This window comes from Pelmatolapia mariae, linkage group LG10_11, assembly GCF_036321145.2.
Source record: "Pelmatolapia mariae isolate MD_Pm_ZW linkage group LG10_11, Pm_UMD_F_2, whole genome shotgun sequence".
Classification (NCBI taxonomy): domain Eukaryota; kingdom Metazoa; phylum Chordata; class Actinopteri; order Cichliformes; family Cichlidae; genus Pelmatolapia; species Pelmatolapia mariae.
Window position 1 is genome coordinate 69,352,573 of NC_086236.1, and position 123,913 is coordinate 69,476,485.

The 123,913-nt window shown below is 39.6% G+C and overlaps 6 protein-coding genes across 9 annotated transcripts; 2 read left to right on the forward strand and 4 right to left on the reverse strand.

The window, feature by feature from the left end:
* The first annotated feature begins 824 nt into the window (after window positions 1–824).
* ica1 (islet cell autoantigen 1) lies at window positions 825–14,049 on the forward strand. The gene is made up of 13 exons (XM_063488656.1): window positions 825–955; window positions 3,105–3,134; window positions 3,255–3,426; window positions 6,153–6,225; window positions 6,370–6,493; window positions 7,095–7,293; window positions 8,157–8,282; window positions 8,462–8,560; window positions 8,655–8,755; window positions 9,384–9,430; window positions 10,229–10,462; window positions 13,013–13,093; window positions 13,220–14,049. Exons 2-13 carry the CDS (start codon window positions 3,118–3,120, stop codon window positions 13,339–13,341), a joined length of 1,395 nt encoding a protein of 464 aa, XP_063344726.1. The 5' UTR covers window positions 825–955; window positions 3,105–3,117; the 3' UTR covers window positions 13,342–14,049.
* A 1,511-nt stretch (window positions 14,050–15,560) lies between these two features.
* LOC134638028 (glucocorticoid-induced transcript 1 protein) lies at window positions 15,561–43,816 on the reverse strand. 2 transcript variants are annotated; one of them, XM_063488655.1, is made up of 9 exons: window positions 43,691–43,816; window positions 43,129–43,511; window positions 33,568–33,716; window positions 26,694–26,783; window positions 23,791–23,913; window positions 22,868–23,002; window positions 19,815–20,004; window positions 18,564–18,684; window positions 15,561–18,275 (listed from the first exon to the last, which is right to left on the reverse strand). In XM_063488655.1, exons 2-9 carry the CDS (start codon window positions 43,436–43,438, stop codon window positions 17,927–17,929), a joined length of 1,467 nt encoding a protein of 488 aa, XP_063344725.1. In that variant the 5' UTR covers window positions 43,439–43,511; window positions 43,691–43,816; the 3' UTR covers window positions 15,561–17,926. The 2 variants fall into 2 exon arrangements, with proteins under 2 accessions (XP_063344725.1, XP_063344724.1); XM_063488654.1 differs by having other exon boundaries at window positions 15,562–18,275; window positions 23,791–23,916.
* Window positions 43,817–45,258: 1,442 nt separating this feature from the next.
* On the reverse strand, window positions 45,259–58,968 carry mios (missing oocyte, meiosis regulator, homolog (Drosophila)). Its single transcript, XM_063488657.1, has 12 exons — window positions 58,859–58,968; window positions 57,598–58,461; window positions 55,910–56,399; window positions 54,769–54,867; window positions 54,402–54,656; window positions 52,932–53,101; window positions 52,233–52,298; window positions 51,995–52,153; window positions 50,461–50,613; window positions 48,831–49,035; window positions 48,449–48,578; window positions 45,259–46,757 (listed from the first exon to the last, which is right to left on the reverse strand). Exons 2-12 carry the CDS (start codon window positions 58,414–58,416, stop codon window positions 46,667–46,669), a joined length of 2,637 nt encoding a protein of 878 aa, XP_063344727.1. The 5' UTR covers window positions 58,417–58,461; window positions 58,859–58,968; the 3' UTR covers window positions 45,259–46,666.
* col28a1b (collagen, type XXVIII, alpha 1b) lies at window positions 58,457–82,312 on the forward strand. Its single transcript, XM_063488653.1, is given in 36 exon segments — window positions 58,457–58,506; window positions 59,703–59,783; window positions 60,345–60,511; window positions 61,301–61,863; window positions 64,233–64,253; window positions 64,336–64,395; window positions 64,499–64,552; window positions 64,622–64,666; window positions 64,767–64,793; window positions 64,893–64,937; window positions 65,017–65,061; window positions 65,948–66,001; window positions 68,732–68,800; window positions 69,047–69,115; window positions 69,873–69,941; window positions 70,426–70,494; window positions 70,593–70,661; window positions 71,576–71,644; window positions 71,748–71,816; window positions 72,367–72,438; window positions 72,535–72,603; window positions 72,717–72,788; window positions 73,499–73,567; window positions 73,643–73,711; window positions 73,789–73,857; window positions 73,953–74,021; window positions 74,546–74,614; window positions 74,695–74,763; window positions 75,244–75,312; window positions 75,533–75,613; window positions 75,777–75,812; window positions 76,448–76,484; window positions 76,609–77,163; window positions 77,773–77,957; window positions 78,559–78,844; window positions 81,912–82,312. Coding segments are annotated over 34 exon segments (3,612 nt in total). The 5' UTR covers window positions 58,457–58,506; window positions 59,703–59,783; window position 60,345; the 3' UTR covers window positions 82,085–82,312.
* A 1,264-nt stretch (window positions 82,313–83,576) lies between these two features.
* si:dkey-256h2.1 (uncharacterized protein LOC337520 homolog) lies at window positions 83,577–94,811 on the reverse strand. 2 transcript variants are annotated; one of them, XM_063486560.1, is made up of 12 exons: window positions 94,224–94,811; window positions 91,701–91,840; window positions 91,342–91,517; window positions 89,232–89,392; window positions 88,960–89,100; window positions 87,473–87,594; window positions 86,754–86,922; window positions 86,138–86,283; window positions 85,699–85,823; window positions 85,232–85,358; window positions 84,780–84,913; window positions 83,577–83,784 (listed from the first exon to the last, which is right to left on the reverse strand). In XM_063486560.1, exons 1-12 carry the CDS (start codon window positions 94,649–94,651, stop codon window positions 83,659–83,661), a joined length of 1,995 nt encoding a protein of 664 aa, XP_063342630.1. In that variant the 5' UTR covers window positions 94,652–94,811; the 3' UTR covers window positions 83,577–83,658. The 2 variants fall into 2 exon arrangements, with proteins under 2 accessions (XP_063342630.1, XP_063342629.1); XM_063486559.1 differs by having other exon boundaries at window positions 86,754–86,937.
* Window positions 94,812–99,489: 4,678 nt separating this feature from the next.
* septin7b (septin 7b) lies at window positions 99,490–119,796 on the reverse strand. Of its 2 annotated transcripts, XM_063484922.2 has the most exons (14): window positions 119,788–119,796; window positions 118,256–118,358; window positions 116,493–116,599; window positions 115,410–115,510; window positions 114,503–114,637; window positions 110,546–110,663; window positions 109,885–109,977; window positions 109,686–109,782; window positions 109,428–109,479; window positions 108,381–108,509; window positions 107,387–107,407; window positions 104,402–104,537; window positions 102,455–102,597; window positions 99,490–100,858 (listed from the first exon to the last, which is right to left on the reverse strand). In XM_063484922.2, exons 2-14 carry the CDS (start codon window positions 118,263–118,265, stop codon window positions 100,819–100,821), a joined length of 1,182 nt encoding a protein of 393 aa, XP_063340992.2. In that variant the 5' UTR covers window positions 118,266–118,358; window positions 119,788–119,796; the 3' UTR covers window positions 99,490–100,818. The 2 variants fall into 2 exon arrangements, with proteins under 2 accessions (XP_063340992.2, XP_065327869.1); XM_065471797.1 differs by lacking the exon at window positions 107,387–107,407.
* Window positions 119,797–123,913: the final 4,117 nt, after the last annotated feature.

Sequence of the window (123,913 nt, forward strand, 5' to 3'; positions counted from 1 at the left end):
TCTGGGTGCTTTGGGTGTTAGGGTTAAGGCAGCCAATAATCACTGTTAGGAAGACAGTGGGTGACCACCATTGACCCTGTTCATTACCCTCGCCAGAGGTGTCATAGAGCACTCCTGTAATATCTCTGTTTATTTTCCAGTTTTGCTCTGTTCATTATTTGCACATCTTAATCTGTTTGGTTTTTTTAGGCCCGAGTTATGGGGTGAGGTGTTTGAGTGCAAAAGTGTCTGAGTACTAAGTGAATCCACCAGAGCTCTATGCAAGCATATGGAGAAACATGCAAACCCCACCTGCCTTAGAACTGTCCTGCTGTGAGGCAGCAGATCTAACCACAATTTCTATGTAGATATTTGTGGGATTTGTAAACTAGGAAGAATTTTATTCATGTGAAGTACAACCTGACTACACAATAAAATGTGCAACAGTGTGTTCCCATATGTGCAATTACAGTGTTTCCAGTCTTCCTGTGTCCAGATTGTTATTTGCCCTTCTTTTTGCAACATTTAAGTAATTTTCTGCTTTAATTTTTCTAAGAATAGAGTTATTCCTTTGTGCTAATACATTACTAAGCCTGCAAAAATTTGCCATTTTGTCCACTGCTCTAAATGTAGAACACATTAGAGGGGGTAATATGAAACGTCCACTGTGTGTGTGTCCTCCGTCAGCTGCTTTCCGTCATTGTTTTCTAGTCTACAGACATCTGCCCACTTTGCACACTAACGTGGGGCAGTGGCTGAATGCAGCGCGGGAGAGGGGAGGAGGAGGGGGCGAAGTGTGGATGACGTCAGCGGTGTTTCGTGCACGCGGACAATGAGCTGTGGCGAAGAAGCAGCTGTGTGTACATACAGTAGCTGTATACAGTACATCAGGGCCTGTCAGCCAGGCAGAGCTGCTGTGTGTGCGGCGATGGGGAGGAAATAAAGCGGCTCTTCTACATGTCACCGACGCGGAAAGGTATGTGTGGAACAAACTGTTTCATTTTGCTATGCTCTCGGTTTTATTGTGATATGTATCGGTTATATTTAAAGGATAAGGCGGGGGGAGCTGCTGGGTTTCCGCACAGTGCGCTTTCTTTCTGCCAGTGCGAATCTGCTGAATAAACTGCTCAGTTTACATCAGGACGTAAATGAGCATACGTTTACCTGTTTAGAGGTATAGATTATTTGCAGGGTCTTTCTATAAACACTGTTACTACCGGGGAAGGCAACGACAGCAACGCATCATCCATTTGTTTTAAACGAGTCGTGACGCGCGCGCGCTCTTTGCAGGATATGGTGATTATTTATTAATTTCTTCACGGTGATGATGCACAGCAGGTGAGGCGCTCACTGGAAACAGGTGGTGCTCCTCTGCCATGTTTAAAACGGACGCAGATAACTAAATCCCACTCCCGGCGATGATTAAACAAAGCTGGGCGAAATGGTAGAAATATAAATAAGCCAAGTCCTCGGGCACGTCTTATTATCCAGCATAGAAGTCATGATGATCCACTAACAAGGTCGAGTCTCTCCAGGGTCTGAATCCATTTTCTATGATTCCGTCAACTTTTACTGAAGCTTCAGAGAAATGCAATTTATAATTGTATCTTTCATATGGGTCTGTCATGTTCATATCATGTCATTTGTACAACGTCGGTTAATTTCAAAATAAATAACTTCAGTATAACAACTTCATCCATCCCCCTTTTTTTCCAAGTTAGGGTGTAGGGTTGGTGGTTGGAGCCTTTCACAGCTGATAGTGTAAATGTGGTGTTCACTCTGAATAGAGCACAGGTCTATGATAAATATTGTTTATTAAGTAGTCAACGACCTGCAGTCATTTTCCAAAGAAGCTGAAAATAATAGTTAGGATTGGGGAAATTATCAGAGATAAAACCTTAATAGCTGGATATGAGCTAAATTAATTAATTTTTGAAACACTGCATAAAAGTGAAAAATAACTTACTGCATGTAAAAGTTAAAGATTATGCTGAAAAGAGGTGAAAAGAGGTAGTTTTTGGAGGGTTTTCTTTTTTGACTGTCATTTTGTACAAATTCAGAGGTTCTCTCACACTGTTTTAAAAAATAGCCAAGTTAAATTTCGGTGAAATAAATGTCAGCACAGAACTGGCATGTTGTTTGGTTGGTTGTCTTTCAATGATAGATTTTTATTGTCACTTTGCATTCTTGTACAACGAACGTTAAAGAATAAAAAGAATAAAGAGGACATATGAGCTACTAAATTGCCTATTGCTAAGTAGTTTGAGATGGATAATGCAATTATGAATAAATAAATAATAAGTGAATAAATTATAAATTCAGAATTTCACTCTATTTTCTTTTATTGCCCACCTCACTGGCTCTATGTTCCAGTATCTGAAAACCCCTGAAGTGATCCACGGTCACTTTCTCATAATAGTTTGGTACATTTTTGTAAATCCTTTCCATTTCTGCACCAAATGGTGTTTTCTCTCTCCTCCTCTCTCTGTAAATGCCCAACAATAACAATTAACAACATTCCTGGGGCAATATAACATTTTCACTCCACAGTCATCATGGTAACAAATTAAAAAAAAAATAATGTTATCACTCATATTAACCATCAACTTTTTATTACACTCACTCAGAATAGGATTGAAAGGCGATGGAGAAAATCCCTCCCTCACTCTAACACCAATGCATTATTTCGAATATGATTTTATCTTTTTATCAAACTGTATTTATATATATATTTTTAAAATATTAGTTATTGTCAATACTGGTATAAGGCAACACTCTTACCTTATACTATCATTGCAGACATATAAAAGTTTGGCTTTATCGTCAAAGCTGTGAAGAAAATGCCGATTTTGTTAAGCGCAGATGTATTCTCTAATGCATTAGAAATACAAGGTAGGTAGGTAGGTAGGTAGGTAGGTAGGTAGGTAGGTAGGTAGGTAGGTAGATAGGTAGATAGGTAGATAGGTAGATAGGTAGGTAGATAGATAGATAGATAGATAGATAGATAGATAGATAGATAGATAGATAGATAGATAGAGACTAAGGCATTATATGGAGTCAATGGTAAAAAAGTTAGAACCAACGGCCACATCAATACTGATTCAAGTACTTTATTTACCCCTCAGGTAATCTAAGAAAATGGAGGGAGGAAACTTGTGAGTATATCTTTGTGCGCATAATTTCACATAAATCAATAAGTTCTCCAAAGATTTTATAAAGTTCTTTCCAAGAGAGGGAGCAGTCACAGCACTGCGCCATTCTTTGTGTCATTGCAGTGGTTACTCCCGAGACTATCTTGATCGCTTCATCCAAAGCCAAGACTCATCTGTGGTAAACAAGTTCCAGCAGAAATACTGGAAAACCAAGCAGACTCTCATCAAGGTCACCGGGAAGAAGGAGGACGAGCATGTGGTCGCCTCAGACGCAGATCTGGATGCCAAGCTGGAGGTGAGCAGCAGTATTAAACGGTTTGGCCTTATAGTTTAAGAGCATGCTCAGTGACAGCCATGTTTGGCTCCTGTACTCCTCTGTCACACCACAGGAACATCAAGAAAGCTGAAGGTACCCTCCCTCAGGCAGGCTGCACAGACTAAAATGGCTTTTTGATTTACACTATGCCAGAAATTGCTCGAGGCTTAAAAGTTTTATTAGGTTGCTCGCCCCCCCTCCCCCTCGTCTGGCATCCATTACTGGAGCGAGGAGAACTTAATTCATGAAATCAATACTTGATAAACATCCAGCATTAATCTAGGCCATGCCCCTGATAAGCATCTCAATTTTAGACTGTATATAAAAGATGGGCGGAGCTTCCAGGTCTATAAAGTGAAGTCAGTGGCGAAGCGCCTTAAACTTGCATATTTCTTTTTTTTTCTAATGGTCAAGTGACTCCTGTGGGTGCAAAAAGACTAATGACCCTCAAAAAACACATATATAATCCTTTAGTTAGATTAGTTTATGTTCCTATTTTATATTACCATGCCCAACTAAACACCAGCTGTTCTTTGGGTAAATTAATTTTTATAACTTATTCATTTGGATACCAGTAAGAGTTAAAGTTAGGGGGACTGACAGATGTACGGACACAGGCAGCTGTAGCCAACAGCTATCTGCTAGACCTCCACTAATTATTGAACCTCTTTTTTGTCTTTTGAATTAATTTTATTACAAATATGTAAGAAATAATGTGCCGGGTTGTGAGGTGCAGAATGTCCATAACGAGCTTCAGTTTTTGAATAGTTTATTTACACCACTGCTGAAAGGCTTGAGGTCAGAATTTCTTGTTGATGGTTTTTTTTTTTTTTTTTTTTAAATGCAAACCTATCAAACACATGAATCGGAAAAAATGAATATTTAGGGCAGTAAGGGTTTGAAATAAGATTTCTAATCTGAAAAAACAATTTTGTCTTTTAAATTCTGTTTTCAGCAAAGACTCACCCATTTACAGCCTTTCACATTTGGCTGGTTTTTGAGGTCATTTTAAGAAATTTCACTCCTATGCTTCCTCCAACTAGTTTGGTTTGATGGTACAACGGACATCAATGCTTGGCCACCTGATTATTGACAGGTTACTAGCCGACTGCTTCTTCTCCAGTTTTGCTTGATATGGAGTCACGATTATTGGCCTGTTGTTGGAAGAAACTGTGGAAAATGGTGCTGTTTCCCACCACAAACTGTCTCCGTAAGAGTTTTCCACCATGCTTAGCACCAAGCACTCCGCCAGCTCATTTTCTCCACATCTCAAAGATGTTTTTGTCTTTTTAATCTGTCTGCTCCTTTCAACTTGCTACAGTTCAACCCCAATCAAGATCTAAACATCTCAAATATCATTAAAGCAAATGGTATCACAATCCAGTTCCACAGTAAAGACTTAAAATACAAAAACAAACAAACAAACAAACAAAAAAAAAACAAACCTGCTTCTAATTTCTGCAGGATTTTTTGTGAAAAAAAGTAAAGAGTACCAGAGATTTTATCTATTAAAATCTCTGGTACACAATACTGTCTGAATCCACAGTATTTTTTTGATTTGATGGGTATTTGCATACAATACAGTTGAGCTGTAACCACAATGAGTCTAGGATTGAGACTGGGGAGTGCTGGCCACTCCATTATAGTCAGAACGTAGCTGTCTGAGTGCTCTCTCTAAATAGTCCTTGCACAGTTTGAATTTGTGGTTTAGGTCTCCTGATGTAAAAAGAAATTGGCTCCAATTGAACAATATCCACAGGCCACAGCACTGACTTTTCTTATTCCAGGGTCCTTTTATCCAGACCTCCAAGATTACCACCACCAGAAGGTGTCATAAAGCTCCAGTATCTTTCCATTTGTCCCACACCTTACAAATACTCTTTGTGGCCCAAATACCTCCAATCCAATCTTCTTCCATCCACTATCTGTGTTGTCCATGTAGGTTTCATCTCAGCGTTTTCCTTTTCTCAGCCAGACTTGGATATGACTTTCTCCTATGCAACTATGCCAACAAACACAGAAGTAAACCTTTCACTGTTGGAAGAAACTGAGTTTTGCAGGTATCATTTAGTAAAGCTGCCGGTTAAGATCCCGAGAAGCATCCGTTTCTCAGACAAGAGACTCTGATGGACTTGTCCACTTGCTCAGTTGTGCATTGGAGTGTCCACCTTTTCTTTCTATTGTTGTTGGAGTAATTTTGTGCTGTTCTATGAAGGGAAAAGTATGTACTGTTGTAAGAAAAAAAAACAACCCCTGAGTTATTTGGCAATTTCATTAATAGAATAATATTAATTCCTGAGAAGAATAAAGAGTTTGAAAAGACACTTTTCCTTTTTCTATTATTATTTTCCTTGTTTTGACACAATAAATGAACTCAGAAAAGCTGACGCTTTGGAAACTCAACTAGCTAAATTAATTGCATCTTTAATCATCGGAACAGGTTTCAGCTGTGCTAACATAATTGGAAAAGAGTTTTTTTTTTTTAAATGATCAATTAGCCTTTTAACATGATAAACTTGCATTAGGTAACACAATGTGCCAGTGAAACACAGAAGTGTTGTCTGCTGAAAACAGACTTCGGCCTGTGTAGATGGTTCATTTAAAATCATTAGGGATTTATCATCGGCAATTCCATTAATCATTAATCATCAATTACAACGTTTCATTTGACTAGGTGTTTATGCTGATATTGTTTTGTTATGCAGGTCTTCCACTCGATTCAGAGAACATGCATGGAGCTGCTGAAGGTCATTGAGCAGTATCAGAGGAGGATCTGCCGTAAGTTCAAATATAATTATTAAATCATTTTGAGTACAGCGAATCTACTGATTGAGTTTAAGACTTCTAGAATGTCAACCAAAACAAACACATTCTTAAGATATTAATATCCATCCAGAGTGATTTCTATCTCTTACTGTTCAGTCCTTTCACAAGAAGAGAACGAGCTGGGTCGTTTCCTGCGCTCCCAGGGCTCTCAGGATAAAACCAGAGCTGGAAAGATCATGCAAGCCACAGGAAAAGCTCTCTGCTTCTCATCACAGCAGAGGTAGGGGACACGGATCAATGTACAGTCTGCCACATCCTTAAAATAAATCACATGCTGCACTAGAAAATAGCTTCAAGTAAAGGTCAGCCAACTGTATCACCCCAAATCCACAAAAAGGATGGAGAGTCATATCAGGAATGTTCATCAGGAGCAATAAAATAGCTGCCCTAACAGAGCAGATAACAGGGTTACTACACAGCATACATACTCTCACTCTACTGAAAACAGGGATTTCATTCACATACCTGAAACTGTGTGTCAGCCTGACAGTAGTGGTGATAATGATTATTAATATGACTTACAAAATTTAAACAATATAATTTACTAAGATCAGCGGCAGCGTGAATGTCATGTTGACGATTTTGGTTTTGCCAGTATTTCTATTTTTTTTTTCCACTGCTCATCTTTTGATTCTTGAGTTTAGCATTTGCGTTTCCAAGATCATTTAAAGCTTTTCGCTCTGGAGCTGAGGTACTTTTCAGTGCAGCTGAATAAATCAGCAGACTAATCTGCAGCGTAGACAAGACATGACAAATTTTCCACATGATCATCTAAGCCACATGCAGCACCTTAATACGGAGTTTAATACGACACCCTGCAGATTGGCTCTGAGGAACCCGCTGTGCCGTTTGTACCAGGAGGTGGAAACGTTTCGTTATCGTGCCATCTCAGACACGTGGCTGACAGTGAATCGAATGGAGCAGTCAAGGACTGAGTACCGTGGAGCGCTGCTTTGGATGAAGGACGTATCTCAGGAGCTCGACCCAGATACGCATAAACAGATGGAGAAATTCAGAAAGGTTTGTTTCGTTTTGTTTTTTTTCAGTAGCACAGCAATGAGCAGATTAACAATCATTTTCATAGCAGAAAGAAAAGCTTACATACTAGCACAAATAATGCCTGCATTCTCTTTAGTTTTGCCCATCTCAGGGCTCAGGCATACGTGATAGTTCACAGTGGCACTTCAGGGTTTAAGCTGCACCTCCTGTGACAATTCATAATGTCTATATACCAGTAATAAGTCACAACTGCATATAATCCAATTAATGGTTCTTTTGTTAATTTAATGGGTACTTCTCAGACTGCAACCCCACTGTTGATATGATGAAGTGTTGCTCCCGCCTAGAGCAACATAAAAACAGTAATATCAGAGCCCTGCCAACACAGTCTGTGGGAAATTGGCAAAAATATTATGACTTCCACAAATTCAATTTCCTCCTTTGCCGCAGGGCCTGCAGCAATCATTAATTAATCTGTCAATTTTTTTTGATTAAATGTTTAGTCTTAAAAAAAAAAAAAAAAAATGTCAGAAACACTGGAAAATGTCCATCATCAGCTTCCAGTGCTTCGTCTGGTTTATATTTATATTTTGTTTTAGTGGGACAACAGTTTAAAACCCTAAACCCTGTAGTTATTTCAACATGGTCTACAAATGTCATTTTACTAATCAATTCAGCATTAACAAGACAACAACAGACCAAAAAGCAAGAAAAACATGTTATAAAACCTGACACTAGAGGGCAGAACATACCCAAAGATGGTGGTCCACCTGCAAGAACCCAGCACTTTTTACAGTTATGTGAACAAGAACTCGACTGTTTGCATTTTCCCTGTGTGTCATATAATACTAGGTGGGGAGCATTTCACATATATTCTCTCTCAGGTTCAGGCTCAGGTGCGCACAACCAAAACGAGCTTTGACAAACTGAAGAATGACGTCTGCCAGAAAGTGGACTTGTTGGGAGCGAGCCGCTGCAACCTCCTCTCTCACGTCTTAACCACATATCAGGTACGCCTCACAAGTCCCAGCTGTCTGCGTACACTCCACCGAGCTTAAATATGGTGTTTTCAATGGCTCTGCCACATGTGGCTTAGTCAGCAGGTCTAAACTATCACCCGCTGGGGTGAATTACTACTTTTACCTTGAGCAGCTGAGCGTGTAACTTGTTTCTTGTGTGTGTGTCTTAGACAACACTTTTGCACTTCTGGGAGAAAACATCCCACACCATGGCAGCCATCCATGAGAGCTTCAAGGGCTGTCAGCATTATGAGTTCTCTACAATTAAGGTCTGAGAGAGTCTCAGTAATAACAGTACTAAATGCTGACACTGGAGACATGTAATGACAATAAGCGATGATTTTGTTCCAATTATTGTTCCAGACTTTACAAGACCCTGTGGACAAACTGGCTAAAAAGAAGGGTAAAAATAAAGCCAAGGCAGAAACGGAAGAAGCAAAGAAAGAAGAAACCACAGATGACCAGTGAGCTTCAAGAAATATCTATTGTTATGCAAGAAAACCAAACACGTACGCAAACAGTGAAAATGTCGAGTACATGTATGGGCAATGTTCAGTCTGAACAGAGACAAAGAATTTCTGCAAACCAGCTGTAGGTCAGCCTGACTCATCCCCGAGGCATCGACTAAGGCTGTTTTCTTAAAGCCACTGGTATGTCTCGTTTACGCAGACTGTTTCCTTAGGCGGCGGTGTGTGATGCAACAGGTTATGGCATTAGTGTGAAATGGGTGTAACTCCAAGCCCATCAGGATTATGGTTGTGAATGGGTGTACTTTAACCTAAACCACAATTATTCCCTAAACCTAACCAAGCAGTTTTTAGGTCCTACACCCAACCAGCAAAAAACAAAACAAACTACCATGCCATGATTTCCTAGCTGACAGCGCCACGGATTCAACATCCTAACACATACTTTTAGGAGACATTGACTCTGTAAAAACAGAGTCAATGTCTCCTGATTGGTGCCAATGACAAAAGGACAGGTAGCACTTGAGAAAAACTGTGATATATTGAAGGCCCACTGGGATGAGGACACACTGTGTATGTCACATATGAACAAAATGCTATAAGCTTAATTTCTGTTTCTTTACAGACTCATCTCTCTTGTAAATGAAAACACCAGCGACAAGGCGAGAGAAGGTAAAAGATGTAAAACTTGAAGATTTAATTGTGTGTTTTTAAATTGCATTTTAGGTTGAAAATAATAACTGACTTCATTGTTAAATAATCTGATTATATGGAAAATAACAAAACTAAGAACAAATGGGACCTATTATCAATCCTGGCACCAATTTTTCTACAGTTCAGGGTTACAGCAGGGATGGAGCACACCCCAGCTGATATAGACTAGCTCACTATTCCACCGCAGCTCTAATGAATTATTATGAGTTTCCTTATTTTCTTTCATATATAAAAAGAAGCTGTTATACTGATGTAGGCTTAAATAAAGCTTTTGGATGTTTTGCTTTTGGACGCCTCTGTGGCCCTAATGTGGTTATCTCCAGCACACAGCTCACTGTGAGCCCAGAAGCTCCACCCACTTGCTGTTAAAACCCTATGAGGGGCAGCCAATCAGAAGAAAGGTGGCTTTAAGAGAAGTGGAAGGGCGCTTGTTAGAAGCAGAGGGTAACCTGAAGGCCCAGCATAAAGATGTAGTGCAAGATGAGCAAGGATTATTTTGAACTGTGAATCATGCAAAGTCACATCAGTAGAGTCAATGAATTCAAATGTGGAGGTGGAAATAAGTGTAAATGGTCCCCTCAGTGATTTGAGTCCATAGTGAATGGCAAAGCGAACTAAGGAAAGGAAAGCTGTCTTGAATCTAATTTTAACTATAATTATCTAATGTGAAACTTTAAACACTGCGCGGGAAAAAAAAAAAAAAAAAGATAAAATCGTCCAAACATTTTTAAATTAACACTTTTTGTTGCTTCCCAGAGTCGGAGGGAGAGGAGACGGACAGCATGGCCTTACTGAATGAGATCCTGGGAGGTTTGTCTGTGGATGAGGGGGATTTTTCTCAGGAGTGGACAGAAGTGTTTGGAGAGACTGAGGAAGGAACAAGTACTGCATCCACCAGACCAACAGAGACCCAGGACAAGGAAAACTCCTTCTTTCTACCATCACAGCTTTTGGACCAGAGTTTGAATAATCTGCAGTCTTCCAACTCAGGTCAGCCTGTGTGTGCGTGCGTGTGCGTGTGTTGCAACTGTGCTACTATACAAGAGTGAACCAGAAAATTGGTAAGTTGGTCCAAGGAAGCTCTTTAGTAATCAAAAGAATAGACCATTTGGATTTTGCACCATTAGACCGATTCTCTCACCATGACCACCATGCAGAACCTGGAAAAATTAGCCACCATTAACCATCAATTAGACATAATTTATTTTAATTACACATTAAGGAGAGATAAATATTCCTAAAAACTAATAAACACATTGTTTTTCTATGAATCAGTGCATTAGCAAAATCACCAAAAGGCAGAGTTAAAATGAGCTGCTTTTTCCTCCCCGATGGTTTCCACACAGGCAGAAGAGTGGCTTTAAAATGATTTATCAAATCCACATCTGTCAAAGTAATAGTAGGAGGCTGTTAAAATACAGCAATTAGATTTGCTTACCCGTAGGTAATTGCCAACTACTTTCCATCTCCTCTTGGCTTGGATTCTGGCTGCTGCTGTCTCATCTGGTATTGTTAACTTGGTTTTGTGTATTTCCAGCTTTAAAGGCTGCGAGCTGCACACTGCTATAAAACTGCTTACAGTTTGACTGCATTTCTGAGGCACATATAAGAATCCGGCATTTCAGCGTTAATCATTAAAGTACAATAGGTCAGAAAATGATTTAGTGAGTGATTTACTGTAGCATGACTGTGAGATTTAACTCAGGAGTCACAGCACATTACTGTGGGAATATTCCCACAATCCCAAAACAATCATTGAGAAAGAAAAGTGCTATAAAGATATGCAAGATGGGCGAGGTCAAGGAGAAACAAATGATATCAGGAGAGAAACTTGTGAGTGACTTTTGGAAATATACTGAGGCCTCAGTCTCTTCCTATGAAAAGCCGTTAAACATGCATTTTCTACTTTTAACTGATACGACAGATTGAACCCCAAATTAAGGGAACACGAAACTGTAAACACCAACAATAATTAGACCCAGCGTTGGTAGAAATATAAAACCGTTATAAAGCAAATGAGTGGTAGTCAATCTGTGCAAACAGAAGTGCTGCAGGGGCTGACTTGAAATGCAAAACTGCTTCTTACAGTTTACAGGGAAACAGAGCGTGCCTCTTTTCTTTTTCTCCTCTCAAATGTTGGCACGAGGCTTATCACACACACACTTAATATGGCATACATATCACATTAGACCTTCAGTAAATTTTGTGCATCTGCAGAGTGACTTCCAATGCACAAGCCCATTGAAAGCTGTCTGTCTCCACTGCAAATGCAAGCTAGTTAACAACACACACACACACAGAAAAAGGACAGTTTTTGTTCTTTTTTTCCATTTATCACTATAAATACTGATGCATTTGTATTTTCGAGCCAAATCTTCAAATTTTTTAAACTAAATTTACATCAGAGCTCTTTTGCAGTCATATTCAGAGTGCATGATCAGGCTGTGAAACTGGTAGAAATGTGAAAAAAAATCCTTTATTTTGCTTCTAAACATGGTTATTTGTTCTTATTATTAAATACTGCATGCTGCAACTAGCGCTCATTCTCAGGCTTTTAAAACAAGTTGCTGTGGGTTATCTGTAGGATTATGGCATGACCTTGACAACCTTGTACTAAACAGAAAGCATTTTGAGGGGATTTTGGTTAAAGGCCACTGTTTAGATTAAAAATTGCACAGGATCAGCAGCCAAACTGTATTTAAAGAAAACACAAAGTTTGATGAATTTTGCCTATAATAAAGGTTTTAAGTTGTACTTTTACCACCATCCTTGTTATTGCTGGACTCTGCCATAGGTTAAAATTCAGTACGTCTCTCTTGTCTTCTAGAATAGAATAGAATAGCCCTTTACTGTCATTGTACACAATGACAGTAAAGGGCTATTATATTCTAGAGCATGTTGGACTGAAGCAATCAGATAGCGGTGAAAGAGGTCAGCCCTTCAAAAGGCAGACAAGCAGAAAGCAGAGCAGACTGATCCAAGGAAGTCACAGAACTCCGGATGGAGTCCAAACTGGCAAATCAAAACTAAAACGGCTCATCTTCAAAGGAAGGAGAAAAAAAAAAATCCACATATTCCCAAGAGCCCAGCAATTTCAGATCCAGGCAGTAGGACGTAAAAGGCAAGGTCAGGGTGCAACTGTAAAATCTACGAAGTACTTCAGCTTATTCAAAATTTCTGCTGAAGGTGAAACAACAATACACAATTAAAAACAAATTCTCCATTTGGTTAAGTAAGAAATGTACAGCACACTTCACTGTTCCCTCCAGAGCCATGAAGTGCTGCTACATGTTGCATTTTCAAGACACGGAAAAGAATGGAAACCAAATAAATATGTCTGAAACAGGACGTCAAAATTACATCTGCTATTTCTGTTTTGTATTCACAAAATGTTTGCAATGCAGTAAATGTTTTGATTTTCTGTGGGACGAGTCATCAGCTGTGTGCGATGGAGTGTAATGATTTGTGTTGGATCGTGCTTTTGCACAGTAACAGTTTCCTAGTGAGTAACCCGAATCTACACTTCCACTTCCACTTCAGATTGGGCCCCACATTCTGCCACTCAGGCAACTGAGCACTCATCTGAAGCCAATCAAAGCACTCCAAAGACAGCAGAGAGAGGTAGGCCTGGTCGATATAAGTCAAGACATTAGAAAATAAAAATGAAATGGATAAACCAGAAAGCCAACGCCAAACCTTCACGCTGACTTTTCTTGGTGATATTAACCTCGTCAAATCTTTTTACAGAGGCAGAAGGGACATCCAAAGATCTCTCAGCGTGGTTCAACCTGTTTGCCGACTTGGACCCCCTCTCCAATCCCGATGCGATTGGCAAAACCAACACAGAGCACGAACTTCACAATGCATAGTTGTTCTTCTGCATCACATTTTATCCTTGTAAGGGGTACAGTAAAATAAGGCTTCCACCATGAATTAAAACAAAACAAACAAACAAAAAAAAAACCCCAAACAAAACAAGTCTGATCTGACTTGCAGAGGCCTCATGCAAGAATAATTTGTGCAGTTTCATATTTTCTTTCTAAAGTGGAACATGACAGGGTGTCTCAGGTAGACAGGCAGATTGTCTAGTTTCCTTAATATGAATTAGTAACCATTTAAAAAAATATTTAACAAAAATTAACTTCACTAATTCTGTGTCATCACTTGCAAATTTACCATGTTTCCTGGTTGCATGCATCGGCATATTATGACTAAGTAGTTGATAAGTTCAGTTTACTGAGAAAGCTCACTCCAAAAGCTGACTCAAGGCGTCCACAGTCATTTACTGGTGAATAGTCTGTGATGACAGGCTGCTGACAAATATAGTAGTAATATTTTGTACGCCTAAATAACATTTTGGGGTTTTTCCATGGAAAATAAAAGCCATCCGCACAATGAGCATGACAGACAGCCCATTTTGGAGCCACGCAAGAGGTGTCTTCAACTTAATCTTAGAAGGAAATACGACAAGAGACTGATTTAGAAGAACACCACAAATGTTCTTGCATAATGCCCAGTGTCATAACTGAACAACTAAAAGAGGATATGTATGATTATAACTTCAGGAAGATGAGGTTTCTTTTAAAATTGAAAATCTAAAATATTTTTAGAGAAAAAGTTGATACGAGGCCAAACTACAAGGCCATAACATAAAAATATGTTTTTAATAACTACAACAATATTGTGTTTTTATTTTATTAAATAATTGCCAGTTTAAATAATGAGCTCAGAATGTGTGTATATCTATGTTATCCCTGCAAAAAGCCTACATAAGTGTATAGAAATCTAGGTTGAGATATCCCTAATATGGCTCTCAGGCACACAGCACTGGCTGTGAGCGCCAAGCCTCAATCACCAACTGTTAAACCCTTCTGTTTGCAAATGGCCACCAATCAGGAAAAATCTGGCTTAAAGCTAGAGTTGAATGGCTTGTGTTCAGACAGTAGCTGACCTGAAGGACTGCACCAAGGACCATTATACATAAGAAATACTCTGAGTGCTAAGCTAGTCCAAAGTTAAAAATATGGAGGTGGCGATGAGCACAAGTCCCTTTAAATCAGGCTGTAACCAGAAATGAGCAGATTTATTTCATGGTGGCAGTATTATGCTTCTGTCAGAGCCCCATGAACTATTACCAGCTTTGTCATGAAAGAAAAATGTAAACATTAAATTATATTAGCAGGGATACCTCAGTACGAGTTTGGAACAAAAAGCCTTTGACAGTAGCTGCCTTGGAAATCTCTCTCATAGCATTCATGCTTCATTTCCAGTTCTCACTACTGAAGATGTCAAACTACTGCATGAGATGCACAAGAGGAAAGAAAGCAAATATGACAAAGATAACAGTTTGTTTACAGAGCAGTGGAACATGTTGACTGGAGGACTTTTAATGCAGTTAAACAGAATTATTTAAACAAACTGAAGCATAATTGCCTGGCATTGATCTATTCAGCAGTGCAAGAATTTAAACTCCTTTCTCACCACATCTGAAGGTGGAATTTCATCCATGTAATCCAAGTCGTTTCTTTGATCAGACACAAGCTTGACTTTTTTTTCTAAGGACTGATGATTTGTTTGCAAAATACAGTATGTGTGATCTCCTTTTAAGTATAATCCAGAAGTGTGTTGATTTAAAACACATCAGTCATTTATTACTGCATGTTGCATGCCTTCTTTTATGTTAAGCAGTAAACGTGATTCAGTGAACTACATGTTTATAGTGATGTGACATTTTTCCACATTCCTGTATTTATTTAGTGGTTACTGGCTTTTACGGGCATTATACGCTGCGTCAGTGCATTATTCTAGAGCCAAAAAAAGGAAACTAAGAATCGTGTAAATACAGTCTTATTCTGACTTTAATGACAATGCTGCATAAACTGACTACATATCTGAGTAAATGCCTTAATCAAGTCACGTTAACACAGATCAGAGTTATAACCCAGTGACATTTTTTTGTTGCTTTGTTTCATATTTATTATTCACCCATAACCAAATACAGCAATTGCCTTACCTCAACTCCTATTTGCATATAAAATCATGCTTATGAATACTAATTATAAGTCTATGTTTATCTATGACCTTGGGGGAAAAAAAATGTATATCAATCCAAAGAGACTTTTTGGGGCTTTTTTCCTTTATTGAAAAACACACAAGATCTACATAAAAACGTGTAATACACGGGAGAACTGAATCATCATTGCCTAACACGGCAATCATTTCTGAACGGCACAGTGCGCTTGTGAATATAATCAGAATTAGTATGATTAAAATTCTTGGAGCTGCAAGCAGAGCAAAGCACTTCAACATCATTTGTTGCTGAATGTGCTGCACATGTTCTTATTTGTGCTTCCGTGCGTGAGTGGCAAAACGGACCAAAGTCAAAGTCATGGTTTTTTTTGTTTTTTAAAATTATGTTCTGATAATACAAACGTTGCAAAGTAACATCAGGCCACATCTGTATACTGAGACAAACTGTGTTACACATTTTTTTTTTTTCATCCTTAGTGTAGCTTTACTTCAAGCAAAAATCGAAATTGCACTCTTTTCTGATTGCTTTAACTTTACAAATTGGTCTAAAATAAAAATAGTGATTATCATTTTGTTTCCATTTTAATGATTCGCGCTTATGTTTATGTAGTTGCTGAGCTTTTTATTAATACAAATGAAATGCAAATAAACATTCTGCTTCTTTGTGCTCCAGTAACACTGTATGATAGTAATTGTTAAGAACGGGTAAACTAACAGTTAACCTTCAGGCAACAGATATTTACTGTTCGCAAACAATGAAATGATACTTGATTTTGTAAGCCAGGTACAACTTTAGAGTACAGGTGATGTTCATAAATGTAAATTGTGCTTTACTTTAAAGCATGTATGGAGAGGCAGTGGACCTTGGTGCTTCTTTTCTCACACCGATTAATTTTTCTTTAATTTTTGGGGGCAGCTTTAAGCACCAAAAAAATTACTTGTTTAGGTCTAAGAAAGAAAAAAATAAAATAAAATTGTGGCTTAGATGGAGCTCTATCTCACCATCTTTGTCACGAATGTGGCCAAACTAATGACAAACTGCTTTATTACTAATGACTAACAAACATTTGTTATCATGTCCTTGTTTGTTAACAGTAAACTACTTACTAAAGCGTAGTTAACTATCAGTTTACCATTCATCCCAGTTTGTTAAGTTATTACTTTGTGTCCCAAAACACATGAAAGGCCTCTCATCGTAATTTCCTTTGGTACATATTTATCAAAAGGGCTGAAACAAATGCCATAATTGTCAGCATCTTACTTTCGCAGGGTCTAGCTTATGTCACTCGTTCCTTTTGCATGAGTTCTCACAGTTGATCAATTCAACAGCGGTCTCTGGAATGTGTCATAGCACCTGAAATTCTAACCTGAACAGGTTAACACGCAAAGCATCCGTCACAAGGTGTGACATCAATCAGTTGATTCAGTCTGTATTAGCCTCCCTCTCTCCAGAAACTAAAAAAATAATAATGAAACATTTCTGCAAAAGACTGGAATGTCTTTCTGAAGAACAAAGTCAAACACTGGGCAAAGGCAACATAATCCGAGAGAGTACATTCCACATGACCTGAGTTATTGTTCTGGGTAGTGTGGGGCAATAAAATGAGGAAACGAAGGAGCCGTGTGCTTTTTGATTGGTCAGTTGATCGCTGATTAAACAGCTGATGTTTGCATTTTAGCTTAACAAGTTTTATTAGTGATCAAACTAGGAATGCAGGTCTCAGTCTCGTCTGGTGAGCCTCTCAGGTGAAGCCTGCACTTAAGTGACTGCTGGTTTAATTTAAGACTGTGTGCTACGAATACATTCAAATAAGTAACAGGAGGAAAAGGGGGCAAAGTATTCTGACATCCGGATATCTTAAAAATATGAAACATAAATGCACTTTGAAATGTTAGCTTTCTGAACACTGAACAGCTAATAAGCTTGTTAGATAATGTTAATACAATATGTTTTTGCTTGATATCGCTGTGTTTTGTGAGACTTTTTGGATTTATTTTTATTTTTTTTCCTTTTTTTAAATTTTAAACTGCTGACACTAAGTAACACAGTCATTCCAGCAGTCGTTTCTACTATTGTAGAAAATAAAAAGCAACGCTATTTCTGTTACGGGAAGTGTTATAGTACAGAGGAGGCTAGGCTAGGTTAGTGATGGGTGAAGAGAGAGGCTCTGCCCAAGGTCAGCAATAATGCCCGAACCATCAGACTTAACTGACAGCGGGACTAACACTAGGATCAAGTAGAGATTCTTGTGCAGCAGGACGCTGGTACCATTATCCTCCTAAGTATTTCTAGACCTTGAGCACTCCCTGCTGGCTAACATTAGGATTATCAGAGTGCAATTTTTTTCCTTTTCTTCTTTTAGACCATACCTGACTAGTTGCAATATTTTAGCTGTAGTTGGTTTGGTCGAGGATACCTGAGGACTAGCTGGTAAGGAGTACTTGTGCTGAGCTGTCTTTCCCCACATCTGCGTCGGGGCTCTGACTGACTGTGCTGTTGTCTGAGTTTACACCGCCACTCGAGTCGGTGCTTCTGTCTGTGGAGGACGAAAAGGTAGCTAGTGGTACCGTGGGCATACTTGGGGTGACCTGTGATCCAGAGCTGCTGTTGCCATGGAAACCAGGGTTGATGGACGTGCAAGAAGGAGAGACAGGGGAGAAGAGGGAGGAGCAGAAAAGTTTAACTGGGCAGAAGGCCGAGCCCCTGGGAATGAAGTTCACCTTGTTTTTGTCAGGGCACGAAAACAGAGGGAAGCCCTTTGACTTGCCAGACCTGAAGAGAACAGAAGTGGTACTCAGTTACTTGACTTGATATCTTTTTATAAGACTGTATCTGATTAACTGCTAGTTACTGATCCTACACAGCCATGTTGCTCTCATCCCTACCACCCACAATGCAGATAGGCTTGTTGTCTTTCTTGTTTTAATTCAAGAAAGCATAAAAATAATGTAACTGAATTTAAAACAAATACAGTTTAATTGTGTAGCAGTAACTGCCAGATATAAGGCTATGAGGGTATGTCTAAAAACAAACCCAAGAGGAAGACAAATAAATACTCACACCAGCTCATCAAAGACTTTGACCTTCTCGCAGCCTTCTGGAGGTTCCCGTTTGAACATGTAGCTGTTGTTAGGTTTGGGCGACGTGGCAAACTTGGGGAGAGGAGAACTGCACAAATTGTCTGAAAATGCAAGAAAAAAATGCAACACGTTTTGTGCTTTTTCTTTTTGGAAAATGATAATGAGACAAATGCATGAAATGTACATTATACATGTTGGCTGTAAATTTTGAGGAGCTGCCGGAAAAAGCGCAGTAGTGTGTCCTCAGCACAATGCGTTAGTGGAATCATAGGGTTTCTTTATTTGTGATTTTTGTGAACACCAAAAGAGGATGAACTTAGTAAGCTTAAAATGGAGTTCTTTGGAAACAGGCTCTAGAGGGGCAGATTAGAAACAAACAAGACTGATAAAGCACATCTTTCTTTTTCCAATGTTGTTTTCCTGCCTATCCCAAAAAACAAACAAACAAACAAACAACAAAAAAAACCATAAAACAAAACTCTGATTTTTACATTTTGTTGCCGTCATTAAGAAGTCATTTTAGAGGTGTGTAAATGCTTAGTAAGGGCTCCTCCTTAGCAGTATCAAGAAACTTGAACCAGACTTCAGACCTTGTTAAGTAAACTGTGCCTGTTTCCCCATCTCTGATTTTAAAAAAAGAAAAGAAAAGAAAAGAAAAACACCTCGCACCACATGCATGACAGTGACATCACTAAAGGGTTGTTTTGCTGACAGGCTGGTTCACCCACAGTCTCTAAAGGTGAGATACTGCAGGTCCTTCCTGCTGCAGGCAGACTAAACAATTAACTCTCTGCTCTCAGTAGAGTCTCTCAGAAGATTAAACACCAACATTGGCATCGTCACTCTTGTGCAATATTATGTACAATCCATATATACACACACACAAACACACACACACACACACACACACCTTCCTTCTTTGGCTTATCAAATTTAGGCCTGCTGAGGGCTGGAGCCTATCCCAGCTGTCTAGGCAAAAGGTGCCATAACATGGCCTTCAACCCAGCCCTGCTCCTTTGTATAAGCCCAGCAAAATGACCTGGATCAGGCTAGTCATGTGCATAACGTTGACCAAACTATCAGAAACAGACTCCATGAGGGTGGCATAGAGTCTAGATATCCTTTACTCAGCATATTCATCAGATTTCACACATTTGCCTCAAACCACAAAGGTTTATATAAGCTTTGAATATTGCAAACATGCTACATCTGTTCACTAGTGAAGACACACCTTTGTCAATTTCCTCTGCATAACAGGGGCTCCCATCAGGTGAGTGCAGGTGATCAGAGCTGCAGGGACGGAGCGATGGGCTGGATTCACCACTCGAAGGAGCCTGTGTGTCTGTGTCACGTGTGTCCCCGCTGCTGCTGTAACGATGTGGAGGGAAGGGGGCACGGCGGCCATCTACCACATCCATTGTCTGCGAGGTCAGAATGCATAAGAGGTGGTGAGAAGCCAAGCGGTTACACACATGAATCCTAATATGAAGACAAACTCATAGCCTCAATCGTTTCCCCAACAACCTCAAAACCATATGGAAACTGCTGAAGCCACCCAATGCACCCACCTGCTAACTCCCTGAATGAAATAATTCTAGGTGAAAAGCACCAGCTAAAATGCCCTGAATCTAAAATTGGCTACAACTTAAAAAGGCCTCTGGTGTATTTGTCTGGGTGTTTAAAGGGCAATTGGAGAAGCAAACACCACACCAGATGGTAGTGCTTGACAGCAGATGAACAGTGTGATGTGCAGAGCGTTCTGCTTTGGCACAGCTGATTCAAAAGGGAGACCAGGAACAAAAAAAAATGCTCTGTGCTCAGCAGGCTGTAAATCTGTAGTGTGTGTGTGTGAGACCTTCTAAGAGTAGAGCTTTACAGACCTGCCAAAGTTTACTAGCCTGCACCAGACGAGATTTAAGGCCTCCTTTCCTATGAGCGATTTATTTCAGAGTGAGTGAGAATGTGTGTGTCTGGCTGTATGGTGCTGAAGTGACTTTACAAGCCTGTGCACGTGTAATGAATTTTAAGCATAGCCTAAAAGTTGTTTAAATCACAGGTATACAATAGTCGTGCATACAAAGTCTGCCTTTGCATTTGGTGCATTCCTTACATGGTCAACGTTTATTTATCTGGTTTAAGATTAAATTCTAGAGCTCATCTTTGCAATTATGACTTAAAACATGTTAAAATTGTATCTAAATATTGTGTTTACACAGTGACTGCTTGTTATATGTAATCGAGCAGGGTTTGCATGATGCATAAAAAATGTACTCTATGCAAATTAATTTATTATAATGTAAACACAAAGGTTATTTTATGTTAAACAGTAACACCGAATATAAACTACATGAACAACACTGACTCACAATGACCCTTGTAAAAGTGTGATGCAAGTGTATAGGAGTTGGAGTTTACAGGGCTGGTGTGACGCAGGAGTCTGAGCACAGCTTATGTTTGATCATGAGCTGTTAAAACATCTCATGATCAACATCTCACACGTACATGCTGGTAAAGTCACCTGCACTCACTGATTAAAAGACATCTCAATTACTGTAGGACAAACAAACAGTTTTCAGTTGTGAGCCGTTTCTGTGATGATAAAGATAAGTTCTTTATACCACAATAGTATTTACTTGGCATGTTCATGGTGATTAATTTACTTGTTGCTTAAACTGGAGAGAAAAAAAACAATCTGAGAACTCTCTAAAACAGATAAAAATGAGCTCAATTAAATGCTGTACATATAAATATTGCATGTGTATTAAGAGCCATGTGAATCTGTTAATCACTTTTGTATCCTTAATGTCTCTGAAATATAGGGCACTAGACAACGTACACACCTGCTGTCAGATTGAGTTATGGAGTCTGAATTAAATTTTTTAATAATTGAGCTGTTTTAATAAAAACTGCGCTGTGCTTTTTATTATTTTCATGTAAAATGACGCCACAGAAGTGAACTTCGAGGTGACAGCTGATGTCAAATCTCTAATACAGTTTAGCTGACTTCTTTACACGACTACAAATCTCACCGAATGTTATATCAGAAGCAGAGCGAGTAGTTGGCATGGGGCCTTTTATTGTGAAAATTAACTAGATTCCTGTCCCCTCCAAATCGTCTCTGTGCAGCTTGATGCAGCTTCCATAAAAACTAAATCTAGCACTATATTATCTCTGTGGAGCAAAGGGACACTTCTGGGACATTTCTAAAATACTATGGTGCGTCTGATGAAACTGCAAGCATTGTCCTGTGAGGGTGCAATAAGTGCCAGCACCCACATCAGAGCTGGAACCCAAAGCAGCCACACCAAGTGTATTTCCAGGGTTACCCACATAGACTTCGCTTTAGATATAATAAAGGCCACCGCAGTACACGAGTGCAATCGTCTCACTGGTAAACAATACCATCAGTTTGAAAGTTCACTTGCAATTGAACCACTAGACTCAACCCTTCCCGTCTTGTGTCTCCCCATCTGCAGGTAGACCAGGCTGCTGTGATGTGATGACTATCAATATCATTAAGCTGACAATATTTTCACGGACCAGCCATTAAGGTGTCGCAGATAAATACAACAAAATAAAACTGGACAAAACTGTGGTATTTTGTAAATATAATAATAATAATAATAATAATAATAATAATAATAATAATAATAATAATAATAATAATAATAAACACAAATTCACAGTGTAATTGTGTAACTTTATTAGCAGCGTCCTCCTGAAATGCGCCAACAACATTGAGAGTAACGTCCTCCTCTCTGCCCCTTAATACTCTCTGGGCGCTATGGTAACGCGTAAATATTTCTTTCAGAATAAGACACACAAATACAACACGGGAAAAGACCCAGGGAAACCAAGTTAACGATAAAAACCCTGAAAACCATAAATTTCACACCCGAGCCTCAACTCTTGCAGCCCGGTACCGGTCCAGTAGAGCTGTAGAGCAAAACAAGGACTACAGTCAGCAGCTGCGTTCCAGTATGGTTAGGTTAGAGTCTATGCGTGGGATGATGGAAAGACAGGAGATTACACTGCTTAGTCATTTATAAGTCAAGAAGTTTACAATTTAAATATGTGCAAAGAAGCACCTTATAAACACAGCCCAGCCCACTTTTTAGCCCACTGGAATGCTTCATTTTAAAGTCTGTATGGCATTAATCTGACATTTTATCCAGCTGGTGAATGATAAGATTTCACAGCATCTGCAGGTATGCAGTTCAACAAGCGCTCCAAATCATGTTGAAACATAGCTTGACCCATCGCAGGTATGGGCACACACCCTACCTGTATCCCCTGCTCCAAGTCCTCTCTGATAAACACATTTTCTAGCTCATGGTTGATGCCCTCCACACTGCTCGGCACTCTGCATATGAGGGATTTTATCACAGGCATTGTGGTCGAAGTTGAAGTTGCCTTATACTGAAATGAGAAAAAAAAAAAAAAAGACAAAAAAGGAGAAAACGTGAACATTATGTACATGTCAAAAAAAAGAAGAAGAAAAAAAAGCTTTGTATACTAAAACACTTCACTTGTCACATATCAAACTGAATTTGTCTTGGCGTTGTGGGTGTAGACATTCAGTTTGTAGTTTACATTTAAACATATCATGGTTTATGGAAATGTTCCTACAGCAGTTGCAATGCTGAGCATCTGTTAATGAATGAACTGCAGCCAGTGGAGAAAGGGACATGCCCAGACACAGCTCTCCTCTGCTGTCTCCCTTTTACTTTTGATACAACTGGTCACAGAGGAGATTCATTAACTAGGCCTCCTCAGTAAGAGTCAGAGCAACATTGATCATAAAGGTATCATTAAGATGAAACATTGCCTTCACAAAGTCTAAATCTTTCTCAAATCATTTTAATCAATACCTACTCCCTAAAACAGTTCGCCTGCACCCAAAATTCTAACTTCATAATGGTCATTTTATACATTACTTTAAGTTGACATACAACCAAGTTAATCATTTAATCCTGTTAACCGACTAATGTAGAAAACAACCTTGCTCTTTTTCCTATCTTTGACAGTTGAAATTCAGGTTGGTCTGCCTCATTTGTGTGTTTTTTTCCCTCAGCTGCTAAGCTGCCTTATCATATCGCTGCTGTCAGCCTAAAATCTTGCACCACATGTGTGGGGTTAGTTAATGTTTTCACCTGAAAACAACAACCCACATAGTCAAAGCATGAGTACTGACAAGCGTAGCTCACCTGTGGCTGGCATGCAGTGCCATGCTGTGCCTGCTGTGGGAGCTGCAGCGAGCTTTGCTCCCTGTCTTTGCTCTGCCGGTTGACCTGTTTGCCACGCTGCAGCTGTAGCCTCAGTTTAGCAATCTGCTGGAAAAAAAAGCACAAGCACTTCAGTGAACGACAGCTCACAATGGGAGCCGTGAAGGCATGCGAATACATGAGTTAACCATTCCCATGAGTGAACTGAATGAGGTCAGGAGGTGAAAAGCACATTTCCTCTGATGTACTTCACTGTCAGCAGAGAGATAATACTGTGATTAATTTAAGTTATTCCGCAACTGTGAGAACACAATCTTTGCCAAATTACAGGAAAACCATCTTTGACTCCAACTGATTTCAAGATGCCTGGGAGGAGTTATATTCACTGAAATATATGCAGTGTACAGCCATAACAAGTAGAGATGTCAGTGATTAGGTGACTACTCAAAGGTTTCTTCTAACACAGGCTTTAGACATTTCTCAGTAAGACGAATTCAAAACAAAGTGGTGTAGACACTGAAGTCACGGGACTGTGGTATAGTTCTTTTTCCCCCTAATATTAGCGTTTTAATTCTGGTGTTTACACTTACACGATTGTGTTTACACTTCAAGATCATAAAAGTGGCACAGTTTGTGAAGATTACCTTGCTTACTTTTGATTTGTCTGTGACAATCTCAAAAACTATGAAAAAAAACCTTGATCTTCAATCCCAAAGGGAACCATTCATGGTCCTAACTTTTGGGCTGGGCTCCAAAGAACTCAGGTGCTATACAGCCTGAACTGCTGATACTACCACTGCTAACATTAGCCACACTCAGCAAACTGATCTGGCATTGTGTGTGCGCAACGTTACACCACAACACTTTAACAATACCATTTAGTTGTCAAAGAATGTGATTAACAGTTTAAATGTCTCTTCAATATACAGAAAATATTTGAACTGTGGTTTTATAACTGCTCTTTAACAGACAGACAATATTTGCACAGACATTGTTTACTCTTGTCCATTAAAGCGTGCTTAATTTTACTATTTTCTAACTTCAGTGGATTTAGTCTGATGTTTTTTCTCGTGTTTAGTCAACCATTAAATTAGTTGGGCATATTCCTGCCAGCCAAGTCAGTCTTCATGAGTTGTACGGTTGCAGATCAGTATACTGCATAACACCAGGCATGCAAGTCTGATAATGAGACAAATTTAGTCAATGGGTGTTTCTACATCTGGTCCAGTATCAGCCTAAAAACAGAATACCCATTGTGAGATGCAGTTGTGCTATGCAGACAAAGGTGTGGTCTTCAGTGCTGATCTTGTAATCCTGGCAACACAGTCAACAAAGAGACTTGCTCTTCTCATAGATGTCCTCCCACATATGTAATCGCAGAGGTTCGAGCACTGGAAAGCAGTTCACTACATTCACTTAGTGACTGTAGCACATGATAATGACAAGTCCAGACGATCCTGATGTAATCTCAGTGGATGTGAAAGAGGGTTTTCCTGGCTGTACTATCCCATTGACTGTACAGGCCAAGGCAAAGGGATTGTTTGTAAAAAGACGAGCACTAAACTTATCTTGCGCTCTGGTTTCACTCTGAAGAAACAACAAAATCTGCAAAGATGCATCAGATTTCAGAATTTGCCATCAGATAGAAATGCTGTAAGCTCATAGCAGAGAAACAGATTTTATCAAACTCTTGTGGCACTTATAAAAGTTTCTTTAACACCTGTTAAGAGTGCAATAGTGCAACACGAACACCACTTGTTGACAGTAAATAACAGTCAAATTAGAAGTGTGAACATTCAGACTTCTGAAATAAACCAGTCTTGTTCTTGTTAGATCACATGCTATGAAGAAAAAAGTAAAGCCTGTTATTTAACAGGACATCTCAGTACTGACCAATGAACCACAGTAGTAGTGTGGTGTGGAATTACAAAACACATGTCTGAGCTTTATGAAAGTTGGAATGACACCAACCTTAACCTTTCAAACTGTGGATAACGTCTTCGGTCAAGATTGTTAAAAAAAAAAAAAAAAAAAAAACCCAACACATCTGTGTGCCATTAATATTTTGGAACTACTTTTGGACTGGAAACAGAAACTATGAGTGTCCATTATGCTCATATTTTCTGTTATGCTCAACAGAAAATATGTTCTGCTCAATATAACATCTTCAGTGCCTCAGCTACCCCGACTTAGGTTGTACATACCCAAAAAGAAACTATATGGGTGTTTCACCCTTGAGAGGAGCTCCTGCACCATCTCTCAAAAACAAGAGGCCATAATGAGATGCAAAGGACACAGCTGAGTGAGGAACAGGGGGAGAAAGAGGATAAATTTAGACTGTGGTCTGAAGAGCTGGAGACCTTATAATGCCGTGTGGTCGCTTGGTTGGCCACCATGCCTGGCAGACAGAAAGGAGTGGAAACCAACCTTAAGGAGGATAATATTTAGTCTGACCACAGACCCTGACAAATAAAACACACTTTAAAATGATATGAACCTCAAAAACATTCTTTCTTCTTGCTGAGTTAATGTATTCAGCTAGCCTGGGTGGATAGGACATTTTGAATTAAGGTTAAAATGGACCCATTACGCTCATTTCCAGCTTCATATTCTTATTTTTGGACTCTAGAGTAGCTTTGCGTGATTCACATTTTAAGCTAGTGGTCATTTATCTTATGCTAGGTCTTGGTGCAGCCCCTGGGATGATCCACTATCTGAAACAAACAATTTAAAGTTTCCTTCACCCTCCTTTTAAGAAAACTCTTCTGATTGGTTGTCCCTTGCAAACACAATCTCAACAATCTGAACAGATAAAATAGTGGATGCTCATAACAAACACTTGAGAACCTGACAGTAAGAAAGAAAAACACAACAGGCAAAACTACCTCTTTGAGATGGTCTGCGCTGCCCCAGGAGGCTGACCGCTGGTGAGGACTTCCCTGTTCTGCTCCATCATCGATCCAGAGACCCGGAGTCTGAAACATAGATATATACATGCTGACACAAACTCAAACGTTACATAACTCATCATTTCCTCAAAACATAAATACATTTGCTAGTGATATGCATTTCAAATGTACCGTAACCTCCTGATAGCATGCCTTATATTACACAGGCACGGAAAGTCCAATGTTGTGCGCAGCTGTACTGCAAAAGAGCATGGGTATGTGCAGAGGGTATCCATCCATACAAAAAAAGTTTTATTTAAGACAAAAATGTGCTTCTTCTCAATAATCTCAATTTTCTAATTTGAAACACCTTCGACACAGGTTTGATGTGTAAGCATTTCCAGGCACTGGCTTTAACTACAAGATTGTTTATATATGTGTTAAGGTCAACAGATCCATTTTTTTCCAGTTATCCAATTCCAGGTCATGGAACGTCTGGCATAGTCTCCAGACCTCCCAACACCCTGAATAGGAGAATAGGAAGATGCAGGTTTAACGCCAAATGGATTGAGCAGAGGCTAAAGAGTGGGCTGGCTAGCAAGGCAAGGCCTTGTTCTTAAATCAACATCTTCAGGGTTTCAAACAATGTTCTATAACTGCTTAAGTACTGAATATTTTTGTATTTATATGCATCTAATAAATTCTTGATATAACGACCTGCAGACCATCTGATTATGTGTCAGTGCATGAAATATGCAGCTGAATTGTTAGATTAACCAAACAATAGATTGTTATTTATATTACTTAAATGTACATTAAACTGCTACAAATGATATATGTGCACAAAGACATTCACATATACAGAATACATACTTTCACCAAACTGCACTTATATATATGCACACACACAAGATTCAAATGCTCATGCAGGAGAGGTAAGGAAATACGAGCTCACACGAAGAGCTCTCTTAAAACCTCAAACACAATGATTAGGTAATAAATCCCCTCATTGTGGAGTCACTCAGGATATGTGCAACAACAAAATAAATAAATAAATGAATAAATAACTTTTAAAAAAGTCAAATGTTTAGATAAGCAGTTGAGAAAGATGCTTGCTAAAAGCAGTAATGATTGCCATGTGCTTAAAATTAAAGTTGAAAATCTGGAATCAATGAAAGTCAGCAAAACAGTCATGAGATATCATCCCTGAGGAAACTGTTATATTCAAAAGGCAAAACTAAAGCCATAGCATGTTTGACTGCTTCCATTACTAAGTTGACTTAAGGTAAATACTCTAAATCAGTGGCAGGGGACAAAATTCACTTTATTACTTGCAGACTACAGCAACACAGAATACAAGATGCTTAATTCTAGTCCAAAAACCAGAAACCTACCAAAGACAACGTTGTCGGCAACAAAAGCATTTACACGGTTTCCACATACTCACATTTAGTTGTGAAAAAGTTTCTTGGCTCATGTAAAATACAGATTTGCTACAGCTGTGCTGTACAATGCCCGGCCTATACCAGATCAATGAGTCTACAGAGAAGTTTTGTATCATCAGTAAACAATTTTTTTTTTGTAAACGTATACAAAACATTCCCTACAGGAGAGCACACAAGCATTTCTGTGTCATTGAACAAGTCTTTCAGATATGTTTAGCGGAAACAAGAAAACAGTTAAGTTATGCAAATTAATGCAAAAACAGAAACAGACTGAGGATGTTTTATATGGCTGTTTGAAACCACATACTTCCCCCTGATTATGCATATCAACACAGCCTCTGGTCCTCAAACAGCTGATGTTTTATCGACAGCACAGTGGTACGAAGCAACTTAAATGTCAGTGTCTTCACACTGCCTTATGTTTGACCCCACATAAACAGAAAACCCTCTATGGCTTTTCCAACTAACGCACAAGCCTTGCCCTATGATATGGAATATCACACTGTGAATAATGAGGAACACCCGTGAAGTCGTTTGCGCTGGCTCGCTGGTGCCGGTTGCCTGAGAAAAGGACAGCGGATTAAATGAGCACTTGTGCTCTCATAAAAGGGACCACTGTGCTTGGCAGATGTGTAGCTAGCCTTTAGCATTAACATTTTGTGCATGGGCTATGGAATCGCTTGTGCCGTTTGATGCCTCTGCCAAACACTGAGGGACTTGATGCTGCAGCGTAATCTGTTCATGCAGAATGCAGATTGGTTAGAAAGGGCACAGAGACTGTGTGGCGCTTTGGACTCAAGGAAAAACTAAGTTCTCACAGATGTTATGTGACGTCAAGGAGGACCTGTAGCTTATGAAATCCGCAATGCTTTTATTGGCACTTCAAGGTATAGTCTCATGGGAATGATAATTAGTTTGCATTTTTCATTAGTTATACTTATTCATTAGTTATAATGCACAGTTTGGTGTTAATTTTTATTACTTCAGTTATGGTCATTTAAACAGTATCAAAGGAAAACATGCTGGCAGGCTGAAAAACTGAATGCCCTTGTCAGGACAGGGAGATATTTCATGTTCCTTAATCTTCTTGAGGCTTAAATCACCTTCATTCTGATTTGTGTTGAACAGGGGTGGCAACACAGTGCTGCAACCACAGCAACCTTCAGTACAGGAAAAACAGCTTGCAGTAAAAATGATGACACTGAGGTGAGAAGTTGGCCTGAAGCTAGAGCCCTCATTGTTGAGCAAATGTTTAAATGTTGGCTAACAAACAAATGTAAGCGAGTTCACAAGTTCAACACTGTTTTCAACATAAGAGGCCTTCACAATGATTATGATTATTATTTTTTTGTTAATCATAAAGAAAGCTTATTACCGGTCAGTGGGCTAAAAGATGACACAGTGAGGTCACAATATCATCATTGTTTGACATCTTAATTTGCAATTTAACTTCCCCAGGGAAATCATAAGATATGGCAGTTACAAAAACCACAGGCTGCCTCTCTTTATTGACTCTGTTCCTCTCAAACAATGTGTTAACAAGAATACCCACCTTTATTTACCTCAGAGAGCCTTTTATCGTTTCAGCTCCGACTTCCAAGCCTGAGCTGTGTGCCAGGTGTGGTGCCTGATAATGTAATGCTCTACAGATAAAACCCAACTGTTACTGCAGCCTGCAGCTCGCTTCCTATTGTGAATCCCACCCAAAGGGTTACACGCAGGCAACATCCTCAAGAATCCAGCTCTGTTCCAAAGCAGGAAATAATGACTGGGCTTCAATAGAATCACGGTGGAATTTGTGCTGTTTTGTTTAGATTACATGCCGAGACATGCGAGCAAAGTGCCGCTGCTATAATTTGGTACATTTTAGAGATGCAGAGACCATGTTCTCTGACTGGGCGAGTTGACTTCATGAGTCAGTAAATCAAAATCACTACAAGAGACATCAGTTTACATTAAACGTCTAGGAGGCAAACACGGAAAAAAGTTACTGATTAAAATGTGGCATGAGATAACATCCAATAAAGCACTCTAGCACATGTTTCTGTCGAAAAGCCTTTGTACACCAAGGCAGAAGTTGGATGCATGTTAACATTAAGCCACCTCAAAGCACGAGAAACAGCATTTCTTTTAACGGTCCTTTGAGGCTTGCTCCCAAAGTGAGCCAATCCCATTAGGGAGTGAGATTTCAAGCAAAAATACCATTTAATTTTCACCAGTTTCTACAGAACTGTAATTCAATGCTAGCTTTAACTGGTGGAGTCTGTGGTGGAACTTGTTTTCTTCTACAGAGAGCTTCAACAGCTTTTGTATTTGGCTTTGGTCATTTTCTAATTACAGAGTAGAAACTGTGCGACTAAGGTTTAACAAAACAACAACCAGTCACAAAAAGTAAATTCATCGACACTCGTTCTGGCAGAGAGCGCATCGGGTGGTAGCAGCGCATTATAGCCTGTTACTGGTAAACACAAGGGAAAGTATTTTTTTCTGTCAAAATGTATAACTGAATGATTAATCGACTATTTGAAGATAATGCACATTCCTAATAATCAGACCGTTAAAAACTCTCTACAAAACAAATAGTTTTGCCGCTATGGGTAGTTTTGTTTTTCATAACTTCAGGATGCTTCCTCCCGTATTTATTGTGTTGGTATGTTTTTCAGTTTTGATTAATTAAATTGTAGTTTTATTAGTCTGTTACTTATCACTAAATAGAAGATGTATGTGTGTGTGTTGCACCTTCACACTTTATGGATGCTGATTGCTAACCAAGTTTGTTAGCCTTAGTTTATAACTTAGCATCCACGCTCCACCCAAATATGGTTACATCAAAAAACAAAATGGCAGATGCAAAACGCCAGCGGGTGACATCACAATGGCTACGTCCATGTCTACCATGTACATGTGAAGTCTCAGCCAAAGAAAGAAGCTAAAATTCATATGAAGCTGTTAAAGATGTCCTCTGGGGTGATTCACAGGGATATGAAAATACCACAACAGCTTGTGTTGTACATTTTCAATTTCACATAATGCTAATGAGTCTTTTCCTGTCACGTAGGCCCAGAATGTGCACACATATCAGCGGTCAGCTGGTCATCGGCTCCTGCACTGTGTGCAAAGTGCAACTTTTAATAGAAGACATGAGGCAACACAAAGTGATCAGTTTTGTCTTTATGCTAGTTCATTGAGGTTGCCTTGGTGTGTCAGGATCCTAATCTTCATACAGACATTCTCTGTGTTCTGTAACCACAGGGCCTAGAGCGCGCAGCCCTGTCCCGGAACAGTGATTAGCATATGTATGGGCCCTCTGCTCCTAAACTCCCACACAAAAGGCAGGCGGGCCGTGTAGCCACGAGGGCCAGGTGGTAAGCAGTGGGATTTCTCCTCGCTTCGGTCATAGCCTGGGGGACAGGTGCAAACAACTTCACCTCCATGCAGGGCTGAATTACAGCTCAAAGGAGAGGCTGACTTGAACTTGTGCAATGCACAACAAAAGAGTCTGTGGATCCTTTGTGTGCTGCTTGCTTCTGTTGTTGTCTCATAAAAAGAGCTGGGGCCAGGCACAACTTGTTAACAGGAAGTGGTCTATGACTATCCTTCGGGGATGGTTGTGCATTTAAGAATTTGAAAACATCTAAAATGTTTTCCATTTTTTCCACAGCTTCTAAAGACATAAATCTTAAATTGGATTTTTATTTTAGCCTACTTCAATCAGATTTTTACAGGTAAATATGGTTAAGACCAAGGCAAACATCACAGAGTGCTTAAAAACCCCCACTAAGTCTAAAAGATGGGTCCATTTATTAACATTAGTCAAGATCCAATCACTATCAAATCGACTTTCCATTCTTGCCCAGTCTGTCCAGAATGCACAGGAACCCTGTAATTAGAGATGTTTACTTTGCACACAGCCGGCTCAAGAAACTTCGTAGGACCCACTCACCACTTCCTCAGCCTACACACAAAGAAATGCAAGGAGAATGAGGGGTTAAAGGGATGAAGCCCATGTAAATGAGCCTCGGCGGTCTTCATTCAGACACATGAAAGGCTTCTGTTAGCACAGAGGAGAGCAGCCCTTGTCATGATCATACATATTCAATATTCTTTCATAACAGAAACCCTCCCCCTACAAAAAAAGGCTCTTTGAGTGAAACTACATTTAACACTGAGTCACATGGCAAGATTAGTAGCTGATTATGTGTGGGCAGTTATCCAGGAATACTGTGGTCAGATTCAATGTGGAATCCATACATATGCCTTATGAAGTGTTATAATGCATTAAAATGTTGTGCTTTCGGGGAATTTCAGACTATTCAGACAACTCTGTTAGGCCTACACTGGCAGCCGACTCCAGACTTCAACCACCAGATTAATATAACAAAAGTATTTCGCCAGCACCAAGCACTATGACAGAAACTATGAAAGAAACCAAAAAATAGTTTTGGTACTCATGCCTGCAATTATTTGCTGGGAAAAATCATTAATTTGAAAAGCCCTCCTGGTCTCATGGTTGACAAAGTGGCCTTAAAATAAGATTATAATATTTTATGTCTTTATTTTCCAGTCAACTGTAAAAATAACTTTAAATGGCCATAAACCACACTCATTTAGACAGATATTATTGGGGCAAGTAATCATTGTGCATCTCCACTTAAATGCAGTATTTTGACTGAACTTTTCCAAACATTAAAGACTCTTTCACCACCTAATATTGCATGTGCACGCAAAATGTAACGCTGCAGAGGCTTAATACTGAGTTATGATGCATCAGTTAAAAAACTTCAGCTACTGATTTCCTTCTTATGTTGACTTCTTCTCTGCCTATAGTGATTTTTTTCCTCCATTGTATCCCCTATGGCTTGGAAGATGACTGCAAAGAGTCCAAAATTCCAGTGTAAATGGGATTGTGACGTAATCACAGTTGTTACAACAAATGCAGTGACCACATACAAAGCTGTCTTTGACATCCAACAACAGAAAAAGAGCTTCCTGAGCCTGAGCTTCAAACTCACAAGAATAACTTGTACATATGTCAAAATCTTTTGAAAAGTTGCCCATGTTTCATTTGAATAGCTACAACTGTAACAGCATATACAACAGAACATTAGAAAATGATGCAAATATTTCCTAAATCAAATAATGATTTATCGCAGAATTGATTTCCAAAGTTCAGGGAGTTACTTTGGGCACCTCCTTGTTTCCAGAGAAAACCGTGCAATACATTTTTAAAAGAAAAATGTCCAGAGAGACATCAACTACAACACCCAGAGTTAATTTTGGCAGAAGCTCTCCAATCACTAGGCTTAAAGGTTGATTAAATGCACGCCAGCATTGCGTAAAGGTTAAAGATTAGTGTTGAAAAGAGTTAGGTTGAGTCAACCCCTGCAGGCCTACAGTCAAGGTAGGATTTTCTGAACACCGTGTACCTGTGTGGCTTTGTCTTTCATGCAGGAAGGGTAGGGTCCATGGGAGTCCCGAGGCCACTGGCCAGTGAGGTATGGCCCTGTGATGGCGTCCAAGGAAGAAGCCCGTCGAATGGCACTCGAATTCCTCACCTGTAATTTGGATCTTTCTGCTGTAAAGTTAGAAAGAACAAAGAAACAGAATTAGGCACACACGCTGGCATCAGTGCAATACTGCCAAACACCCTGAGGCATCTTTTGACTCTTCCTTGCTGAGTGTGTTAATAAGTTTCCACTGAAATGATAACATTTTAGTGTAACAAATCACTTACTGCACAAATGCAACCAGGAACATGAAGCCATATTTTGAATGACAAACCAAACCCAGTAGTTACATTTTTATCTAGAAATAAAGGAACATGTAAATCGATGTCAGTTATAATCAAAACATACTGCTTTGATTATAAAAAAGCAAAATCAAAACAACAAGCAATGTAATAAAACATGGCTTCAACTAACCAAATGAGTTTGTGTACCAATATCTTCTAGTTTTGAAAGTATGGACAGTGTGATGTGTTACAGCAGAGCAAAGAGCAGGCTTGCGACCTGAGGCAAATGTAAATGGCTGAGCAGCAGTATCTGACATTATGAGAATAATCTGCTATGAGCTGGAGCAGTTAAGCACACGCCACCCACATAAGAACTCATAAACAACCACAATGCACATCAATACTGCCTGCATCCACTCTGCATTCCTGCAGTGCCACACAGTTAAAAACAAAAAAAACATGTAAAGATATTAGCTCGAGTGTGCTTAGAGACTGCGTTACATTTATTAGCCTCAATTATACTTGTAGTAATTTCTAAAAAAGCAAGTGTACGTTCTTTCATTCCCATATCAAAGGCAGAGTAAAGGAACAGAACGATGAGCAGGAAATATGCTTGTTTACTTTATTCCTTGCCTGAGCAGGCTAGGGCAAGGGCCTTTCCAACAGACACACAGACTAAACTATCTCCATGAGGCACCTCTCTCCTACTAGAACTACACAGCCGTTCATTGTTGCTCTTTGTTCGCAGAATACACAGGCCTACACACCCAAAGGTATTGCCTAAGTAAGCTTACTGGGCTACAGTAAAAATTCCCTGAAGCATTCTAGACAAAGGAAGCAGGCTAAATTTCTATCAATATTGATATAGTCCAAGCCAGTGCTCTCAAAACTGGGATTGTAGTTATTTTCCATCATCTCCCCACTTGCCAGACTAGAATAATCTCCCGATGAGAAAAAAGAAACAGTATGAAAGAAGCCAAGACATCAAAGCAGTCTATCTGCTGATTCTTTCATGGGTAAAGTAAGTGTATGTCAAATTAAAGAAATATTTTCAGGTTGAATTTTAATAAGAACTTCCCTTCGCAGTTCAGACAGCAAGCTGTGATGAAGTCTTTGCATTTCCAGGATGGTGAATTGTTAGCTGTAAGGCAAATGTAATAACAAACACGTAGTTCTCTTTTGCAAAGTATAGGAGAACTGTTCGCCCCAGATTTGCACAGGGATGCGCGAGACTGGTTGAAGAGAAAATTTGGTTAATTTAGTATGATCTACAATTCTACTCCTTTAGCGTGACAATTGGCAGGTTTTCTAGGTCATATGATAGCAAATTGAAAGTGTTTGGGTTTTAGACAACTCAAGACCTTCTCAGGCAAGTGCATTTTAAGAATAAATCAGTAAGTTTTCCTATTGGTACCAGGCTTAAAAAGAGACAGACTCGGTTTCTTAGACATGGTTTAAGCCTAGTCCTAGTTTAGAAACCCTTGTAATGGGACACTTAGGCTTAATCCAAGTTAATATGGCAAATCTACTGAAAGTGCCAACATGTATCAAAAGTGAAAATACAATGACTTTACCATGGTGTTAATTTTTAAACTGACATCAATTAAGTCAAAGTATTTAGTTCAGTTTGAAAAGCAAAATGCGCGCCGAGTTTTCCTTTTTAGATAATTTTTTAATCATTTTGAGGCACCAGCTAAAATCTTATTCTCAACTTGCACGTTGATAACAAGGATAATGGATAACCTTGTACTGGACATAAGGACATAAGCATAGGGGGGGGATTTTTATTTGTTTTGAGTTTTTTTTTTTTTTTTAAGACATAAGATACAACCAGTTAATTAGTTAATGCAGTGCTGCTCAATTATGGCAAAAATAATCCCAAATACTTGGCAAATATAAAGTATCTATATGCTGCAATAGCAGCACCTTTATGTAACACAATTATAAGTAGATGAGAGAAAAAAAAATACACATTTAGCTAACAAATGTGTCTTTCACACAGAATATTTATTTTAAATGAACAGTAGAATTGATTTACCTGCCTGATTAAAGCAAACTGCTTTATGTTAAAAATAAATAAATAAATAAATAAAAAATAAATATAAAGCACCCTGGTGGAGAGTAAATCTGAGATTTCAGGGCGCAACAAAAAGTAAAGCGTAGGGTGCTGGAAGGCAAGACGACAGCGTCAATATTCACACGATACCAGAGATTTAGTTTCAATCATAATGAGGGGGAAAAAAAGCAAATAAAAATAATCACTTAACTGCACAGCCCTAAAATTTGAGATACGGTAAATATCATTTGTTTGTATTCTTTAACACTTGAAGATTTTGAATGGTCAGAGTTAAAGTTTTTAGTTTATTATATACACTTGTGTATTTAAAATGCAGCAGCATGGAGATCTACAGTACATTTATCATGTTCAGCTTCACACATTTTCACTTAGGAGTAAAAAAAAAATTTTTTTTTAAAGTGATTTGATTTTATATCTTGATATATCCACTGAAGTGAAAAAAAAAATTTGCGATAAAATTATTTTCCCCATATCACCCAGTCCTAATTCAACGTCCTGTTCCAAAAACATCACGGCTGTGATGATTTCATGTTCTGATTGTACTGCAGAAGCAAAAATTGTATAATTGTGTGCTAAAAATTCTCAAAGTGATGTGACATTTAAGACACATTGATCGGATGGCGGGGCAATCCTGAAATAATAATAATAAAAAAAACAAAACAAAATAAAACAAAACAACCCGCTGGATCAGGTGACAACGTTTCAGTCCAGCTAGCAGGGAAACTAATATATAATGGAGGACATTAAAAGCAAAGTGGCAGCAGTTTGGATGTTTTTTGTTTGTTTGTTTTTCTGGGGGGGTTTTGTTTTTTTTATTAATCTCGCCACACCAGCATGATAGTTTGGCTAAAAGGGCATTGGCCCAGTGTATTATTTTTGGAGAAGCCTAGTTACATTTATGATAACAGAACGTGTTGCTGTCTGGTCCATATCTGGTACTTATGTGTGAAGTTATGCACAAAAAAAAGAAATTAGCATGACTATATATGACCGCAGTATGCAGTAGGTGCTTATTTAAATGAAACTTCTGCAAATACAAATTTGGTGAATAACACCAACACATTTTTTTTTTTCACAATTTTTCTAAATAAAGTAAATTTATATTGTTAAATATATGCATCACATTGTACTTTACAAAGCTAGAAAATATTTAACACAATATTTAAGATGAACCTTATGTTATCCTACATAAAAGAATGTTTCTCACTGTAAGGAAGAGAGGGGAACCAGAGGTTATTAATTTAACACCAGTATCTGATCATTACAAAAGCCAAGGTATCTATATCCTAACTTAAAAAGGGGGCGGGTCAGACAATTTTGAAATTTAGCATTTGAGCATGCACTGCCATTTCACACAAAATAAATGAATAGATGATAAAATTAATTGTGATTGACATCCGAGTTTGTAACTGTGTGTCTTTGCAGGCTGAGAAATTGCTTGTTAGCACAAAAAAACAGTAAAATAAATTCGTATACATTAATATAATATAAACATTATTCACATCCGAGTCCAGTGGGTATCTTTTACAACAAGCTAGTATGAACAGGTTTGAATGCATCTCAGTGAATGAGGAACGTATGTGCTAACAAATCCCCCATTTATGTGTGTGGACTTAAGAATGAGCAACCTTTAGATCAAAGTTGAGGGTAAACTTCCAGGTGCTTCAAAATGTCACGTGCATAGAGATGAAAGTACAGGAAACACTGCAGTTGTGCTACAGTCCACTGATTCAGACCACATTCATTTTCACATTTGGTCCTACTCTGCAGTTTGAATAGCTGACAATGAAGCAGGGCCATTTCAGCACAGCTGGCACTTTGACTTTCATTGTGGGGACAGTGTGGTAAAAGATGATGTCATGTTGGTGAACCTAAAAGGTCATAAGGTGAAATATAATACTCTTAACTCTGTCCACCATCATCAGGCTAAGATCTAAATCATGTGAACCAAAGTCCATCACCACACCCGTGGCACTGTAAGCCACTTTGGACGGAGTTTTCCACCAAATGGCAAGCATTATGTCTATGAGTGGGTTCAAAGTACTACAGTGTATGAGAAATTATACACTGCACAGACTATTGCTGTAGTCAAATCACACTGGGCTGCAGCAATGAAAGATAAAGTGAACAATTTTTGCTCATATTGAGGGCTTTTCCTGGCTTAAAAGGGACCTTTGCATGGGGATGACTGTACGTGAAAGCCTGACTGGTCTGCAAAGCAAAAAGTCTGTTACCCAACTTAGCAGAAGTCTATGCATTCTGCACTTGGACATTGGATAAACAAAAAAACGTATTTTAGGTTTGAGTAAACTACCAAAAAGCGTGTTAAAATTTTGTATACATGCAAAAATTTTGATATATTAACAAAACAACAACAACAAAATAACAGCACAGTTAGGGATGGGTATTGATAAGATTTTCACGATTCCGATTCCATTTTCGATTCTGTTTAACGATTCGATTCTTTATCGATTCTCTTATCGATTCTTTTTAAAAAAGGAGAACACTAAGGTCGATTAGCTTAGAACTTTGTTTTATATCTTCTCTTTGAACAAGATAGAAAATTAGGAGTAACATGGCCTTACAAACCCAACAGTGAGATCTTAAGAGATCCACAGCCTACGGCTCTTCAATGGGGTGTCACGGGGTCCCCGGGAAAAATAATAAAATAAATATTCTTCTGTAGCAATAACAAAGTATAACATAAATTATTCTGTAGCAATTACACAAGAATATCCAGTAATGTCCCTGCCTACAATTAAACACATTCACTTACCGAAAATCGGGGGCATCTGCTGTGGCAAATGGGTGCAAGCCTTTTACCACAAACTTAGTCACTGCTCGGTGACATTCGTCTATCCTGGCCTGAAAGGAGACGCTAACGGTAGACTGCAGCGAGAACTGCCAGCATCTGAGCCAGCCAGACTCTGTCTGTCTCTCTCATCATGGTCACCTAAATGCAGCGCACAGTAATGGCAGGTTTTGTAATAAGGCAGATCGCGCTAACATAATATGCACTGTTAGTTGATTATTTACCTGCCGCATTAACGGTAGAGGACGTGCGAACGCTACCGCTGCTGCTGGGTTGAGATTCACGAGTCCGGAGCGGAATTAAAAACACGACATTCATTTAAGGTCATCGCGTGTTTTGTGAGCAAATGCTTTTGCATATTCGTAGTGTTTCCTCCCTTAAATGAAATATCTACTTTGCAAGTATTGCAAGTTGCCCTGTTGTCATCCGTTCTCGTAAAGTATGACCAAACTTTTGAGCGTTTGAGCCGCCATGTTTCCTGCTAGTGCTCCGCAACGTGGTGACGTCATTCGGGGCGACTGGAATCGATAAGGGAATCGTTTGCAAAAATGGCAAACAATTCCAAGGAATTGAAACAGTGGGAACCGGTTCTCAACAAGAACCGGTTTTCGATACCCATCCCTAAGCACAGTAGATATTGTGTTTGTAAATCGTGTTTTGCAGGCAAAGGTAAGCTTGTGTCAGAACGTGACAGTTCTGCAGTAGAATCTCTTTATTAACCTCGTGGAAAACTCAATTTAGTGCCACATGGCATCCACATTTACCCTAAGTATTCCTAACCAATAAATGCACTGTACTGGAAAACACCTGCAAACATTACCCCCCTTTAAAGAAGTACTTTCTGAAATGTGAAACTATAAGCAAAAGTGAAAGTCAAACTTAACCCAATCTCTTAAAATATTTATTTTTTAATTAAAGTTCCATTTTCAAAAACAGATGACTGGGATGTCTTATTGAGTCTACTGTGATTAGAATTTGCTGATCAGTGGAAATAAATATCACCTTCACATGGACAGTATTTTACACTTTTTTTTTTCCAAGAAAAAAAAAATCATCTCTAGGCCTAGAAACACTTTCTATACATTTTATATAGTAAGGCTGGCATTACCACAAAAATAATAATGATGCACTTTATTTCATAAAAACAAAACAAACAAAAACAAAAAACTGGAGTTCAAACCCATTCAGAGGGCAAACTGGACTCACTGGTGGACAGGGTCTGGCCTAGGCTGCATGCCCGACACCATGTTTTTACACTGTAGATCAAGAATTTCTATTGATATTTTATGTAACAGGGCTAAGAACTGGCTTATGATAAAGGACAAGGATATAAAGTGCAGCTTTAGAAGACGTGAGCTGTGAAAAAGAAATCAGACTATAAACTGCCAAAGCTTCAACACACCGACTCTGTCTTGTATAAGCAAGCAGTCAGGGAACAAAATCTAGACTTTCAAGATCACTGCAGACTACATGTAATGATTGTAGACAATCTCGCAATCTTGCTGTTTTAAATGGGGGGGGGGGGGGGGGGGGGGTAATCACAATAATGCGAACAACATTTATTAACCCTTGGCCCATACTTTTCACGGACAACACTAATAACTGTATTTTTCAAATTAAATTACACCACTGACCAGCATGCCGGGTAATGCTAGCTAACAATCTGCTGGGAGGGAATCTGTTGTTGGTTTGGGGATCCGTGAACACAGATGGACGCTGAAGAAACGACAGCAACAAGACTAATTTTGCGTCATTTCTGGCCATGCTGCCTCTGTGCCAGATTTGCCCTGGAGGTGAGGTTTAGGTTGCCCCACCCACCCACAATTACAGTGAACCAGGTAGGACAAAGACAAGAGTACTCAAGGCTGACAGTCGTTTTGCATGACGACAATACAATTTGTGTCACCAAAAATTGTAATTTGTCCAAATAGATTTTATCATGAAGCTGAACTTCTTAGTGCGTATATGGGAAAGTTCAGCTAGATGTTAATTGTGACATGACCCATTAATCTGTGAATTTCTCTAGTTCATGTTGAGTGTTTTCACCTTTGTTATCCTGGTGTTTAGAAACCTGGTGAAAATAGTCAGGGGGTGTATATGACTGTGACACTACTCGCACAAAGCCTCGTCAACACAAGTTGTTATCCAGTGAGGACATCCTGGATAATCCTCTGACACTTAACCAAAATTTGCTAAAAAAAATACTTAATGCTTGATTCATTGTGATCTGAAACAGGTGGCTGAGCCCATAAACTCATCAGGAAAGTATTTACTGGGGTCAGGAAGGAGAGCAGTTTTTCCATAGACATTTATAGAAGCGCAAGTCTATTTGGAACCACAGTTACTGCCCCCTGGAGGTCGTTAAAAGAATGCAGATATATCTATGGTCAGTGTAAAATACTGCATTGGTGAAGCATTTCTAACGTAACAGGGAAATTCTGCATACTTGTCACTAATGAGGTAGGTCACACAACTTCAACATTAATGCACAATTCCGCTAGAGCTACTTCACAAGGAATGTGCTACTGTGCTCAGAGCTCATAGCCCTTTTTACTCTTCAAGTGTAACTCATCAGATCCTTCTCTAGGCAGAACATTAGACCACAGAGAAGCGGCTATATCAGAGCCAAAATTTGTTTTACACATTTTTTAAAAAATAAGTACACCAGTAATTGGGGTTAAAAGAAAAAAGCTGCATATGGGACCTGACAATCAGCCAATGCCCAGAAGAAACTTTGCCTGACACAAAAAATGATTTGACTCATGAATAATGGGCTGATTAACTTCATTCATTTCAATCTGTCTGCTTGACAGTTTACAATCATAAATGCCTGTGTTTTACTTACTTTTGTAAGTGAAATAAAAGTGACAGGCATCTTTGTGTCATATCTTTATTTTAATGATCAATAACTTATTCTGGCAATCTTATCGGTTACTTGTTTCAGTTGTTTTTTCACCTTTAAATTTATCTATATGCGACATTTTTCACTTCCGGGAACCATGAGACCACTTGCTGATGTGGCCCATAGTACTTGTCATCTGACGCCTCTCAGGCGTGTTTGTACTGTGGGGTCACATCCATGAACGAGGGTCAAGCCTCCATCATCATCACCACTGACATGGGACACTAGTCTGGGTTAGAGGTTGACTCTCTCAGAGGACCGAGGTATGCATGGCATGCCAACAGAGCAGGGGATCAACACCAACTCAGGTGAAATTCACCATGCTTGGTAAAGCTGCCCACTCAGTTGTTATTGAAGAGACTTAGTTTCCTGCCTTGCATGCTACACTAGTCAAGGCTGGAGGTCATCTCATTCAAAGAACTGAGGAATGTGAAGCATGTCACAAACATTAAATTCCACACACTACTCCATAATAACGATCGTGCTGCATTGAGAAAAGAGGGCACCCATTATGTTAAAGGTAAGAGGGAAAATCTATTAGAATTTGACAAATGGAAGTAACACTGCCCCAGCTGCTGAGGCAGGAGTAGTCACTTAGGTTAACCAAAGCAGAATGAGCCTGTTTTGCCTCAATATACAGGAAAAGCAGGCCTTTCTTATCACAAAGTGTTTCAAACACTAGCTTGACAGAGCGTGGTTAGGAGTGTGTTTTCTACAAAAACACGGGGGCTACAGAAAAAGTAGTATTCTTTCAGCAAAAAAGAAAAAGTGCACTGCTGGCCTGTGAAAGCATACTGCTACAGAAAACCGGCCACAGGGTCAATATTTGGCAGGAGAAGCAGCCACTTAAATAAGGTTTAGTCAGTGAAGCACTGGGAGCTGCCTAAACTCTCATATGCTCCTTCACTATATCTCCATATCTCTTCCAAAGATCAGCTGGGCATGACATGAAACAACATAAGGCCAGGCTCTGCTATCCATGTGCAAGGCAGCATGGTGAGGTTTAGCATATGTTCAGAGTACATGCATCTATGTATGGAGTGAGTCAGTCTAAGCAACACCTGACCATTTCTCTCGCGTGGCTTCTCCTGGGAGTGACGTGGCCGCTGTTATAACTAAAATCAGGTCTTTCTGCCAATTCTCTCCTTTCAAAAGAGCAAATAAAATAAAGGTGCCAGTATTTCACTCCAGCCTCTTTGTGACTGCATAACTGCACTTAAAGATAGGCTTAATAGTTAATGCATAAACCTCCTTCAAAGCAAGTGCCAGCCTGACTCCAGACTTACTTGTTACCCACCCCCAAAAATAATATGTGATCACATTCTGGCACATTTAATGGCATGACTATACACCACACAGTGACAACATAAGTTAGGCTATCAAGACAAGTCATCCTGAATCAAACGCACGTGGTGAGTATTTGTTGACCCAGCACAGGCAAAGTTGCTGAAAATCTTGTTTTTACCTCTGGAAACTGGAGAGTCTGGGGGGCAGGACGACTCCTTATTTTCGGGGGACAGTCTTTGCTTAGTATTTGCACTTCCTGAACTGAGTGTCGGACTGGAGGGGGGGCTGGAGCCCCGGCTGTGGCTCGTGGCTCCTCCGCACAGGGTCTGTGGCCGCGTGGGACTGCTCTGACCCGCACGAAGGAGCTGGTAGGGCACAGTGGCACGGATGGGGTGCAAACGGCAGCTGTTGTTGTTGAAGGAGCCGGGGGAGCCCGCATTGCTGCGTCTGACCCTCGGCTGCTGAAGCGAGTTGCTGGGGGCTGACATCCTCACAAAGTGACTGTAATTCTTATCGCAGTGAAAAAAAAAAAAAACACGTACTGCCAAAGTTGCTGTTTTTCTGCAGAAGGAGATGGTGGTGGGGAGAATGGGATGGGGTAGGGGGCGGTAAGATACACATTAGCTTGTTAGCAAAAAACAAAACAAAAAAACAAAAACGTTAGCTTCCTTTAAAAAAATCAGCTCATTCGTTCGAAGAAAAAAATAGGTCAAAGACGTATTATTACGGGATAAACTTACCTGTTAGATACTAACAAATGCCGTCGTAAGCTGCAAACACAACATGGGCAACTTTAAAAGTTGTTTTCTAATACTTCTCATTACGTTTAATTCGTGTTTTCCAGCTCTCTCTGCGTCTTCCCCATCCTGTCCACTCACTCTAAATGACAGTTCTTTCTACCAGACTACTGGCTGCTGCCTGTGGGCGGAACACAACGCTCGTTTCCGAGCGTATGATTGGACACTGGGGGTGTACAGTAACGACGCTGATTGGTCCAAATTTATCTATGGGCTACATTCTCAACCAATTATATCTGTAAATATTTTATCGGTACATTTTTTTTTAAATTACATAAAGAGCCTATAGCTCCAAAATAAATATTAAAACTTTGAACTAATAAAAACTTGTAAAATGAGTTCATGACATTATTCATTATTTTGTCAGATTCAGATGTAATTTGATGTAATTTCACACTGAGGTGAATGGCTTTTACTGCAGGCACCCTCTGCACCTCTTTACAGGCAGTGAAAACTTAGTCATCAATTTCAGCTCCACAGGAAATTTGGACCACCTCATACCACAAAGTCTACATTTATTAGCTGTTGTCCATATATGACTAACTGAGCTCCTTATTTTATTGTATTTAGATTGTTTTGCAATCGAGATTTTTTTTGTTCTACTTTCTATTTAACTGGCAATATGGTAAGAAATTTCGATACATTTTGTCACATTGTAGTGCTTTATTGAGCTACTTCACATCATTTAGTTTGTCACACGATGTGTTTAATGTTTTTTGCATTAATAAAGTAAAACCCAACCAGTTTATCCCAGCCTCATTTAGTGCACTGTCCACTAATCCAGAACCACCTTGCTTTGAGGAAACAGTGCTAAACACTGCAGCACCATACCTGTTAACCTCATTTATCAAGCGGTTTCCCTTTTGCAGAGGACTGGAAAGTTTATATCTTTTGATTTTAAAAAATATATATATTTATACAATCAACTCTGAGCGGCCTTGACCTTGTTTCACCTACTTTCCTGATTTCCTTGTCTCTGTTAATGATACTGTGCATAAGTGACTTGAGAGCTTGCTTATGTGACTTGACTCAGGTCAAATTCCTTTTATGCTTAAAGATATTTGGCAAATGAATGTGTGTGGTGAGACAGTTGGTCATCTGTTCCTTTTCCAATGGCAGAATCTCACTCTTATACTTCAGGCCAGCTACAGATGACAAAACATCTTTATTCCACAACAACTGGCCAAACTACATTTGTGTTATGTTTAGAAACATAAAAGTAAAAGGTCCAGAAAAGCAGCCAACTTGGAGTGGAATTATTTGTGTGCAAGCTCTTGTTTAGAAAATCAGGATGCTCAAAATCTATTGTTTTTTCTTTCTTTCTCACCATCTTCCTGAATGGACAGATTCTGTGGGAGTTCCCATGGGAGAATAATGAGTGACTCAATGAACAGAAAGAGTGAGCACGTGACAGAAAACCCACGCTAACTGCGTCTATGAAACATAATAATGTAAAAATAAGCCATATAAGGTTATGGAAAAACACCCCCATTCAGCAGTGCTCTAATTTGTCAGTCAGAATTTATTTCAAAGGGAAAACACAAGAAACAGTGAAAGGATGAAATTCCAGCCAATCTGTTTTTCGGGATGCTACACGACTTGCCAATTTGTCAGCTCCACTCCAAAACAGTTCACAAAAGGGCACGCAGACTTATAAACCTCCCACACCGAGAAAAAGATCCTGGTGAAAGCAGCATACAGTAGCTCCTGTGCCCCCCTCCCATCACCATCACCACCTCCTCCTCCTCCTTACTCCATGACTAAGTGATTTAGCCAGCTCTAGTGCAGACCGCCTCTCACTTACAATGCCTCCTTGGGTTAGTGACTGTGCGGGGAGGGTGGCAGAGAAAGAGAGAAAGCCCATTTACAATGTGGTTTACACACGGCCGCTCCCCCCACCACAGACAGCGCCCATCCTTGGATTGATGTGTGGTATGCATAGTTTTTGGGTGCAATTTGGACACCAGAGGGAGAGAGAAAGAAAGAGAGGGCAAGTGTGTGTGCACAGGGTGCAGGAGGGGGTGTGCAAGGCTCGGGCTGTCTGTTCGCTCGCCCTCTCTTTGAGTCAATAGTGTTCCGGCAGCTGAGGTTCTTTATGAGGGGAACAATCTGGAGGGTCTTGTCAGAGTGCCGAGCAGCTGCTGTTTTCTGGGGCGCTTCTTTCATAGACCACAGGCCTGGAGTGGGCTGGTGAATAAAGACGCACCCTCCCCACACTCGCCTCCTCACCCATCACCACCCCTACTTTCTCCAATTCCTCATCCTCCCCTAACCACCCCACCCGCACTGCCCCTGCCCTCCACAATGCCAGATGAAGAGTGGCACAGAGGAACATGAAGAGAGCAAGAAGACTGTTATTGTGTGCTAAACTCCCCACCGTCACCCGGGGTACCGTCCTTCACCCCGAACAATGCTTTGATGAGGTATGTGAATATCCTTTGTAACACAGACGTTATACAGTACAGCGTATTAAAACAAGAGCCAACAAATGTAGCTCAGACATATTGGCACCTGTGATTACATCTTTACATTCTGATGTGTGAGTGGAAAACTTTTTTTTGTAAGAGATCATTATAAATCACAAGATTCCTGATTCAGGCTAAACTGGAAGAGGCTGAATGCAACAGAGCCTCTTCTGTTTGATTTTCATTAGCAGAACATCGAGTGTGCATTCGCTCCCTTTCGGTCATTGATTCAATTAGTCAGATCAGTCACACACACTGCCTCCCTTCTTAATACAGGGCTCAGTTACAATGTTACATTCACTAGACTATATAACTTAACATCATTTCATTCTATTCAATTCAAGCAGCCTCTTTAGAAAAGGACATCGCTGCCACCGTCGCCCCATTGTTGGCTGGCGATTGCAGAGGTGAACCTGCTGGTGTTTGGCCTCAGTTCCTGACAGGCATCTCCTGTTTAGCTGCTGTCTGAAGGCACAAGATTCCCTGTAGTGTCCAGCTGCATGCATTTACACGTACACGCTGACACTGGGCACTCTGTGTGGTCTCTGTAACACACATATGAAGGTCGGTTAAAACAAAACATGCAGGTAAGTGTACAAAAGCTAGGAGTTTGCACAGTTCTCTCAGCTCAGAGAAAATAGAAGAGCACAGCACGTCTGTACTTTCAGCTTTCTGGATTTTTGATAATGAAACTGTGGTTTGGAGTATGTGGAACAAATTCCTGTAGTTTTACTTTTAAATGTAATTTTACATAAAGCAGTGAAAACACTCAAACTGGTATTACATTTGTGGTAGGAGATAACAGCAGGCAACTTTTTGAGGAAAACTAGAAAAAGCAGTGAAACATTATGCATTAGGCATGAAAATGAGAACAGGTTATGGTGCAGGAGGCATAAATAGACAAAGGACCAGAAGAAGAACATATTAGGTGTATGAGGTACACATTTACCCTTACAGTTAAGTAACAGCTAAAAAAAAAATTAAGTTCAGAACAAAAACTTTGCTTTTCATAATAATCACTGCACTGCAGACACTCAGCCTACAGGTTCCAACATGGTAGTGCTACGCCAGAGCTAATTTCAATGACCAGTAACTTTTGTCCTAGTCTTCGTCAATGACCATTTTCTTCTGACAAAAAAACAAAAAAAACAAACAAAAACAAGGCGACAACTAAAAATTAATTTTTAAAAAACTAATGCACGAGGGAGCAGGCTCAAAAACATGTGGTAATGTAAGCTGCTCTTGCTCGTGTTTGCGCTGTTGTTCGTCCTCCAGGTTAGCTCCCCTGGCAGAGAAGACAGAAATCACAATATGCACAGAATTGGTTTCACTCAAATACAAAAACTGAGTTAAAAACAATGAAAAACTAACAAAACTGTTGTTTGTGCTTCTGTATGTTAGCTTTGTTTTCGTTGCTTCGTTTGGGTTTTTTTTTGCTTCTTCCTCTTCGTGGTGAAATCTGTCGTTGTTCCCTTTCTTGTTAAAGCCAACGTTTTAACCACACAGCATTCTACATATTCATAGCGTCTGAGCAGCTTCTGCGTTCAGTAAATTCCAGCAATCTTTCTCACCACACAGCCGAAGAGCTATACAAAGGGAACAAAGACTAAAATAAAATTTGGTTTCCAGTGTAATGTGAGATTTATTTTTAAATTATGTTGCTCACACCGAGTATCTATCAGAGCCGTTAAAAAGTGAATTGCTTAGCTCAGGAGTTAGTAGGTTCAGGCATCAGACTGACTTTCTGGAACAGCCATCCCCTTCAGATCATCTGCCTCAATAACTGCATTTAAATCTCGACTGAAGCCAAATTTATTCTAATTTTGGTCTACGTCTAAGTTATTAACTGTGTCTTTTGTTGATTCTTTGTCTGCCCCCTTGTAATCTGTAATACCATTTTCTAAGTTGTTCTTAGGATGACTTCCTTTTTTTGTTTTTAAATCGCTTGCTGTGCACTACCTTGGTCAATGCCTGTGTTGTAAATTTGTTACATAAATAAATTGACCCGACTTGCTTAAATGCTGCATATCTTTCAGCATTCATTTGATTTTTCTACTTCATTTTTTTCTATGATTGATTTTGTAAAAGTACACCATATGACACAATGCAAAACTTTTTAGCAAACTTTAAGAGTGACTGTTCCGAGGTTATTTATTGTTTATGTTAAAGATATAAACACATGAACTTCAGCAGCAGATGCGGCTGAAGATTTTCTGAGCACATGCATCCCTCCTACCTGAACCAGCTGAGCATGTGGCCAGCATGGCCACCATGTCGACAGTTGTGACACCAGGTAAACCAGTTATTAAACTGAGCCAGTTTGTTCTCCCTTGTCAGGTCCACTTTCTCATCTGATTTACCAGTTCCTGCAAAAAAACAAAAAAGAAATAAAATATCAGTAAAGTTTTAATCTATGAATGTTATCCTATTATGAGCAATAAGGAGAAAAGGCTTGACACTAAATGTCCAGGTGCTACCTGTGCTTAAATGCAGATCAAAGTCCACACATTAACCCAGGTAAATGCTCAGTTAAGTGTTACAGCCACTTAAGCTGCTCCAAGATGTGTGCCTGTTACTGGAAATATCAGCTGAGCATCTGTCCACATAGTCCAGTTTACCTTGGCAATTGGAAACAGGTGTGCCCATGTTCATGAGGCAGAGGGCACAGCGTGGCAGCGGTTTCCTGCAGCCAGGGCAACTTGTGACTTTTGACTTGGTGGGTGAGCCGCTGACACCATATTGGCTGAAGCCGCGGCCTTGGTGAGGTATTGTGGAGCAGCTGTAGGAGATGGACTTCCCACAGAAGTTGCAGCTCACAAACACCTGCCAAAGAACAAACACAAAGGTCGGCTGATAAGACCCGGTGAACATGAAGGTAAAACCAACAGCCGCATGCAGACCAGCTGTCTGGATTTTATTTTTAAGGAAGAGTGAGATAAGTACTTGATAATACAGCAATAATTCCAACAGGCGTAAGTGTGATTATTGGAATTTCAGCAATGCAATGAAGCACTGCCAAGATTTAGCTTACACATAATCACATGTTAAAAAACCCTTTAATCCCAGAATCTATTGAAAAAAACATTAATTACTTAAAAAAAAAAAAAATCAACCAATGTGGAGTATGCATAGTATCAGGAACAGATTTCTCCAATACAAAAGGAGAAACAGCACAGATATACTGACTATACCACCAGGTTTTATGACAAGAAACTGAGAGGAGAGCTGTGGGTGTTATGAGCTTGGTACAAACTCTACTTGTAGTGTAATAAACAGCACAACCGTCCTACTTTCATATAAGGGTAGTTATACGTAATACAGTAACAAACAAGAACAAACACAGAAACAAGACAGACTGCTTTGAGTGTGCAGGTGCTGGATCACGCCAGAGCCTGGAATATGCCATTTTATGATAGGACACTTTAACACTGTTTTACTGAGAGAATAAAAACACATGTATCAAATTTCACCTCTAACGTGTTTTAACTAAACTAAACTAAACAATAACAACAACTGTACGGTGATGAAATATGTCAATACTGGTACTAATATCAAATTTATAAAAACTGGCATTTCATTGGTTGACAATAGCTTAACCCACTTCTTCTTTTAAATCTTCCAGAAACAAAGCAATGCGATTGAGTCGATTCTTTGGGATGACACTATAGTGCCAAAAAAATGACTGTAACCATCCTCCAATCCGGGGATGTACAACTTGTCCTGTCCCTCCATGGTTGAAGTCTGTAAAATCCAAACAGCAAAATGCAGAAGTGACAGAATCAGCTGTTCCTACAATGGCTGTGGTTGCTCTAAAATCAAGTACTAGTTCTATCTTAAAATGTACAAAAAAGCCAGGAAAGCCTGGTTTTTACAAATAGTTTTACCTTAACAACAACTGTAAAGTGGGTGTTTTACTAGTCTGTTAGCACGAATTTCAAGACTTCAAAATACACAAGTCCAAAACCACGAAACACGTCAATGTGGCTACTTCCATCATTCATATACAGTCTATGTTAAACTGTTATCATTTTCAGATAATATAATGTCACCACAGAATCAGTCAATAACTTGATTTTGTGATGAACCACTATACCACATTCTTTCCCTTCACACCTCAATGCACAGTTGGAGATGGCACTCCCTCTCTGGTTCTTGCAGTTTTTAGCATATTTCAAACCTATGCATTGAGCGGTTGGAATCTGAGATGTGGGTGAAGTTACACTATATCAATTTCAGCACTAAGATCACCTGGGCTAGTGGTTTGGAGCTGGGGTCCAGCTTGCCTCTGTGGATATCAAACTCAGCTCGTTTGTGCCAGAATCTCCAGGCGTCCAGCAGGTTGCGGTAGTTTTCAATCCAGCACTGGACTCGAGGGTCTTTAAGCACTTCGCCCGGAGAACCCTGTTGAGAGAGATTATTTAGGCTTGTAAGACATTTCAACTTCAGCGGGGGTTCTGCTTGGGAACGCAGCCATGCCCTTTCTTCTCATTTCTAGTAGTTAAATACAGAGGTGCGTAACATATGTATGTGAGGTACGGCATTTCTGTAGCTGTAGGCAGCTTTTGTCTTTTCACAAGCAGGTTAGAACAGGAAAATAAAATGAAGCAAACCCAGAGAGCTGTTTTACAGCATGAAAGGTTACAGACCTGTTCAGCCACTTTGATGTCTCTAGTGTTACTGTACCAGAAACAAGTGCACAGCAGCAAGCAGCTCCATCGAGGCTGTTACTTGTATTGTTACAGTAGGTGTTAGCTGTGAACTTTCACAAACAAAGAGGCAGGTTTTAGCATGTGCACTGATCTTTCAAAGGGTACAGGAAAGAGAAAGGAGCTGTCAGACAGACAGCTCATTTCTCTTTATTTGATGCACTCTAGTGTTGGTTTAATTATGGGAGTTGTTCACAACAGCCAGAATGAGAAAATTAGAATGAGGGCAGCATAGTTTTTAGACACAGTGGCAGCTTTCACATATGCACTGCAGGGACAGGGTTGCACTGGAGAATGCAAAAGTCCGATCATATCAGACTATCTGATGTGTGGTTATATTTCAGGGCATTCACCACTGCCTCCTTTGTGCTCCTCAGCTTCCATAACTAAACCACATGTAGTACTTATGACACATGTAGTACTTATGCAAAAACATACTATTCTGGATGTTTTTCATATTAGTGTTTCTCAAACAATAAACTCTGTGAGAGCAAACCATCCAAGTATGATGCAAGAAATCAACACCATCTATCATTAATTTACTAAACATGCTCGTATTTTGAAAGTTCAGTCACTGCCAACCATCTTGCTCTGAAATATCCTCCTTCCAGCTGGTGGGCCACTCTGACCAGGCCAGCAGGTGGAGAGCTGGTTGACATACACCGATATAAAGCTAACTTGACAGCAGAACAGAATAAGAACTAACATCGCCAAATGCAGTCCAAAAAGGTGGAACTGAATTTTTTGACACAAAATAGTTGAAAATTAAAATATGCAAAATGCAAAGTAGAAACTTCTAAACTGTGAGAATAAATTTCCATGCAACAATCAGAGCATAAATCTGATTGTGCCAAACACTGTTTGCTCAGTCTGACATACTTGTGTGTACTGGTTTATTTTGCTTTGTGTATCTGTGTGTGTATTATTTGTCTGGCTGACAGAGCTACTCTCCATCTTGACAAGGAAACTCATACAATAGAGGCTCATTCTCAAATCTCATGTGCCCTCTCCATTCTAAGCAGGTTTGGTGTGAACGAGTGTAAAAATAAGCAGTTCTGTGTAATTTGTCTCTGTACCTTCAGCATGCAGAAGCTGGCAGTCTGGACATCACCAGTTCGGTCCACATAGCTCTCCATAAGATCCACGCCATCTTTAGTTAGTCCGGTGAGCAGAATGCCCTCCAGGTTGCCCGCCTCCTTCATCTCAAGGGTTAGTCTGTCAATGTATCGTGGCAGCTGCAGCAGAGATCCAAAGTTAGCAAACAGTGATATATTCAGACTATATCTGCCGCTGAAAGCTTCACTCTGCAGTTACCTGTGCATCGTTGAGAAACATACAGGCAAAGGCCACTCGGTCTCTCACAGCCACGCTGCTCTCATACTGAAACACAAACAAAGAATCATATCTTCCCTTTTAATATCTGTCTCTCTGTCACTATTTGGAGGGAGTGAAGCTTCAGTATAGTGGATACTTTTTACATTAAAGAGTCAAAGTCTTCCTACTGAAACTGGCACATAAAACTGTGTTTGTGACCCTGTTCTGACCCACAGTGCTGCGAGAAACAAATCATCTGTGACAAATAATCAATTCTCAAAGCAAAGATGGCAAGAAACAAAGTCAAAGTGACTGCATAAATCCTCTTATCACTTTCTGCCAGGAAAAGGTCTACAGACATAAATAACAGTGAGAGGAGCCAGAGGCCAGAATCTGAGCAGCTGCAGGAGGAAAAAAGCAGAAACCAACACTGTGTTCTGGGCACAGACTCCTTTTTCATAGCGGTGTTTTATGACGGAAACGTAAAACATATCTTTTCCTGTGCACCTGAGGATTTTCCCACTAAACACCACTGGAGTATTACCCGAGTATTCATCACTGCGTTAAGAATGCCTGACCGCTTTTATGAAGTGGGAACAAAAGGGCCACTGTTAAGAAAAGTGTGCTTAGAAAAAAAAAAAGAAGTGTTTTTTTTTTTTCTAGCGTTCAAATGTTCGTGATATTAAAGAGATCCAATACCAGCACGCCATCGTAGGCTCCAGGCTCACTGGTGAGAAAGGCAAACATGATGCAGAGGTAGGGGTTCTTCAGCTGCAGCCTCAGAGAGCTGCACATCTCTCTCCACAGGGACGACTTTTCGTCAGTGTAGCCTGACAGAGCCATGGCAACCACATTCAGGTTCAGGTCACCTGTGAGTAATATGAAGTGAAAGAAGCAGATTTATTTACAGTCTGTAGTCTTCACTGTAAGAGCAGCACATCTGAAAAAGAGGATGAAGCTATTTTCACGAATGAATTCAGATTAATGTTGGAAAAAACACGTCAGAATATTTTCCACAGTTGTCCTTTCACACATGTAGCACCCAGCAGGAAGTAATCTGCTTCGGACACATCCTCACTACTGGAAATGTTCGGCTCAGTTTAGGGGTAGAGCTTGCAGAGAGCAGAACACTTGACACCCACTCATTGGACACAAATGTACAAAACATTGGGAAGCTGGCAGGTTAAGTCCATTTAAACTCTGCTCTTACTGCAGTGGGCATTTTAGTTGTCATATACATCTACATGAGGTAATATGTAAAAATGCTCACGGCTGCAGTGCATGTGTGAAAAAGGTTATGGCAGCTGTTCAAGGTGATGTTTTATTGCTTGGAGGGGTGAAAAAAGTGTCCTACTTTTCTTTTCTTTTTTTTAAGGTTAACCTATCCAAAACCAGCTCCATATCCCTTTTGTCATACTGTGGGCTTTATTTCAAATTTAAACTGCAATTTCTTGCTAAAGAAAAGAACTTTTAATGACTTTGCCTCCCAACGTAAGACCTATCATAAACCCTAAGAGAAATCTCTATACAACACAGTTTTTATTATCTCTAGATATATGACCGGGTGAGGCTCGGAAAATACCTAACTGAACTACTCTGGTATAACAAAATGTTGGTTTAAGGTTGTACATTGGAATCAATACATTGTAAGTTAGAGCTGCAACGTTGAAAGTCCTGAGATGGCTCTGTTGACACATCTTATCTAATGAATCACCCTGTCAGTCTTACTCAGGAAACACTCATTAGTGCACACAACAGAAAAGCGTTTGACCTACATTGGTGTAATTTTTTTTCCTCAGTTAAGGCGTGTGTAAACAGCAGCCTTCTCTCTCCATTTTCATTAAACTTGTGCAAAAAGTGTAAAAAACATGTGTTTCCTGCTGTTACATTAATGAAATTCCCCTTTTTTCAAAGACTTCATTTCATTTTTCAAGAGTTTGTTTGATGTAGAACACAATTTTCATCAATAACTGCTTGTTCAAATTAAACAAGCCAACATGGAAGTAATAGAAAAGCTGTGATTAGGATTTTATCATTGTTTTCTTACATTTTAAAAACCAAACAATTACATATATTTGATACATGTACAGTTATGGTTATGTAGTCTAAAGTATCTCCCCTTATTAAATTACTTTCTCTCGCCTTCCTCTCATCCCTAAAAGCTCTCACCTTTCTCTGCCATGGCGCCCTTGTTGAGGATCTGGATTGCCCGGCGGATGTCCAGGTTGAACAGAGCGACAGCAGCCGCCCGCTCCCACTCGTGTTCCTGTTCCAGTGATCGCAGGAAGTTCTCCACATCTGTGTCAGTCCCCCTGCTGATCCAGCCACAGAGCCGCAGGGCAAGGCAGCGCTCCTCGCTGTGGTACCGCGGCACATCTGTCTGCCGGTCCGAGCCACTCCAACACCTGCGGCTTTCGGTTGTCCCTTTGAGACCACAAACACAGAAAGTCAGTTTTTCAGTGTATGAAATTTCAAATAAACACAGTTACTGTGAAGTGTCCTGTGGCACAGACAATCAGTTGGTTATTTGTTTTACCTGAGGTTGTCTTGACAATGTTCTTAATCCCAGAATAAACCACAGACTGTACGGTCCCCTGAAGTTTTAGCTCCATATCCTCCGCACACTGTTTCATATGTGATACTTGCATAGGAATTGTAACAGTGTGCAGTCCATGCAACATAATACAGGCACATAACAAGGCAACTAAAACATTAATCATTTTAAACTTGAACAAGGACAAAAATAAATAATGTGTTAATATTTTTACTGTGGTTATAAATCGTTTTCATTCATTCATTTTTTTTCTTAGTTATTCAAGCCTTGCCTGGAGTGACATTATGTCCCACCAGGGGGCGCTGCCCCACATTTTAATCTGTCACCATCTCAGGATGTTCAGAAGCATTCAATGTATTTAACCTCCTAGGACCTGGCGTCCACATATGTGGACATCACATTTTGGGTTATTTAGACCAAAATGCTCAATTTTGCTCTACAAGGGCCTGATATCCACCAGGACATTATACTGCTACTGTTCTATCAAAATTTTAAACGAATATCCTCATATGTGGCTCTCATTTTTCTTAGAAACAAAAATTAGGTAAAAAATAAAATTAAATCTGGTAATTCTTTGTTTTTACATTCATCAGGTCCAAATCAGCCCAAATATCAAAGAGAAATTAAAAATGCATGCCGTGGAAGAGTTCGGGTCTTAGGAGGTTAAAGGCAACCAAAAATGATTCAAAACTTAATTAATCAGTGAATCAACATTAAGGACTCAATTTGGAAGTAATTTTACAATCCTTTTTGACTTTCTTGCCAAATGTTCGATAAGAAGATTGAAAGCTCTCGAAAGGTGTTATTATGCCCATTATAGGCTTCATATGATAACCTTTTTAAACGTTGAATTCTTTACTCAACTAATTTAAAAGGTTACATTTTGAAGTAATAATAATAATATAAATATCTACTCTATAAAGTCTTTAGAGGAGAAACCTTCAGATGAGGAGAACCATCATCGGAGCAATGAAGCACTTCACTGCTGCTTTGTAAAGTAATAAAAATAACCTGCCCTGCATACAGTTTCAACAGGTGGCTGACTGTTTTTCTCTGCCATTAAACAGATTATCAATAAGCCATCGTGCAGATATTTCCATCATTTCAACACCTGAAAGGATATAGAACAGATCATGCCATAAAGACTTAAGTTGGGGATCCTTCCCACCCGCCAGCAAATGGTTCCTCCACACCTGGACGGTATCATGTCCGTACCTGGACTGAGCCCTTTCCCTCATTTTAGTAGCAATGTCTTTCTCGATCATACTCTCCACTCCCTCAGCTGAATCCTCAACACACTCGTACAAGTGTCTACCACACGCCCACATGAGAGAAGTGGTGGAGCTCCATGCCAGTGAGATACGTTCAAACACCGTGAAGTCAGTCATGACACGGTTGGTTGCTGACACCACCACCATGCGGTTCTGGGAGGACGGGTGCCAGGCAAAGCTGCCAATCTGACTTTCACAGGGCTGCACACTGCGCTCAATGATGGTGGGCTCCGTCTCATCACCTATGGGCGTGGGAGTGTGCTGCATGTCGTACAGGCGGATAATGTTGCTGTCACGTGTCAGCGTGGCCAGTAGGCCAGTACGGGTTGGACACCATGCCACCTGAGAACAAAATGCAGAATTTTATCAGTTATAATAAGAAGACTTCTACTGAATAAGCATGCCCTGACTGGTCTAACATAAACATTTAAAATAACAATTTGACCTTTTTAAATGCATCTTAATCTTGTTTTTGATATCATTTATTCCCTCTTTTTTCATTTAAATGAAACAGGACTTGGTGATAAAGAATAAGTAAAGAGTTTAAAATTATTTGAGCATTTCATCACTCTGTCTTTGAACATTTAGGCCAGGGGTGTCCAATCCAGGCCTCGAGGGCCAGTGTCCTGTAGGTTTTAGATGTGTCCTTGATCCAACACAGCTGGTTCAAATGGCTAAATTACCTCCTCAACATGTCTTGAAGCTCTCCAGAGGCCTGGTAATGAACTAATCATTTGACTCAGGTGTCTTGACCAGGGTGATATCTAAAACCTGCAGGACACCGGGGCTTGAGGCCTGGAGTTAGACACATCTGATTGAGGCAATCTAAAATTGAAAGGTTACAAACAAGCTGACATCTTATTTTCTAATAGAACCAGTGGTTCTGAGAATGTGGGACATTGAGCAACTGCAGGAGAGGCATGGAATGACCAGAGGTTATTCCCTGAAAAATCAATCTGTGCCTCCCACCTGACCCTGCCAGAATCAGCTGACTTGTTTTTTGGTACAATAATTTTAGTATATGTAATGCAGCCACACAGAATAGTAAGAAAATATTTTGCCAAGTTACAAACAAAAAAATTTCCAGCATTTTTGACCCTCATAACTTCATATGAAAATGAGATAACTACATGAAAATTTCTGAGATAAAAAACACACAGTTTGTTTGTTTTTAACTGCAATTGAATCAACTTTGAACCCACTCATTGTCATGGTTTTAGTTCCTTGAGTAAGTATTTTCAAATTCCGGGTTGTAAAATATGATCATGTCACAACATTTTTTGACACAGAAGGAGTCACAGCCAGATGAGAAGCCATATGTCATATGCTATCACTTGTTTTTAAACCAGCCACTTGTCATGCTGACCTTTATTTCACTGAAACTGAACTTACAAACTTTTTCGATGTTAATAAATGACAGAAATTTGAAATGAGGAATGCAGAAGGCTGAACATTTACATGACCAATACCCAAAGCTAGTATATTGGTGCATCCTTATTACTGTGGCCTTTAGTTAGTTTTCTAACAAACACCATCCTACCTTTGTGAGTGGCTTGGGCTGCTCAGTCAGTGTGAGCACAGGCTTCTCAAATTTCCTCAGATCCCAAATGGCCACCTGCCCCTCAAAGAAAGAGGCCACGCGGTCATGGAAGTGCGGGTCAACTGTCACACCTTGGATGGCTTTCGTGTTTACAAACGTTTTCTGACTCGTGTTTCTCAGGTCAAATATTGCCAGGTTCCTGTGCATGCCTGCCAGCAACAGCTTTGGGTCACGGAGCAGCCAGCAAAGCGAGAGGCAAGCATCATTCTGGCCTAACTCATACAATGGCTTGGTCACCACTGTGCTAGAGTCCAAATCGACAGATGAAAGGCGAATCTTTTCAGCTGCTACACTGGTCTCTGGGGACAACTTACTGCTGATGTCCCATATGAGGACAGAGAAATCTGCCCTGTGCTTGTCTAACCCAGCAGCCAACAAGTTGCTGTCCACGGGGTTCCAAGCTAAAGTGTTGCACTGGCGGGCGTGTTTGGGCACAAACTCTTTCCCCACCAGCTCTTTGCATGCAGAGTTGTGGCTCTGGCCCAAGCTGGTAAGCACAACTCTGCCGTTGGCTTGGCCAACGGCAAGTAAACACTCCGGCTCGTGCTTGGGGTACCAGGCCACACATTTCATATAAGGGGTGTCAGAGTTGATGGCCAGTAATGTAGCAGCAGTTTCCTCGGAGAGTGGGAGAGTCCCAGCCTTGACTTCTGCGCTGCCCACAGGTCCGATCCGGTACAGTCCCAGTTCGGAGTCGCAGATGACGTAGCGGTCCGGGTGGTGAGGGGACCACAGGATGTCGGGCTTGGAACCGCTCATGATTCAGAAGCTAGTAGGTTTTCAGGGAAGTTTAACCTCTCCAGCCTGGAAATACGGCAGATTATCACACAAATGAGCACATGAACAAAGGTCAGAGACTGCGCAGAAATATTACACATCTCCGAGTGCAGTGGTCGCAAGGTGGACAACAGACAGCTCTGAGAAATCTTTTTAACAAGTAATGATACACTGAACCAAACCGTCAATATAACCCGAGCTCTGTGTGGAAGTGTAGCACAGTTGGTTTGAATTTAACGCCCGGCATGTTAAAAAGCTGCCGTGGGCAGTTATAGTACTACTTTTAAGTTTGTTGACATGCTAGCTAAACTAAGCTAATGCTAACAAGTAAAGGGAGAGCAAGCGCGTGACCGTTTCGCTCGCGCCTGTTTAACCAGCAGTCGAAAACATCTGTTTGAGCATTTCGAGAAGAGGTTTTACTTACATAAACACAACAAAGACGACTTATAGGAATGCACGAGATACAGCTTGAAATACACATGTCGACCAGGGGCAATCTGGAGCCAAAGCGGATGTTGTGTGTTACACCAAAACAGGTCCGTGTTATTAGCAACGTCAGCTACTTCATGTTCCACTAAAGATGCGGTTTACCAGCAGAGGGTGCTAAGTGAATAGAAAAAAGAGAAAAGAAGTCAACGAAATCAGGCAGTTTTATATAAGAAATTAGGCTATTTCAGATCATCACTATTTAAGTTAATTCATTTATTAAATATATTTAAGCAATAAGAGTTGAGTTGTCGGACTGACGATGTTATTGAAATGCGGTCGATTTCTGCGCTGTACAAGAGTATCATACGATCACAATTCATCTGCTTTTCACATTAGTGGGGGAGAGTGGAAAAGGCAAGAGAAGAAATTCATTTGGGATTTTTTTGCACAACCAACTATTTTCCTTAGTAACCAACCCATGATAGCCAGAAAACTGACAAGTTTGTTAAGAAAAACACAATGCCGAGAAAAAATACTTTAAAATTATTTCATCCCTGCAAACTAATGTAGTCTGCTTTATTTTATGTTGACAGTGGTTTTTAGATGCATTATTTATGGGTTGGAGTGATGACTATTGCAAATGCTTTTTATCTCTAAAATCTAAATGACTCGATGCGCACAAAAGACTTTCACGGGATCCCTTCTGTCAGGCATGAAGCGCTGCACTGGACTAAAATGTTGGAGCGGCACCAGGGAGGGCCCCCGGCTACAAACACTCTCACACACACAGCACATCAGCTCATGCGATGGTCCTCAGTTTATCTCAGTCTGGTTTATAGGCACCCCGGGTTCCGCGGAGAAATGCCTCTCAAAGAGCTGACTGGACTACAAACACTGGCTGCAGCTAAATGAGATTCGAGGTAATAAAATATGTATATATATATATCTTTGCTTTGTTTGTCACAGTTTGAAGGGCAACTTCAGTTTTTTTTGCGCTGCAGTCTAGGTATGTTGCTGTGACCTTTTCTCAATCACCTGGCAGAGGTTTAACTTTATATGAAGATATTGTTTAGATTCTGCAGCATTTGTAACTTATTAACAGAAACATATTTGCACAGATTATTCTGGTTTTACACACATTTATATATTTTTGGCACTGTAATATAGTAAGTATTTGAGAAAGTGCATTATCAGTAGGAGGAACGGTGTCATCTAAGCAAATTAATACCATTAGAATTGCTGCCATTTCTGAGAGAGAGAGAGATAAGATAAAACTTTATTAATCCCTCAGGTGGGTTCCACTGGGAAATTCGGTTCGGGAAACGGCAGTTGCAGAACACAGCTCCCTTTTTTGGGATCTGCAAATGGGTGTGGTTAGCAGTGTCCATGATAGTAAAAGGAATCCTATTAAAAATGAAGCAACTCTTTGTGCTTTGCATACACTGCTTTCCCCCCTAACATTCTCCTCTTTTCTCTGTTAGGATGTTGCTGAAGGGAAACCTGAGCAGAGGAGTCGGGGTCTGCCTTCTGCTGCTGGCTCTCCTACACAAGGCCACGGGCCAGAGGAGAAAGACAGGGCACAGGAACAACTACAGGCTGCAAGATGAGGGAAGAAATGGTAATTTTTAGATGAGGTCTCCACATGCTGGTGGAGAAAGTCACTATGTTGCACTGAGGGAACAAGGGATGAGGGATGGTGAAATCAGGCCAGTGAAATGGTTGAGTCATCAAATTTTAAGTAAAAAAAAAACTACATGAGAAGTTCTTAAGTCATCCACCCACAATGCCTTCCTTTAAGTGTCTTTTTTTAAATGTAAAAAAATGGATGGATTATACATGTGGGAATTTGATTTCATTTAGTACAAAAACAAACACCACTAACTCTGATCCCATTGCAGCTGAAGTGAGGAACTGCAACTAAAGTAACTGTAAGTTCTAAGGTTGGAAGTTGACAATTTGGGGTCTTTCACTTGGTCCTTGAGCCTTTACTGGACAGTTTTAGTAATGTAGAACTACTCAAAACTGTTGCTTTAATTTTCCACAAGCTGCACTTACACTGACTTGCCACAACATTAAGTATCTGTATTTATTATTTACTGTGTAGCTTCCCTTCATGCTGCCAAAACGGCTCAGGACACAAGACCTTTATAGGTCTCCTGCGGCATCTGGTATTAGGAATTTGGGAGTTTTCCCCCCGAATCAGGTTTATTCCAGAATATTTCATGAATTCATGATCACACGTGAATCCACAGCTGTTTGAAGTGTTGCTTGAGACATTAGAGCACTTTTGACAGTGTAATGGATACATACCGACTGCTGGCAGAAGGGACTGAATTTGTGGACAGAAGTTAGAAAGGTGTCAGAGTGCCAATCCTGAAATTAGTCCTGTTTCTAATACTTCTAGCTTGATGACAGTTTTTGTGATCTCCTTCTCAAGTAGGTCTGACATGTTCACTGGAAGTGGCGTTCATCCTGGACAGCTCTGAGAGCGCAACCATATCACTGTTCGAGAAACAGAAGACCTTCGTGTTGAGCTTCAGCACCCGGCTCGCCATGCTGCAGGTACCCAGCTGGACGATGAAGGTGCGGATGGCTGCGCTGCAGTACAGCAGCACTGTGTCCATAGAGCACAGATTCTCAGCCTGGAAAGACCTGGACTATTTTCACGGTCAAGTCAGCACCATGAACTACATCGGTCACGGCACCTATACCACCTACGCCATCACCAACGCCTCACAGCTGCTGGTGCATGAGACCTCAAAGGAAAGCGTGAGGGTGGCGGTGCTAATGACAGATGGAGTCGATCATCCCCGTAACCCTGATGTGATTGCAGCTGCTGTGGAGGCCAAAGGTCATGGCATAAAGTTCTTTGCTGTTGGGCTATCAGATATTGCCCAGCAGAATAATGCCAAGCTCCGGGCCATCGCCAGCACACCTGCTCAGCAGTTTGTCCAAAGTATGCTCGACTCTCAGCTGGAAGAGAAGCTGCTCAAAGAGATGGTGAGTGTTGGCTTCAATTAAAATGAGCTCAGGCACAGAGGTGCCAGTACAGAGTCGAGAAACATCAGAGTGGTGAAATGCTTTTTTGGAAAAACGTCATGGAAAAGGGCTGGAACTGTGTAGTACCTATGAAGTTCTACTGACTATTCAAAGGTTTATCTATGCCACATCTTCATACAGTTAACTTAAATGTCTCTGGAAAGTTTGAATCCAGAACTGTCTTGCGATAAGGTGACAGCACTGAAAATGCCATGTCCAGACAAAAAGAATCAACTTTTTGGGATTTCCTTTCCTGGGTGATTGAGCATGCATCAAGACGGTACAGGAGAAAGTTTTCATAATATTATTATGTAATAAATAAATTTATATTTAAAAAATCAATTGTCCACATTAAACTTTATAGTAAAATCTCAAAGTCCAAGACTAAACCAATCATTTCACCTAATTTACCTCAATTCTTTTACCACTCACAGAAAAAGTTTATGAATTTTCATTAAGGCCTATTTCTGTTCTTGGCTGTGCCATTGGCCTCAGCAAAGTAGAGTGTTAACAAGCGCTACAGTGTAGCTAACAATCTATTTTAATTGACTGGGTGAATAAATTGCTTAGTAAATAGAGCAGAGGATGCGCTAAACACAAGGTGAGCATTTCTACCCTAAAAGGTCATAAGTCAAAGTATCTTAGAACCATCAGGCAAACTGCTTGCATGGTAGCTTTATGGCATTGGGTGGATGACAGAAAAATATTATAAAGGCATAACAAATAAAACTTTATAACCTCTTATCAAAGAGTCGCCCAGGTGTAGGGTATTTCTAAATACCCCTGTGGTGACCCCTAAAGAAGAAGTTTAAACACAACAAGCCCTAAATGAGTCACTTCTTCCCTGGTTGGTGTTAAAAGAGGTAAAAGTTTAGCTTTGACAGATTAAAGGTTTATGTGCAAACAGAAGAAATTAACCTTTGCTTTGATGTATGTTTTAATGCTACATTACTCGATTTCTCTTTTTTGAAAGAGTTTAACAATCTTGAAAATCAGAGTTTGTCTTAAAAACCTTAACTGTAATAAAAAAAAATGAAACCAGAATGTGACTGCTGTCACTGTAACACAAAGGTGTACTACTGATACCTATAATTCAGCAGCTCCTTCTAATAGAATATGACATAGGTATCTGACATCCCGCATGCTCTCCTAAAATTATTGACATCAGACGCCGTGTCTGGAACTGGGCTACAGAGATCATCCTCTGTTTAGTCTTGTTCATGCTCATGCTGTCCTCACAGCGAGTTCACGTCTTAAGTAACAGAGTTGTGTCTGCATGAGGGTGTTTTACTGGCTGCTTTGCATTTTCCACAGCACCCAGAAATGTCAAATATCTGCAGGAGGTCACGGCTAGTCTGAGAGACTGGCATGGCTTGTTCTGCTCTTCATTAATGTGCGATTTTATTCAATCACATTTAGCACTTCCAAAACAGAGACAGCTACATGACAGAGGACAGTACCCAGTTTTACCAAATGTAGAACTTATAGAGCTTATAGAGGTTACTTACCTGCTATGCTGAGTTGGCTCTCAGGCACCCAAGTGCCCCAAAAGCTAAGGTTGAGTTCACATAATTAGATTAATTATTATTTAAAAATTGTACCATGAAATGTTAACATTAACAATGACAGATTTTCAGTTTTCATCTTGTGCCCAAAGCCCAAAGTTGTCAAATTCTCATTGTTTGTTGTAGAGATGTCTTTTAGCATATTGCGTTTTTATATCTTTCTGTATGTGTTGTCACAGGGTAACCAAAAACCAGTTGGGGTTAGTTCACTGGAAATAATGATGTAAACACAGCTTTAGAGATGATTTTCAGGTTCTGTGCAGTACCAAGTGTCCTGCAGATAGTATTTCATGAAGAGTAAAACTACACACAAGTCTGAAAATCACTAATAATTTATTTGCATAGTTCATGGCAAACAGAAATATTTAGATCCTTTATCTAGATAGGATAAAAATATCCTGTTACAAGTTACAGACATGGGCAGCTGCTGACAACATAGACAAGCAATGCCGTTACATTTCTTCCAAGTACACTTGCTTCAGACAAGTCTGTGTGGTCACAAAAAAAAGAGAGAAAGAAACAGCCATGAAAGCATTCGCCAGAAGGCTTGGATTCACCTATGATGTCACTTGGAACCAGTCAGATCATAGTGGAAACTTTAACAGGTCTTAAGGTAAAGGGGAAAAGTACTGACTTTAAAATACTTTAAAGTGAAGGACACATCTGCTGCCAAGCAATTAGTACCATTCCTCAGTGGGACTCAGACTGTAGATAAAAGATGGACGTAACTGACATATTTTTTTATCTTCTGTGTTTTTTCCACAGGGTGCAGTTGCATATGAAGGGGTAAGACTTAAATGGAAGTCAACATCTCTTAAGTACGGCTAATGATTGCACTGACTTTATAATATTTATCTCGCTCTGATAGTGTCCAAAGGCCCAAGTATGTCTGTGTGAAAGAGGAGAGAGAGGTCCTCCAGGAAGTCCTGTGAGTTTTCAGAAACTAAACACTGAGGAGTTTCATAAGTGGAAAACACTATTAGCTTTACAGCTTAATCACTGCTTCATCTTAACACTTGTAATATTTCCAGGGTAGAAAAGGAGACCCAGGCTTCAGAGGGCCAGCTGGTCAAAAAGGAGCGAGGGTGAGTCGTGACACAAAGAAAGTCTTTCTAAAATATTTCAGTGTTTAATTAGTGGGCCTCTGTTTAAAGGGGGAGCCTGGGCTGAATGGCACACCTGGAAGTGATGGTCCACCGGTAAGAAAGTAGATTTGTCCCTTGTTTTTGCACAACTGCCAAACAGCATGCATGTTAAGAGATGAAACATCGGTTTTGAACCTGTTTGAATCGTTTGCAGGGCCGCACAGGTTACAAAGGCAACAAGGTGAGTGACTGTGACCTTTCAGCTGCTCTGTTCTCACTATTGAAACATGTCCTCAGAAAATATCTGCAGGGTCTAACGTTGTGTCGTGTGGTCTTGTAGGGGGACAGAGGAGACTGTGGCACTCCTGGGGAAAAGGGTGACACTGTATGGTCATTTTTTTCTGAGATGTTTCAGTAAACACCCCAGACTTTATCCATGTAGTGACATAGGTTTTATGTTGCAGGGCCCAGAGGGTCCTCCGGGCCCACAAGGACCAAAAGGAGCACAGGTAAGAGTGGCCACAAGTCTCAGTTCTGGTTTTGTTTTATACTGAAATGTGACAATTATGGGCCTTGGTTTAAATCCTACATTTTTGTGAGGCTTTCCTGACTTTTTGTCTACATTATTCACACACTTGTGAATCCATGAAATGAGAGGATAAAAAGATGTCCATGTAATTCATGGAAGGCGACCAAACCAACTGTTTATACAAGATGGAGTCACTGAGTTGTCATCCACTGTTTTGAGAATGGTATAATTCATCTTTAAAGACAACAGATTTTTAATGAATTTGGACTTTTTTCAATCACAAGCAATTTTCTATTTTTCAGTGTCAAAATTTAAGTTCCATTACTTTCAAAACTCATCGCTCAGACTCCTGAAAAGTCGACATCCGACAGTCGGTATTCTCTTCAATATGAAAAATGGAAGTGGAATTTGTCTTTTATTCGTCTTTGCACTAATGGAATGTGAATATTGGATTATGGGTAATCCTGACACCATTGGGGCTATCTAAAGCTGTGAATCCAGGCTTGCAGGATATTATTCTTTTGCAGGAACAGACTTTGTGTGATGGGATTAGTGCAGCGACCTGGCCGCACAGCAGCACTCTTCCTCCTCTGTGCTACTGGCACAGTGTCAGTATAACCTTGTTGTTTCATGAGCTAGGCATGAGAATCGAATGGCATGAAAGACATGAATGTCGATCCTAATCCTGTTGTATTTTTTATTCAGCGGCAGTGGGTTGGTCTTGACCTGCAGATCAGTCACACAGTGTGGGGGGCTTCCTTTTTGATTTATACATGACTGCTTTTTGTTTGATTCATTTGAGAAGTGAAATATAAGGTTATAGATTATGTAGGTTATAAATGAGTAAATGTGTATTTGTTTTGCAGGGAGCGCCAGGACCACCAGGGGAGGTGGGTCCTGAAGGCCCATCGGGTTCTAAAGTAAGTTTCTCAAGATGCAATGGATTTTCTGTCATTCCTGCTTGGTTGGACTAGCCTTTAAAACTGCAACAAAATCTCTTCACAGAGTTGATGTGCCACCCAAATGCAAATTGCAGGAACAAAAATATCTGAACAATAGATGAGATTTAATAGTTGATTTAAAGAGTCACAAAGAAAACGAGGCACCAGAGAGAAAAAACAAGAACCTGAGCACAAGAAACACTAACAGACATTTCAATAAAGATCTACATTGAACTACATATACACAGAGGGCAGATTTATTTGTGGTATGTTTTTAGTGCGATACAGCTGCTGAAGGAATACAATCAAAACACAAACTGCATCGCATCCTCGCTGAAATTTACATGTTTTCAGCTGGCGATTGAGAAAATGACTGAATGTTTTTATGCTTGGTCCTAATGCTGCTAAGTGTCTTTTACACTGCTGGAACTGCACCTCCTAAAACATAGATTAGAACACTGATCGCCTACAGGTGTAGACTATTTGTTCCCCAATCAATAGAATAAATTTCTCTTTGTTCTGGCAACAGCCCTTATTAGGCTACATAATTGTCAGCACCGAGCTCACTGAATAACCTTTAGTGTTTAAATGCATCAAATTTAAAGTTTCAGAGCTCTAATGTGCACCCAGCTGTAAAATAAATATATTAATTTGAGGTAATATGTAATGTATTTGATTGCTCTGTGTGCTGGTGATGATCACGAATTCATAAGATTCATGATTTTCTGCAGCATTACCCTTGTGTCTTTGCAGCACCAGTGATGCATTTCGCTGTTATATGTTTAATATTTTTAGTAGACTGTTTCACCCTTCCTTGGATAATGTGTCTGTTTGCAGTAGTTGGTTCTCAGTTGATCCATTTTACACCACAGATAAAATTAAATGACATGTGAAACAACCCATTTATGTGAGCATGCTTAGCGCTTAAAGCAGAAAGCCTGGGTGAACAAAGAAAACTGATAACCACTGTTGTGATGTTTCTGAGGTTTTAGGTTTTGTCAAGCCAGTTAACTTCAAGAAAGTCTGGCTACAGTGAACTTGCTTCATAGCGTGACCCTCAGGCTTTAGACAATTTAGGGAAATAAGAGGTTCCAGGGGAGAAATGACAAAAAAATAAGCCTAGGCTTCAAGCCCAAAGGCCCAACATCTCCCAACATCTCCGCTTTGGTCTCATCAGTCCAAAGAACATTGTTCCAGAAATTGTTTTTTAGATGCAGTTTTATTCTAAAATAATGCTCGTAATGCTGCTTTATATTGAGCAAAAGCAGTCTACAAGGTCCCCCAAAGCTCAAGAACTCACTTGTTGCTCATTCTCATTCTTTTTCCATACAAACTCTTAAATGATGTCCATATTCAGGTTTTACTGACAGGCATACGAGTCTTCTTCAGTTTAGGAAACTAAAAGTTATGTATCCCAAACGTTTAGATTATCATGTCAATAAAATCATGACTATTTGGTCAGACAAAAAAGAAAATGTTGCTATCTCTGACACACCATCATTCATATGCAGGACTATGCGGACACTTTCCCTGACAACATCTGCACGGTCACATATCAGCTTTGGCTCAAAAAAGCGAGGGACATAATACTGACCTTACAGTGTGTGCCAAAGCCTAATAAGATGGTGTTGCTTCCATCACCACAGAGCTGCTCCACTGCTTTTTAACAAAGATGTCTTTATGCCGATAAAATCACATGTGATTTATAGCATTTTTTTTTTTTAAATAGCCGACACTCTGAACGTCTGACTACAGTTTTTTAGTAAGCTATGTGATTGGATAAGTTTATCTGGTCGTTTTTTGCAAAAAGGTTTTGAATAGATCTGCATAAAGATGGCGTAAAAATGGACATTCTACCTTCACAAATACACACTATGAAACTGAAATAAGAAATATTGGGAGACATCATCTTGATGTTCTCAAGAAAATTTCCCAGATGTCTTTCTGGAGTTCATGCTCTGCTGTTATTTATTTTTTTGGCTGTGCTGTTTGAAGAGTATTCCTAAGTGGTGTATTTTTTCAACAGTGAGGTTGATTTACTGAGTCAGTGTCAGGGTGACAAGAGAAGTTTCATGTATTTTCTCATGTTCAGGGCCTTCAGCATTTATGTCAAACACTTTTACGTGTAATAAAAACAATAAAAATTTCCATAAGCATTATATACAGCACTTGTTGCTTGGACTAAAGTTTCCCAGTTAGACTGCTTTGTCAGTATCCTGGATTGGATGGTTCTCTCATATATATTTCTTCATCTTTATTTAGTTTTGAATTCTACCACAGCAGGACTTCAGTTGTTCATGAATAAACTATTTGTACTGTACAGCTGTGTATACAGCAAAGTTTCCCAGAAAGAATCCCTGAGATTGTTCTTTTATTGCTTTTTCCCTGTCTTATGCATTTTTGCAATGATGGATTCTCATACTGAACATAGCCAAAGTGCAGTGTATGTAAATGCTCAGTTTCCAACATTATTTTCCACTCTTGGCTTCGTGTGATGTTAGAGGGTGTCCAGTAGTAAAAATATGGAGTATAACAGGTCCCCATAAAGAATAAAACAATAGATTAGAATGATTTTATTGGATTAGAAGGACAGCTACATGCATCCTGGCACCATCCGTCATCTCGTCATTTTACATTGTTAACCTGTTTTCTGTGTTGTTTGCTGTATTATCACGTAACACGCAAACCTTTGAACTTGATTACTCTCAGGGAGACAGAGGACCTAGCGGTCAACCTGGACAACCAGGAGACATTGGTATCGGATTCCCAGGAGCCAAGGTGACACATTTATATTACAATTACTATAAAAATCATAATTCAAAGTGAAAATGTCAGTGAGGATGGAGAGAGATATTTCATTGCTGAAAGTCAAACAGCGGTGAGGTTTTGTTTCTGTGAGAAAGGAATTCAAATACCTATTAAATCATCTCAGTTGAACTGCTACTAACTGTAAGAAACTGAATAAAAAAGATCTTTTATTACTGAATTATGGGAAATTTTGTTTTTACTTTTTACTAATTACAGGGTGACAAGGGTAATCAGGGAAGACCAGGTCCAGCAGGTCCTCTGGGCATAGGTGAACCAGGACTCCCGGTAAGTATGAAGATTAGGATCTTTGGCATTAAGATCTCATATCTTATGAGTAACAGTATCGTAGTGAGCATTTATTTATAAACATACAGACAAGTGAGATAAAAGTTAGACAAAACTGACATAACTTAGTAAGCTGCTGAGCCGCTTTGTGCCACCAAAACAGCTTCAATGTGCCATTTATTCTACAAATGTCTAGAACTCTACTCTCTAGAACTCTCTAATATTTTTTTCCATATGATTTTTGATGTTATTGTGGGTTATTTTACTGTGATGTGCAGTCATTTAGGCATTTCTTTTAATTTGTTACCCTGTTAGCTAACCCAGACCACAATAATTAGAAGAAGAAGGTATTTTTATCCACCATAAGTGACATCGCAGCTCTGTTCTGGGACTTACCTAACCTTACATTTATGCACATGGAAGAGGTTAATGAATGCTTTATTAGCCTAGAGGGCAGCAGGAAGACTCACACAGCATGAATAGAGGAGCCAAAGTGAGATGGGTTGCAAAGCAGTTTGCATTTGGGAGGCTGAAGCAAATACAGTAAATACCATGTCCCATATGGGATCTGACTGTTTGTTACATCGGGGTTGTCAGCCGAACCTTCAGCTAAGCCTGATAACTCAGATAAATCTTGTGCAAGTCCTAGGCTTTTCCTTTTCTTTTTCTTTTTAAAATCACCCTTTTCTGTTTTAGGTCTGCAGCTACTAAAACCTTCACAAGTACAGACTTTTATTTAAAGTTCTGTTTGTTCCAGGGACCCCAAGGATCGCCTGGAACACAAGGAAATCCTGGACCTCCGGGAGAGGGTTTTCCAGGACCAAAGGTGGGAAAAGTCTTTGATTACATACAGTACTGTATAAAAGTCTCAACTCACCTTTTTCATATTTTGTTTCCAAGGAGCCAGACTTTTTAAAATAATTTTTAAAGTGGAATTGATCCATCATTTAATAACTATCTGGAAAGTTTCTTATTGACAGCAGCGTCTTTTCTCAGTATGAGAATGATCCCATGTATGCTTCCAGTGCAATAAAAACATATCTGAATAGAAAAGCACACAATGGAACGCCCGGAATCATGGATTGGCCTCCTCAGAGCCCAGACCTCAAAAGCAGTGTGGGATCATCTCTACAGAGCATGGAACAAAATACAGCCAGCATCCAAAGACGAGTTTAGGAAAAGAAACAGACTAATTTGTATTTTAAAAAATGTACAGATCAGTGTAAGTGGTAGGATTGAAAGATTGCTGTTCTTAATTCTATAATTTACATACAGCTATGTATAAATCAGATTTCTTATATTTTCTTTAGGGTGATCGAGGATATGAAGGTCCAAAGGGAAGTCGTGGGCCTCCTGGTATTGGGATCAAAGGTGACAAGGTATTTTAACTAAAATTTACTGTTGAATTCCTCATCGATGTCTCCATGTACAGATCTGAATCTTTAATCGTTGCATTTCTTCTATTCCTTTTTCTCAGGGCAATTTTGGGCCACCAGGAAATCAAGGTCCAGTTGGTGCTCCTGGTCCAGGACTTCAAGGAGAAAAGGTAAACATGTCAAACATGCGGCTCAGGGCCCAGAATGAGTCCATCAAAGGGTCTCATTTTGGCAGCTTGATGGCTTTTTTAAGTAAAAAATTGAAAAGTCATTAATTATTCCTGTTTGTCACTGCTCAGCTAATCCTAATCCTAATCCTAATCCAGGCACATTTTCACCTTCTTTCACGTCGTAACCTTTAAAGAGACTTTTTGTTTCAGCATATATTATTACATAATAATTTTACTCGTCTGACCTTGTTAATACACAGTAAAGCTAGACCGTTTGAGGCCCGCTGAATTACAATGAGTTTAACACCCCTCCATCAGAGGGAAGAGTCCAAAATGCCTTTTTCTTTTCCTTTGTGGTACATTACATCTCACATTACTACTGGTTTTATTTCTAATATCATTTCTTGGAGTTAAGTCTCCACCTGTGAGTATGAAGGTGTGAAATTTAAGCCTGGAAAATCCAAAAAACATTAGATTAACAATAACAAAGAATTCATGTCCTGACTAATGTTTCATTTAGAAATAAAAACTGAAACTGAAGGCAGACATGTTACACTGTCACTCTGACTTTTTCTCATCAAAAATAGATTTAGAAACATCCATCTTCTTCCACTCATCCAGTTCAGTGTTGCACGGGGACTGCAGCATATCCCAGCTGGCATAGGGGCCACTAAACAGACAACCATTCACATTCATGTCACACCTACGGATAATTTTACAATCTCCAATTGACGTAACCCCATCCATGTGTTTTGGGCCAACTCCACATAGAAAGGCCCTGCCTGGATGGTGGATTCAAACTGAGGACCTTCTTGCTGGCAAGAAGGCGCTAACCACCATGCTACAAAATCAAACACCCCCCCCCCAAGTTATTAGTCTCATACCTTCAACTTAGCTCTCTTTTTTTCCTTCAGGGAGATCAGGGTCCAGCTGGGCCTCCAGGACCCAAAGGAGCTCCAGGTGTTGGAATAGCAGGACCAAAGGTAAGACACACAATAACAGGCAAGGTTTTTTTTCCCTTTATCTCTACTAAATATTTACATCTTTTTTTGAATACCCAAATGACTATGTGACTATTACCTTCAGGGGGATCAGGGCCTCTCAGGTGAGCCAGGACTACCAGGTGAGCGAGGTGTTGGAGAACCAGGGCCCAAAGTAAGTCCTCTTTGCACTGCTGCACTACTCCTGCTGTTACTTCCTGTATTCAGAGTAATATTAAGAAAAACTGACCACAAATCCACATATAATACTTTATATGAATGTTTGGCCACACCTTTTGTGTTCTCAGTCCCATTGACACAAGTGTACAGGCACTTAGCTATGCAGCCTGTTTTTTACAAACATCTGAAAGAATGGGGTCTTTCTAAAGAGCTCAATGAAAATTTGAGTGTGGTGATGTAATAGGGTGCCACCATAGCAGCAATTTCTTCTAGATATTCCTCAATTAACTTTAAGTGGTATTACTGCAAAGTTAGAGCAATATTTTATGAACTGGAAGATGCATTTTATTTCATTTGGACAACTGTAGGTTAGCCACCAATCCTGCTTCCAGCCTTCATGCTAACCCAAGCTAACTGCCTCCTAGCCATAGCTTCTTAATTAAAGACGACATAACGCAGATATTCATCTTCTTAATGTAGCTGATTGTATTTGCATAGTTTCAACCCCTCTGGGGCTCTTCTGTGTCATTTTCCTGCTGTTTCAGGGTGACCCTGGAGCTGAGGGGTTATCAGGTATACCTGGTCAGCCAGGAGAAGATGGAATCCCAGGACCAAAGGTAATGAAGCCTGATGTCAGTCAGTTTTCTGTTTGTTAAATGTACTTTAAATACATTTTACCAGTCTGTCTGTCCACTGTGTCATTTACTGATCAGGGGGACCTTGGGTTACCGGGGCCCCGGGGAGCTGATGGGGCTCCTGGTAAAGGTGTCCCAGGAGAGAAGGTAACAGTATGTCTATGTTTCAGATCAGATCTCCATATTTTGTTCTAGAGGTTATAAGCACTTAGCCACAATCCGGAAGATTGTTTACAGGTTGTTTTGTGTTATTCTGACAGGGAGACAAAGGGGACCGGGGGTCCAGAGGCCAGCCAGGTGCAGTCGGTCCTGTGGGGCCAATGGGCCCAAAGGTATGTGTGTGTTTACCAGAAGCATTTTAGAAAAAAATGTCATAATAATTTTACACAGCAGTCAAAGTGATATTCCCAGAAATCTGGTTATGTTCATCTGGTCACTGGGAGAAGCATTTCACTCACACTGATGACGTTATTTGGAGTTGTTTTTGGATTACTGAGTGTACATCAAGTCAAAGTAATATTGTTGCTACATAAAATGTACACGCTTTAAATGTTGGTCCAAACTCAGAAAAAACAAAAACAGGCTTTAAGAAGCACCTTATTTCCAACATGGACATACCTGCAAACCAGAAGGTTAATTAGTGAACTAGTAAATTCTTAAATGAAAAAAACAAACAAAAACAAAACAGAAATCTGCTGCTATAGTTACACAAACAGCACATCCATCCCTCCTTCCAGCCATATATTTTGTTCAACTTCAGAGTGGTGGGGGTGCCTGGAACATGTACGAGGTACAGGTTTAATCTGGACGTGTTACCGGCCCATCCAGGGTGCAAGCAGCTGTGAGGAAAGAGAGAAAATATAAAAATGTATTAAAAAATTTACAAAATTTGAAATTGTTCTGTTAAAGTGTAGGACTGATACCACGGTATCCATCAGGTTCTAAAAAAAGGGCCATGATTAGATATTATCATGCATCCAGGGAATTATTTTTAAATGGCATTGTGTATAGTTATCTTTCTAATAAGTGCTTTCTCCTCCAGGGGCAACCAGGAATTATGGGGCTACCAGGTCCAGCTGGACTTACTGGCAGGGGTATAGCGGGGGCCAAGGTAAATCAAAGCTGCATAACTAAAGTTGGTGTGACTTTCAGTAATAGTAACAGCTTTACTTCTGGGTTTTGTCAGGGAGAACCAGGTCCACAAGGTCCACCCGGAGCTGCGGGAGACCCAGGAATTGGTTCACCTGGATCCAAGGTCAGTTCACTTCCGGTTTACTCTTCAGTTATCCTCCCCAGTAAAGTATGTGAGTACAATTAAGTTTTGGTTTGTAGGGTGACAGAGGGCCACAGGGCCCCCCTGGGCCACCTGGACTAAAAGGAGAAGGTTTCACTGGTCCCCCAGTGAGTATCAAACCAGATTACAGCCTCTTTTATCAGCACAAGACTCCAAGTAATCACACTCAGGTTTCAATGTCAATTGAAAAAAATATTCTTAGGGACTTCCCGGGCCTCCTGGCCTGATTGGAGAGACTGGACCAGATGGGATTGGTTTACCTGGAACAAAGGTAAGTAAAAATACTGGCTTTTTAAAAATTATTATTATGGAGTAGTTCTCTTCACCTCTTAGGAACATTTAAATAGATAATTTTATCAGATTTTGAAAAGGAATAAACAGTTCCCCTGTTTACTCTTCAAAGCACCTTGAGGCAACTGCTGTTGTGATTTGGTGCTATATAAATAAAGTTGAATTGAAGTGTTACATTTTATCTGACCTATTATCCAAAAGCTTCTGCTTTCTTGTTTTATAAAAAATACAAATAAAGACTTTTTCTGACTTTCCACTTGTTGCTGTGATGATTTTGGTTTTAAACAGTTTTATTTGTGCAATTAATAATTGTTTTAATTATTGCATTTTTTCCTTTTATTTTTGAAAATCTGTATGTTGTTTGCAAGAATGCAAGACTGCATGTCTGTCTGTATGCTGGAGCATGTACACTTATATGAAGCATTTTGTAACTGCGCGTTCTAAAAACTGATGCACAAAATCATTATTGCAAGTATCAGTAAATATTTAATAACTTACGTTCAGGGAGAAAGAGGCTTGCCTGGGCCTCCTGGACCTGCTGGGCCACCAGGAATCGGGTTACCTGGTCCAAAGGTAATCAGAAATGTAGAAAACAATGGATTTTGTTGTATTTTTGTTGTCTAAAGTAGATATAAAGTTTTCTTTTCCTGCAGGGTTCAGCTGGCCAAATAGGACCACCTGGTCCACAGGGGTTACCTGGAGAAGGGTTACAAGGACAAAAGGTACAGTTGTCACCTGTCACTCACATTTATTCACTTGCAGCTGAATTATTGAACGTTTCTATAAGTACATTTTAAGTAATAATGAGCAGTTTTCTAAAGATTCTGATTTAGGGAATTCATATTTGCTACACTCTGGTAACACAGTGATAAAAGAATTGCTGTTTCTCCAATGAGTCTAGCAAACTAAATAATGAGTTTTCTAACAGGTTTGGTTGGATTTTAGCTAAGACATATGAACCTACATTCCCTCCTTTTATGCTGTGGTCATTAGCAGCAAGAGAAGCACACTGGAGTTGTTTTGAATGAAGATCTGATAGGGTCAGTAAGTTTTTCAGTGGATCTATGCAGTTTTTTAGAGACAGCTATGGAAACAATTGTTGCCATAAATTTAGAAGTCATTATCTCACTAACATTAACCATAAAGGTCTGAAAGGTCACACAGGGATGAGTGACAACATAAACTCTGCTGAATGTTTACAGGGCGAGTCTGGATTTCAGGGGATGCCCGGCCCCAGAGGTCCTCCAGGACAAGGTCTGCAGGGTGATAAGGTACTGTGATGTTCGCAATGTGGGAAGTGAGGAATTATTATGTAAACTAAAGTCAGCACTCAAATAAAGGTGAAAGATAATTTATTCACTGTCATCACCTCAGACATACAGAAGCAACAATAAATGCAAAAGATATATGAATGATGGGACATCGTTTGCTATAATGGCTTTACTTTGTCATTTATACACTGAAAAAATTAGTGTTCTTTTCCTCCTGCAGGGGGACCGAGGGTTCAGAGGTGAGAAAGGCAATAAAGGAGACAGAGGGGAACCTGGAGAGCCGGGCGTCATCGGACCTCTGGTACTGATATATTTTTGCCAGACATAATACTAACTTTTATTTCCTTCTCTGAAGAAAGTCTTGATGAATTAAGAAGTCATTCTGTAACTGTAGGTTAACAGAACAATTTAAGTCAGAAAATGCTATAGTGTTTTCCTAAATAATGACTTGTTTTAAATGACAGGGCAAAACAGGACAGAAGGGGGAACCTGGACTTACAGTAAGTATGAGCACACTTAAAATAGCTCTAAACCAATTAAATCTCAGATTATTTTTTTATTAGACGCTGGTACGACCCACATGAGCTAATGGTTTGCTCATAATCGTCTAGACAGCCAACTGTATACTCTTATATAGGGACACTATTTAAGGTTTTTTAGCCTGCATGCTGTTGCTGCAGATCTGCAGACCACTTTGTAACCCATCTCCTGCCAGCTCATTTTATGCTGTATTTAACATAATGTCATGTCTGTTGTCATTGATGCATCGTCTGTGTCTTCAGAAATTATTAAGCTTTTCTCCGCATGCGGAGATTTAAATAACAGGTGGGTGTGGCTTCTGTGACTGAGTTGACCATTAAGGATATCTGCTCTTTCTCACATCATACATATCCAGGGTTTAGAAAAAAAGGACATGAAACTCAGAGTTAAAAACCTGAGCTTGAGACTCACAGAGATTATTTGTTTGTGTTGCCATATTTAACATCAGCATCCACAACAGTAACAGTGCATGTTAGATTTTATGGAAATGTATAATAGGGTCCCCAACTAATCCAATAACATATGTTAATAGATTAAAAAGACAAATAAAAAAATGTGTTGAACCACCTCTAAAATATTGTACTCTCTTTCACAGAGGGATGAAATCATCAAAATAGTAAAATCCATCTGCAGTAAGTCACAAAATTAAGTTTGTGAATCTTAGTTTTCCTTAAATCAGTCACTGAGGATTAGTTTCCTCTTTAGTCATTAAACTTTATTTGCTCCTCTGGTTGTGTTTTTGCTCCATGTCATCAGGTTGTGCAGTGACGTGCCGCCAGACACCCTTGGAGCTCGTCTTTGTGATCGACAGCTCAGAGAGCGTTGGCCCTGAAAACTTCAACGTGATCAAAGACTTTGTGAACGCCCTGATCGACCGCGCCTCGGTCAGCCGGGACATCACTCGTGTTGGCGTGGTCCTCTACAGCCACATAAACATGGTGGTGGTCAGCCTCAGACAGGAAGCCACCCGTGATGAAATCAAGTCTGCTGTGCATTCCATGACCTACCTGGGCGAGGGTACGTTCACAGGCAGTGCCATCCAACAGGCCAACCAGGTGTTCAAGGCAGCCCGGCCAGGTGTGAGGAAGGTGTCGATCATCATCACCGACGGACAGGCCGATAAGAGGGACTCGGTCAGTCTGGAGAGCGCCGTGACAGAAGCCCAGAGAAGCAACATTGAGATGTTTGTGATCGGAGTGGTGAACAAAAGCGATCCACTGTACAAGGAGTTCAAGAAGGAGCTCAACTTCATGGCCACTGACCCCGACAGTGATCACTTGTACCTGATCGATGAATTCACAACACTTGCAGGTGACTATTTTATGATCTGGCCTTGACACAGGCTTTATGATCTGATAGTTTTGTCTGATTGAAATGCAACAAAAATGCTAAGTAAAAAGCCTAGTATAATACAATAAAGTGGCTTTAGAAAGAACCATTTTACTTTAGCCAACTGAAAACCTGCAGCTGTGATGCTACTTGATTCTAACACAAGGAGAGCACAACTAACGCAGCAAACCAATAAGCAAGGCAAACCAATTCCCGTAAGAATAACTGTAATCAAGTCAAAATCAACCAAACTTAAAAAATATAAATAGTTTTCTTTCGTATTGGAGTTTGGATAAGTCATGCGTCTTATCCAGAGATTCATGAGTTTAATTTTCCAAACAATACTAACATGTTTTTGGCATCTGAAACTCTGCTTGTTAAGCGAGACTGAAAATTTATCATTATAAAGAAGTGAGGCGGGCACAGATGTCTCATTTTCCTGTTTTCTAGAATATCCTCAATCTGCACCTGAACCTGAAACTGGGGAACGTCTTGTATTCGTGTGCTTTGGTTCAGGAATACTCCCTCAGAAAAACTGCTGTGTTGTTAAATGCAGAGTAGAACTGTCCATTTGTCTTCTGGTGTTTGCAGCTCTGGAGAAAAAACTTTTGAGTCATATCTGTGAAAACGGAGAGAGACGCTTGTTCAGCTCCATCCCGAGCTCGGGGCTTCCTCCAGGAATCCCAGAAGTCTCCAGCAACGCTCGAGAACCGCCATACAGGACAGACACAGACACTCCCACTTTCACGGGAGACTTCAGGAGAGTCCAGAAAATGGTGAAAACGTGTTGGTTTTTGGTTTTTTAAACTTTGTTCTGTGCGCTCAGACTCTGTTGCAATATCGAAAGGACACTAAAATCATCTTCACAGTCTGGTGACTTTCTTTAGCGCCAACAGCAGGTCAGATTTTTCTTTATTCAGGTGAAATATCAAAACATTTACCAATTCAAAAACTCAACAAATGTTGCCATTTGTCTAAATATGCCAACATGCTCAAGCTGAAAGCACCACAGTGCTTAACACATTCCTCTTGGGGTCATCAATGAGTTAAGAATAACTGCTTAAAGACCCCAAGAATATTTTCTTCTGTTAATATTTATATCAAAATTAAAAACAAAACAAAATGTGGACCACATTCTTAAATAACTCAAATGGCTGGTGATTGTTTCCCTCAAAGTTAAAGACTCTTAGTAAAATGTATGTGAATCTCTGAGCTTTTGCGTTAATCTGTTGTCTTCAGCTGCTCTGAAGCTCTGCACCACTTCCCACAGATTTCACTCAGTGACTATGACTAGCTCAGGTGTCGCCTGGTGACCTCTGTACCTCTCTACAGTAAGATAAACTAAACAGATTAAATATTTTTCTGTGCCTGTTTCAGCCTGGCCCTCCTGGTTCACACCCTGACGGTGAGTCCACCTCTAGAAAGAGGCCGACGATGAACAGTAGGACCACCTTAGAAACTCAGAGGCTTCCGTTCTTCGACAGGGAGCCCTTCAGGCCGGTAACAGAGTTCCTCCCACAGTTTGATGTGAACAACCCCACACACGATGTGGTGATGACCGGAGCCATCGGGCCAGCTGGTCCTACTCTGAAGACTCCGCCTGAGGAGAAGATACCACCGGTACCAACTCCGCCCCTGCTGACCTCTGACACCTTCCTATCAGGTAACTGCTGACAGTCTGCAGCAGAGACTGTAAGATGGAGAAATAAAGGTGGCGCCTAAAATGATAGATAAAGCCTCTTCTGTGCATCTAAGTAGTAGCTAATGTATTTTTACAAATTCTAATCATTCAATCAAGTCAGCCTACATGTAAGGTTTGTTCCTGTTTTGATGAGAAGACTGATGTCTTTTGAGTTCAGTCTGTGACTTTATCTGATGCACTATTTCTTGGTTGGGAGATCTGACTTCCTGGAATCTCATCATCACTTCAAGGTTTCCTGGAACCAGTAAAGACTGCATGAAATCTCCTGGATCTCTTGGCAAGAAATCAAATAAGCGTTACTCATGTTAATCCAACAAACAAGCTTTCGGACATACAGTGAATATACAGTGGCTTGCAAAAGTATTCGGCCCCCTTGAACTTTTCTACATGTTGTCACATTACAGCCACAAACATGAATCAATTTTATTGGAATTCCACGTGAAAGACCAATACAAAGTGGTGTACACGTGAGAAGTGGAACGAAAATCATACATGATTCCAAACATGTTTTACAAATAAATAACTGCAAAGTGGGGTGTGCATAATTATTCAGCCCCCTTTGGTCTGAGTGCAGTCAGTTGCCCATAGACATTGCCTGATGAGTGCTAATGACTAAATAGAGTGCACCTGTGTGTAATCTAATGTCAGTACAAATACAGCTGCTCTGTGACGGCCTCAGAGGTTGTCTAAGAGAATATTGGGAGCAACAACACCATGAAGTCCAAAGAACACACCAGACAGGTCAGGGATAAAGTTATTGAGAAATTTAAAGCAGGGTTAGGCTACAAAAAGATTTCCCAAGCCTTGAACATCCCACGGAGCACTGTTCAAGCAATCATTCAGAAATGGAAGGAGTATGGCACAACTGCAAACCTACCAAGACAAGGCCGTCCACCTAAACTCACAGGCCGAACAAGGAGAGCGCTGATCAGAAATGCAGCCAAGAGGCCCATGGTGACTCTGGACGAGCTGCAGAGATCTACAGCTCAGGTGGGGGAATCTGTCCATAGGACAACTATTAGTCGTGCACTGCACAAAGTTGGCCTTTATGGAAGAGTGGCAAGAAGAAAGCCATTGTTAACAGAAAACCATAAGAAGTCCCGTTTGCAGTTTGCCACAAGCCATGTGGGGGACACAGCAAACATGTGGAAGAAGGTGCTCTGGTCAGATGAGACCAAAATGCAAAACGCTATGTGTGGCGGAAAACTAACACTGCACATCACTCTGAACACACCATCCCCACTGTCAAATATGGTGGTGGCAGCATCATGCTCTGGGGGTGCTTCTCTTCAGCAGGGACAGGAAAGCTGGTCAGAGTTGATGGGAAGATGGATGGAGCCAAATACAGGGCAATCTTGGAAGAAAACCTCTTGGAGTCTGCAAAAGACTTGAGACTGGGGCGGAGGTTCACCTTCCAGCAGGACAACCACCCTAAACATAAAGCCAGGGCAACAATGGAATGGTTTAAAACAAAACAAATCCATGTGTTAGAATGGCCCAGTCAAAGTCCAGATCTAAATCCAATCCAGAATCTGTGGCAAGATCTGAAAACTGCTGTTCACAAACACTGTCCATCTAATCTGACTGAGCTGGAGCTCTTTTGCAAAGAAGAATGGGCAAGGATTTCAGTCTGTATATGTGCAAAGCTGGTAGAGACATACCCTAAAAGACTGGCAGCTGTAATTGCAGCAAAAGGTGGTTCTACAAAGTATTGACTCAGGGGGCTGAATAATTACGCACACCCCACTTTGCAGTTATTTATTTGTAAAAAATGTTTGGAATCATGTATGATTTTCGTTCCACTTCTCACGTGTACACCACTTTGTATTGGTCTTTCATGTGGAATTCCAGCTGAGTATTTTTGCTCTTGACCTCTTGGTAATCGTTATCAGAGATCAAAAGCAAATGCTTACTGGGACTGAAGAACTGGTTAATTACAAGTACGGCCCACGCTAAAGCATGCCCCGCTTTGTCATCATTTCTAACCATTACAGGGATTTAATTTAAAATACTAATTATTTACAAAAATTAGCATCATTTTAATCCAATTGGAATTTACTGGGTAAACTATTAGATCGAGGCCTTAAGTCATCAGGAACTTGCAGATCAAGGGAAGGAAAAGAGTTTTTTCTATCTAGAAGAGCCGCCCCCTGCTGGAGATTACAAAGAATGCAGGTTTAGGAAAGTTGAGCATTCACTTTTCAAACCTAGAATATCCATCAGTGGCTGTGAGCAAGAACTGTCACACAATTTAAACATGCATTTGAAACTTTATAGGATTCATATCTTATTTTTGAAAGACATTTCTGTACAAACGCTGTAAACCCCTGCATTCTTCTTACTGCTCTGATGCTTCAGAGCAGTAAAATTGTAAAATTAGGCTTTTAGATTGCTTGAAAAAGGTTGCTGTTTCAAACAGCTGTCACTTTCAAAAATGTTGTGATAATATAGGGATAGGTATCACTCGGTCAACTGGATGATTTAGGCAGCCAAAACTTGACTGGAATCAACCATAATGCCCACTTTCAAACAGAACACTGAGGGATTCTCTCATAAACATGATCTCATGAATCTTGTAAGAATTTAACTGCCTTGTAGGGCAAGAAATATTGGTCAGTGTTGTCCAGCAGCTTTTATTTGGATTGGTGTAAACTTTGCTACGAACATTGATGGTCATCAGAGGATCAATCAAAGCAATCCTCTAATGTAATTCCTCTGTCTACACGATGAAAGTCACATTGTTGATCTCTTAGAAACTGTTAGGTCCCACATTTTGATTCTAGTGCCATTTTCAGTTTTTCTCCCAGATGTCCTTAGTTCTGCAGAGTGCTTAATATATTACAATACAGGAAACTTAAGTTTTTTAAACCATGTTTCAATGCTTTATTTTGCCCCTCTGTCCTTGTCCCATTAAATAAAAAAGAAAACATATTTACCACTAACTGAACACAGCAAAAGAATAAGAGTCCCCACAGGGCTGCTAGCACAGGTGTAGTCTCTGATAACACTTTTTTTTTGTGGTCTCTAGCCGAGCGCTGCACCCAGACCCTGGATCCAGGGCCGTGTCGGGAATATGTGGTGAAGTGGTACTACGATCCCACGGCGAATTCCTGTGCTCAGTTCTGGTTTGGAGGCTGCTTAGGGAATGACAACAAGTTTGATACTGAGAAGAGCTGCAAAGAAGCCTGTGTCAAGGCCTGACATGCACATGCCTGCAGTCACAAACACATGAAATGCTTAGAAAAGATTTTGATTCAAATTCATATGAGATTTACCAGAAAGTTCACTTCAGTAAGTGAGTACTCTTGTAGTTACTTTGACACGGATAGATAAGCAGCTAATGTTAGAAAGCATCATTAAATCAAACTGAGTTTTAGGTTTTAAATGTAGTGGACTACTTATTTGTGGTATTTGTCTTAAAACAAAGAAAAAGAGGAAAGAATTTTTATGTCACTTCAGAGCTCTTCTGTTAAAATACCACTAACTTCTTTAAGAACAAGAAAATGTAACTCTTTTTTTATAATGCAATGTTTTTTTAATGATACTTTTTATGTGTATGTTTATTTTTAATACTGTATAATGTCATTAAAAGATCAAAATAAAAGTGTACCTTTTAATCATGTGCATCCAAGGTAAGTACTCTTATTGAATGGCTCTTAGTTTAAGGTTTGTGCTGAATAGACACGATTTCCCCCCCTCTCCAAATACACACAAAAACAAAGAAATAATGCTTTACTGGTGTATTTTTAGATTAAATATTTAGTTTTAGATGTTAAACAAAGAGACTTAACTGCTGGGGAACTGGAACCTTTCTTAAAATCATCCCATTTTCATGGGATCAAACATAACTGATGACACAGGTGTGGGTATACCTCATAAATTAAACTCATCTCTGGGCGATTCTTTGTTTGAAATTTCCACTTGTAAGCTGAGGCCATGAATGCACAAGTAGTAAAGTAATCATAATGCAAGAATGCAAGTGATAAATTAAAAAAAGCGAGGAGTGGCCAAAGCAGCATGTGTTTCAGACTTCCTTCATGAAGTTTTAAAAATAATAAATTTAAATAAAATCTAATTACACTTGAGTCTTTTGTGACATTTGTTTAATTTTAAATCTATTGTGTGTAACATAGAGAACCAAGTATATTAAAACCGTCTTTACCTTCCAAACATTTGACCGTACCCACCCATTAAAAAGGGAATCATTAAGCTCTGAGCTGCAACAGCTAATTACTCTGCCGACAATTTCCCCAGATCTTGCTAAACAAGGTCCAAAAAAATAACAAAAACACCGACAAGAAGCAGATGTTCTGCTGCTGAAGTTGAGAGGATTCACCTCCCATAAGAAGCACAATTGGAAGATGACTCAGCGCGAGACACTTGCTTCAAGCCAAAGTTTCAAATTGGACATGATTACATGTAATTACGGAGGAGAGGCTGCTCTCAGAACAATGCATCTTCAGCTTGAGACAAAAAAAAAAAAAAATCATATGGAGTGCCCATTTAGCTGTAAGGCGTCTTCTTGTTGACTTTGGGGTAACGTCTCCAAAGAAATGTAAATGGCTGGTTTTGCTGGGCGAGCGTGGCAGGTATTATTTTGCATCACTGCTGCCGTCAGAACCGTATTGTGCTAAAGTTAATTAAATGGGAGACAAAGCAAAGGAATCAGTGAACAAAAGCGGTGGAAAAAATTAAAAAAACCCAGTTTAATCGTTAAACTGACTGTACATTCATTCAGATCGAAATTTACAGGAGAGTTTTTAAAAAGAGCGGGATCACTTGTAGAAGATGAGGGAAGAAGTCATGATGATGTATCCTGGCTGCTGGGCTGGGTTTGGATCCCGTCCGTTGAACAAGCCAAAGTAGACGACAGTGTTGGATTCAGACTTGCTCATGTTGAGCTGTCGGGACAGGAAGAGAGCCGCACAGTGTTAATAAAACCTGTCTAATGAAATGACGTGAGGTTCAGTCTCAGAGACTAGTCAGGATTTACACGATTAGATCAGGAGTCTTTGGGGTCAATAACTCACTCGAGAATAATAAAGTGCTCCTTTATTCTAATGGGTACAACTTCAAATCAAGTGCTTCTCATCAGCATGACTTCAATTTGAGGTTCTTATAAAACTACTGAAGAAGAGAAGCCCTTAGAGAAAGCACTGTGTAAGTGTGTAAGAGACGCAGTGATGAATTCCCACTGGCAGATTTCACATTGTGTCCTTCTTACAGCAAACTGATTGTACTTTTACTTTTTTCCTACTCTTGAGTCTGTATGATGTCATAAAGGGGATATCCCTTATATGTTCATCACAGGCCCCACCCATCTGGATTCAATTCTTCTGTCAACAAGTGGAAGCCAATCAGAAGACAGTCAGCTAAAAGGAATGAATACGAGAGCTAGAACGATTTCAGACAGAGGGACTGCATCAAGGCCAAGAATAAGACAAGGATTATTTTGAACTGTCAGTCATGCAAAGCTTCTCTATCAGAGGCCAGTAATATCAACATTGAGCTGGAAATGAGCATAACAGAATATTCAGCCTAGTGCAGCTGTGCATCCGTTTTGAAGACAGATTTCTCCAGCTTTTAGACAGTTTTGATTTCTCTTTGTTATTGTGGACACCACTAGAAAAAAGCTCATGACACAAGCGTGTAAGATCCATTATTGTCCATCTGTCCTTAAGAAACATGAAATTCTCAAACTTTTTTTAAGGCAACAGTTCTGTTGTGTTAAAAAGCTATAAAGCATGGCTCGATTGCCAGTAGAGTCTGCTTACTGTGGCTGAATAACATTTTAGGACGGTTTTGTTGTGGGTTTCATATTAAGAGGAGCTTTAATATCTGGCATTTCATAAATATTTAAGGGATGAAATGAGAAACTTAGTGGAGAAGAACCAACCTGTTTGGTGACGTCAACCCTCCAGGGATTCACCTGTAGTCCATCACACCAGCCTCCTCGGCCGTACAGCCATGTGCCGTGTTCGTTCGGTACAGCGCCCTCTTTGACGCGCATGGCACAGCCCAGAGCCGTTCCTAATGGTCCCAACATGACATTAAAAGCCTTTGATTTCCAATTTGCACCGACCAGTTTATTTTTAAGGCTTTAACAAGCACCTTGATAAACAATCCTCAGGTACATTTGTAGGTTAGCTCATCAGCAGAATATTTTTTAAAATTAAAAAGAAATGCAAAGTTTGAGGATTTCAAACTGATTTTTGTGGATAGAGTATCTATCTAGTATTTTTAATTTGGACGGCAGGACAAAATTAAACTTGTCCTGAGGACTCAGACCACTGTTAACTATAACATCTAAAATCTTTAGCAGTCGTGCAGAAAGCATCTTTTCCTCACCTGCAGAATCAAATACGTGGGTGTTGTTATAAGCAGCGTTGATCAGGAAATGGTGGGAGGTGACACAAAATTCTCCGCAGCCGTTCTCGTCGCTGCCGTGTCCTGTGATGACAGCGTACAGCTCCACCTGAAAACAGACATGCAGCCAATGTGATCCTCCACAGACAGCTGTAAACAACTAGCAAAGACTGTATGTAAAAGATGGATGTAGCCACCGTGACTTCAACCATAAGGACTCTGAAGATATATTATATTGAAGCCTTCAGCTGCGTTTTCACCATTGACTTCATGGCGTTTTTCTTGAATAACTGTTTAGCTCATAAATTAAGTTACCAGTAGGGTTATTTTCCCCATAGACTTCTATCCAGCCTGACCCCTGGTGGCCATTGCAAAGAATGCAGCTGGAAGTCACGTCCATCTTTTATAAACAGGCTCTGACATTTTGTGGTTAATATCATATCTGATACCTTTTTGGTGGACGCTGGGACAGTGAATTTGATTGGCTGGTACCTCTTGTTGTAATTTTTGTCAAAGGTTCCTCCATCGTACAGTGACATCACTTTAAAGGGACGAAAGCTCTCCACAAAGTTTCCTGTGACAGAGAAAAAAACAAACAAAAAAGTCTGACGCAACATCTTTCTCTAGATTTACAAATTATGGAGCTTTAATAATCCTGATTTTTTTTTTTAAATGGGTTTCTTTAATTGATTATTAATGATATATTTTGAATATGTTTTAGCATCCAAGTGGTTTAAACATACATTTTAAGATCATATCCTGGTTTGTTTGCATGAGAAAGATTTGCTCAGTAGTGCCGATTTGTGCTCAGCACACACACTCATGACATGTTTGTAAAATGTAACAAGCTTCCTGCTGCAGTTTGATTGCATCATCTGTGTTATTCACCTGTCTGATTGGTGCCACTGAACCTCAGATTGAGGGAAGCAATCCAAGGCATCGCCCAAGGCACCGTCTTCATAGTGAAGGTGCATTTATTGCTGTCCAGCAGGGGGATCAGAGGGGACACGTCGGTCAGCCAGCGCCCGATACCTCTGGTAAAATAAGACAAAAATCATATTGCACAAACTAAAACAACAGAACAGTAATTACACATTTTTTTAAAGTCATTTGTGCCTACATCACGACCAAATATCAGCCTTTTTAAGGCAGATTTATATATTTACTAAGTTTTTAAAATATTCATGTTCAAAGAAATGATGTCGTGAAGGAGAACATGGGTATGACAGAGGATGCTAATTATAAGGTGAGATGAGACAGAGAATCCGTCATGGAGGGAACAGCTGGAAGGAGAATTTGAGCATTCATCAGTACAGAGATTTATTCTGTTTACCGTTTACCTACCTGAGAATTTATGATATGCAATGATGCAGAATAAGGCAACTGTGTAGTAAATGACTTTCTACATGGAATAGATAACTACATTTTTTTGTGTAATGAGCACACTGGTGATTATTAAGAACGGTCATAGCTGTGCTATCAGTGCTTCCCACGAGCTTTGTACCTGCGGAAGGCAGTGATCCATCGACCCAGCTCCATGTTGCAGTACGGACTCGTGCGATCGCAGCAGACAAAAAGCTGCACAGTGTGATCCCACTGAGCGCATGACGAGTCTCTCTTGCCCGGACATGACAGCGACGCATCAAGCTCCAACGTGTCAAAGTCCAACAAGTCTGCGGACAAAGCACCTTTTTAAAAAAAATTTATTAATTAAAAAAAAAAAAAAATCATACATTTTCCATCTTTCTTATATGTCGAGAGTTGACCATTCACCTATTCCAGTAGGATGTTAAGTCACTCTGTGTATATAATTTTTGCAGTTAATGATGAATCTTGAGTCAAGATGCCAAAAACTGTTCTTTAAAAATAAAGAATTAAAATAAATAAAATAAAAAAATCATTTGAAACTCCAGAGTTGAGAAGCCCACAGAGAGGCTGCTCCCAGCCACTGCCACCAGAACAATGAAAAATGTTCATATTTGAAGTTAAGATGAATATCTAACATTGGATTGGGGTGTAAAAAGGTGTAAAGAGTCATGGATGGCCACAAAATGATCAGTTTTATTTTAACAATATCTCATATTTCTTTTCTGTCACATGAATCTGATTAAAGCGTAATGCTTTCACAGATAAAAATCAGTCTATTACAGCAGCATTATATGAACAACTTGTCTATCACAATTAACCTGATTAAGTAATTAACAGTTGTTTTGATAAACTTACCTATAGACAGGTCGACTGTGGCCACGGCTCCTTTGTCCCCTTGCATTTGGACTTTATCAAAGACAGAAACAACTTTCGCAGGATTCTGGAGTTTAGTCTGCAGATCAGCAAAGAAATCAAACCTGGAGACGAAGCCAAAGTAACTGATCAATGACAAAAAAACAAAACAAAACAAACAAAAAACAAAACAGTGCATCCATGGAGAGCTTGTACTGGTGACTACAAACTACATCAAATGCCATAACCAAAATATCTATTTGGAGGTTCATTAAGCATAAAATACAGCAGGTTTAAAAAAAACAAACAAACAAACAAAAAAACAACATAAAAATTTACTGCATATAAGTTTCATCCTTTAGGGATGTCACATGTCCTGTCTTTTGTGGGGGTGAGAAAGGCCATGGGCATGATTATTGATTTTAGGAAGTCTTCTTATAGCTCATCACCTACCATCACTACAGCTGCTGATACTGAGATTGTAGAGAGTTACAAGTATTTAGGGGTTGTTCTTGACCTCAAACTGTGTTTTGAGCCTCATGCTGATGCAAGTTCAGCAAAGACTGCTCTTCTTAAAGATAATTAGATCTTTTAATGTCTCATCTGAAATGTTCTCCTTGATTTACAGATTTACAGAAGCTTTATTGAATCTGTTATTTCTCTCTGTATTGCTGCTTGGTTTGGTAACATGACTCTGAAGAACAAGAATCGTTTTGGGACTTTTGGTAAAAACTGCCAGCAAAATCTCAGAGCATTGGCAAGACAGGCTTTTGGCCATGTATAACAAGCATGTGCTGAGGAAGGCTCATTTTATTGTCAATTGTTACAACCATCCACTGTACAGTGAGTTTGACTTGTTGCCCTCTGGCCATCGTTTCAGAGTACCTGCAAGGAAGACCAAAACAATTCAGGTTGCTTTTATCCCTACTGCAACCCGTTTACTTAATGGCATGTCTTGTGGCTTTTTATCATTGTTTTGTTTATTCTTATTGCTGCCTTTGCTGCTAAACTGATTTCCCCTTGTGGGACAATATAACCAATGTAACCAAAGCAGCCGACGTAAAGTGGCTGCATTCAACACAAGGAAGAAGAAAGCCACAAGACCAAATGTTCCATCTTGCAGTTCTAAAGAAATTGATCAAAACTTCAATTAGCATGTAGGTTTTTCATTCTGCATTTCTTACCTCTTATTGTTATTAGAACTAAAGACTAGAAACTTGAGACAGAAAAAAGGCATAAAATAAAATAAATTACTCAGTGGAACTTCTATTATAACCGTCTCTGAAGAAGGCCTGGTATTGATCATATGTATATTAATCTTAAAATCAAAGTGCTACTCATTTAAAACAAAAAAAGTTGGATTCAGATTCCAGCTGTGAAATCTAATAATCAGTTAAATTCCAGTTAAAACACTGGAATAAAGCTTCTAGCGTCCTCTTGTTACATTATAAACCGTAATCTTCCAGTTTCAGTAACCTTCATGTACTTACCACTGGGCCTGCCAGTTAACAAAGCTGAACGTGGGGTAGAGGAGCCAGCCCATCTCAGCCAGCAACCCCTGTTTGTCAATGCCGATGAAGAAATTTGGGGACGGGGTGTTCTGGAAGGACACATTGACCAGCTTTCCAAACCTGAACAACAAATTGGAACATCAAAACAAAAATCATTACTGTGACCTTTTAGAAGAACAGTTAGTCCTTGTACATGAATGTGAAGCATCAACATCAGGAGGCTTTTAATCCTGCAGGTGAGCCGATATTACCGGAGCGTCTGAGCGACCGCAGGGTCCCGATGCACCATGGCAGCAGGGATGCTGAGCAGCGAGAAACACTCATCCCCGACACAGTTCATATCCTGGAGTGGATTTCCAGGGAGGGCATAGACAAGGACACCGGAGGCACTGGACTTGGCCATGCTCTGAACCTGAAGGAAAACAATTCAGAGAGGATGAAACTGTTACAGACCTCAACATTAATAATGAATATCTATGCTTATGTAATTAATCCATTCATAGTTTGGTCTATAAAAGAAAGGAAACGGGGAAGAATTTCTTTGAGGCTACAATGCTGAAAACTGCTGAACTTGACATTTATGGTAAAGGTTTGTGTCAAATAGATTTGAAAAAAAAAATTAATTAATTAATTAAACAAACAGAACATTTTTATTTTTCACCAGAAATGTCTGTGGTTTTAGCTTCCTGATTTCTCTGTGCTTAACTCCTTGGGGTCATATAACAAGGGGAAGAGTGATTTGACTCAGAACCATCAGCAGACTTCATAAAACCAACTGTCCACAGTGTCTATCCCACACTTTAATATATGCTGTGAAAAAGAAAAAAATCCCCATTGACTTCATAAGTTGAGCAATCTGCAGCACAGTGGCTCAGTGATCAGCACAGTTTCCTCACAGGTGCATGTCTTTTGGGGGAAAGTCTCCAATAAAGGTTTTAAAAAAATATCTAAATTTAAAACTTTAATAAATAATCTCAATAAAGACATATCTGCCTATGAATCTGTCGGCAAGGGGCAAAACTTTGGATATTGGAAGCTTTCTGGTTCCACTAGTGGTCCGAGTGCTATTGGCCAATCATGTTTGAGCAGGCTTTGACTGCATGTGGGTAAACAGACTGTGTAGACAGCAAATGAGGGATTGGATTTGCTGAAATGCAAACCCAAAACTATCAGTATAGTCTGACAATGATTTCATTTTTTTATCATGAAGTTTATATATTTTTTCCCCTCATTCAAACAGATCAGTGCACAGCTTTGAGATCCATCAGCTACACCGGAGACCAGGGAATGTTGGCCTCACCAGCCAAAAGTTCCCAAATTATTAAGAAATAAAAGTCAAATAAAAACCAAGAATTATTGGTTTCAGCCTCTCAGCATGAAGACTTCTGGTTTCTATTTTTGTTATAATCAATTACTGTTATATAAAAATCATAAACTGATCATCATTTAAGACAATAGAAAAAAATAAAACCTTTGTTTCAGAGCTTTTTATATGCAACTATGAAACAGTGGAAAAAACCTTGATTAGAAAATGCTCAAACTGCAGCCATAAAAATATACAATGCTCAAAAAAAACTTTTTGGAGAAGCTAGGGAGAATGTTATGCGGCTGTAACATCGTTCAGAATGACTGGTTTGATGGTGGTGGTTCAGTGATGGTCTGTGGAGGCAAATCCATGGAGGGACATATAAAGATCGACAGACTAGGCAACAGCACTCTGACTGTCATTAGGTATCAGGATGAAATCCTCAGCCTACACTGGTGCAGTGGGTCCTGGGTTCCTGCTGGTGGACAACGATGTCCAGCCTCATGTGGTGGGAATATGCAGGCAATTCCTGGAGAATGAAGGAATCAATACCATTGACTGGCGTCCACGCTCAAAGACATAAATCCAATAGATTCCCTCTGGGACATTATGTTCCGGTCCATCTGATGTCACCAGGTTATATCTCAGACTGTCTGGGAGCCCAGTGATGCCCTGGTCCAGATCTGTGAGATCCCTCAGGAACACCATCCCCGCTGGACATCCTCCATTGTTTCATTATTCTGTCATTGATTTTTGAGTTGTCTTTCAATTCTGTCCTCTGTAGGTTGATCATTTTTACTTCCATCAAATGATATGGCATACTTTCATCCCTAACACATTACCCAGCCCACATCTGTATAGATATCCAGCATGATTGTTTTTTCCATTGAGATCTGATGTGTTTATATGGTCAAGCTTTAAATGTCAAGAAAAAAAAGCCTTTAAAGTCCCCGGATCCTCCCAGTTCGATTTAATTTCACTGAACTTTAAGCACGTCACCACAGACGTCAACAAACTGGAAGCAAAAACATTCATTAAATTTGACATTAACAGACCTTCGTGAAGAAAGAACAGTTGCCTTCAGACACCCAGGCCACAGCACCCGCCACCGAGGGGGAGGTTTCACACCCATCTCCTGCGTCAATCACTGCATAGGACTTTGAGCCCCAGCGTGCCATGAGCCAGTCATATCTGGCATCTAGTCTTTTAATGATCACAGGCATCTTCCACTCTGCAGGGGGGGAGCCAAGGATTACAAATAAATGCTTGCTCTCAACATTCCTCTGCATTCTAAATATTAATAACTACTAATAAACAGACCTGAAATTAACCTTCTTCTCACTTCACTCCTCTAAAAATCAGGCAGGTCAAGAGAAAAATCAGTTGCAGAGTCTGATTTCATGCACTGTCTTACCCTCTGAGATGAAAGCAGCCTGGGAAAGACCACAGTTGTGTCCCATGCAGCTCCAGTAGTAAAGCACTCTGGGGATCCAGTTACCCAGAGCAAAGACGGGCACCGGAGAGAAGTGCAGCCTGGACAGAACCTCCTTTTTACTGCAGAAAAGTAAAAGAGGCAAGCGCACGGATGGTTATATTAACTCAGGAAGAACCATAAAACCTTATTTTCAGCTCCAAGTTTAAACTCTTGGACTTCAAAATAATCCATTTATCTCGTACAGTTCATCTGCCAACTGGAAAAAAAGCCATTTTAGTCAGATGCCTTCGGATTGGCTTCACTTCAAAAGCAGAAGATCAGAGCATCAGGTGGTTGCGGTTTCTGTGTCTTAGATCAGCGGTCCCCAAAGTGTCGCGGATAAATACAACAAAATAAAACCAGTACCGGTAGCGAAAAAAAGGAAAAAAAGAAGAAGATTTATTCATAACACACAGGAAAAGATCCAGGGAAACTGAGTTAACGATAAAAATGATAAACAAAATAACGATAAAAACCCTAAAAAACCCCATAAATTTCACACCCGAGCCTCAACTCTTGCAGCACGGTACCAAACGACTCACAGACAGGGATATCCCCGTGACATCATACAGAACCAAGAAAAACTGTCCAACACAAAGCATTTAGATGTGTCTGAAGCTTTTGATGGCCATATTTAATGTAAGCATCCACCATTTTAAGTGTACATATTTGAAAGGAAGTAAAATCCTTCATAGGTTAACTCTAAACAACCCAAGGAACCTACATTAGAAAATGGTTAATACAATAAATGTCACTCTGGAAGTGTATGACCTTTAGGATCTTGCTCATGTTAATAAAACATTGAGATTTAAATAAAAACATCATAACATCATGTTTTCCAATAGACTAAGGAGTTCTAGGTACTTTTTACTTCTGCTGCATTTCCCTTTTTTCCAGTGCAGTTTCCTGTATTTGGTACAGTATGTTGTCACTATTATTAAGATGGTTCCTGTTTCACATAACCGATTATTTTACAGCTTTGAGGATTAATGTTCCTGAAAACTGTAAAATAAAAGCCTCCTGTGCAAGTTTAAAAAAAGAAAAGAAAAAAAAAAAAAAAGTATACTCGGCTCATTTAATCTTCCAAGAAACTTTTTTTTACTTTTTAATGTCGAAACTGTTTCACAGCACAGATTCGAAATAAATGATGAAAGTGCTAAAATTATCCTGGTAAACTCCATCGGTGGAAATTTATATTTCATGAGCTTTTGGAAGGCACTTTGTGTTTCACGTTCAAATAGAAAAAGGTAAATTTCTAGTTATATAAACTGAAATTTTATAGTTTACAGACAAAATTAGCTTATGGAGGGGAATGCATTAGAGAGGAAACTAGTGGGTCTCAAAGCTTTATGGAATTTGAACCCGAGCAGAAAAGAAGTCACGTTTCACAAGTCTGCAGGTTTTTTGTAGTTTAAACTGTTTAATTTTACATCTGAAGCTCTCAAACTGTCTTTAAATAACACCAACAACTCCAACTCTGTGCAGTCATGTGAAAATACTAAGTACAGGTTCTACTATTCAAATGAACATGATCATCAGCAGGTATTAGCGCCCACTCAAAGTACAGACCTCAATCTGACTGAAATACTGTGGAGGGACCTTAAGAGAGCTGTGCATAATTTAATGCTCACAGGCCTCAGTGAACTGAAGAGGAGTGGGCCAACATTTACCCCCCAACAGGGACAGAGGCTGAAAGTCATACACAGAACCATTACTTCAAAGTTCCTACTGCTAAAGGTCGTTCTACGACTTATTCAATCATTGGGTGGACTTAGTGTTTCACAGTAGGTCTTTTGCCACTTCAAGCTGCTGAAGCCAAAGATTTAACCAACCTGCAAAAATATTAAAATTGAAAGAAATTCATCTCCAAGTGAACTTTCAAGCACTTTAAATGATTAATATTTGTCAGTCTTAATATGCACCACATTTGCTTTGTTGCTCCTGCTGATATTTGTGTTCTGTTGTGTTGTTTTATTACCTGATCCATCATCCTCTTCACTATCTGTGCAATGCCTTGCAAGTCATTTCTGTAGTGATGTTGTGATTGCATTTAAAAGTGGGTGTGCTGAAATATTTCCAGATGTGTACAGCTGTTCTTTTAAGCCTTTTTTCTGTTCCATTTTCACGTGAAGCTTTAGCGTCTAGTGGAGGCTGCATGTTCTGAATCCCTGTCCTGTTTAGAGTTTATATCTAACATTTGACAGAAAAGCGAAGTTTAGCCTTGTGCTTCAAAACTAGACTGTGTGTATGTAAAGTGAGCATAGGTAGCTCCACCACCCACAACAGAAGAATTTTGCATAAACAGCTTCAGGATATTAATTAATTTAATATAATTGTATTGACACTGAGTATGTTTTACTCAGTGCAGGTATGTATTGCCAAGTGCTATTAAACGTCTGTTTTCTATCACCACTGGAACCCAATTCGTCTGCCTTACAGCGAGGATGAGTCCTTCACGCTCACCTGTGGGCGGCGGCCCGCTGCACCTGCTCCCGCATCCAGAGAACATCATTGACCACAGAGTCGTCCAGGGACAGGAAGAGCACTTGTGTGCTGTTCGGAAGTTCCTCCACGAGACTTTTTAGCGAAGACTCTGAGCTCCAAAGGCACTCCAGAAACCCTGAGTTGTTGGTGAAGGCGTGGATCACCAGAGGTCCCCGCAAAGCGTCGGGCTGGAAGGAAAACTCCCCATCCAGAGTTGGTACTTTGAACGCGTCCGCCGGGTCACCGGGCTCTGGCCCGGCGGGAGGTTGCCGAGATCTCAAACTCACCGTGCTGTCACCTTCGGTCAGCAACACCTGGCGCCTCGGTCTCCCTCCTGTTTCAGCGATATGAGCTGCCACAACAATCAGGAACCACAACAGCGCAGACTTTGAACGCAACAAAGCCATGTTCCCGGTGTAAGCTAGTGCCCGTGAACTCACCACGAACAACCGAGGTCGGACATCACTTCGCCAAAAGTTAACTTAAACTTAAAGGGTCAGAGTCTGTTTTAGCTGTCCCCAGACGACCTGTGATTTCCTCCTTCCACCTAATCATGACATCCAAACATTTGAGCTGGAGGCGGGCCGAGCCGCTGTCTACGGCAGCCCTGCGGGGACACAGGTCTAGGAAAGCGCAAACGGTACTTTTAACGGAAAATGATCTGAAACAGAGAAATTGATTGGTCGTAAAAACAATTAAATCTGTCGTGATAAAACACTTATTTGAGGCGGAAAATGCGGAGACAATAGCTGAAAAACGACTAGCAGAAATATATTTTCAACATCTCGCGAGATTTGATGATGACCTGACCGATTTCAGAGAAATTTTTTAAGACCCCTGACCAATGTTCCCTCTAATTTTTCATGTGTCTGAGCGAACACACAAACTCCCTGAGCGGTCCCTTGGACCACTGTGAGCGACATCAGACGTGTGCACTGTGGTCACGCCAGCATCTAATCCATCCAAGTTACATGGTTTATTACAATAATCAAATTACAGCATTTACATTTATGTTAGACTACTTTTAATTAACTGCTTCACTTACAATGAAAATTTAAAAAATCTTGTTCATGACCTGTGTGGTATGTTAACACTATTGGAAGTAAAAAATAACTTGAACTCCAATTTTTTCAAACACAACTTTCTTTCTTTCTTTCTTTTCATAAAGCTCTGACTTGTATTATGAGTATGAGTCTGTGGTCTGGGAGAGAGTCTGTAACTCTCTGTCTGCCAAATACAGTATATAATGACCAATGTTGGGCAATTAATTATATAGTTACTTCTTCAAAAACTCAGTTTGGCAAACAACAAAGTTTTTTGCAGCTATTTTTTTTTAATGCAGCCAAGGCGTTTTTAAATAAACATTTCAAACTATTTACAGAACAATCAGCTGTTCTGCATCAAATCTGATGCCACACAAATTATTTGTGCCACTATAAAAAAAGTAATTTCTGTCCACTATGAGATAAAGGAGAACAACAGCCTGATACCTGCAGGCCTGCAGGAGATGTATCACTCCTGTAACACCTGTAACATTCAGCAGTCGCCTCATTGTTCTGACACACACAACAAAACTATTGACTACACTACACACTAACTACACAAGATTTGCGCTAAACGTCTCAAATCTCTCACATCTCAAAACACCGCCGTCACTCCTAAAATTTCATCCCCGTTTCTTAACAACTAGATGCCACGTTGCCATATCATTTTTTGATTGGTCGACATGGTACATTTTTCCACCAATAGGAAAGGGTGGGGTTTTTTTTGGTTTTGTTTTTGCACACAGGCGGAGAGCGCTTTCGAGCGTTTTCCTTATAAAATGCCGTTTTACCGTTTCTTCCCGCAGTAAATATAAACAACGATAGTATTCAGGAAGAAAACCAAACATTGCAGATATTTTTATCATAACTCTGGTTTTACGTGGCCTATCAACACAATTTAAAAACTGGTATAAAGTCCACACTTTTTCCGTCAATCGTTCCGTCTGTCCTGCTCACATCTCCAATGGTTGTACACGTTGTCATTAACGTGGCTTCACTCCACATCAGCCACGCCGCTTTGCTAGCTAAAACACCGGTGTTGGCACATATGGACGCTGTCATAGCCTGTCAACCACGTTGATTGGCTGCGTATATACGAATGTGAATCGCATCATTGGGACTGTGGGATAAGGTGGCATCGTTATAATCCCATACAGGAGCAGCCAGTCACTTACTGACTAACACTGCAAAACAAGTTTTAATTTTAATTTCAATTCAGGTTAGATTTTTTTTTTTGTGCGCAACGCAGATTTTCTGTGCGCAGAGACAGTGCCAGCAGTGCGCAATTGCGCACGTGCGCAGCTTAGAGGGAACATTGCCCCTGACATGTCTATGAACCATCCGAGGATAAAAAAGAATCCAACTTAAAGGGGAACCAGTGTAGCGTCTACACATAACAGACAAGTTAAAGAAGCAGTTTTAAAGTTTAGCATCAGGTACTTTGTTACTGCTGACCTGTTTCAAAAACACAGAAACTATTCCCATTGCGGGGCAAAAAAAAAAAAAAAAAAAAAAAAATCCACAGCAGGTGAACAGTGTATGTAAGTACTTAAGAACATGAATAAAAACATCAAGGAAAGACTTGATACTGGTCCTGAAAAACGCATCTGGTTCTTTAGTTGATCAATCTACTGTTGACTGAATCAGAATCAGATCTTTATTAGTTCCTAAAGAAATTATACTGAAGCCACTTTGGCAACATGTCTTGTTCACAACTGAACAATATCAGTCATGGATCCTCCGTCTTACCGACGCAGTGTGTTCATACCTCATTAGAATTGTAAAATACTGTGTTTTGGCTTTATGCACTTTATTTACATACACGTTTCCCCCTATTACCAGTTTTCTTTCCAAAATATGAAGAAATGAAGGACACTTTAAGACTTTTGCATAGTATTGTACACATTTACCCGTGTTTACCCCCCACCCAGTTGTGGTAGATAGCTGTTGCTCCCTGTGCCTGGTTCTGCCGAAGGGTTCATCCTGTTAAAAGGGACATTTTTTTCTTCCTACTGTTGCCAAGTGCTTGCTTATCGGGGGAATTTCCTTGTATTATTGTAGGGTCTTTACCTAACAATATAAAGCACCGTGCAGGTGACTGTTGTTATGAATGGGTGCTGTATAAATAAAACGTAATTAAACTGAATCGTATTATTTCATCTCAATAAAAGTATTTAAAAGATTATCCGACACAAGAGCCAATGCAAGAACTACAGTATGCCATTACAACATATGTTGGTTGCTATTATTAAGAAAACTATTCAGTTTTATCGATATAAAGTAAACAATGTAAAGTACAAGTATAATGTAGCTCTTTATATAACCGTATCTTATTCACATCAGGACATTTTCTTGCACATCTGCTAATACAAAAACTAAGGCATGTCTCAGAGAGCTTCACCATATCACAATCATGTCAAATTTCAGGTTACATGTTGAGAAATTAAGATGTAAAAGGAAGTACAAAACCAAATAAAAATGGATTATAAAAAAGTGGTGGTTACATACAGCAACAATAAGCTGCTGAGTGCACAAATCAGAGTCCACACTGCAGTGTGGATCTGTAGGAGACCTTGAAAAGGATAGTTACGCACTGAAAATGAATAATAATTTATTTTCCTTTAATCTTTGACTCTTTTACTGTTAATTTAACGATTTTCCATGTGCTGTGAAGATGTTCCAATTCTATCATATAGCGTAGTCTGATAAGCCTCCACCGTCAATCTTTTAGCCAGTGTTAAAGTAGTCCAGTTCAAAACATTTCTCTGAACGAGTCACACAAGGCCATTTAGAAGACGTGTAACAAGTGACTCAGAGTAATTGCCGGAGATGAGCATTATCCCTCATCTTTCACTCACACAGCCGTGCGTAAAAGCGCGCAAACGTTGCGTAAATGGACCTCGGCACAAGAACCGTGGATGTTGCTCTCTTCATCTGAAACTCAGCAGTGAGGTGTGATCCACTTGCACACAGATATTGATTATCTGTGTTCCTGGCTAAGTACACACAGTCTGCAGTGATGGAAACGCTTAAACTTGTTTTCATTTTTGTGCTGCTTCTGTCAAACGTTTTCTGTCAAGATATGGATGCTGACATCTGGAGAGAAGACATCGAGGAGGTAAGATTTTATAAACCTGTTGGCACTTTCTTTGCTGCCAGCGTCCTTTCAGAGTACTTATAAAGAAAGTTAAAACAAATTATGTGATTGTGATTAATGCTTAGGCTCAAAAACTTTTAATAAAATAATTTCTTGGATTCAGTTTCAGGCTTCTATTGTAATTTTTCTCATATGGAAAAAGAGAATGTTTAATATTAAACGTCTTTATTTGCTTGTGTTGGTCTCATATAAGGAAAAATGGCCAAACTCTAAAGAAATCCAAGACATTTTAGTGAGAATGACCAGAAAACCAGGATCTCGCCAACATCTTGGATTTATGGGGAGAAAGGAGTCTGGTAGGACGATATGACGGCATTTTGAACAAATTTATGCAGATTTATGTTTTAAACTGCTCATCTACCCAGAGAGAGTTCACTCATCCATTTAATTCTTCACAAACAGGAAAAACACGGACGGCACGTAAACGTAAGTTTTATAACTTTCTATTTTTTGCATTTCAGTTCAGTATTATTTCAGAGGTAAAAAAAAATATGGTGAAATGCTGTTTTTCTTTCTAGGGCACAAATTTCAAACCTTTGTGGGTCTGATGGGGAAGAGAAGCTCTTGGGATTAAGGTATATTTCCCGCAACACTTTCATAAATCTACACTCACATCAGCTTACATCTGCCTGGTCAACTGTTGGTTTCATCCCCGCAGGAGCTCTGTGACCCGGCGTCGATTCAAGGCTGAAGATCGGAGAGAAAAACTACATTTCCATCCGTGTGATTTGTCTCCATTCAACTTTTATAGTCTGTACATATTATTTAATGTATAAAATATCACATTTAGTGCCATTGAAAATCGCCCTAACACTTAAAGTGCACAGAGCGACACCTAGTGGTAAAACAGTCTCCTATATTGTCACATTTAATAATTCAAAATTACCAGAGCACGTGTTTTGATTGAGGGGCTAAAAAAAGAAAAAGAAAAGCAAAAAGAAGAAAAAAAAAAGCATTCTTTTATGTTTATGTTTCAGTCACAAAACTGGTGTTCTCCCCACTTCATAATGAGCACATGTTTTCTCATAATAAATCCATCTTACTCTTCAATATCACAGGTTTATTAAGTGACTTTGTACATTACAAATGAAAAATAAAATTAAAAATACAGAGATGGAGTACATAGCCAAAGCAAAATGTGGTGTTGACTCTTCATTTCCCACTGATCGTTTCCGCAGAGTAACTGAAATAACATGTGGGCTGTTTTTATTTTATTTTTTTCAATGTGTCCAGAATCACTGTTAATATTTGGAAGTGTTTTTCTTTAACAGTGGACACGCAGCTGTCAAGTCTCTGAGGATTTTTCTAAACATACAAAAGAAGTTATTACTTCAGCTGGCTCGGTATATATAAAAATAAACTAAAGTGAAATATAACACTTATGACAATATAAATGGTGGTCCGAGGCTAGTGAACATAGCTAAACACACAGGAAAAAGAAAGCGTTATATTTCAGAAAAAAAAGAAGCTTTTTCCATTTTTTTGTTATCTATAAAAAGGCCCAAGGTGCATTTTCTCGTTTTTTCTACCGACAGTGTTTCGTTCTAGCCTGCTGCGCTGATGGGACGATTGTTACAGGTTTAACAGGTACACTCAAAACCAAAACAAAACAAAGGATTCGTTAATGCCTTGTCCTTTTCTTACTTTGATACACATTTGAAGGTCAGGTTAAATGTTCATATACTTTAACTTTCCTGTAAACAAATATTTCAACAGAAACTGATTGTACAGACTTAACTTGTGGGTATTTGTAGGGATGAACCGATTGTTGGGGAAATTTGGCCACCATTTATAAAGATTATTGGTACATATTCCATATTCAGCATTTCATATCACTCTCTAATGATTTATTCAGCACAAAATTAAAGCAAAAGATAAACATTGGCGCGGCCGCAGGTAAATGATAAATCTACACACACCAGTCATTTAAAAGCAACCTTGGGAAGAAAGAAAGCAGCAGATTTGGGGGTGGAGAACAGTTTTTAGTTAACAATAAAATAATAATAACAGCAACAATAATAATAATAACAATATAGGAAGTAAACATTCCTTGAGGATGATAAAGAAGATAAGTTCTTAGGCAGCCAGGGGGCTCTGCAGAGGCTGTTCTGGCCTTACATGCAGACCCCCCCAGGCCCCCTCACACACCCACAAATGCCCCCAGTGCGCTCTCTAGCGGCTGGGAGCAGGAGCACGGCTGTTCTGGCAGACAGAGCAGGGACAGAAGAAGAGGGGGAGGAGAGCGGGGAGAAGAGGGGAGGATAGAGGAAGATTGGGAGGAGGTGGGGTAACATCAGAGCCACACACTGGTGTCCTGACTGGCAACATTGGCGAACAAAAATTTCTTGCGTTGGGGTGGTCCTGCCGACTGTCCTTAAAAGATCTTTCCTTTCTTTTTGTTTTTCTCCAGGGTCCTGAAGAAGAAGAGGGGAAAAGTTGGTGACACTTGTTCTACAAACGCTTCATCTTTATTTATATATGTAGGTTATAACTGTGTAAAACAACAAACACCACTTCATTTGATGATTGCTGAATCTTTAACAACACTGTTCAAAGTTCTTGACGCTCTGACGGAGGCTCTGTCTGCTGTGATGTGAGCCGATAAAGAAGAAACAATAAACCCATTCATATCACAACTGAGTGACCTCCCTTGCCCAATTTATCCAAATCACATTTCGAGTAAAATTATCAAATAATATACAAGCTCGAAGCTCAAAGCCTGGTTTAGAGCAGGAGTGGGCGGTTAGTTATCCCAAAGAGCTACATGAGAAACTGGGAATGTTGAGTGCCTGAACTCAGTTTTACTCAATATTAATTTTATCCCTTTATAAACTTGTACTGGTGGCCCCTTGGGAAAATTAACCCCCTGGTTTTAGAAGAATGAGAGCCTTTGGCTCCAAGTCCATTTTCATTTTTGGCAGAATAAACAGTCTTTAGCTGCTTTTTTTTTTTTTTGTAAGCTACCACTTATCAAAATTATTGACCATACATGATACTGTTGGTACCTTCTCAAAAATCCTAAGTGTTATGCTATTTTTTTCAATGTTGTGAAACATTGTCAACAATCGTTTTTGTACTTTTTGCCTTTTTACTGATGTGTCATTTTAAGGGTGTGGTCCTGCATGGGTCCATATTCTTCTGTTTAGAGGATTATAATGGAAATTTAGCCACTGCGGAGACTACAGCGATCCATTCACATGCAGTCCATGTCCAGGGACTGAAACAACCACACTCAAGTTCACCGTGAAGAGGAAGAAGTATGAAAACAACCAGGATCAAATAAACATTGACGGGTTTCATTCATCTACACAGAAGTTCTTTCAACATTATGACTTCTGTTTTTTTCTTTTTTGCTGTCGCAAAGTAAAAGGACTAACAGCACAAACACAGCAGCAGACAGCCACATGTGCACATGAATTTATTACAGAGCTAGAAAACCTTTATACTGTGCACATTAGGTAATGTAGTTAAACTTCATTAGAAAGGAAGTTAAAACATAGGAAGCTGCCTCTAAGTCCACTGTGTTTACAACACAGTGGACTGCATCTACCCTCAGCCAAACTGAAGATAACCGTGTTACACACCATAAAGTGCAACCCTGCTAAATACCCTAAATGGCACAAAAAAATTTACATTCATACAACAATCTCACTCACTACACCACATTTCACAGAAGCAAAAAACACTGCTGCAGCTTTTTTACATGCATTTTTATGCTCCTGTTAGATGGTTTGCTTCTGTTTTGTTGTTTGGCCCTGAAGCTGACACACTTTGCCATAAACACACACAGCATAAAGGATGAATCCAATCAAGTATTTAGAGGGCTGGTAGTCTGATAAATAAACAGCATGCACTGTAATGCAGAATCTAAGAAAATGAAAAGACATAACCCACTAATCTATTTATTCCCCAACCCTGCAATGTGTGATGCATGCACAAACTTTGCATAAAGCTGAACCACTCTATGATGATGCATATATAGAATCTGAGCCCCGGTGTGTGTGCTGTACCTGGTGGCCTCCATCTGCTGCTGTTGCAGGCGCTGCTGGGTCTCCCAGTTTGCCCTTTCTTCCTCGAACACGCGTCTCTTGTCTTCCAACTCCTTGTGCTGAGCCTCCAGGTTTTTTTTCATTTGTTCATGACGCCGTTGAAGCTAATAACAGAACAGAGGACGCTGTAAGCACTTTGGACTGAAGGCAGTGGCACACATGCAGGAAATAAGCCGAGTGATGCACACACAGAAATGCGAACTGCCACTTTATCTGTGTTCCTGATACAGGCTCAGTTACACAGAAGGAGAATGAATAATCCTATAAAGAGACAATCATAGTGTCAAAGTGAGACCACGTTTTTATATTTTAATTCTTAATGTTGTCGAGCTTATGGCTAAATTTCAGTTTAGTGGCAGCTTAACACTCACAGGAGAGAAAAACACAGCTGATTAAAGAGAGAAAGAAATGAGCTGAAACTTTAACCTCGAGGGAAATTGGACAGCAAATGATCCTGAAAATCATCAGAAGCTCAATTAAATTTTTATTAGTCTGAAGGTTTATTTATAACTTTGACTCCAACTTCTATTTAAATTACAGTGACAGATTAATTATGTAGAATATTTAATCTAACACAAAAAAGTGATGTAATTTAAATACTTTTAAGATATCAACTAGGGATGTAGCCTCAGACTACACTCTGCTATTTAATTAAACTTTTTATATTTATATATTTATAAAGCACCAATTCCCAACACCAGTCACCGCATGGTGATTTAAATTTTAAAGGTAAAGAGTAGCACTTAACAACAGCGGTGGAAGATCTCCCAAAGCTATTTGGGGTGGAAGGGTGAAAGAGAAGAGTAAAAAGGACGAGACACAAAGCCACAGTAGTAAAAAGAAGGAAGAGGAGGGGAGGTGCTATCACAGGAAGTTCCAAACTAGGAGCTGGTTCCACCTGATACCTGAAGTGCTGGCTTTTAGTATACCTTTTAGAAACTTTAGGAACCACAAGTAAGCCTGCATTTTAAGAGCGAAGTGCTCTGATGGGACAAATGTTGAGGTCTGTAAGGTATCACAGGAACTGATCACTGAGGACTTCAGTGAGACAGAGGCTGGATGAAGGATTGACTGACATCCTCTCAACTGAGCAAATTCTCAAATAACCACTGGTGTTGTACTAATGAGACGACAACTGCTACATCAACACCAGTCAGTGTTTGCATTTCACATATAAACCGCAAACTGGACTAATCTTTTAAAACATGACTTATAGTCTGTACTGTAGAGGGCGTTGCATTTACATTTGGGTGCTGGTGAAACTGAGCTGTTCATGGAGGACTTTGAGCTAATAAAGACTTTAGAGAAATGCAGGAGAGAGAGGAGACTTAAGAACTGAATCCAAGTCTCAATACGTACTGTCAGAGATATGAAATGAAGGAAAAAAACATTTGTCTACACTGGTAGAATATTATCTACTTTATTAACATTATGAGCTCACTAAGTTCTGAGGATGACTCAAAGACAGAATTGGTATATTTTAATAACATTTAGTTATAAAACTGTTATTAGACCATCTGGAGCCAGTCTCCTGTCAGTAGCAGCTTGAATCAACCTGGATGTGAAGGCTATTATCTCTTCAAAATGCACACAAAACAAAAAAATATGGCTAAGAAAGAATTTTCTGCAATAATCCAAAGAGATTAAAATAATATGTGAGCCCTCCAGTTTGAATTTTAGTATTTACATTCAAACATCTGCTTTCTAAACATCGTTTTGGGCACGTAGGAATAAAACCCGCGTGCAAAAGAGCAACGTTCATGTGCACAAAATCAACAGCGCGCTCTCATATAGTTCCCCTCACACGTCTAACCGCTGAAACACGTCAGCATAAGAGGAAGGAAGGAGCCCAGACAGGCAACTTCACTGCTGCATGAATTGCAGAATTCATTAACCTGTGTGTTTTACCTCTGCTTCAGAGTCTTTGAGTTTCTGCACTTTTTCCTTGACTTTCATCTCGAAAACCTGCTCCATCTCCATCTCCATCTTCTTCATCTTAGCCACATGCTCTCGTCTCTCTTCCTCCATCTGGGCCAGAGGACTCCTGTACAGGAAGCACGCAAAAACACACGAGAAAACATGCACAAACATAGAAATTTAGAAGTGAACTACAGAATGTGACTAGCATCATCCTACTTATCAGTATATTCAGTATTACTAATGTTTCTAATCAGTAGAATGACTTAATTATGTGAGCTTTTTTAGTCAGTTTTGTCTGCAAATTAAAGTCTCATTTCAGCATTTCCTTTCCTCCAGATACTACTGCATGCAGGCTGGAACATCACAGAAAGAGAAGCAGGACAATGCTTGAAATGTAACCATGAGATGCACCAGTTTGGATCAAACCTTAAAAGTAATTTTATTAGAACTAAATTTGTTGTCTGCTGAGCTCACAGAAACAATCAATCAATCTATACAGCACATTTTCATAACTACAAAGAAATCTTGTGACGATATTATTCCCTTTTTTCCAAACAAAAACAACAGGAGGGAGAAAAATAGAGGCACAGGTGAAGATTTAGGAATGGAGGATCCCAGGCTGCGACAAGAACACGAAAGCAACCACAAACCAATTTTGGGAACCAGAGGAGGGATCCAAAAGTCAATGCAAGGAACCTGTGACCACTGACAGCGAGTGGAGGAGGTGGATTAACATTAGTAAAGCTCACCAGGCTGGTTTGTTGCAGTGTAAGTGAACAGAGACCTGTCATGAAGAATGTGGAGCGGTTACCTGAGCTTACGAGGAATGTAGCTTGTGGGAATGACAACTGGAGAGACGCCCAATTTTTTGTTTTGTTTTGTCATTTTTGTAAACATTTTCTATTTTAAATTGTTGTTTTTCCCAGGGAGGCCAAGCAAATCTGAAGGGGGAAAACAAACAAACAAAAGAAAAAAACCCACACAAAACGTGTGCTAGTGGATGCTAGGTTCTTGCTTCATCACGTTTTTAATATTTTTTATTTAAAAAGTAGTTTCACACGGCAGCAGGAGAAGCTTTGGTGTTTGATTTGAAATCATCAGCTCTCAGCTGGCACAAGTTATTTTCACATTTTTCTTAATTTGAATTTACTTATTTAAAAAAGGGGCAGCAGGTATAATGTTGCATCAACGTCCACCTTCGTTGTAGCATTTGTGTCACATACTAATTATGTAACGGTATGCAGGGCCTTGTTTCTATGATGACAACCACGCACATTAGGTGGTACTCAAGAAAACCAGTCGATCAGAGTCGAGGTGAGCCGAGCCGATCAGAGTAGGTACTAATGGAAAAGGGGCTTTAATGAACATATTCATGTAAATATGTTTTTTTTCCCAGTCCTGCTGAAGCAGATTAGTTTGGAGTGTTAAAAGTCTTTAAAACTTTAAATCTTAATAGAAATGGTTTTCTCAACTCTTTAAGCCTGATACTTTCTATATTTAGTCATCATGCATGCCGCCTAACACAAATCAACATAACTTAGACATGAGTCCGGTTTTGACAAATTTTAAAATGCTAGGCTCATTAAGTGAGTCAGGTTTTATAATTCTGGTCAGGTGATAGATGGATTTTCAAAGTAGACTACTCGTAAAGAAAGGCAACAGGCTGCCAGAGACATTTTTGTTTCGCATACCTGTCTGCCTCATTTCAAGAGCACACTATAATTAGAACATTTTCAAAGCTTTACCTGCTGTCAGACTGTCCTTTCCGACAAGGAAGTGAAACTTTTACACTCCACCAGCTTATGTGGACTAAAAGCTAAACACCCAACACAAACATCTGTGGGCTGAGGTAGACTGCCTACAGTTACAAAGCATCTGCCGGCTGGTACTGTGAGAATAAATGCAGATGTCTGTTACTGTCTGCATACTATTCTGCTAATATATTTAAATAAATAGGCACACAATAAAACATTTCTGCGACAAAACAAGAAGTGTTCCAGATTTATGTTTGCAGAGTGGCACACATGCACCAGTCAGACTACTTTCATATCTGATGTAGCCAGTTTTATGTATTACAGAGGAAGTGTAATGCCCATTTATCTAGTATACCAGAGGTTTTCAAACTGTAGGGTCACTTAAGGTGGAGTACGGATGATAAAACTAGGCTGAATATGTGCAATTTTTATTGGGAGAATAAACAACAGTTTTCTAGTGTTATCGTACTAACCTTCATTTTTTACTAAAATTAAAATTTGTAGTTAAATTGCTAATATTTACAACAATTGTGCAGTGTAAACCTTTATTTCTGTCTTCTAAAAGTATTAAATAAGTAAAAATAATTGCTTAAGTTGTTAATGTCAGTTAAATCTCTAAACTAACATGCTTTTTTGGACTGGCATCACTTCCCTCCATGCAGGAAGTGAACTTTGAAAGCAAACTGTAGATGCAGAGGGAGAGTGGAGAGGTTGGAGACTGCAGTGGTAACAAGACCTGCAAACACTAGTATGGCTTTGCTGGACAAATTCTTCATACAGCACAACTTAAATTATATCTATGACAAAGATACTGTTTTATTCTATGTCTACATATTTTTTTTTTCTAAAAGTGATATATTGCCCAGTACTGGTAACCGCTTAAAACATCTCATGCGCAGGTCTCTGCTGCTAATCCAAGCAGCAGCAGTAGGTGGAGGCAGCAGTGACTATATAGAAGTGGAAAAATTGTCGATTGGAAAAACTGAAAGCATCACAGTCCTGGCTGGTAAACTATGGTGACCAGGAGGTGTGGCCGTTCACAGTTTTCCTCCTCAAAACCTTTACTGAGGAAAAAGTAGGCAGGGGCAGACCAAAGTCAACAAGGGGGAGAGAAACCACCCAAATACAGCCAAAGAGGAGAGGAGAGGAAGGATGTGAAGATGAAGATGTGAAGATGTTATAGGTCTCAAAAATATTGAAAAAAAAATTGACAACTTACATTCCTTCAACTGTGTCAAGTCTAAAAAAAACAAAACAAAACAAAAACACAACCAAACACACAGACACAGACACACACACACAAAGCATGCAATGATGAGATCATGCACTAAAATAAAACAACACTTATTAGTTTGTGACTGAAGCTATTTTTTCACTGCAAAATGGAAAAAAAAAGTGTGGAAAAAATAAGTGTCAGCTTTGTGAGCTGCGTGTCAGACACACTCAGCCGTCGGTCAAATGTTTAGCTGTGTGTTAGCATCAGCAACATGGAGCTAGAGTTTTAGCAGTGTGTGTTAGCCATTTGCTTATGAATGTATTAATGAAAATTAATCATTGTGTTTTGAATCCAAGCTTGAAATCAGTGGAAAATTAGTAGAGTGATGAACTACAATTAAAAAAAACAACAACAACAACACATCAGTATTTTTCACAAATCGCGATGACAGGGTTCAGTGAAAGAAGTCATCCTCCAGCTTTGTCTTTCCCTGTTGCCTGGAACCAATATACTTAAATAAAATAAGGATATGATTACATAATGTGATAACACAGCCATCTGCAGTCTCCTATGTGACAAATGTTCATCCCACTGCTTTCAGAAATCTATTCCACTTAAGTTAACACATGCAAATTTGAAAAATTAAGCTTATGTAAAGTCCAAAACACATGAAATATCAAAAAGTATGCATGGAATGGGTTCAACACAAAACTGCAACACATTCTGTAACATCAGAATCTGCAGAAATCAACTTGATTCTATTAACTTAATTAAAATACACTATCTACACTGTGTGTTCTCTAAACATACAATGCTTTCTGGTATAACCCTTCCTTCAGTGCTACGCATTAGCTTCATTATATGTGATACTAAATCCAGAAGGCTTTAAAATTTAGGTTGAAAAATGTAGCTGTTACTCGGGCAGTTTAACAGCAGAGGTAACCTCAACCCCTTTAGTTACAATTGATGTGTCTAGTGCCTTTTGTCCAGGACTTACTTGGTGGACAGCTGTCCTTTAGCCTTGTTGTTGTCCACTCCATTGTAGGTGACAGCGGCCAGCTTCCTGCTGCGGTAGTTTTCATAATGGACGTTGTTTGTCACGTCTTTCAGGTCCTGCATGTGAGTTCTGGGGTGGAAAAAGAAGAATATATATACTTTAACTGCGCTTCGAGTTATACTATTTTTTTAAATGTTCTTGATGATAATCGTAGTTACTTTGAAAAACGTGCAACATAATCAGTTGAGGATGAACTGGCTTAAACTGCAGCTGGTGATGCAGAAGATCACCAGAGCAGAAAGGGGACTACAGACATTAGCTGCAGTCTAAACTGGTAGGCTGGACCCAATTTTTTTATATCCAACTAAACCTTAAATGTTAAATGAAAAAAAAAAATAGAAAGGTTTTTGAGGAACACAAAAACCAACTTAAATGATATAGGGCCTCAGGAAATGTCTTTAGTTTCAGTCTTAGTCACTGTGGTGAAATACCCTGGGGAGACTTTTGTGCAGGTGTTTAACGAGACTGGGATGTCAATATGACTAGTATTGTCACCAACTTTTAACATTTTAAACCACTACTTAAAAAACAACAAAAAAAACCCACTACAAACAATTAAAAATAGATCTTTAAAAACTAAAGTAAACACGAAAACCATCTAGTCAATCAAAAATTCAAAACAAAATTACAAAAAATAGGTAATGGTGGAAAAATGATACATTAACTATCTGAACCCCAGGTTAACCTCGTCCCAGTGTGAGACAAGATTCTCTCTGCGAAAGCAACTAAGTGAAACTGATATTACACCAGTGTGCCTGGCAAGGGAAACATGAGATGGGACAGGCCAGAACGGAACTTTCAAAATAAGACCGGGCTGGTCGTCCAGTCACTGATTGTGTTCTTTGAAAAAGAATATTTGGGGTTTTTTTAGATTATGAAAATTTAAAAACACCAAAGCAATGCACTAATGAGTGATGTAATAAGGTCTATGTGTAGAAAACAAGGGTTATATTATGAGGTCTTCTGGCATTTTTCATTCTTCAGTACCTGATGAGCATATCCCTGAGGATGGTGAAGTCGCAGTGGTCACTGTTTTCAACTGTAATGAAAAGACAGACATCAGTCAGTTATCAGGATAAAAATTTTTACATAAACTTGTTTGTAGCTCAGACTCAAGTAACAGTTGCAGTCTAATCCAATAAACAATGCAGAGAAACATGCATGCACATGTTTCTAGGAACTCTGTCCCATCATAAGACTCTTTTCATTTGCTTAGATGCATTTATTACACATTCTGTCTCTTACCTTCCGCAACCCCCCAGGGATACTGTCTCCCTCTAACTCTCTTGCTGTTCACTTCGATGATGGTGTTGGATCCTACCACAGCTAGTGGCAACTTGTCCTAGCAAAAAACAAAGCATTTATGCTCAATGATTTTTTTTGGTTTTGTTTAAGTATTTCAAATATATGAACCTGTGGTTACAACACACTGGAAGACGCTTACTTTTATCTTTTTCACCAGTCTGTTCTCCTCCTCGTCATCCGTCTCAGGAAACTCATAAATCTTTATTTTATGTTCCTGGATTTCCCTCATGATCTATCAGGAGGAAAGAAGGCCGTTAAGTCATTCTGACAGACAACAAAATGGTTAAACAAGCGGTACAACATCAGGGTGTCATTTGTAATGTGTCTGTTCAGAGGACGGTTTATATTGGTAACTGTAACATTTTGTGGGGGGGGTTTTCAACCAGGTGAGTGTTAAGTTGCCTTTGACACCAGCTATATTTGTAACACAAGAGTTAAGTTTACAATGACGGCCAAAACAGAAGACTGATCTTACGGCAGATTGATGACATTTTTAACAAAAAGGAAAAAGAACCTTAAAACACACATATACACACACAAAGGTTGTGTAGACCTACTACCACCATGCTCAGGACACTACATAAAAACGCAGTGCTAAATTTAGCTCTTTGCAATACCACCTTGTTTTTGTATTCACTGACAGATGCAACACCAAACATGGTGTGTTCTACTCCATTCTGATTGGGCATCAGTCATACCAATGACCACAAGGGAATTTAAAAAAATAAATAAATAAATAAATAAAGGAGCCTCTGACATAGTTTTTTCTGCAGGAGTTTGCAGCTGTGGAAACCACTGACCTGCTTCTTAAACTGCTGGCATTCCTCAGGGGTGAGAGTGTCTGCTTTAGCGATGAGGGGGATCACATTCACTTTCTCATGCAACCGTTTCATAAACTCGATGTCGAGGGGCTTCAGTCTGCAGAGATCAAAATACAGCTTTACATTTCATTGAAATAATGTCAGACCTTTACAGACACATTAACTAAGTGCAGCACAATAAAGCATAAAATAAATTGCCAAACTACTGTTGTGTTTACTCCTTGCTATACATATATATATATATATATATATATATATATATATAAGCTACTAGGATAGTTAAGGGCAGACTGGTTTTTGACTACGGCTTCTTGATCGGCTCTTTTATAGACTAGATAAGTTGAGCTAAGCCAAATATAGAACTCCTTTACACCTTACATATGTTTGTAATATCTAGGAATATGACCTCTCAGTCATGGGGAGGCATTGCTATTTTTAGTTGTTTATGAGCTGGAGAAATACCACAGTACCTTTGGATTTTGACTTTGTATTTTATTATCAAACACAATCATGTCTTCTATTGATTCTTTGAGGTTAAAGTCTAAATGTGCCTTGAAATAGAATATGATGCTTTAAGTGCTTTTAGATAAGACTGATATCATGTGGTTATGCAGGCTTGTATACAACACAGTGCTGCTCTTAAACTCTTTGAGACAATCTGCAATGATGCAATGCAGCAATGAAAAGCTACTTAATTGACTCCATTTCACAAAGGAAGTTTGTACGGGTGCAAACACACAGGTAATCTGGACTTTGATAATACATTAAACAATGCAGACAGTTTATTGGCACATGCTGAGTGATAATTTAGCGACTTCACACACAAAGATCACAGAAATCACGCATTAAATTCCTGAAAACAAGGTCAGAAGGTGTGGAGTTTTCCCAACTTTGACTCCACACAAAATAACCACAGGAATTTCAGTCTATCAACGCCCTCTATGTGATTTAACACCAGTCTGGCTAAGCTAAACGTGTCCCAGATTTATCTCTTTACTGGGAAGAAAATAATGTTGAACCCAGACAGACATATTTCCCACACTGTCTTGTACAAATATGGTTACATATTTTATCAAAGAAAGGGAGGGAGAAAGGAAATCGTAAGTGGTACAGCATTAGCAAAACTGGTGTTGAAATAAGTTCATTTTAATGAATACATTTCAAAAGCTAAATAATTCTTCTAAACATCAGGGTTAAATCGCGTTAAATAATCAAGAGCTCAATGAAGACCAGAAGAATGGTGATCCTGTGCTGTGCTGATAAAAGCATTTTTTAACCCAATATTTGTCATTCATGTCTCTGAAGAAAAATTAAGGCATGACTATAATTATTACGGTCTTACTCAGGATGCGTTCTTTGTGCGATTCTGGGACTTTACAGATGTATAAATCCTAATGCTAATATCCTTTAAGTTTTTATAATTTTTTGGTTAATTTATTCTGAATCATTTCCAGGGAGACCTTATCTTAAAAAATAAGCATTTAGCTTGCACAAAATCAGTCTGACAAAACAGCCAATCAGATAAAAGAAAACATGTCAACTTATGCAAATGTCAGCCAATACAAATATTTAGCCAGTATGTCAGTGTTTCCCTAAAACTATCCAACAGAAGAACAGATGGCCAGAAAAAAAATTCAGTTTTATGTTAATAATGTAATGTACTCGCATTTATAAAGTGCTTTTCTAGTCTTACTGACCACTCAAGGTTCTTCAGACTACAAGACACATTTTTAACTACATATTGAAAAGCACATTATTCTGTACACTTCAGTCACTCTATCCAGCTCAAATCCATGGACAATTTAGAATCGCCAGTTAACCTAAAATGTATGTCTTTGGATTTATGGAGGAAACCACTCCACCCGCACACGCGCCACAGGGAAAAAACATGCAAGCTCCACACAGAAAGGCCCCAGCACTAACTGCTATGCCACACACGTCACCAATGATGCAGGAAAGGATTTAAATATACTGACCCAATTATGTAAAGGTATCATGTAAATTAATATTGATAATATGACCTAGATTTAATATTATATATAATTCATGCATTAGTGCAATTTGGATCCAAAAAAAAATTGTCATAAAAATTGAAGGATGGAAATGTTACCATTATCTTAACTGCTATCCATCATTGACTGACCACCCATGGCACAAATTACACTTTGCACTTTGTTAAACAGACCGATTCTGCTTTACTACCACAATGGCAGGAAACTGTTCGCACCTACAATACACACCACAGAAGAGACTCCTCTGCTGTTAACTTAAACCCTGCACTGTCCACATCACTTTATACACTATTACAATGTGTCACTTTTATGTCATCTGACATCTGCTGTGCTTGTTTTTTTTCCTATATTTAGTTACTTTGTACCCACTCTGTAACACTGCATCCTACAGCAAAATCCACAACCACTCAAGTTTCCCTTGTATTTTATATAAAGTCTTCCTGGATGCTAATCTTGCAATACTTTGAAGTCTTGAACTGAATTCAGTGATTTTTGAGACTTTTCTAGACCTGCAGATAACCTCGACGTCACGTCAGCCCCTCAAACCCCAAAGGAAAACCAGGGTTTAGCTGCGGGGGTTGTGAATGCCAGAGCATATCACAATGTTGGAGGTCATTGTGCGGCTGTGTGAGAGCAGTCAGCTCTGTTATGAGGGGGTGCTCTGTGAGTGTGCAGTTGTGTTTATGCCAGAGCATACGCTGCCCATCCTCAAGGATAAAAGTAAAGCTTGTGCGAGTACAGATCAAGGGCTTGTACAAACACAATGTCTCACAGAAAGCAGACGAGGACACAAAAGAAGACAGAGCCTGGTTCACAGCTTACAGTAGGTCATGTTCAGCAGATTGAAAGGCATGTGAGTAAGCAGCGATATTTGCATATTAATGAAATCTGCAAAGCCACTCAGCAGACACAACAAGAAACAAAACAGCAAATTGCATTTTATCTATTTTAAAGGTCAATAGATGTGACAGAGAGCAACCGTTCACTTTAAAAGGAATAAAACCAACTCATGCATTTAAATACATTTTTAAGAGGTTTTTAATCTTGTTTTTTTTTCCCCCCGAGGGCAGGAAATAACCACTAGAGTTTCTCACGTTCACTACTCTCACACTCTCTCATCTTTAACCATCGTGTATCACCCATGACACGTAGACACACACAGAAAAAAGGCCATATGAGCACACCAGCCTGTTATAGAAGATATGGTAGCTTATGAATGATAAACATTATAATTAAAATTCCACAGTCATCTTTTTGTGATCAGTATCATCTGCCGGGCATTCAGCCAGCATCTCAGTATTGCTTAGAACCCCCACACACTTTTTTCTCCTTTTAACAGGCCCACTTTTAACCCTTATTTTGCAAGTCAGGCTGACTCAGTCTCACATTATCACTCACAACAACAGCTGGGGGTGGGGGGGTGGGGGAGTCCAGTTGTAGGAGAAAAAGAATGTCAAGATTTGAATTTACTGCAGAAATTTAAGCAGTCCAACATGACTACTGCTCAATGCTGTTAGTTTCAGAAGCAGTACGCACATCTAGCACCTCCGTGAAAGCCATATTAACTGAAAATGCTCAGGGAGGAAATGCTACACTACCGACAGTTCTCTGAATTTTCCAGGCTGCACAATAATTTCAACCAGCAACCTTTTCTTCCACTCACAACCCTGCTTCACTGACCTTTGAGGCACTACTGACCCTTCATTTCCCTCCTCACACCATTTCCTCTCACTGTTCACCCTTCCCCTTACTACCTTTTCCTTTTTCCAGTCCAATGCTTTTCATCCGCTAACTTCAAACCCAACAATCATGTGGCAGTTTAAGAGGTTAATTCTCTCTGGATATGCTTGTAGTAGCATAGTATAGTGTTAAAAGAGGTTCTTGATAACAGTTGTCTTTAATGGAATCTGTGTCCTAGACTCACCCATGTCCTGAAGGGGCAATGAAGTAAAGGCAGCAGTGGATTCGGCTGTCGGGCATCTGCCTTCTATTCACTCGAGATTCTGAGTTGAGGTAATCCTCGAATTTGCTGTCAATGTGGTCGATGACCGGCTGCCAGCTGTGTAATACAAATTACAGCTTCAGTTAAGTTATCGCTGGGTCTTTGTTTCTTAACAGGGAAACATTTCACTAGTGGACTCGAGTGCCAAAGGTGCACATATACCATTTTATGATTATTCCTTTGATAAAAACTGTTTAAGCAGGAATGTATCACTTGTTAAGATAGGTCAATTAGATTGCTCTTTATAAATAATCACACAGGTATAATCAGGTATAAGTGGACTTTAGGAGTCTGAAATTGCCAAGAACTGTTTTCTTTCCCCCTTCTCTCGCATTCGTTATTTTCAAAATGACAGGGTCATCAGACCAGCATGTATCATGTCCTGTCCAAGTTGTATGTGGCAAAATGTAATGAAGTTAAAGGATCATATTTAACAACTGTGTGTCTATAAAACAACTCTGTAAAACAACTGTCTATAAAACAACTGTCATGATAAATGTGTCACTACAATTATCTGGTGTTCTACATTATATATGAGTCAAAGAAGTGTGAAGAAGTTTTTGAGGTGTATATTTCACCTCCCCATAGTCGGAAATAGATATTAAGAATAAAAAGTTGATCAAGTGGTTTAAATAGGTGACATTTATTAATGGGATTCTGGCAGATAATGGGATTTTTCACAATAATGAGCGAAAAAGACAAACATACAAAGCACTTGAATCCACTTTTGAAATCTGCAGAACTGCTGCACCCTTCTTCTGAATCAGGAATGTCAGAGAGTAGCTTTGATATTTTAAGGATTACAAATGAAGGTGGTGGTGAAGCTTACCAATTACTATTATCGACAGCATCTCCAAACCCTGGGGTGTCAACTATTGTAAGCAGCAGCTGGACACCGCCTTCCTTTATTAAAACTTTCGACTGCTCCACCTGTCAACGAAGAAAGAATGACAGGAATGCTAAGTTTTACTTCTCCCATAAACTGCGCCTTTGAAACCAAACCTGTTTAGTAGGCAATGAAAACACAGTATGGAAGGAGTGGTGTAAAATGATCGTCACGTTAAGGCAAGTGTATCTAAGATTTCAAAACTCATACAGAAAATATTTGGCAATGGGTAGCATGTAGCAACATGCCTTTGCATATTGTGCTATTGATAACTATTCTGAAAAACCAGAAACGCTTTGAAGCAAGAGTCACACAGCACTTTAGGCTTTTAGGATCTAGGACAGTGTTTTGTAATCAAGGAAGATTAATATGAAGTCATGTGGTCAGCTGACAGCAAGTCTGACTTGTTCAAACAATTGTGAGAATAATTTCACAAACTGGGAGAAAAATCTAAAAATAACAAAACCTTTTCAACACCCCATGACTCTCCCCAGCTTCCAATATTCAGATACATTTCATGATGACAAACACGAGTAAAAACCTTTTTTTTTTTCTTAATTGGTCAATCTGCATGGCATACATTCAGGCTTTTAAGACTTTTTAGTGTAGTATTTTAATATCCCATTTTGTTTAGAAAAAACGTTACATGCATCACCCCCAAAAGGCTGCCTGGTACTAAATAATAGCAGAGTCTGACAGTGATCCTTCAGCAGTACCACGTCTATCACATATGGGACAATGAATGAAAATATCTAAATTTAATCTCGTGGTTATCGTCAGTACCTCTCTGGATATAGAGGTCCCAATGATAACTGCAATATTTAAACAATAAACACTCAAAAATTATCTGCAGTGGAACATTTTCTTTAATATCTGTTTCAGGTCTGCTGCCACAAGGACAGATAAAGAAAAACTTTTATACCACAACACCTGTATTGATTAAAGATACAGTGATATTATTTAAGCCCAGCACATGCTGTTGCAGGTTTAACTGATTTTAAAAGAGATATTTTTGTCAGTGTGTACCTGCACAGTCTTTTTGATTCTGTGTGATGGTCCAGGATACTCTGCTGAATACAGGTCTGTTAGGAACAGAGAGTTGATCAATGTGGACTTGCCCAGTCCAGACTCACCTGTAAAAAAAACAAAACAAAACACAGTGAGATTGTGAGACACAGTATGACTCAGAATAAGAGGTTTAAAATCACTTGTAATACAGCTATACAAAGTCTACTGCTGGCATCTTCCACACAAGAAAAGACCATGTGTCTTACTGGGGATGCAAGTAACATTTGCCCAAGACATTGATCCATTTGGGTTACCAGTTAAAAGGCTAAGAAAACAACACGAACAATGGCTCTTGTTATGTGCAGCTGGCTGGCTGTGGAGTCCGGGAGACTTCTCATGCTTGGTTTTCCATTGTGCGTCCAGTGTCCAAGCTCCCAGTGAAAAGGATCATTAGTGGAAACGACCACTGGCACTGCCCGACTTTGCTGATGGCCATAAGTCAATATTTAACGAGCCACCATTTATGCCAGAGCTACAAGCAAAGGGTAATGTGTGGAGCTCGTACTGTGTCATCTGTTTGTTGTACATTTTATCACCGCATGCAACAATGAGCGAGAAACTGCGATCTGAATGCCTGACAAGCCTGTGAAATGAGCTGCTGAACAGGTTGTTGGGTCATGTGATTTTATGAGGCATGCAGAGATCTGCCAGCCAGCCAGCCACTGGTGGTGATGCCATCTCAATTTCTCCTCTTGCTTCCCTTTATCTTTTATCCTTGACTCCTATCACACCGTGCTGGTGACGCATTGCGTTGTATGTGAACAGCACTGCAGGGACATGTGGGCTCGCAGCTAGTTGGAGCCAAGAAAAGCTGAGTGTGACCGTGAAAGCGGGTGATACCATAAAAACAATAGCCACCATTTAAGCAACAGAAAGCCCAGAGGACCTCCTCTTCTTTCCTTGTTGCAAAGCCATTTGTTTAATCTTTTCAGCAATTATCCCCAAAATGAAGATATTTGTTACAAACAGAGCGAAGCATTCACAGCCCCCAGAGGCCCACTTGGTCACTATCCAACAGCAACAGAAGTGAGGGGGGAGCAAAAGTGATCTTCTACTTCAACTATCTAATAACAACATTTAAGAGACAGCTCACTAACAAGTTTGAACATTTATTAGTAGCAATAATTAAAGCCTGTAAAGAAAACTGTGCATTGTTAATGCAACGAGAGACGTCACTCTCGTAGCATTAACAACGCACTGTTTTCTTTACTGGCTTTACTTAGATGCATGCTGGGTATGAATTCTCTTGGTCCCACCACAGGAAATGGCTTTGACCCTAGGATACACTGTCCCTCCAAATACGGCCTCATCAGCCAAGGAGTATCTTGGCACAGCGTCAACCACCACATCCGAGCGCTGTAAAAGAATGTCTGCATTTCTGATTCGCTGAGTGCACTTTTAGATAACTCCAACCCAAATGCTTCTTTGCTGAGAGACAGTGTCAAGGATCTGACATCGAGATGAATTTGAACAGGAATGCAATCTGCGCCCCTCGTCTTTGACTCAGCAATTAACACTACAAAGCTGGGGGTCTGTCCCTTGTGTATAAATATGGCTGTGTATACACACACAAACCCGTCTCTCTCTCTCTCTCTCTCTCTCTCTCGCTCTAAAACAAACCACACAGTGAAGGATGTTAAAATGCCAACCGCAAAGAATACAATGAAATGATTCAAACAAAACAAGGGAAAACTTGAGTGGCGAGCAGCATGTGTTCTTACCCACGACCATCAGGGTGAACTCAAAGCCCCTCTTCACCGACTTCCTATAGACTTGGTTTGGAAGGCTTGCAAAGCCAACATATCCTTCCAGGTTCTTCTGTTGCTGTAAGAAAGTAAAAAAAAAATTAAACCACAAAGAAATCTAATTTTCTAAAGTGTAAAACAAAAAGTCGTGAACAAACTATCTTGCCTGAATTGAAACGGACTCTCCACTGTGTTGGATTAAGAAGAAAATGTATATTCTCACACCTTTATTTTGCAACTGATTAAGTTTACACTGAAAGTATTCAGAAGTCACAATATTCAAGATGTGTTATAAATTTAAACCACAAAGCCCAGAATGGAGCTGTACACATACACATCAATGTTGGGCCCTTTATCAGCCGTGATTTCATGCGTGATATGAATATTTCAAATACCTACATACTGGTGAATAGACTAAACACCCACAAGGGCTTTCAAAGTCGTTTAAATGTATTACACTGTTGGCCACTTGCTAATGAGTGTGTTTAGTGTATCAGCTGTGTACCCTTATCGCTCATGGCTTGAACCATAATACTTATATACAATAATACAAAACAACAATACATACTCTAAAATTAACTCTAGTTAACAGGGCATGACACAGACTCTAAAACAAAAAACTCTCTCTAAAACTATAAAAATTGCCCTGAATGGCATGCTGGGTAATGTTAGCAAGCCAGGTAGCATTTGGGACGGGCTCCATTGCTGAGTTTAAGAACAATACAGACAGATGGAGGATAAAGAAAGGGGAGCAGAGCTGCCCGGAGACAGGGGCCGTGTCTGCTGTTGGGAAGGTTTAAAGTTTTAAACGAAAGAAGGAGACCTGCTTTGCTTCATTTCTGGTCATGCTGATTCTGTGCTGAAATTTCACACAGTGACAGGGGACCAGGCAACGCAAAGATAATGTGCTATTCAAGGCTAACTGGTGTTTCTACCTGGAGGCAGAATAATTTGGGCAACAAAGTTTGGAAGACTATGTTCAAAAAGAGTTTAATTCAAAGTAGCTTTTGAGGCAGAATTTGTTTAAAGATTATGGCAACAAAAAGGTGCCATTACATCTAAGTTAAAGGTATAACAGGCAGAATGACTCTAGAGCCTTGTGCCAAATATTTCCTTTAAAATCAAAACTTAAGAGTAGGCTTTTGATTTTAAAATGACATTAAAATGTTTTTAATTGGATATACGTCCGACAAAAAATGTCATTTTAAATCTACATAAAGATCCAGTTACACTAAACTATTTAAAATAATACCATGACACACCCTGAAAATACCACAAAAAATTCTTTATAATGTCCAGCGTAAGTTAATACCACCATAGTTTTTTTTTTGTCAATGTTCTGTCTTGTTCAGTCACTTGTCTTTAGTTTATCACAGTAAAAAGGAAAAACAATACCAAGCATCACACATTCTGGTTTGTATTCTGAGAAGCTTAGCTGCAAAAGACTGCTGAAAAAAATACTGCAGTCCAGTTACATTTCAGGCATGAAACATATTTTTTATACTTACAGCTGTTTGGCATTGATGGACGTAATGAAATCCCAGGGTGTGCAGGAAGAGCCAACATTTCCAGGGACACAAAGAAACACAGGGGAGCGCACAGGAAGACAAACAAAAAATAAATTAATTTAGAAATCTCAGGCAACCTGACAAACCAACTATCCTGTCTCCAGAATCAGCTTCTTTAGTTGTGAGGCCTGCAGGCAAAATAATTCACGATCTAAGCAATACAAGCCAGTTTTTGCTCTTGTAATGTCAGTAGCACCATAAAGCAAGCTTCACCAACTGCTGCAGATTTTTCTTTTCGCCTGTGGCTATAAGAGTATTTCTGCTTCTTACACCAAAGCATCCCCTGCCCACGTGTCTTCTGTGTGATACCAAGACATAATGTGCTGATTTGCCTACCAGAAATGCAATTTAATTTCAGCCGTATCATACTGCCTTAGTTTTGTAAATACTGTAAATTAGGTTTTGCAGACAGGCATTACCAAACAGGTAATTTTTTTTTAAGTATGGAAATATGAGAACCGACATTTTAAAACTACAACCGTGTGTTTCCTTTCCGGTATTTCGTGATAGGGCTGCTAAAGGAAGTGGTGGCAGGTGAAAGCTAAAGTTTGCTAGTGCAGATTTTTAGAAAGCTCTGCTCCGTAGAACACCAAATCTGGTGTTTCAGTTTGACACAGCGACACGGGGGTGGGGGAGCAGGTACAGCATTCTGACTTAGAGGCCACTGTCTGAAGCTAATGAACTTAAAAGTCAAAACATGAACTCTGAGGTACTAGATCCACTTTAATCCAGATTAGATGGCAGCATTGCCTTCCTCCCCCTCCTAACCTGCCACATCCCCCAGAGTTGGCTTTGACTGCCTAACCCAGATACTCCAATCATGGGAGTTTGATCAAATTATTGATCACGCACTAATGCAGCACCCATTCCTGGCTAAAAAGAGCTTTTAAAAAAGTATGGCTTTGCGACTGCGACAACGACACACACTCTTTTCTGCATAGTGCTACTTAATGCTTTCACACGTTTAGAAAAAATGCTAAACCGAAAACCACAACAGCTCAACGCTTCTTGAGGTTGAAAGCATGCAACTTAGCATTAACGTGAGCTGTTTAAATCCGAAATACGACACCAACTTAGCTCATTAGACAAAGTACTAACATTTGTAGACAGGCTTTGTAAAAACAGTGACCGGAGGTTAAGGTGTTAGCACATAAAACACATAGAAACGTTTAATGGGAGACTTTGTCGAAGAGCTTAAGACAGGAAATGACACTCCCGTTAGGTTATGCAGCCTGCTAGCGAACCGAGGCTAACAACTAGCTACAATCCTACTGGAGGCGGGCGACTGGGCGTTGGTTGCTCAGACAACTACACAAGCTAAACCAAGCGAAAGCCAAAATGTTAAATAGTGGATTCCGTTAACTGAAATCATCACGGTTACAGTTTAAAACAATGTTTTCTGAAAAATTCGTGACATTTGCTGCCTGTAGCGTTCTCACCCATAACGTTGACGCTCCCTGCCGTCTCAAACACCGATCATTCACAAGCCGACATTCCCCTCACTGCTTTTGCTTGAGTTACGCACAAAGAGGCACGCAGCGCCTCCCACACTCCACGAAACTATGCCAAAAATGAGACGTAAACGTGTACGTGAATCACAAAGGGGAGGACCACTTCAGTCTCGCGATGACAATTCGTTTTCTTTGAGTGCTGGTGTGATCTCGCGAGAATAAACCACCCGTTAAAGCGAAACAAAACTCATTCTTTCTTTGTTTCTTTAGTCACAATCTTCTTTTCGAGCACGTAAAATCAGTTTCCCATCCTTCTCAGTTTAGTTACAAAGTCGTGGTCATAGGTTTTACTCGAGAAATGGAAATGATACATTACAATTAGTGGCTCTGGATATCCTCCCCCATGAATTTTTTGCGCACTTCATTTCCTGCATTTTCGTGTGTTTTTTATGCGGCAGTTAAATATTTTCTGCCCCGTTTTATGGCGGTTCTTGGTTGTGTCAAGGAAACATATACTGGGCAAACTCTGTCATTTTGTGTTGGTTTCCATATATTATTCTCACCTTTAAAAAACTAGCATCACTGCTAGACATACATAAAATACTTTTACTTTTTTGTCTTTCTGAGATCAGCAGTAACTTGCTGTGCTTAACTGTGCATGTGTTGATATTTCTAGCCTATTTTAATTTATCAACCACTCAATTTTATTGATTTATTTTTTTTAATTTGATAGGGACACAGTAGCCTATAGTCACAATACAAAGTATGGGGCTGATGTGCTGCACAGAGAGTTAATAGGATGATTGAAAACAAGGACAAACAAACATCTTAAGATTACCTTGCAAACTTTGCAACAACACATCTAAAATCAAAAGGCAGTGGTTCAGCTTAATTTGTTTATACTACTGGCATCTTCCACCATCCCCCTTCTGCAGCCAGAGGCTAGACTGTGCATCTGCTGAGTAAGATCACAATGAACAACGTTTACCACAAAATATTCAGCAACTGTATTTACTCATAATTCCTATTTGTTGAGTGAACTAGTGAGTGAACTAGGACTTGCCACTGTCACAGACATAATACACCAATATGGTGCAAATGCATTTGAATACTGGTCTTTGGGGATTGTGGAAATTATAAGAGAAACACAGCACTGAAAGAATCTTGAACTGAAATGTATTTTCTCTTCTGCAGCAGCAAAGATGTGATATAAGTACAAATTTTACATTTTTTAAGGCCTTATTTAGTTCAAAGTCTGCAAACCTTTCAAGAGCTCTTTATCAGATTTAACCGGTGATTCTATTTAAGTAATTAGCATGTACCAGTGAACACTGAAATTATAGTTCATTTAGATAATGCTTCACAACTGCCCAAATAAGTCATTTGAGGCATTCAAAGTGACTCCAGAGTTACTAGACTTGCTGCTAGACAGACTTAGGTGTCCTCACTCCGGTGTTGAGATGTGTTGTTGGACGGAGTCTTACGGAGTCTAAAGATGACTATCAGACAGAACCACAGCCTAAATAACAGCTAACAGTTTTATCATGTATTGTCTCACAATGTCACCCTTGTAAATTGTGAAATCTTAAAAGGTCTTAGCAGTGCAACAATTAAGTCAGTATGGTTCTACTGTGTGGAATTGTAGGACCAGCAATGAAAAATTCCCAGATTTGTGTCTCCACAAGAGGAGCCTGGTGGGTAAAAGCTCTACCTCCATTTGTACTTCTGGAAACTAGAGGAACCATAAATAGGCCTGCAATCTGAGAACGTTGCCACAAGGAAAAATACAGGAAATCATTCATACCTTATGCAATAACTCTTAGCAATGCAACACATCTGTCTAGCAGTTAATCCTCTCTTCTCTCATGTTAATATTTTACTTCAAACCTGTACTGTCACAACTTTGAACACTGTGTGTGTGTGGAGGTTTGCCGTGTTATTTAATGCATTTAAATTCTGTTTAATGTCACTTTGTTGAGTTTGAGATATTTCACTTTGTTATGGCTGTCACAGGGTACACTCTGGACAGGTTTCCAGGGTGTCACAGGGTTTACACAGAAAAACAGAGAACCATTCATGCTCACATTCACACCTAAGACCAGTTTAGAGTTACCAGTATTTTAAACTCCATGTATGTTTTTATACTATGGGAGGAGTACCTGGAGAGAAACATGCAAAGTCCACTTTTTATTTAAAAGTAACTCTTTCAAACAGTAATGTTTGAGAAAGAAGTAATGAGAAGGATTTTAAGTTATTTAAATTTCCTTTAAAATATAAATTATTTATATATATACGTGTGCCAAGTATTCCGACAGCGTAGCACAAAATACGGCAAGTGAACTGGAAGCGCGTCGGTTGTAACCATAGCAACATAGACTAATACTATTTGCTCGTATAGTTGCTGTTGCTTGAATAAAACTAACTCAGGATATTTAATGAGGCCAAATTTCTATAGGCCAAATCAGCTTTCTGCTGCTGGGGGAAAGGTAAGCGACTATAAACGCGACTCTTTTTTGTTCGCCTGCTATCAGCGGATCTGCCGTTTTTGGCCAGTGTGAGGTAGCACTGTTGCCACTGAGTTTATTATGTCTGAGTAAATGTGAATATGTGCCAAA

Coding starts and splice junctions, on each gene's coding strand:
- septin7b (XM_063484922.2), bottom strand. Junction 110,664..114,502: donor ATTGCCCCTTCAGGACATGG/GTGAGTCTAGGA, acceptor TGATCTCTGCAG/ACTGAAGCCCCTCGACATCG. Junction 109,978..110,545: donor GCCAGCAGTTTAAGAAGCAG/GTCAGTGGTTTC, acceptor TCCTCCTGATAG/ATCATGAGGGAAATCCAGGA.
- mios (XM_063488657.1), bottom strand. CDS start 58,416: ATGAGCGGTTCCAAGCCCGACATCCTGTGGTCCCCTCACCACCCGGAC. Junction 56,400..57,597: donor AGCCCAAGCCACTCACAAAG/GTAGGATGGTGT, acceptor TTTTGTTCTCAG/GTGGCATGGTGTCCAACCCG. Junction 54,657..54,768: donor CATTGTCAAGACAACCTCAG/GTAAAACAAATA, acceptor GTGGTCTCAAAG/GGACAACCGAAAGCCGCAGG.
- ica1 (XM_063488656.1), top strand. Junction 6,226..6,369: donor GTATCAGAGGAGGATCTGCC/GTAAGTTCAAAT, acceptor CTTACTGTTCAG/TCCTTTCACAAGAAGAGAAC. Junction 8,561..8,654: donor ATGAGTTCTCTACAATTAAG/GTCTGAGAGAGT, acceptor TTATTGTTCCAG/ACTTTACAAGACCCTGTGGA.
- si:dkey-256h2.1 (XM_063486559.1), bottom strand. CDS start 94,651: ATGGCTTTGTTGCGTTCAAAGTCTGCGCTGTTGTGGTTCCTGATTGTT. Junction 91,841..94,223: donor CAGCGGGCCGCCGCCCACAG/GTGAGCGTGAAG, acceptor ACTTTTCTGCAG/TAAAAAGGAGGTTCTGTCCA. Junction 85,824..86,137: donor CAGTGGCACCAATCAGACAG/GTGAATAACACA, acceptor TCTCTGTCACAG/GAAACTTTGTGGAGAGCTTT.
- LOC134638028 (XM_063488654.1), bottom strand. CDS start 43,438: ATGTCAGCCCCCAGCAACTCGCTTCAGCAGCCGAGGGTCAGACGCAGC. Junction 23,917..26,693: donor GCGCAGACCATCTCAAAGAG/GTAGTTTTGCCT, acceptor TTTTTTTTCCAG/CAGATTGCTAAACTGAGGCT. Junction 18,685..19,814: donor TGCAGAGGAAATTGACAAAG/GTGTGTCTTCAC, acceptor TTGCATTTTCAG/ACAATTTGTGCAGTTCTCCT.